This window comes from Myxocyprinus asiaticus, chromosome 17 (genome assembly GCF_019703515.2).
Source record: "Myxocyprinus asiaticus isolate MX2 ecotype Aquarium Trade chromosome 17, UBuf_Myxa_2, whole genome shotgun sequence".
NCBI lineage: Eukaryota > Metazoa > Chordata > Actinopteri > Cypriniformes > Catostomidae > Myxocyprinus > Myxocyprinus asiaticus.
Genome location: NC_059360.1, coordinates 16433482 through 16577660, shown reverse-complemented (window position 1 = coordinate 16577660; position 144179 = coordinate 16433482). Strand labels below are relative to the sequence as shown.

Genomic DNA, 144179 nt, shown 5'->3' with positions numbered 1-144179 from the left:
TTATAGGCTATATGCTTTAAACAATTCAATGCAAACTGTAGATTAGCAGATAGATAGATAGAAAGATGACAGTGAACCCTTTGGAATTAGCTGGTTTTCTGCATTAATTTGTCAAAAAATGTGATCTCATCTTCATCAAAGCCACAAGTATGGACAAACACAATGTGCTTAAGCTAACAACACACACACACACACACACACACACACAATTATAATCTTTTATGTCTTTATTGAACACATCGCATTAATAATTCACAGTGCTGTGGAAAAAGTATGCGAACCCTTGGATTTAATTACTGGTAGGTCCTCCTTTGGCAGCAATAACCTCAACCAAGCATTTCCAGTAGCTGCAGATTAGACCTTCACAATGTTTAGAAGGAATTTTGGACCATTCTTCCTTACAGAACTGGTTCAACTCAGTAGACAAAAGTATCCATTTTCTCTCTTTTTAATCTCATTGCTGTAGGAAAAAAAACTGAGATATTAAAGAGATATAATTTGTGTTGTGTCTTTCCTGCAAGTGGGTGGATAGAAAGACGTAAAATAAAACATGTCTCCTCTTATCTACACTCAAGTTCACATGGTTTAAGTATGTGAACCATGAGGCAATCCACTAAGAATAACCCCCATGCTGAAAGCGTCTACATTGAATAAACATTTTGTGATGACTTAACAATTACCTCATAATTGCATTTAAGGCTCATTGTCCATGAGGCACAGTAAGCTTGGGGCTAATGGCTTTCATTCAACTGACAGGCAGCATTCATCTGCACTCATCAGAGCATTCCAAACATCTCAACCATTCCCCAATGCTCTAATGTTTATACACTGGAATGCAAGTAATATGGGGCTGATGATTATTAGCATAACTTTGGATCTGATGATTTTAGACGGTGTACAGTTGAACACATTCTTCTTTGCTAACAGTCCATAATGGGATATAAACACACATGCATTAAAAAAATACAATAATAAATAATTATATATATATATATATATATATATATATATATATATATATATATATCATGTGACTATGATGTCTGAGACACAATCTCAAACAATGACTTGAAAACATTTATTTCAAGGTCACCTCAAACCTGGGCTTATTGACACAGTTTATACTCCAATTAAAATTTCTCAAGGTAGGTTTATTTTTGCAAGTCTGTATAGTGAAATATTGAACATTTCCACAATTAATGCCTAGGCAAAAAGATACTGTTCACTGAATACACTATATGCGGTACGTTGTCACATTTCGGGATGGACTTCAAAGACACTTTAGATTATTCTTACAGTTCAATCAATATCTTTGAGTTTTAAATATTGCCTATGCCTACCAAAATCTACTCACTTTACTCAGTTAATACATGACTTTTATTACACATAGATAACTTATATTGGCATTATATTTATGCTGTATTACCAGAGGGGAATCAGAGCTCCCCCAGCTCTGCCTGGTTTTTTCCAAGATTTTTATTTTAAATTTTTTTATCCATTTACTAAAATCTTATGGAGTTTTGGGTTCCTTGCCATAGTCGCCTTTGGTTTGCTCACTGGGAGCCTAAAGACAAATTATTTTAAGGCATGATTTTTAATCAAGTTTTTCCAGAAACTGCTCAATGAAGACTTTAAGAGATTTAGGACTTTAGAGACATTACAGCATAATTTTCTGTAAACCTGCTTTGAAACGATGTGTGTTGTGAAAAGTGCTAAACAATGGCTTGACAATGAATCCCACAATTAAACAGCCTATTATAGGCTTTCCTTAAAAATGTAAACAGTAAAACAATTATGAACAAAAATATCAAAGCATTGTTTTGGGCAACAAATATTATGGATGCACTTTATATTTGGTGTCTTTAACTACTATATACTAACATTAAAATACATGAAATACAAATCACTAATTGTGTAGGTTTAGGGTAAGGGTTAGGTTTAGGAGTTAGGTTAACAAAAGTACAATGCAACAAGACGTATGTACATAATAAGTACATTGCATCAAATGTTTATGTACATAGTAATTAAAGACACCTGATATAAAGTGGTTCCAATATTATAATTGATACATTTTATAAATGTATTACATTTAAAACACATGGGACAACTTACCCTGGCATGACATGAAAAAATACCCTTGTCCTGAGAACACAGTTTAACATTTGAGTTAAAATATTCTTAAATATACAGTATACTAGTGTATTACAAAAAAATATGATGACATTGGAATTTTTGTTTCACAATTCTTGTGAATTCAGTTCTGAACTACTCTAGGTGTTTGAAACCAACATACAAGACAAAAGCTAGAGAAAACACACATTTGTGTAATTTGACTTAGCCTTTAACCCAAAACCTTATAGCTACTGAGATATAAGCCTTATTACAACTTCCCCGTGTGACAACTAGACCCAATATCCCCTTCTTTCCAATGTAGTCCCCTCTTGAAACACCAGTCAGAAGCAGACACACTCACTGGCACACTCTTACACACTGTAAAACAGCAAGGGTTAACCGTAACTGTATTTTTTCCCTTTTGTCTCTCATTCCTTTTTTCTATTGCCTTTTTGTGAGCACATGATAAAAGAATCCATGGAATGCCAGTGAGCGTGGCGCCAGCAGCGTTTCCAGTAGCACTGGCTGATGAGAACTGGGAGTGTGGAGGCGGGGTCGACTGTAGAGACTGGGCTCTCTTTACTGTTTTTGGGGAAATTATTACTTTTTTTTCCATATAAAGAAGTGCATTCCCCTACCCGCCTGGCAAACTGAGCCTCTCCTTTTATAAAGAGAGAATTAGAGACATAGAGAAAGAGACACAGTCATTTCAAAGGGTGAAACACATTCCTAAATCGAGTATGTATTCAGCACTTCAAAGTACACAGTCACAGGAAAAGGATTTGAATGAGACCAGTAATAGCATTTGAATGTATCACATCACTTCTTGAAGTGCACACATTATGAAGCAAAACATGAGGTCTTTTTGAATTGTGAATGTTAATGTTATATTTAATCAATAAGGTATGAGATGCTGTGCTATATTGTGGCTAAAGGGTACGATTCACAGCGCCACAATATATACACATTCATCGATTATATAGCACAGCCTTGAGTGCCTAATTGCTTTTGGAAAATGTTTATCACAAAATAAAAATATTAAGGGCACAATTAAGCAAATTCAAGTGCCAAAATTCCGCTGGCAGTTTAGTCAACATGAAATGTAGATTGACCATTTTTACATTCTTAAAAGAATAGTTCACCCAAAAATGAAAATTCTCTCATCATTTACTCACTCTCATGCCATCCCAGATGTGTATGACTTTCTTTCTTCTGCAGAACACAAACAAAGATTTTTAGAAGAATATCTCAGCTCTGTAGGTCCATACAATGCTAGTGCCAGAGCTTTGAAGGTTCAAAAAGCACATAAAGGCAGCATAAAAGTTATCCACATGACTGAATTTTATCTGCAGAATTCAAACAGTGGTTAAATCCATACCTTCAGAAGTGTTGTGAATATTCAAGTCCTTTTTTACAAAAAAATTGTCCTCCCTGCCCAGTAGGTGGCGATATGCACAAAGAATGTGAATCACCAAAATCAAAAGAAGAAGAATGTGAAAGTGTTATGTGCTCTGTCCATGCAAGGAATTAATGCACAGCCTTGAACGCACGTTTTTATAGCGCATTTATTTGAACTGCTGAGGCAAATTACAAGTTGAAATCAATAGAATCTTCACAATCTTTTACAAAACCCACCCCCTCACCCCCAAACATCTTATTTTGATGTCCTATCTAAGTGTAAGAACTTTTCAGCTGACTTCACCAAGCCCTATTATTTTTTAACCCCGCCTCTCCAACCGCCTGGCTAAATTCTGGTTTGGAACACTCACTCAATTCCATAAATTTTTTTGATTGAATGTTTTACTCAGAAATACATCACATGACGGAAGTAAATGTGCTACGATCTCATTTCATGTTGACCTGACATGTCCCTAACCCTAAGTACTAAACATCGGCATGCAACGCATCCTGCACCGTTTGACCTCATATCGTGTGGCTTGATGAGTAGAGGTGTGCTATAACTTTCTGTTGGACATATGATTTGTGCCTGCATGGCGTATGACAAAACAGGCAAAATAAAATCCCTGGGACCTAGAGTTACATTGATGGAGGGACCCAAGCCTGAAGACTTAAACTACCTTTCCCCTCGAAAAGCAATGGGCCTGCAACTACAACACAACACCCTAGAATTATGGCGAGGCAGTTTTGCACTGTTAAACCTCAATCTTGTTTAGTTTACTATTGGCAACTATCAAATGATAAACTTCATGTGCAAAAAATTAGTAAAACAAATGGTTTAAAGTAATATTTTAACCCAAAAAATTAAATTCCATGTACAAAATGTATCAAGACATTGAATACTGAGGAGCACAAAAAATTATTCGGTATGACGACATATACCTTTTTAGAATAGGAGGACTGCTTTCTATGTATGCCGGTTTGAGCTAAAGCGGGTGGGAAGTATATCATTTACTTAAAAAAAGGACTTAGGCTGCACTAGATTGAGCCTCACGACCATGAAAACGATGGTGTAAAAGTACCTTTTGCAAGAGAACACATTTTCCTCTGGTGCATTTGAAAAGATCAAATAATGGCAAAATGTCATTTGAATTTTATCTGGAGAGAATGTAAAATTCAATTTAATCTTCTTTCAGAGAATCTGAATGAACTGCTATCCATGTCCAAGATAGAGTAGCACGCATTACCAAAGGGGGATTTATCACCTTGAATTTCACATAAGATAATGGATGACCTCAAAGCTATCTGTGAAATTGCCACATTTGTGTGTATTCCTTCATTTGATCTCAGTTTCATTTTAAACAGCAGCATCTTTCTCCAGGCTCTAATAGATTGCTTAATAACAAAAACATTGACTTGTGACTAAGAATAGCCTCTGGAAAAAGTACAATACCTTCAAATATTTGTTCTTGGGAAATGCTGTTTCTTTTACCCAATCAAGATACAAAGCACACATTATAAAATGTTATTTGTCCTGGATGCTTAATAGTCAATATTCCAGAAATGCCAAAATATAGCAACAGTTATGATGTGAAACACCCGTTTACCTAGTTAATGTGTAAGCTATATTCGCAGCACCCATAAAGGCCAACTTTTAACCTTAGTGTTAGGGTTAGGAGTTTGTTAAAATCCCCAACCATAATGAGGAATATTGCTGCCATCGGTGCATTTCAAGCTTGAAGTACCACCTTTATGTTTTTTTGAGTCTTAGTCAGCAGGGGGCAGTAAGCACAACTCCAGCTGTATAGGCAACATGCAGCTGTACAGGCAACAAACAACACTCACTGGCTCAGTCCCAAATTGTACACTTGATGTGGACTTGCGCTCTTGAAACAATCCATGAGACAGCAGGGTGACCCATTTGACGTTTTAGCTCTCAAAAGGGTGCTCACGAGCGCCTCCTTTGTGCCCTTGATGTGCGCTTTGGTGGAGTCCGCATTGGTGCGAGCTTCACAGCGGTCTACCCAACAGTCCACGCTGCTTATCCTACTGACCAATCACATCGGACTGGAGTTTCACGCTGGAAGAAAAAAACATGGCAGATATGAAGAGCGGATTTATTATTGATTTTAATAATTGTTTTTCTCTGATTGTCAACAGCAGATTGTTTATACATTGTTGTATCACTTTTTAATGTGATGTGTATAATTGGTTTAAAACACGTTTAATTCAGTTTACCAGAGATTTAACTAATCATATTCAGTTTTTATTGAATAGTTTTTCTTTGGTATATTTGTTCATAAAAGTAACTTAAAACCAATGTACCTGCCCTTTCTGTAGCTGTAATGAAGCTTGCAAGATTGGTTATTTAATAAAAAACTAGTTTGAAGAACTAGTTAGAGTTTGAAGTGTGTTCCTTAACCCTATCATGTCATGACTTTTTATAATAATAATAATTCATAAAATTTTATGTATAAGTAAAATAAATGTTTAAAAAGGCATCAGCTTATTTAAGTCTTGAAGTCTGTCCCAAATGCATGCTTTTATAACACATGGACACTCATGGCCGTGCTGACTAGTGCCCCATCGGTCTGCACTTGCTTACATCACCAAAGTCTGGATTTGGAGGAGGACCACAAGAGCGTAGGGTGCCTTTTGGGACAGGGTCATTGACAGCAGACAGCACAAGATGAGGACATTTTCTTGCGGTCAAATGCAGCTGGATGGAGCGCAACTCCAAATGCAGGGGTCTTGAGATGTGATTTCTACATATCAAACTATGTATAACTTGACGCACCCAAAGTTAGGCTTTCCAAAAGGGTTCATCTGACGCATGTGCACATGGACGCATCCTTAGAAAAGACATTAAAATAAGTCTACCTTGAACAGATTGACGAATTCAGTTGCAAAATCAATTGCTCTGAACTTATAAAGTCACTTTCTGACACAATAATGTAACACAATTTAATTATGTAAAAGATTACATTTATAATATATATTATATTTATTATTATTTAAATATAATTATTCATAATTATTTAATCATTAAAAATTGATTGCTTTTATTTAGGGACCTTTGTCTGCCAATATTGATTATATTTGATTATTTTGATTAATGAATCAGCACATCATTTAATTAATTCAATTAAAAATTGTAATCATTTGACAGCCCTACTAAAAATACAACTCGCTTTTGATGCCACTCTGTGGACATTCCACCTGGAAACTGTACCTCATACATTCCCACACGTTCATCAACACTTCCAGCTTCAGCCACAGGGGGCCAGTGATTTAAATTCCAGTAAGCACAGACTGATTTCAGCAGCAGAACTTTCTTTCTACTGCTGTTGAATTCACAGTGTGATCAGTCTGAAACGTCATTGGTATTTCCATGTGAAGTTACCGAACGTGATGTGTCGGTTTTGAATTCTGGATGTCAATGTGGGCTAGATCTGAGATTTAGAGTATGGCAAGATTATCAGTGAATAATTATAAAAATGTGTTCTGTTCCTCATACAAACCTATTGTATGGCTTTAGAAGACTTGGAACATAGCACACTAGTCATATGGATTACTTTTATGGTGCATTTTTTAAAAATGTTTTTCCCCCCTTTTTATGTTTTTCCTTTCTTTTCTTTTTTGGTTGAACTATTCATTTTAATGAACAACGGCAGCCAGACACAAACCTTTAATCTGTTAATGTGTTGGGCCCTCATAGCAAGTGTCACTGGGCAGCTATGCTATAATGACACTTTTGCCCTCTCTTTTCTGTGTGAACTGTGCCAAGAAAGCCCCACAACATAGAAACAATATGGACATAGATGATGTTCATTTCTAGCTTGGTAAAGTCAAATAGTGCATAATTTCTTCCCACAAAATCTAGCCTAATTCACTTACAATTACTACCAATCCCTCTAAAATAGCCTACATTCGATTATTATTCTTTTTTTTTTTTGTATTTATTCTTTTTTTTGTACAAGACTGTTTTTCAAATTTCGCATCACAGCCCAGAAAGTCTAACCTTGTAATGGTGGTCTAACCTTGTAATACCCATTTTGAAAAAAATAAGTATTATATATTTGTTCTCCAAACACTTGTTTGGAGAACAATGCACATTTAAGATACTGTAGGCAGTCAATATTTTTCTGGTCTTTTAATTCACTTCATAACCTCATAACCTTCATAAACACACTGTGAAATATCTTGACAGACAGCGACCGTAACATCCTCAGTGTTATTTGGTTCAGCATGCATATTGATTTAGTATGCATCCTTTTCTATTTATAGTGGCATGTTACTCGTCACATTTCAGAACACAGACAGAATTCCTTGTTTACGGGATGGTGCATTGTCAAAGTGATAATAATTAGATTTGTTCCCTTTAGCAAAACACCAGAGTCAGCTCTGTGCCCCTCCACTGTTTAAATTTCATCAACCTTATTTGTCCTCACTGAATTCCCTGCTGCCCAAAAACTCTTGCACTGACTTTGTCTGACACTTATATCCTTCCTTGGTTCCTTCTACTTCAACGATCATAGGGATTTGTTTATGTCAGTCTTTAATTTTATGTTCTTGTTTCTCTTATTTTTTTAAGTTTCTTGCCTTGCTAAATGTATATAAATTATACAAAGCTGCACTTAGATTGGTAAAAAAATCGGGTTTTGTTGCTTTTAGTTCAGGCCTATTAACTTTGAGGCAATCTATGCAGATGCACTCCATAAGTTTTAGCATACAGTATATTCGCTATTAAAATGTAAGGCCTTTCATTTACATGAAAATTGACCAAAAATATTTATGACATCATCCCCCGCTCAGGGGCATATAAAAAAATGTTTGACTAAAAAAATGTTCTCTAAAATGAGAGTGCCTCCTCCCCCGAGAACCACCTGCCATGACTAACAATAGCAAGTAAGTTTTCATGGTGATGGTAACTGAAGGCTATTGGCTATTTTCCAAAAGTATGAGCCCTTCAGTCCCACCCCAACTTTGAGTTTCAATAGAAAATATGTTAAATACTGGAAAATATGTTAATAGGGGGAAGAAAATTACAGTTGTGCTCAAAAGTTTGCATACCCTGGCAGAAATTTTTACATTTTGGCATTGATTTTGAAAATATGACTGATCATGCAAAAAATTTTATTTAAGGATAGTGATCATATGAAGCCATTTATTATCACATAGTTGTTTGGCTCCTTTTTAAATCATTATGATAACAGAAATCACCCAAATGGCCCTGATCAAAAGTTTACATACCCTTGAATGTTTGGCCTTGTTACAGACACACAAGGTGACACACACAGGTTTAAATAGCAATTAAATGTTAACTTTCCACACCTGTGGCTTTTTAAATTGCAATTAGTGCCTGTGTATAAATAGTCAATGAGTTTGTTAGCTCTCATGTAAATGCACTGAGCAGGCTAGATACTGAGCCATGGGGAGCAGAAAAGAACTGTCAAAAGACCTGCGTAACAAGGTAATGGAACTTTATAAAAATGGAAAAGGATATAAAAAGATATCCAAAGCCTTGAAAATGCAGTACTGCTCAATCACTTATTAAGAAGTGGAAAATTCGGGGATCTCTTGATACCAAGCCAAGGTCAGGTAGACCAAGAAAGATTTCAGCCACAGCTGCCAGAAGAATTGTTCGGGATACAAAGAAAAACCCACAGGTAACCTCAGGAGAAATACAGGCTGCTCTGGAAAAAGACGGTGTGGTTGTTTCAAGGAGCACAATACGACAATACTTGAACAAAAATGAGCTGCGTGGTCAAGTTGCCAGAAAGAAGCCTTTACTGCGCCAATGGCGCAAAAAAGCCCGATTACAATATGCCCGACAACACCTTGACACGCCTCACAGCTTCTGGCACACTGTAATTTGGAGTGACAAGACCAAAATAGAGCTTTATGGTCACAACCATAAGCGCTATGTTTGGAGAGGGGTCAACAAGGCCTATAGTGAAAAGAACACTATCCACAGTGTGAAGCATGGTGGTGGCTCACTGATGTTTTGGGGGTGTGTGAGCTCTAAAGGCACGGGGAATCTTGTGAAAATTGATGGCAAGATGAATGCAGCATGTTATCAGAAAATACTGGCAGACAATTTGCATTCTTCTGCACGAAAGCTGCGCATGGGATGCTCTTGGACTTTCCAGCACGACAATGACCCTAAGCACAAGGCCAAGTTGACCCTCCAGTGGTTACATCAGAAAAAGGTGAAGGTTCTGGAGTGGACATCACAGTCTCCAGACCTTAATATCATCGAGCCACTCTGGGGAGATCTCAAACATGCAGTTCATGCAAGACGACCAAAGACTTTGCATGACCTGGAGGCAGTTTGCCAAGACGAATGGGCAGCTATACCACCTGCAAGAATTTGGGGCCTCATAGACAACTATTACAAAAGACTGCATGCTGTCATTAATGCTAAAGGGGGCAATACACAGTATTAAGAACTGAGGGTATGCAGACTTTTGAACAGGGGTCATTTCATTATTTTCTTTGTTGCCATGTTTTGTTTTATGATTGTGCCATTCTGTTATAACCTACAGTTAAATATGATACCTTGTTCACATAGTTTAATATTAAAGTTTTCTGCAAAACATGCTTTGAGCTTCTCTCGACTAAACATAAATGATTCTCAATCAGGGGTACGTAAGCAGGTTCCATTGGATTTTGGTTTGTTTAAAAATAATAGGGATTAGGGTTTATTAATTTTCAGATTAATCTCGATTTTCATTAATACAATCTTGATATCGATTCTTAAAATCCCAACATTGATCTTTTAATATGCGATATTACGCACTGAGATCCTTTCACTGCGTGCTGAGTGTAAAAGTTTGGTTTGACACGTACCAAAGATGTTTGACAAGGGTCCAAAGATGAGATTCATGAAATTCAATTTTCACTGATGTCCCTTTTAAAGGAATATTCCAGGTTCAATGCAAGTTAAGCTCAATCAACAGCCTTTATTACATAATGTTAATTACCACAAAAAATAATTTTGACTCCTCCCTCCTTTTCTTTAAAAAAGAAGAAGCAAAAATCGAGGTTACAGTGATGCTCTTACAATGGAAGTGAATGGAACCAATATTTGGAGGGCTTAAAGGCAGAAATGTGAAGCTTATAATTTTATAAAAGCACTTAAATTCATTCTTTTAAAACTCATGTATTATTTGAGCTGTATATTTGTTGAAATTGAAATTTTTACAGTCGTTTTAGGGTTTTGGTGTTTGTTGACATTACATTGTCATGGCAAAGAAGTTTTAAAATTGGCTAGTAAGTGATTTTATCACACTAAAATTATGTCAACACGCATATTATTTACATCTTGTGACTATACTTGTCATGATCCTGTTCTGTCTGCCCTTCGGTCCCTGTCGGTTTTCTGTTTGTGTGTGTTTGTCGTGTGTATGTGTAATTGGCTGTGTTTGTGTTTGTCTTAGCCATGTGCTTCCCTGACCCCGCCTCCTCATTACCCTCATCACTCTCCCCTGTTTAGTCATTTTCATATTTATTGTCTTCACCTGTTATTTACAGGTGCATCTCAATAAATTAGAATGTCGTGGAAAAGTTCATTTATTTCAGTAATTCAACTCAAATTGTGAAACTCGTGTATTAAATAAATTCAATGCACACAGACTGAAGTAGTTTAAGTCTTTGGTTCTTTTAATTGTGATGATTTTGGCTCACATTTAACAAAAACCCACCAATTCACTATCTCAAAAAATTAGAATACATCATAAGACCAATAAAAAAAACATTTTTAGTGAATATTTGGCCTTCTGGAAAGTATGTTCATTTACTGTATATGTACTCAATACTTGGTAGGGGCTCCTTTTGCTTTAATTACTGCCTCAATTCGGCGTGGCATGGAGGTGATCAGTTTGTGGCACTGCTGAGGTGGTATGGAAGCCCAGGTTTCTTTGACAGTGGCCTTCAGCTCATCTGCATTTTTTGGTCTCTCGTTTCTCATTTTCCTCTTGACAATACCCCATAGATTCTCTATGGGGTTCAGGTCTGGTGAGTTTGCTGGCCAGTCAAGCACACCAACACCATGGTCATTTAACCAACTTTTGGTGCTTTTGGCAGTGTGGGCAGGTGCCAAATCCTGCTGGAAAATGAAATCAGCATCTTTAAAAAGCTGGTCAGCAGAAGGAAGCATGAAGTGCTGCAGAATTTCTTGGTAAACGGGTGCAGTGACTTTGGTTTTCAAAAAACACAATGGACCAACACCAGCAGATGACATTGCACCCCAAATCATCACAGACTGTGGAAACTTAACAGTGGACTTCAAGCAACTTGGGCTATGAGCTTCTCCACCCTTCCTCCAGACTCTAGGACCTTGGTTTCCAAATGAAATACAAAACTTGCTCTCATCTGAAAAGAGGACTTTGGACCACTGGGCAACAGTCCAGTTCTTCTCCTTAGCCCAGGTAAGACGCCTCTGACGTTGTCTGTGGTTCAGGAGTGGCTTAACAAGAGGAATATGACAACTGTAGCCAAATTCCTTGACACGTCTGTGTGTGGTGGCTCTTGATGCCTTGACCCCAGCCTCAGTCCATTCCTTGTGAAGTTCACCCAAATTCTTGAATCGATTTTGCTTGACAATCCTCATAAGGCTGCGGTTCTCTCGGTTGGTTGTGCATCTTTTTCTTCCACAATTTTCCTTCCACTCAACTTTCTGTTAACATGCTTGGATACAGCACTCTGTGAACAGCCAGCTTCTTTGGCAATGAATGTTTGTGGCTTACCCTCTTTGTGAAGGGTGTCAGTGATTGTCTTCTGGACAACTGTCAGATCAGCAGTCTTCCCCATGATTGTGTAGCCTAGTGAACCAAACTGAGAGACCATTTTGAAGGCTCAGGAAACCTTTGCAGGTGTTTTGAGTTGATTAGCTGATTGGCATGTCACCATATTCTAATTTTTTGAGATAGTGAATTGGTGGGTTTTTGTTAAATGTGAGCCAAAATCATCACAATTAAAAGAACCAAAGATTTAAACTACTTCAGTCTGTGTGCACTGAACTTATTTAATACACGAGTTTCACAATTTGAGTTGAATTACTGAAATAAATGAACTTTTCCACGACATTCTAATTTATTGAGATGCACCTGTATATGGTTCCCTCTTCCCACTTGTATTTGTTAGATTGTTTTGAGAGTTTTATTAGTAGTCTTTCTGTTCCTGTCTTTTTCCTGTGCCTGGTCGGTCGTAGTTACTGTCTTAACTCTTGTTTATTTTTGTTTTGTGTTGCCTGTTTTGTTTTCAGTTGTTTTGATAAAATAAATTATATTTTGTTTTTCACTCATTCTTGTATTTGGGTCCTCATTCCTGACACATTACTTGACAATACTTTTTGAAAGAGTAAGTTATTTGAAGTTTATGGATTGGCCCCCATTCACTTCCTGTTAGTGCCTCAATGTAACTCAATGCCTCATTTTTTTAAAGAAAAGGAGGGGCAAGTCAAAATAAATTTGTAATTAACATTATACCACAAATGTTGTTGATTGAGCTTAACGTATTGAACCAGGAATATTCTTTAAATACACTTTCTGTTCTTTACAGTTAGTTGTTGATCAAAAACAACAAAAAGGAAACATTAGAATTAAATAAAGAGTGGAGTGGAGTACCATTTTAGCACTTGCTCTATGTAAATATTGTAAATAGTAAAAATTATGCATTTTAACAATAAACATGAAGCCTAACTCTTTATGCACTCACTGAGCACTTTATTAGGAACAGCTGTACGACTACTTATTCATGTGATTATCTAAACAGTCAATTGTGTGGCAGTAGTACAGTGCATAAAATCATGCAGATACGGGTCAGGAGTTTCAGTTAATGTTCACATCAACCATCAGAATGGGGAATAAATGTGATCTCAGTGATTTCGACCGTGGCATGATTGTTGGTGCCAGATGGGCTGGTTTGAGTATTTCTGTAACTGCTGATCTCCTGGGATTTTCATGCACAGCAGTCTCTAGAGTTTACTCAGAATAGTGCCAAAAACAAAAAACATCCAGTAGTGAGTGGCAGTTCTGCAGAAGAAATGCCTTGTTGATGAGAGAGGTCAACGGAGAATGGCCATCACATCCATTATGCGTAACATACGGGATGGTAGTCGTTTCAAAAAGACATTGAGGTCTCTTAAGTCCAGGATAGGGCGAATTCTGGGCCATGCACAATCTCTATAGCCTGATTTGTAGCAGTGTTTCTATTTCCCCTGTTAATGCGGTCATATGTTTTGGGTCTAGAACAAATGTGGGATGGACAGTATTTGGAGGCGGTTGGCGATGGAACTGCAAACTGTATCCCATTGACAGGGTGTTTAATAGCCATGGGTATGATTTTATCACCCTCCAGCACTCTACCTGCTGGGGGGAGAAACAGCCCACCGCCGACCCCAGCACTGTTAGCGAACTGCGACCTGGATGCAGAACTTCGCTTAGATGCAGAGTGAAACCGCGAAGCAGATCTGGGCTGGCGTGGTGATGCTAACACATCCTGCACTCTACCCTGTGCAGAATCACCACTACACAGTTGATAGTGAGTATAAGGAACCTTGTGGGAATACTGAAAAGACTGAGTACGGTGCCTAAAGACAGTTTGCCTCCTTAAATATTTTGAGCACATTTCAGATGCAAGGAGGCATCCATCTAACACCTCCTGGGCCTGTGCACCGTACACCTTTCCAGGGACAAGAGATAGCTGGTGCAGGGTGTTCTTACAAGACTTTGGTAATGGGATCTGGGCTAACCATACCTTTCTCCTTACCTGTGTCAGAAGACCCAGAGACCTACCACTCTCTGATGCAGCTGCCCCTACTGCTTGGAGTGTGGCCTGTAATATTTCTACGAACACTGAATCCTCTGATGAAGGTAGTGGGGCGCTGAATGCCAAAAGCAACTGTGCTAGCGTGTTAGAAATACATCCCACATTCGCCATAGCAATGTAAGCTTTGAGCACTAGTGCATCAGTTCGCTTATACTCTGGTTGTGGGCAGCATGGGTCTGAATGCAGTGCCTCATCAGCCTGTACAACAAGTGATGCCACCACAGTCTCTACTGGGGGCATTGAGCCTAAGCCAACTGCCTCAGCATCTGCCATTGTAGACAGCATGTGCGTCACTTGATCAGGCCTCATGGTCAATTCATTCTTGAAAGAAAATGAAGTCATTACACTGTGGAATAACCAAGTCATTAGCCTGAGTAGATGTACGGTGAAACAGGTTAGGTGCCTGATTAGATGTACTAGGTGGCACATTAAGCCGTTAATGCTGCTTACAAAAGCAAATTATTAACAATTTGGCTTTACATAAGGTGTGGTGGCCAACCAGCCAATGCAGCATTCAATGATTCAAACATGAGGGCGAATTTAGGTGGCATTGTGGCCATTTAATATGCTTACATCTTGTCTTGATCATTAAATAATCCAACAGATACAAGCAAAGCAACAGAAAACGGAATGCTCGCAAACGTGCACTCACTGCAAGCGTAATGTGTTAATGAGCTTGGGAAAAGGATCAATTAGATCAGAGTGCTGCTTTGCTCACTCTTCCATTCATGACACTGGCAAAGAGAGGAATATGAAAGAGGACGAACGTGATGTAATGACACAACTTTATAGACTGCTCACGTGAGCGTCACGGTCATGGGGGTGACGACTTTGATATTTGGACTCGGCAAGATATGATCACCAAGGAAACACTCCACTAGGTAATTAGGATACCACCCTGGCGGTCCGTAATGAAAGGAATTAGAACCATAGTTGTAATGCAGTTAACCATAGTGTTACTACAGTAATATGGTGTTAATATAGTAACCATGTTTCATTTTGTTGTAACTATGATTTTACTACAAAATACCATGGTGATACTATGGTTACGGTAGTAAAACTTCCTGGTTACTTTTGTAACCTCCGTTCCCTGATGGAGGGAATGAGATGTTGTGTCAATGTAGTGACACTAGGGGTCACTCTTGGGAGCCCGAAACACCTCTGGTCTTTGAAGAAAGACCAATGAAAATTGGCGAGTGGTATTTGCATACCACTCCCCCGAACATACGGGTATAAAAGGAGCTGGTATGCAACCACCGAAACAAGGTCCCGGCCATTTCAGCATGTAGTCCAGCATTGAGGCAGGAGGGACACAATGTCTCGTTCCCTCCATCAGGGAACGGAGGTTACGAAAGTAACCAGGACGTTCCCTATCTGTCACTCACTCGACATTGTGTTGATGTAGTGACACTAGGGGTCCCTATACGAAATGCCACAACTAGCTGAACTGTGTTACGTGAACTGGCGGTGTGTGACGAGCAGACCACTGTGTGCCTCATAGCCAGTGCACCAGGCCGACACGTAACCTCCCCCAATGCTGTTATGAGTGTTGAACGGCCCTTCGGGAACAAGTCGACTGCCCAAGATATAGAGACATGTTAGCCCAGTCGTGGCCTCTTATCCTCTTTTTTTCTCTCCCCCAAAAAAGAGTAAAATTTGTTAACCGACTGGGGCCACCAGGTCTGCGTCAGGGGGGTGTCACTCCCAAGGGGAAGACACCGTGGAGACCACACCCCACCCGGGGGGGGTGGTGGTATTTTGAGTGGAAATACATCACATGGTCTTGCCGAGCCTTGTCGGAAGTATGTCATGTAGAGAAGTCCCATGGTAGGTCCTACCCTATGGGGGAGGAGTTTCTACAACATGGTGACTGGGGCAGAGGGGCCTCTGCTCAAGGAAGACGCAGTTTACCAACAGGGAAACGAATTAGCGGAAGATATACGTCGCATGGGGTTACCTATGGGGAACCAACACATGCGGAGCACCTACCCCAGTACAGGGCTTAGTTAGCACATGTACTGAGCCTGCAGCGAGTTTCTCCACAAACTCGTCTGCCACAGGGTTCGGAGGAAGTCATCCAGGGAACACAGTTTGTGAACACTACTGGGAGTCAACAGAGCACGTCTTCAGCTCAGGGGAGGTGAAAGGCACTACGTGCAAGCGATACACCCGGCCAACTGTCCCAGACTTACCTGCTTGTGCCTGCCACTACACGGGACGAAACTGGCTCCACCCGGAGATTGTAGAATCTCGCAAAGGTGTTAGGTGTTGCCCAGCCTGCTGCTCTGCAAATGTCTTTTAGAGAGGCGCCACTGGTCAAGGCCCAGGAGGCCGCCACACTCCTGGTAGAATGGGCTCATAGCCCTGCCAGGGGCGGCACGTCCTGAGCGTGATATGCCATTGCTATGGTGTCAATGACCCAGTGGGCGATCCTCTGCTTGGAGACAGTGCTTCCTTTCTGCTGTCCACCAAAGCAGACAAAGAGCTGCTCAGAGACTCTAAAGCTCTGTGTGCGATCCAAATAGATGCGTAAAGTGCACACTGGACACAACAATGTCAGGGCTGGGTCTGCCTCCTCCTGGGGCAGCGCTTGCAGGTTCACCACCTGATCCCTAAATGGGGTCATGGGAACCTTGGGCACATAGCCCAGTCGGGGTCTCAGGATCACGTGAGAGTAGCCCGGACCGAACTCCAGGCACGTTTCGCTGACAGAGAACACTTGCAGGTCTCCTACCCTCTTGAAGGAAGTGAGCGCAGTCAGGAGGACAGCCTTTAAAGAGAGTGCCTTAAGCTCAGCTGACCGCAGGGGCTCAAAGGGGCTCCTTGTAGACCCTGAAGAACTACAGAGAGGTCCCATGAGGGAATGAGGCGTGGACTGGAGGGATTCAACCTCCTGGCGCCTCTCGGGAACCTGATGATCAGGTCGTGGTTCCCTAAGGACTTACCGTCCACTGCGTCGTGGTGTGCACCTATAGCGGCTACATACACCTTCAAGGTGGAGGGGGACAGCCGCCCCTCCAACCTCACCTGCAGGAAGGAAAGCACCGACCCGACTGTGCATCTCTGGGGGTCTTCGTGTTGGGAAGAACACCACTTAGCGAACAGACGCCACTTCAAGGCATACAGGCACCTCGTAGAGGAAGCCCTAGCCTGAGTGATCGTGTCTACCACTGCGGGTGGTAGGCCATTTAAGTTTTCCACGTCCCGTCCAGGGGCCAGACATGGAGATTCCAGAGGTCTGGTCACGGGTGCCAGATGGTGCCCCATCCCTGAGAAAGAAGGTCCTTCCTCAGGGGAATTCGTGCAGTTCCTTTAGCGCCTTGGCTTGGTGGACTTGCAGGAGAGCCATGGCGTGCAGGGCGGAGGTGGCTTGTCTAGCGGCACCGTAGGCCTTGGCCATCAGGGACAACGTAAACCTACGGGCCTTGGACAGGAGCTTCAGATGCCCGTGCCAGGTGGAGGTGCTCTGCGGGCATAGGTGCACCGCGAGCGCCTTATCCACTGGGGGGGATTGCCGAATACCGCTTGGCCGCCCCACCATCGAGGGTAGTGAGGGCGGGAGAGCTGAAAGATCGGGACCGGGCAGTAAAAGGTGCCTCCCATGACCTTGTCAGCTCCTCGTGCACTTACGGGAAGAAAGGAACTGGGGCGGGGCGTGGCTGTGAGCGGCGCCGCGAGCCCAGAAACCAATCATCAAGCCGCGAGGTTTCAGGGGAGAGTGGAGGGTTCCACTCTAGCCCGACGCTCACGGCTGCCCGGGAAAGCATGTCCGTCATCTCCGCGTCAGCCTGTGACTGGACGATCATACCCAAGGGGGGGAGCCCAGCTGAGGCTTCCGCGTCCGACTGGACGAGCCCACTCTCCGATGCTGCGCTCGAAAGCTCATCACCTTCGCGGGCTCCAAACAAGAGGTTGAACTCGCCGTGAGACGAGCCGGCGGACTCACCCGGAAGCCCAATCGGGGCAGATGAGTGTGCTGAGGAATGGGAGGTCCGTGGGGGGATACCTGGCGGAGGTGGTCCCACTGAGGTCCCCAAATCGCCCCCAGTGCTATCCACGCTGGCCTCATACCCGTAGGTAGAAGGACCGAGGCGGGGAGCCGCTGGGGTGGCTTGCTTTCTTACGAAGGCAAGCCGCGACCGCAACATTGCCATGGTCATGTTCTCGCAATGAGTACATGACCCATCCACGAACGCTGTCTCTGCATGGGTAGCGCCCAGACACAAAAGACAGCGATCGTGACCGTCAGAAGGCGAGAGATAACGACTGCAACCAGGAATAACACACAAACGGAAAGGCATCTTTAAAAAGACATTCCGTGTGTGCTGCTCTTTTAGAGAAATATACTATTTTTTTTTTTCAGAATATACACTTTTATTTCTGCCGAAGCGCCCAGGGGCATTCTCTGCAGTGCACCAGTGCAGAGGGGGAGAAGCCACTGAAATGCGCCATCAGATCCAGCAGAGGTGAATGAACAGCCGTGAGAATTCAGCTCAGTGAGCATCGACCGTTTGGCTCCAAAGAGAAAATCTGAATGAGTGGTTGCATACCAGCTCCTTTTATACCTGTATGTTCGGGGGAGTGGTATGCAAATACCACTCGCCAATTTTCACTGGCCTTTTTTCAAAGACTAGAGGTGTTTCGGGCTCCCAAGAGTGACCCCTATTGTCACTACATTGACACAGCGTCGAGTGAGTGACAGATAGGGAACCATAGTTAATTTTTGTAAGGTAAAGTTAGGGTTAGGTTTAGCGATTGGTGTAGTGTCTCTGTGTGACTCAATAAACACAATAAACAAAATAAACACGCTGCAGTGATTTATTCGGTCTTTGAGCAGTGACACACAAAGATTCTATTCATCTATTCATATCAATTCATCTCAAGAAATAATAAGCTGAAATATGAATTTTATTTGCTCACAGTCTTATAGCTGTGTATACTGCAGAATATTTGGGAAAGGAAGAGGAATCATGCCACTTACTGTTGCTCCTAAAAGAACAGGTCATCCGACCTTCATGTGAGCATCAGAGTGCACAGCAGGGCTGCTGATGCCACTACAGTATGCTGCACAAAGGTCCCTTGACACACACAGACTAATTAATGTTTAGGAATTGGCAACCTTGGAATGTGTGTCCATTTGTCCTATAATCATTTTTCCCTGCCTTAATATTAGAATATTCAGTGTGCGCTGTTGTTACCCTAAAGGGCAAGTAACCCCAAAAATGGAAATTCTGCCATTATTTTCTCACCCTCATGTTGTACCCGTATTACTTTATTTCCCCCAATATTAGGTAGAATGTTCACTCTCAGTCACCATTCACTTTCATTGTATTGAAAAAGATGCATTTAAAGTGAATGATGACTGAGGTTGTCATAACATCTGCCTAACATCTCCTTTTGTGTTCCATGGAAGGAAGAAAGTCTACTGGTTTATAACAACATCAGGAGAGTAAGTAAATGGGTGAATTAACCACCCCTTTCCATTATTTCTACTTGATCTAATGCTTAAAATTACTTGCAGTAGTGTAACCTAGTGTAACCAGTTATTTTAGATGATAGCACATGAAGCGATTTTTTTAAGTTACCTGACAAAAATATTTGTACAGGGTGCAAATCGTACACACGCATTTCACAAACACATGTGCTGCACAGCAGTGATGCATTTTTGTCCTCAACAAAACCCAGTGCAATTGGAATATTATTGTAAATTGTCTTTCTTTTTATCTCTTTTTCAGGTGGATCCCTAATGCGTTTTGATATATTTTTGGTATGATGTCATGAGATTTGAGGGTGTGTATGTCGAGCAGGTTTCGGACCCTGTCGGGACGTGACGCACATGAATAATAAAAACTGCTACGGCTCACTGCTCGCTGCGTGTCTGACCTTGCAGTGCATTTGGGCTGCGCTCATGCATAAATGCAGCCTCTTATAGTCCTTTTGGACATCATTATCTAATGATACACCTTCTAGACTGATATTATTTGTTGGATGGTTCTCTGATAGATTACACATCAGCACTGTCTGTGTGGCTGAGAATAAACCAAGAACATTAGGCAAATCTGCTTGATATCCTTTGTTGTTTTCATCACAATGCTCGTTTGCAGTATTATTCTTCATTTGAACATCATTAAGCTTAATCAAATGCATCCAAATATTCTGAAAACCTATGCCTCACATAAACACATCCCAGAATTCCTCCACACCACTGCACTGTGATTGTCTACCACCGGATTTATCTTTATTTGACATGAAAACATTGTGTGCATGCACTACACTGGTCTTTAGGTATTCCAAGGCTGTGAAAATGTCTTGCATGCCACAAAAGTGTTATAAATTGAGAAATGTGTGTGCAGTGAAAACAATCGCTGGTAGTGGTAAAGCTAGAAAAAATAATTTCCAAATAATTACAGCTGGTTGCATGATATGTGCTAAGTGAAGCTAATGGCTGTAATAAAAATGTTAAAAGCCTTTGAAGATGAGGCCAGAGAATAAGACGTCAATTTAGTAGTATTAAGGCACATTTCGACAGAGTTTAACACAAAGCACTTGGAAATGATGGTAATAAAATGAGACTAAGTGCAAAGTCTTCTTGATCCAAACTGCATCTGCTGAAGATCATCATTATCCATCCATCGCTGTAAACAGTGTATTTGTTTGAGAACACACAAACACCTTTATTACTTTAATTGAAACTGGCAGAGAACAACCCAGAATAAAAGTTATTGCTCAGGGGATGCTCTTTTAAAGCTTGTGAGACTTTAATTATGTTTTAATGATTTCATTGCTGTCTATGAGAAACAATTGAGAAATTAAAGAGATAATTGCCATTTTAACTCAATTTAATGTCATTGCTGTCTATGAAAAACAATTTTGAGAAACTGATCTAATTTTTGACTTTTTCTGCAGGAATGAAAATCTTAACTGGCACCTAACCCTAACCTAACCCTGACCCTTCTGAAACAATGGGATATATGTGATGTTGCATTTTAGATCTAATTGCTGTTGTTAAGCATTATCAAAGCTTAATCTCATGGGAGTTCTTCATCTATTGATATTTTTGTATTAACAAAACATACACACACAAATTAGTATTTGTGCATGCATGAATTCTTGATTCATCAGAGTGTATCTGAATGGATGTGGTTAGGTGAGCGACCTGCAAGATCTGTTTTATGTCGAGGTGAGACCAGATCCCAAGAGACAGATCAGAGGGAATTATGATGAGAGAGAGAGAGAAAGAGAGAGTGTGAGACCTGGTACAATACTTACTGCATCAACACTTCAAAAGCCTTAACCTCTCCAACACCTTTTCTGAACTAACACACAGAAAAGAAATAGAGAGGATCTATAAAGCAGAAAAGATCATTGCTGGATCAGAGACCTTGACTGATAGACTCATCTAATTTGCACATAATATAAAGGAATTAACACATTTAAAGCTAATGATCTGGGGGTTTTATAATTCAAAACCGCAAATAAACTGAAAGCAATATTGTGAATGTCAAGACCAGAGATTTGTAGCTGAATGGAAGATCGAGTAAGAAATCATGCACAACATACTGTAGCGTGGTATGAAACCTGCACTGCTGCCGAGAATGCCATTTTCTGCATTAAAAGAAAACAATAATGAAATCTTAACAGAGTAAATGTTGATGTGTGATGACGCATGATGCACTGCTCCTCTGTAAAAGAGAAAGAGAAAGAGGTTTTGTAATAAAAATCAATTTCACTCATAAAGGGCATGCACGTCACTGCTTCTAACTGTCTAGTTACTGGGAGGGTTTTCCTAAGACATTTGTGCCACTGTTATTCTGTGGCACTTTATCCAGTGTCATTATCATTAACAAAAATAGAAACGAGAGCATATTTCTTAAAGGCTCACACAGTAATTTTCAATTAAATGAACAGAAATAACAACAACATAATGACAAACTATTTTTTATTTTTTTTTAATGAAAAGTTTATTGTAAAATTAGAAATCTTTACAACTCACCTTCATTAAACATGAAAATGCCACCAGATATCAATAACACAAGACAGCCCTCAGAGATTTAATTGTGTTCATTTAAGGGATATCAGTTAATGCATTAACTTTGGCAGCCCAAACAAACTAAAACTAAATTCAAAACTAAATATACTGAAAAACTAAAACTAACCTAAAACTACAATTATTTTATAATTTGTTTTTTAATAATACTAACAGTCAAAACCTAGAAAAAAAAAAAAAAAAAAAAAAAACTGAAAATAGAAATAATAATAAAAACAAAAGATCATAAAAAACCTTTTTAATTGTAAACTACAATAACACTGTCTGTATCTGTAGGAGGAAATGAAATGTGTGTGTGTGTGGTTCATCATGTCTGACCAATTTGCAACATTTTCATCATAAGAGCTGCACTATTCTGACCTACAGCTAAAGCACTATTACTTTGTGTTACTTTGTGCTAAATACGTTGGTCATTCAGTGAAGGTCAGGCCATTTATCTCACCCTTCAGAAGAGCTTTAGTGTACTGTTTTTCCGTTGTGAACACACAGTCTTAATGTATAGCGTGGCAGAGTACCAAGAAAACAAAAACGCCTTTTCCCTTTACAGAGCTTTTATGCTCGCTATTTTATGAGGTAATTTGCAACAATTACAGTTTTCACCAAGTGGAATATGCATTCATTATTCATGGCTGTCTTGTAAATTACTCGCCATTCTAAATATCTTTTGCAACCATTTGAAAAGTGGGGGGTGGACACATTAAAGGGATAGTTCACCCAAAAGTGAAATTCTCTCATCATTTACTCACCTTCATGCTATACCAGATGTGTATGATTTTCTTTCTTCTGCTGAACACAAATTATTTTTTAGAAGAATATTTAAGCTCTGTAGGTCCATACAATGAAAGAGAATTGTGGCCAGAATTTTGAAGGTCCAAAAAGCATATAAAGGCAGCATAAAAGTAATCCATATGACTCTGGTGGTTAAATCTATATCTTCAGAAGTGATATGATAGGTGTGGGTGAGAAGTCCTCTTTTTTTTTTTTTTTTACTATAAATCCCCACTTTCACTTTCACATTCTTCTTCTTTTGTTTTTAGAGATACACATTCTTTGTGCATATCACCACCTACTGGGCAGGGGGGAGAATTGATAATAAAAAAGGACTTAAATATGTATCTGTTTCTCACCCACACCTATTGTATAGCCTACAGTATATTTATAATTAACATTTCCCTTGACTTGTAAACCATCTTGGATAAACAATGTTCCACTTCGGCATATGTTTTGGAACTAACACACATGAGATTTTGCAAATTTTGGCTAAAAGGAGGTATCTTAGAAGGCAGCATAATCATGCTTATGGGAGAGTGGGGTAAAATGAGCCGATTGTTACATGTTGTTTTACATGTTGTCTCCTATACAAGGAAGAATTAGACAGAGTAATGAATAGAATGAATAGAGCTACCTTTGTTTCAAGGTGTCTGCTTTCACTTAATATTATAAAAATTAGTCTGTGACAGAAACCTACAAACAACTGCCCTTTTAAAAAAATGTGAGCCATTGGGTCAACTTGCCCTAGGTTAGGGCTAAGTTGCTCCTGGTCAGTGGGTAAGATGAGCCATCTGTGGGTAAGTTGACCAATTGAACTTTCCAGTGTGAAACTGAATACAATTCCACAAATTATTTTTTTGTCTATAATTTGTAATCTATAATCTGTTTATTAATTAATTATAATCTCCTGTTTTCCATTTTTTCTTTTAACACTTAGCAATTTGGATCAATCAATCAAGGAACAATTTGGATCAATCACTTTTTACAGCCTTCAAATTTCTTTGCCAAAAAATCTCAATCCTTTAAGTCTTATTTAAGTCAGTTATTGAAACAAATTTGTTTTGATACAAATTTATAGCTGGAATAAAATATTTGGTGAAAAAAAAAAAATCCTCTTTTTATTTCAAACATTATTAGAACAAATTTGTTTCTGTAAAAAGTGGCTCAGCTTTCCCAAGACTGTTTGGTTCATTTTGCCCCATAGTAACGATTTCGGAAAAAAAGCACGTAGCTTAGTACTTCAGGGCTAATACTGTGATATGATATATTTACTGTACATACACCATTATGCATGGTCATTTTGTACCTAAATACATTTTCTTTGGCTTAATAATAAACCTCAATTGTAAAAAAAATAAAATAATAATAATTCCTTAGCCATCAAAAACACTCTTGTTTGCAAAAAAAAAAAAAAAAAAACTTACATTTTCCATGTACTTCTGTTCACAGGCAGATAGTTCTTTGTAAGCAGGATACAGTACTTCCTGCTTACAAGGTCACATGACAAAAAATATGTACATTTGCCTTGATACACAGTGTGGGTCAACTTACCCACAGGTTCATTTTACCCCACTCTCCCCTACCATCTTTTGGAGTAGCTTTCACATTGCGAGCATGCCTTTGATGCCTTAAAATGTCTAGGTAAGCTGCTCGCTAGGTTTTGGAACCAATCTTAAATAAATGTATGTTAAAATGGTTGCTGTGCACCTTATCCTATGGCTATATAAAGGGTTGTTACCAAAAGTCATGGGGTCAGGAACAAGATTTTACAGGTTGGCCTGGGACAATGTACAGTAGCTACAGTATGTGCAGAATATATACAGTATACACATATTATACACACAACATGACAAAACGCTTTCATATTTCACAGCGTTTGTGTTTTTCAAACGATACAAGACATGATGAATATTGTTAAACATTACAGGGGCAGAGACAGTATTGAGAGAAGACTGATCTATGAGAGTGCTGCACACAAATAAGGCTCTTCAGCCTGCTTGCCTGTGTAAATATTTGAGATCTGCCCAGCAGATACAGTATCAGGGCCTCTGGAGAGAGAGAGACAGTACTCCAGGTGAGAATAGGTTCATTCATATACTGCATGCCTGCTGCCTCTGATCTTTCACGGCTCATGTATTCACACTTATTCTCCATACATAGTCCATACAAGATATGAAAGAATCTGAGGTGCAATCAAGACAAACGAAATTGGAGACAGTGGTATTATACAAAATGCCTGTTAACCTGCTAAGACTATTGTAAGTTAATGGTCATTTCTAGAGAGTAAACTTGCAATACAGCACTTTTTATTAAAGGAATAGCTCACCCAAAAATGAAAATTCTGTCATTATTTACTCACCCTAATGTCTCTCTAACCCACTTTCTTTCCAATTTTTTAAATTTTTTATAACTCTTATCACATCAGGAACATCAAAACTCATTGGTTTTTCTGTCATGATGTTTGGTTACAAGAAGTGCAAGAACCAATGAGGTTTTACGTTATTGATGTGTCCCCATATTTGATTTGCTTATTGTTTATGGGAGTTGATCAATGATTTGATTTGAGAGTGAATAATGACCTATATTTCAGTCTGTTCATCACCCAGAGTGATCGCATGGCTTCAAAAGACTTGGAAAAATGTGTACGAGATGCAATTTCTTCTTTTACTGTGGTTGTATGGCAGAATGCTTTGCAATGCTTAGAGCAAAATAATGTGGTCTCTGTACTAAAATGCTTTTAGTATTAATGAAATAATTTAGGTTTAGGCCTATACTTAAAACAAGTGAATAGAACAATGCAAAATAAATTTTCAGTGGCAATGAAAAGTATGTGAACCCTTTCGAATTACCTGCATTTATGTATACATTTGTCTTAAAATCTGGTTTGATCTTCATCTAAGTTACAATAATGAACAAAAACAATCTGTTTTAATTAATAACACACAAATTATTGCATTTTTCTTGTACATATCGAATACATCATTCAAACATTCACAATGTTGGTTGGAAAAAATGTGAAACCCTAGGCTAATGACGTCAACAAAAGCTAATTAGAGTCAGGAGTTGGCAAACCTGGCATTCAATTAATGAAACTAGATTTGCTAGAATTGGCCGTTGAGCCAAGATGACTCAAAGGGCACACCACAGAATGCTCAATGAGTTAAAAAAGAACTTAGAGTGACAGCTAAAGACTTGAAGGAACCATTGGAACTGGTTAACATCTTATTGTAACGTTCATGAGTCTACTATACGGAAAACATTAAACAGGCATGGTGTCCATGGCAGGACACCACAAAGAAGTTTGCCTGAAATTTGCCAAAGACCACCTTGACACTCCACAATGCTACTGGGAAAATGTTTTGTGGACTGATGAAACTAAGGTTGAATTGTTTGGGAAGAACAGGCAGCACTATGTATGGTATAAAAAGGTTTATCAGGTATCATGTTTAAGGATTTCTAGATATTTGCACTTTTTTGTTGTTGTTGTTGTTTGGCCACTGATATTGCATAACATAATACCGTACTGTAAAATGGGTTACTTATCAGCTTCTTCCATGTTGATTTACTTTTGTTGTAGTGGTCCCATAGCTCAGCTGGTGGAGCGTGGAGCTATCAACGCCAAAGACATGGGTTCAATACCCAGGGAACACACATACTGATAAAATGTCTGCCCTGCATGCTGGTTGCTTTAGATAAAAACATCTTCCAAATACATACATTTAGTAAAGTATTCCTGACTAATACAGCTGCTCTTTAGTCCTCTACACTGTCTTAATCCTATATGCTATAATTTGCTAAATTATATAAAGTTGTTAAAGGGCACTCAAAATGAATATAATCAATTCTTGTGCCTCCCTATTTGCTGCCATAAAACAGTTTGTAATAAATGTTAGCCATTCAGAAGTAATTTTATTTGGGTTTTGCAAGTTGGTATTCTGAAAGAACATACTCCAGTACAGAGCTGTCCTCACAACTCTTTGGTTTCACTGGAGAAGTGTGAACCTGTGGGGGATGTGACCATAAGGCAAATAAAGGCCAAGCCACTTTTACAACCACAAAAGTACTGTACAACAATTGCTGATAAGAGAATGTTGAGACAGACGGTTTTTTTCATGTTCCAGCTGACACGCATGTGACCAACCCCAGAGAGTGTTCTTTAACAGGAAAACAGATTTTCCTCGTTCAGTATTTATGTTAAGACATTATGGATGGTTGACATGGGTTTGCTCTAACACTGGTGTAATAATAAGAGTTGAGTTCCCATTTCCTTCTTTTTATCTGTAACTGTCACTGTAAAGTTGAATATGTCGACATGGAAAGAGAAACTAAGGAGAGTTGTAACAGTGGAGCCGGTGATTTTTCTCTACATGACCAGCACTTTCATTGTGACACCTGCTTATCAACAGATGATAATCACAAAGGTAAGAAAGCTGGTCCTTCGGTGCTTTTGGCACCTCAGTATCACAACAGTTGGTTTTGAAAGTACACAAACAAAAAATACTGAAAAGAGAGAGCGAGTGAAAGGGAGAGGCATTAATCAAGTTTGTCCGAGGGAGTCAGCGCTTTGTTCTTTGCCCTAAAAAACAGGTCAGCAGGGTACAATTCTAGTACACAAAACGGAAATGCCCGAAGCAGAACCATGGAGCGCTTGGAGAATAGCATTCGAGCTGAAGATGTACTCAAAACCTAAAACTACAGCAGGCATTAATCATGCCGAACTGGCCATGACAGTCCTAGTGCAAAACAACAGAAGCTGCTATCACTCATGCAGTGGATTAAACAGTCGATGACAGTCATTAGTTTCTCTTGTATTGCTAAACTTAAATGTTGGCCATGGTTAAGATCATTCAATATCTTTGTGTGTGATTTCTGTGGTACTAGCGTCACCAAAATGATTGTTTTCAAACAGGTTTCCCTAACTCCTCCTCTGTCCTGCAACAGACTCAAGCCATTGGTTGAGTCATTGTTGCTATGTCGGGCTGGGGTGTGTTTCCCAAAAGCATCGTTAGCCAACTATGGTTGCAAGTTTCATCATACCAACATAGTTCAATGATGTGGTGTTTCCCGAAACTGTAATTCCAACGAACATTCGCTAACTGCATCACAAAGTTGTGTGGTTGGAACTTCAGCTCTCCACTTGTGGTTAGAAGCATAGCGCCTTGCTAGTTTGCTGTGTGGACATTATTTGACTTTGCTGAGGCTTCTATATCTTTTATTCAATATATATCTTTCATTCTATAAAGACTTTGATCTCGTTTACATGCATTTAAGAAAACTGCTTATTCTGGGGTTTTGCAGAAAAAAAGTAATGTAAACATTAATTAAAGGCTGTTAAGAGAAAGCATTTTAAGATACGGTTTCTTTCGGAGAACATGACTTACGTGTCCATGGTAATGCATAAGTGAAGTTCTAATATGTTTTTGAACAGTGCGCATGTATGTGCTCAAGTGCGTCAAGGGAACCCCAAGATGTAAAGGGAAACCCCACTATTGCATTGCTATCAGTCGCATGTACATTTACATTCACAGCTTTCGTGTCTTCAGCAGCTTTCATGCATTAAATAGCTTTCTGAAATAAGTGTTAATGAGCTATTATAATTTGATATCCTCAAAAGTTATTACTCAACCACATGTATAACGTCATTAATGACAACTATTTATTGTTGAACCAACGTGGTTCGAGCGATGGATGTGCGACATAGAGTTACTACTAATTTCTCCAACGATGCGTCATACTATGGTGGTTAAGCAGTGAGTTACATAGTTGTACAGAAAACACACCCCTGGTCGGGTTGCTCAAACATACAGCGTATTTTGAATGTGCGAAATCAACATACAAATGACTTATTTATAGTATGGTCTCTGCATATTAAGCTGGGATAGGAGAATGTTGGGATAGGAGCCACTATAAACCATAAGGTGACTCATAATTTCTTCTTTTAAAAAACTATTTTAATAACATTTCATTTTAAAACTATGTGTTGTTTTGTTAAATATAATATTTATTTTCACCATAAATGATACAGTAATTAATTTTTTTACTTTCTTGTTTAATGTAATTTTTCACCATAAGTGGTAAGGTAACTTACCATACAGTTAACTAATTATTTACATTATTTACATGTCATTTTTACATTATTTAGTGTCAATGGATGTACAGCCAGACACTGAGAGGGAGTGATTTCTGAACTGAGATACCTAAAGTATGTTTTTGTGCTGTTCCTTTTAAATAATAATACAAAAAGAGTTTTTGCATTGTAATAGTAATTATAATAATTTCAACTTATGTTAACAATAAATGAATAAAATGAATATGTGTCAAGATATTTCCCTGAATATAAATAATCTTGTGTATTTATGCATTAGCTTAGGGCAGACTTTTACTCACTAAAACATGCAGCTGTTTTTAGTTCCTGCTCTTGTCATATTGCATTTTATTCTGAGTGAGTGTCCTTCCGTTCCTCTCTCTCCTTTAAATTCTCGTACCCTTCCAATGAACTCTGTGGCTCGACTTGCAACAGATCTCCGAAAATTGTGGATGAATATATCATTTGAATGAGCACAACTCCACGCAGTGAAAACTGTTCAAAGATTAAAGAGGACCCAATCATTTATTGCAAAGTGCTCATTTATGCCACTCTTAATGGCCCCGATTCTTGCCATTTACTCCTTGATATCATCATATTTGTGAGGTTGCCTTTCGTGAGCATTCCCAAGGCTTGTTCTTTCAATAACTGAAGGCATCCCCCAGTGCAATAATTCAGTGCTCAGCTCTGCATCATTCTCATAATGCTTTAGAGTAGTGTTGGGTTTGAGTCCACTTTAATCGATTCCGAGTCAAGTCCGAGTCTTTAAACAGTCGAGTCCGAGTCCAAAAGGGGCTGATTCGGACTCAAGACCGAGTCTAAAACAGGCCGAGTCTGAGTTGAGTCCGAGTCCCAATGAATCTGTTCATGAATCTGAATTCAAATTATAACCGTAAACTCAGCATCAATATTTTAAGCTTATTTTAACTTTCATAATTAAGAAAACACAACTGTCGGTATAAATGTAACAAAAACACCTCTATATTTTATGATTAGTTTCCTGCTGAACAAACTGTGGTTTCAGAATAAAAGCATATGCTTTAGGTGTATGAAGACAAAACTGTCCTTCAACACAATTCTTATTGCGTTCTGTTGACATTTCAGTTATTTGTTGCTTTTTTCCCTCCACTCAAATATAGACTAAAGAAAGTGAAAGCTCAGTCAACAGCATATGTGGCATGATATTGATTATCACAAAAATACATTTCGACTCATCCCTCCTTTTCTTAAAAAAAGCAAAAATCTATGTTACAGTGAGGCACTTACAGTGGAATACAAAACTGTAGTTCGTCAATGCTTTTAAAATAGAAAAACAATAATTAGGTGCTGTTTATCTGTTTTTCAGAGTTGCAGTCTGCTTTAGCAATAAAAAAAAAAAAAAATTCTGACAATTTTAAAAGTTACAGTTAATTCATCAAGGACCAGTTAAAGTTGACAACACTGCGTGGACCACAAGAGACTACAGATGCCTACATGTGTGGATACATTACGCCTAAAAAGACTTAATAGCCCAATATTAATAATATTTTTCTGAATTTTTATTTTGATATGTTGTTTTAGTAAACTGTGAGAGACATGATGTGGGTGACTTGACTTAATGAAGTTCTTAAGCACGATGAAACCGCGATGCGAGCACCGTCTTGGATGCACAAATGCCGCGTGCGATTTTACCAGTTGTCAGGACCCGTGCCGTGAGAAACTGGCATGTAGTTTCTAGTACATTGGCTACATACCTGTCTTTATGTGTTTATGTGTTCTTTAATTGGTGTTATACAGCAATCTCCGTAGTAACATTCAAGCGTATTGGTTGACTGAGTGCCGCTCTGCAGGTGTGTTTGCTCAATATGGTGAAACAAACTTTGACTATGTCTATGACATCAGGGGGTGCTACAACTGCTTGCAGACAAAGTGTCCATTTATTCCAGTTTCGTTATTTTTATTTATTTATTTTGTTAGTTGCATCACAAATCAAATGCCATGGACTCGGCTGGACTCTGAAAAAATTCCAGAGTCCCAAAGGCTCGAGTCCAAGTCAAGTCCGAGTGAAAATGCATCCGGGTCTGTGACAAGTCCAAGTCCATTAAAAATGTACTTGTGACTCAGACTCGAGTCCGAACTGGAGTACCCCAACTCTATTTTAGAGCATCATTACTGACACTAAATAAAAATGAGAGAAGTATAAAAATCCTCAAAGCAACTTTTAGGAGAATGGATCCTTAAATCAGTTCTCAAAGCAACCCAAAAAAGGGTCTATTTTGATTGGGTTGCAGCCAGGAGAGCAGGGAAAAACAATGCACTTTTTCACACATCCAGTAGGTTCTTTTGTAGCTCACTGTGCATCAGTGTTTGAATTGAGTCAGAGCTCTTGGAGAGGTCCCCTTTCACCCATTTTTTTTGGCCTTATGGAAGGTCCCTTAACTCTAATGGGGGGTCCTGGAGCCCCCGTGCCCCCTCAATTCAAACACTGCTGTGCATATTGTGTTAAACCATTAGAATTACCATTAGCATAGGGTGCACTCTTGTCTATAATGATCTATCTATCTATCTATCTATCTATCTATCTATCTATCTATCTATCAAGCAAAGGGTCTATTACCAACACTTTTGTTCTTCATAGGTTTGTCGTGAATTACTCAAGAATGATACAATCTGCAGTGATCCAGGGCACCACAAAGGGGACGAGGAGGTCCAGGCGAAAGCATCCTACATTCTGATTCTCTTCAGCATCACCCTCAGTCTGGTCTCCATTCCTCCAGCTATACTGCTGGGCTCCTGGTCTGACCGTGCTGGCCGCCGGTCGGTCATGGCATTCCCTTCATTGCTGTCCCTGCTGAGTGGGGGCTTGTTACTGGCTATAGACCTGATGGAAAACATAAATATTTACTGGGTCCTGATGGCTGCCGCCCTCACAGGCCTGACCGGTGGCCATGTTTCCATATTCCTCAGCTCCTTCAGCTACCTGGCTGACTTAACAATGGGTTCCAGCTCCATTCGAACATTACGTATGGCAGTGGCTGAGTCAATGATCTTCGTTGGGGGGATGGTGGGCTTCCTACTAGGTGGATTCCTGGAGCAAGAGTTTGGGCTCAAGGCAGCATTCGGGGCCTACATTGGCTGCCATGTCCTGGTACTGACTTATATTTCGCTATGGCTGAGAGACCCTACATTGGTGAAAAATATATGTACTGCTCCCTCTAAAGAGGATACAGTTGAGCAAGATGCTCAAGAAGACCACTCTCGGATGTTTATCATGAAGTATGCCAAGCTGTCTTTTAAAGCAGTATTCAAGAGGAGGCCAGGACAGGAGAGACTGAAATTGCACTTTCTCATTCTCTGCACCTTCATAAATAACCTGGTGGCCGTTGGTCTGTACACACTCACACAAACACCCACCACACACACACACACACACACACACATACAGTATACACTCACCGACCACTTTATTAGGAACACCTGTACAGATATTTATTCATTCTATTATCTGATCAGCAAATCATGTGGCGGCAGTGCAATGCATAAAATCAGGCATATACAGGTCAGCAGCTTCTGTTACTGTTCACATCAACCATCAGAATGGGGAAAAAAATGTATCTCAGTGATTTCCACCCTTGTATGATTTTTGGTGATTTCTAGTTTGAGTATTTCTGTAACTGCTGATCTCTTGGGATTTTCACGCACAATAGTCTCTAGAGTTTACTCCGAATGGTGCCAAAAAAAAAAAAAAAAAAACATCCAGTGAGCAGCAGTTCTGCGGACGGAAATGCCTTGTTGATGAGAAAGGTCAACAGAGAATAGCGAGACTGGTTTGAGCTGACAGAAAGGCTACGGCAACTCAGATAACCACTCTAGACAATTATAGTGTGCAGAGTAGCATCTCAGAATGCACAAAACCTTGGACCATGAGGTGGATGGGCTACAAGGGTAGAAGACCAATTCGTGCACCACTTCAGTCAGCCATGAACTGAAAGTTGAGGCTGCAGTGGGCACAGGATCACCAAAACTGGACAGTTAAAGACTGGAAAAACATAGCCTGGTCTGATGAATCTCTATTTCTGCTGAGTTAAACAGATGGTAGGCCCACTGCAGCCTCAGCTTTCTGTACTTGGCTGATAGAAGTGGAACCCGACATGGTCTTCTGATGGTTGATATGAACATTAACTGAAGCTGCTGACCCGTATCTGCATGATTTTTTACATTGCACTGCTGCCACATGATTGGCTGATTAGATAATCACAGGAATAAGTAGGTGTACAGGTGTACCCAATAAAGTGGTCAGTGAGTGTATATTTAGTGCATTGCAAAAGTAGGGGTTGCATCCCACAAAACCTGTGTAGAACATGTCCATGTTACGTTTTACTTCAAAAGAAAAGAAAATGAGAAATTACATTTTGCATTAAGAAAATGAAGTCTATTTTAGAACCAGTTTTATTATAGTGATAACGAAGCACATTGTCCTCCCAAATGCTCATTACCGTAATACTTACGGGATGTGTCATTAGATAATCATTGATTTCAAACAGTAGTTGTGCCGTATTACTGTAAAAATGACAGTAATACAATGATTATTTTATTTAAAAGAGCATGAAGGCAGTACAAACAATATTACCATAATGTATATACATTTATATTTATTATTATTTATTTTGAATTGTCATGAAAATAATGTCACAATGCAAAAAATATGGTAACACTTCCTTCTTTTTCTTAAATGCAAAATATTTGACATATATATGATTTGTAGGTGAAATATGATATGGACATGTTCTTGAAAGGTTCTGTAAGTTTCACCCATACAGACTTTTGTAAGCATTAAAATATTACATTAAAATACATTCAATATTTTGTACAGTTACTGTAGCAGGTGATAAACATTGTTTTTTTAAAGCTTTAAATGAGTTGTTTTTAAGTTACCAATCTTTTTTCTGAATTTCAGAGAGGTCTGACTTTGATGAAATATCAGTATGGCTAATATGCACCCCTCAGCTGTGCCGGCTGTGTATGTTGATAATACTGCTACTAAGCCACAGCTGGGAGGTTTTAAAGCTCTCAATCTGAGTATTGTCCTATGAGAGAGTACGAGACAGAAAGTGAAAGAGGAAAAATAAATAACTGTATCAAGTTTAATACATTCTTAATGCTGAAATGTGAATTTTTATGTTAAAATACTTTCTTCTATCCCAGCTTAATATGCAGAGACAACTAAGTAAGCCATTCATATAGATTTCCCCAAAAACTGTATACACTGTGTCATCTCTGGCAGTATAAAAAACGAAGTAGATAATTTATGCACTGCTAACGGCACACAACGGAATTGCAAAAGTCATGATTGTTTTCAAACACCTTTCCTGGACACTCCCCTTACCTGCCATTGGTTGAACAAACAGATAGTCCCACCCTAAACTTACAGAGACACAGTGTTTACAGTTTTCGGCTAGATCAAACTACAAATAGCTTTCTTATTTACTGTCAAACCAAATTAAGTTGGGATAGGAGAACATATTTTTAACAATAAAATCACACACTTTATCTTTAAAATGAGTTATTACTGGTCTTAAATATTGCCTCTTTCATTTAGCCTAATTTAACTGTCATTATTTATATAGGTGCATAATTAATGTCCCATCATCTAATATTACACACAAATTTCACTATATATTGCTTTAAAAATATTGCGCTTTGAAAGTTGTGCCAAAAAAAGAAGTGCAGAGAGAGATAGAGAGAGTGAGAGAGAGAGAGAGAGAGAGAGAGAGAGAGAGAGGACATTAATAATGTGTGCTTTTATGTGGATATGTCTCCCCAGGGGATCAGTCCATCCTGCTGCTGTATTTGAAGTATGAGCCCAGAGAGTTTACAACTGCCCTGTTTGGGGTATTTAACTCTGCAAGGATGCTGTTTTTTGTAAGTGGTTGTTTAATGCAGTAATGCTTTCTCTGATGACTCATGTCTTTCCGCGTACTAAGAATTGAGATCAGTGGATGTCCTTGAAATACCACTAGATCTTTCAATTTCAGCCTCTCTGCCTGCAAACAGTAGTGACCCAGCAGTACGGCCATCGACTGGACACAGCTGTGTAATTTTGTCATCTTTTCATATGATTCTCTTCTCTGCTAGCATATACAGCTGAGCACAGGTCAAACACAATGTGTGTTGGAAGATTCATAACTATAAGGCCACGTTCACACAGTAGCAGAATACAGTTGTCCAGTAGCAGATCCTGGCATAGGTGATATAGGCAGGCGCTTAGGGCAGCAACGCTTTCTGGGGTGGCACGACAGAGTACCTGATCGATTGCCCCTGCCCTGAGCTCGCAAGATCGCGATGGGAGAGAAGTGCCCCAAATCATGCCACCCCGCCCCTGTACAGAGCTTGCAAGATCGCGATGGTGAAAGGTGCCCCAAGTTGTTCTTGACAGGCTACTCAGCCTAAAAGGCTCTAAATGGTTAGGATTATAGATGTCCATAATGCATTCTTACATTCTGAACAAACATAAGATAACCATAATCAACAGTATAGGTACACCATGACACAGGATTGACTCTTGAGAAAATAAGTATCAACCATGTGATTACTGGGCAGATTTGACAATGAAAACTAGGAGGGGAGGGTTACATTTGAAATTAGGAATTATGTATAATAGCACAAGCAGCAATCTGTAAGTATTCTGCCATTTTCTTTATTTATTGACTCTATAATTTAATTGTGCAATTGAAGTTCTGTATATATAATGTACATGTTAATATAATTTGACCAATATATATATATATATATATATATATATATATATATATATATATATATATATATATATATATATAGTTACTTCATTTCTATATTCATTGTCTAGTTATACCCAAAAATGGAAATTCTCTCATCATTTACCCTCATGCCATTCCAGAAACATGGCTTTCTTTCTTTTGCAGAATGCAAATGAAGATTTTTAGAAGAATATTTTAGATCTGTTGGTCCATACAATGCAAGTGAATGTTGGCCAGAACCTTGAAGCTCCAAAAAGCACATAAAGGCAGCATAAAAGTAATCCATATGACTCCAGTGGTTAAATCTTTAAGGGTTTAGAAGTGATATGATAGGTGTGGGTGAGAAATAGATTGATAATCCCTTTTTACTCTAAATCTCCACTTAACTTTCAGATCTGAAAGTGAAACTAAACAGACATCACGTGTGACTTTAAGATGTGAAAGTGGAGATATAGAGTAAAAATATGACTTAAATATTTAATTCTCACCAACACCTATTATATCACTTATGGACTACTTTTATGCTGCCTTTATGTGATTTTTGTAGCTTCAGAGTTCTAACCAAGAAGTTACGTTGGGAAGTTAAGGGGGGCTTCACATCGGATCTCGCCTATGGCACCATGTAAGCCAGCCGGTTGTCAGTCCTGTATTTGAGTGCTTCATACATTTGAGTTCACACACAGTTTGGTTATTTATGAGAGTGACAACTGCATTCTATAACCAAACTGACAGCCATGAATTTGAAGGACTCGCAACCACATTTTCAGCAAACCCCTGCAGTGTGAACAGAACCGCAATGGAAAACAAATTGTCTGTCATATCATTAAATGGGAGAGCCACTCTTACTGCACACACACATCTTGTGATTAGATTTCAGTTATTCATGGAGATGGAGACATGAGCTCTGTGTCATCCAAAGATCCAGATTCTGTCTTCCACTGGTGCCCAACAGTTTCATGGTCTGGACGTGAGCCGCGCTACACAAATGCTGCACTCTACACTCCCTGTTGGTTCATTAAGATTTGACGCATGAACTTGCACCTCGATTAGATTTGTTTATTTAATAACAAGGCATCAGTTGTGATAAGATTTGTTGGTGTTATGGATGCAACCATCTTTGATATTTACTTTAGTCACTGTCACTATGGTTACAGTATTCGAGCTACTACTCTAAGCTGTTGTATGAACAATTTCAAGGTTCACACCTGTTAGTAAATGCGGTTGTCAATCCCAAACACTCACTGTGTGAACGTGGCCAATATGTATATTTTTTCAATATAATTTATGGGCTATTGGCCTAAATCTGATAGCATAATTGATATTGCCACAGATTCAAAGTGCTTAACTATAGTTATTTTGGCATATTAGGCTGGGATTGAGGAAATAATTTTAAAGGAATTTTCAGTGTTCAGTACATGTTAAGCACAACCGACAGCATTTGTGGCATAAAAGCCTATTTATTACCACAAAAAGTAATTTCGACTTGTCCCTCCTTTTCTTTAAAAAAGCAAAAATCTGGGTTCCAGTGAGGCACTTACAATAGAAGTGAAAGGGGCCAATCCATAAACATTAAAATACTCACTGCTTTAAAAGTATAGCTACAACATGTAAACAATATGTGTGTTAGCATGATTTTAGTGTTTAATAAAATCGCTTACTAACCTTTTCTGAGTAAAGTTATAGCCAATTTTACAACTTCATCTCCATGGCGATGTAACGCTGTAAACTATAAAACTACCACAAAAACTATGATTTAAATGACCTTACAGCTCAAATAATACACAGGTTTTAACAGAAGAAGTAAAAGTAAGTCCTTTTATAAAATTATAAGCTTCAGATTTCTGCCTTTCTACCCTCCAAAAATTGGCCAAATTGATTTCCATTATAAGTGCCTTACTGTAACTTCTATTTTTGCTTTTTTAAAGGGATAGTTCACCCAAAAATGAAAATTCTCTCATCATTTACTCACCCTCATGCCATCCCAGATGTGTATGCCTTTCTATCTTCTGCTGAACGCAAACAAAGATCTAATCTGTAGGCCCTTTCAATGCATGTGAAAGGAAGCTAGACCTTTGAAGCTCCAAAAATTATATAAAGGCAGCATAAAAGTATTTCATTTACAGACAGTAGATATATATAGTAAAAAATGACTTAAATATTTATCAGTTTCTCACCCACACCTATCATATTGCTTCTGAAGACATGGATTTAACCCCTGGAGTCTTATGGATTATGTTTATGCTGCCTTTATGTGATTTTTGGAGCTTCAAAGTTCTGGTCACCATGGTACTACAGAACTGAAATATTCTGCTTAAAATCTTTGTTTGTGTTCAGCAGAAGACAGAAAGTCATACACATCTGGGATGGCATGAGGGTGAGTAAATGATGAGAGAATTTTCATTTTGGGTGAACTGTCCCTTTAAAGAAAAGGAGGGATGAGTCAGAAAGATTTGTTGTGGTTATCAACATTTTGCCACAAATGCCTTTGATTGAGCTTAACTTGTATTGAACCCAATATTCCTGTAACATCGTAAAAAAAAAAAAAAAAAAAAACTCCAGGTTTAAATTTTAAAACCTTTTGAATTCAAGAATATCAGCATCAAGCCATTCAGCTCCATTCTGCGACATGTCAAGTTCCATGACATAAGGGCTACAGTAATAGGCTACGCCACCAAGATGTATACAAGTACACATTTGCATAAAAACAAAAATGTAGGTTAATATGGACTGTGTCAGCAATGTTCCAGTCTTTATGATTGTAAATATGAGTCAGATGAGTAAATTATCATCGCATGATCTAGATTATGTCACTCAGGTAGTGCTGTTAAAAACATTCAAGCACCTCTTGGAGACAAACAAAATTACTTTATCTTCTGTTTTGTTGGGGAAAAAAACGTTTTCGATGTGTGTATTTTATTATTTATTTTTTCAATGTTAATACTTTCGCCTATCTCAGCTTAATATGCAGAGACAACTTCTGAAAACCATTTCTTGGTTGATTGCCCCAAAACGTGTAAACAGTGTGGCTCTGTGATGCTATTTTTGTTTGAGCATCCCGACCTGCCTGACATAGCAACATTTGCAGAACCTATAGTTTGAAACCAGCAAAAACCAGCCTGTCGTGGTCTGCTGCTCTTAGCTGGTTTAAATTGTTTTAGCTGATCTCCCAGCCCGGTCAAACTAGTCTCCAGCTTGTCTCCCAGCCTGGAGGAGTCTGGCTGAGAAGTGCCTTTAAAACTAACAAAACAATCCAGCCTAACTAGCTTGGGAAACCTGGGAGCCCTTACAAAAATCGAGCGTTCACTGCAAATTTGCCGCAAACTTGCGGCAATTTCGCCACTGATCATTTTCACATGCAAATGAGCTTTGCGGCAAACTTGAGGCAAATTTTCCATTGTTGCCAAAGGTTTGCTGCAGGTTCACCACTAACGGTGAAGAGCTACAAACTTCTGACAAACATTTGCAGTGAATCACAAGTTCATTTGCATGTGAAAATAATGAGTGCTGAATTTGCTGCAAATTTGTGGCAAGTTGCGGCTAAATTGCCAGGATTCTAGACCACCTTGGTGATTTAGGTTGGTTTTTCAGCAGGCTGTTCAGGAAACCTGTTGTGACACAAATGGCACAAGAATTACATACTTCACCTTTCCAACAATGGAAATTATGGGTTGTATTATTGATTATCCTTCTGAAAAAGTGTTGTACAATTCCTTGACCATGGCACTAGCAGAATAGGTTTGCAGTTTGCAGCTGTCTGTATAGCAACAGGGAAAGGCAGCTTTGTTTTTACTGTCTGTCATGGGGAACACTGCCTCTCACCGTTTCAAACAGATCGATTCCAAGTCTTAGAGTGACACTTAAACAAAGACTGCCAATTAAGGAGCACCCTTCCTGATTGAAGAGCTGATGGCTCTCCATTTATACCATGATGCACCACTGGGGTTCCAATCGCTCTGCTGCCTTTTGTGTGGAAGCTGAAGTCATAGATTCTGATAGAACCTATTATGCAGTCTGTCAGCAGGGGATGTATGCTCGAGGGCTGTCACCCAATTACACAGGGCTTTAAAAAAGTTTTAATTAACTGCAATTGAAAGAGTCAATTAGATAAAAAGTAGATAAAACTTTTTTTTTAAATAAAAAGAGAAAGCAGAAGGCAACAGATTAGGGATGGGTCATGATGGTCGACTAGCCGTGAGGTTGACTAGTTTATGTAATTTTTTTCTTATATATGGCCTATATAATTTTTTGTTTTGATATTTTAGCTGCACTTTATTTAGCGTGCTAACAGTGTACTATCTTTTACTTGATAGACAGTATATAAGTAAAACCATTTTAGTAAATGTTGCATCTTTAAAATCAACCCTTTAAAGCACAGCTATAGATATACAGATGGATGTCTTTGGCCATTGTGTCATGCCTTGTGCTGTTTTTTTAAAGGGCCATCCAACCAAAGCGCACTCCTGCATTTAAAAAGAAAGCTAGATGGATTGCATTGGGAAGGAACAAAATGCAGGTGTCTCGAAACGGGTTTTTAAAATTTTATTTTGAACTGTTTTTAATTTGACACAGTGTCTTAAAAATGTATCTTTCATGTGCAAAACACTGAAAAAAAACAGTGAGACATATTGCAAAGGCCGAAAAAACAGCGCAGATGAAAGCAAGAATGAGTCCTGTGTAAAGGGCCCCTTAGTGTCCTGCTACAAGTGTTAAAGGAATATTCCAGGTTCAATATAAGTTAAGCAAGCTCAGTTAACAACATTTCTGGCATAATGTTGATTACCACAAAAAATAATTTCGGCTTGTCCCTCCTTCGAGGTTACAGTGAGGCACTTACAATGGAAGTGAATGGGTCAATTTGTAGACAGTTTAAAAGAAAAATTAGAAATGTATAATTTTATAAAAGTGCATTAATTCTGTTAAAACTTGTGTACTATTTGAGCTGTAAAGTTTTACAAATCATTGTTTTTACAGTCATTTTAGGGTTTACGCCATTACTTCATCATGGCAACGAAGTTGTAAAATTGGAAATAACTTTACACAGATAAGGTTAATAAGCAGTTTTATAACACTTAAATCATGTTAACATGAATAATGTTTATGTCTTGTGGCTATACAATTGAAACAGTGAGTATTTTAACATTTTCAGATGGGCCCCATTCACTTCCACTTTAAGTGCCTCACTGTAAACCAGATTTTAGATTTTTTTGAAGTAAAGGAGGGACAAGTTGAAATAAATGTTTGTGGTAATTTTTGTTCTCTGTCTAGCTGTTTTTGAATGCATGAACAGGTCTAATGTACATAAACGCTCCCATAAAAAGAGCCTCACAAGGGTCAGGTGGCCTAATTATATAGGGCTTCTTTAGAACGATTAAACAACTAGTCATTTAAGAAGCCCACTGACTAGTGGATTATAAAAAAAATAGTTTGGCAGATCTTTACAACAGATCTTGTACTTTTAAAGATCTTGGCAGGTCTAGAGGCTGCAGTGAGCTAAGCACATGGTTCCACACTTGCAGTTTTTATAAATGGCTGAAGGGCTGGAACTGACTCGTAATTAGGCTGGCGTGGAGTTGGTGAGGAATTATTAAACACTCCAGGCTCTAATGAGTTGATGAAAGTAAAAACACGGAGCGCTGACCTTTTCCATGGAATGTTTATGCATTCCCATTATGTTTCTGCTGCAAATCTGAAGCGGTGGCAAAGTCTGTTGACACAGGGCCCGCACCGGTCAGGGGGGTAATTAAATTAGAACTGTTCGCATGAGCGGCCAGGGCAAATGAGTCACCGTGTGTCGCAAGCATACTCTCACACGTGTTGACACAAATATGCAGATGCAGGTGAGTTCACTTTCAAGTGCTCTCAGATGTTGTGAGTGAGACTAAGAGTCTAACTATTTTCTACACTGTCTCATCAGGCACTAAAGCTAAAGGTTCATCAATTCACTCATTGGGTTTCCAGTATATCATGTCTAATAGAATCTAAATATTTCTATGTTTTTCTTTTTTATCAAAGCTGAGATATGGTATAGTGCTTATATATTCTTGTGCTATGCCTATGAATTTCAGAAGATATGCAGCCATTTATTTTTTAGCAATTATTAATAAAACAAATCTTTATCTGAAATGCATGGAAACAAATTAACAATTTGTTCAAAGCTGACTAGACAATAATGGTCCGTTTAAACTTTAAGTAAATTTTGCACACTTTGCTCTTTTTTAAGGCATTTAAATACAATAGGGACATTCAGCTGCTATATACTGAGCTTGCCCTGAACCAGATAACTCCAATGGTCCAAAAAAGCTGCATTTCTATTGGTGATTTTTTTAGTGGAGCATCACAATTACTATTGCTCATATTTAGGCACCATATGCACTTCAGACATTAATGATTGATACCCCCAGTTGTGTGGCCTGTTGAAGAGAGGTGTGCTATTACTTTTCTAAGCAAACAGACTTACAGATGATGAAATGGGCCACAGTGGCTACAATGAAATTTCACAGATCTACTGTAGGGACCAGAATGTCATAAAGACTTGGGGTGGGCTTTTGATTTGGGCCATTAAACAACCGCCTAGAAACTATCTAGAAAACCCCATCAACTGTATAGCTACAGTAATTGCAAAAACACTCAGAACACCATAGCAATCGAGTAGCAATGCCTTGATAACCACCCAAAATACCCTTGTTTATGGAGCAAGTATTGCACAGGCACCACTCGCATTTTCTTCAGAAAATATAAAATCTAGTTTAATTTTGCCACAGTGGAAAACATGGTACACTATCCCAAATCTGTTTATGTCTAACCTGTTCTTGTGCTCTCTGGTAGGGTTTTGGTCTGCTGGGTCTATTTCCTGTGCTGATGAGATGTGTGAAGGAGATGACTCTAGCAAAACTCAGTGCTGTGTTTAGAGGCGCCTCTTACGTCCTACTCGCCTTCTCAAACAACACATGGATGGTCTTCCTCGGTAAGTGCCCATCACTCATATGATGATACAACACTTTACTCCAATTCGAATTGCAAAAATAATGGAAACTAATGGAAATTGAAAATGGTACAGACTAATCACACTGTAAATTTGGCGACAATAGGTCGAAAGTTCTGATGCGGAATTCTTACTGAAATTCTTGAAGAGTTATTGAAAGTATTGGGTGTGTGAACTCCAGTTTCTTGGTGAAATGTTCACAGGGTGGCACCAAAAGCAAGTTGTATTTTCACATCATTTTTATTTGTATAGCGCTTTTTACAATACACATGGTTTCAAGGCAGCTTTACAGAAGGCCTTAAGGTCTTTAAGCCCCCAGTGAGCAAGACAAAGGGTATGGTGGCAAGGAAAAATATCCTTGTTTATTTGACAGGGACAATGGACAGTCAGTGACGGCCCCAGAATTAGCTACAGAGTTCAATTTCATTTAAAATTTTAAAATAAAGATGGTTAGGGGTTAGGGCTAGTTAGTTAGGAAATTACTGTAAATCTGGCTTTACAATAAATGTACATATGCCAATATTATTTATCTATACAGTATCTGTAATACAAGTCATGTATTCATTGAAAAGATTAAGTGTAGTGATAGACAGATATATCGCCTAGGCCAATTAATTGGCTGATATTTGGCCATTTTGCAATCATCGGAATCAGCCGATAACTGTGTTCGCTTGACCAATTAACAGAAGTGTTAACTTTCCCTTGTGTCAGTTCCAAATTCTACCAATAGATTTGTCAATGGATAGTCAACACTTTCTGTTTTCAAGTTTTTTTCTTTTCAAATGTTCAAGTTTATGCAAATTTGAGAAAATATTGCATAATATAAGTGTATGTTTCACTTTATAAATTTTGTGTACATCTGATTTGCTGTTACTAAATGTTTATCTGCATTTATATCGGCCATCGGGCATTGAAAAACCCATGTCGGCCGACCAATATTAAGTTATCAAATTTTTTCAGAAGAGATTGACAGTTGTAGTTGTAAATGACAGTTTTTAGTAGTAAATAATGTAATACAGTCAATAGGAATGCATATTGTATTATCTCTACCGCTTAACCCAAACCTCAACCCTAAATCTTACCGTCAGTGGAGTAAATATGTCATTTTAGAGTGAATTGCAACCTCCAAATTGCACTCACAAATGTTTATGTGAATGTGATTACTTCCTGGTTTCAAAAGGTTCAAAACATTGTGTCTCGAATGTAGCTCGCCCAACATGCTATCAAAGAGAAAGGTGAACACGTTTGAAGGGATGCAAAAATGTCTTATGGGGATAGCGCTTGTCTGTAATTCGGCAGAATAGGGTCGGTTTTAGGGAATATGAACATTCGGTAGCAACATGTCGTTTTCCATTGTGATCATGTTGTAATGTAAATGTAAATTGAAACTGGAAGTTGAGGAGGGACATGGCTTTTTTTTTTTTTTTTTTTTTTTTGCCAGTAGACTATAGTTATGATTTGTTATGAAGGGAAGGACTGTAAACATTACAGGTATGTGTGTATATCTGCTAAAATTTATTTTTGTCAGATTTAGGGTTATACTAGCATATAGATGGCCTCAAAGCTAATAGACATAAACAGCAAATAGAAATGGACTAAAAGCCACAAAACTACATTGACATTTATGAATTTCCATGCAAGAGTATTGTGCATAAAGAATGATCAAGTAAACCATTATGTCAAGTTAAAGTTGTTAGTGAAATGTTGTCATTACTGTATCATTACGGGAGGCTTTTAGAAAAGAGAGAACTTTTAGTTGGGTAGAAACATCACAACTGACCCTATCCCCAATTAGCCAGGGGAGAAATCAGAGCACATTTCTATTCCCTGAAACAATGTAAATTTGCAAAAAGTTTTTTTCTGACTGAGGGCTGACTGCCTTGAGTTGAGCTGACTGTCTAACAAAACAATCAAATGGGTAAATGCTCTCTAAAAACTCTACCTGACCAGACTTTTAATAGTTCACATCCTCACTGCTGCCTAAGCTCCCTGCCCAGTTCCAGGGGGGCTACACCTCTAAAGGGCAGTTCTAAGAGTGGTAAGTAATGATAACATTGTTTTGGTCACAATAGTTGGCCACTTTCTGGGAGAGACAGACAGATCAGCATGAATACCCTTAATTAAATAAATGGTTGTGGAAACTGTTATTCTAATTGATGTGCTGAACTAAAGCCTTTTAAAGAAGATGAGTGGCAGCTCGAATGCATAATCAGCACCAGGGAGGGTGGAATTTGCATGCTGGTCTTTTCTGTTGGCAGCGATAATGAGGGGCACATTGACGGCACACAGGAGTCATAACCTCCATTCTGATAGTACAGCACATGTGTGAAGTGTGTTGAACCAGCATGTGCGCGTGCGCACACACACACAGATACACCACCACACACGTGCTAACGCACTTATCAACGGAAATGCAGAATATCTTTGTTCTTTTGAGGATGTACTTTTCTCTGAACACACATGAACAGGCTGCTGAGATCAGTGAGTTTACATTCTGAGCCTTAATGAAAAGCTCACATAATAAAAATGACCTTTCAGAATTTCATACATAAAGTATAAATAACTAGATTATGTATTATTGAATATTCCACTTAGGATTCACTTACACTTTAGAGGTGCTTAGCATTCCTGAATGCACCACAGAATTTAGTTAATTGTGGCTTTACTTAAATGCAAAGAGTAACATTGCAAGTAATATTGCATATATATCTGAATATTGGCATGTCTGTGATTCTGCCTAAATGATTGCAGGGGTGATGTTGATTTATACAACAGTTTTATAAACAAGAAGTTAATGAAGCATCTTGGCAACACCAGGTATGACATTTTAGACACAATTTGACCAGTTAGATCATTTAAGTTCCAAACAAGTCAAAGCAGGATTAACCATTGCATGTCACGGAGCAACAAACACACAGACTGACTGTCTGGAACACTGCAAATGCCGACAAGCAGAGTGATACAAACAGTAAATCATTCCAGTGCTGTTATACTAAATACCAGCACTCTTTGAGCACTGCTTGTCCAATCAGATTGGAGCTAACTTATATAAAATACAATATTTATTACTATGAATACAGTTTTCTAAAGTGGTATTTAAGATTGGTTTTGGTCTGTCCTGTGCTCTTACAGTGGCTGTAGTTGGCGCTCCATCTGGTATCAGCCAAGCAGTGATTCGTTCTTTGTCTTCTGCCATTGTGGGACCAGATGAACAAGGTACAATGTTACAAATACACACTAACAAAGAAATCCCCAAAAGTACAGTGGTAATACCATGTTTTTGGACATGAACCATGGATGTACCATTATTTGAAGTACCTCGGAGTACCATGTAAATACCATGGTATATGAATATGGTAATCATTTTGTACCATGATGTACATTTAAGTACAGTGGCTCATTTCAGGGCAAAGAACACTGATTAACTGCGGTAAAATTACTCAAGTGTCTTTTTACTTTTATAAAACTGTGGCAACAGCACTATGAAAAAGGACAGCAATGCTCATTAACAGTGTTGGGTAAATAATGCAAACACGTAATCCACTACAAATTAACATTCTCTATAACTGTAATCAGATTACTGACTTTAATGATAACTCCACCAGAAAAGTAATTACATTTAAGTTACTTTCTAAGAGTACGTTTACACGACAACGATGTACTAAAAATGGAAAAGTTTTTCCTTTGCGTTTTTGAAAAGTTTCACGTATAGACGACAACATTGTCAAAACGATCCCCGTTCACACGGATCCACAAAAACGACTAAAAACGATGTATAATGCATGCCAGGCCAGTAGTTTGTGATGTCACTTTGTAAAGAAGCACTACGCGCCTGCGCACATAAGCATTCTTCCACAGAGCGGTGAATACAAACAATGAAGATGGCGATCACTGGTCGTGGTAGTGATGCAGTAAATCTACACTTTGCCGGAGAAGCGTCAATAAACTCAAAATCTTGAGCAGCACAAATACAGTCCTGTAGTCCGCTAATGTAGTTTTGAATGTCTCGCGCATTTTTTTGAAGTACTCGCGCGCATGCCTACAGACTGAACACATAATACGCATGCGCATGACATCATCGTTTTCACAAATTCGCATTTTTGTATGTTTACACGGAGATGATAACAGCATCGTTTTCAAAAACTTGCACTTTGAAACCCATTTTCAAAAGTTTACATTTTCAGGCCCCAAAATGCCGTTGTCCATAAATGTAGATGTCAAAAGCTTGGCATTGGACTTGGTGAGACCAAGATCTCTAATCAAGACGTTGAGGTCTTTTTGGTTGGGGTAGTATGGGTTTCTCTCCTCAGCTCCACCTCTGAAATACCTCAAAGTCCATATCCTTGATGCTCATCTTGATAAATTCAAGGAGAACATGGAAGCGTACTCGGAGGAACAAGGCTAGCACTTCCATCAGGATATACTGGACTTTGAACGCAGTATAACAATATAATGAGAACATGATGGGAGACTTCATTTGGGGGCTGATTCGTAAAAATGATTTACAGTATAATGGTAAATCTCGAAAAACTACTCACTTCTAAAACTTTTGTAGTCATTTTTGTATTACTTTAGTATAAATACATGTTAATTATAAATAACTTGTTATAAATAACTTGTTTAAATGACTGGCGTCCTGTTGCTCTGACCCCCATCATCAGCAAATGCTTTGAGAGACTAATCAGAGATTACATCTGCTCTGTATTACCACTCAATCTTGACCCGCTGCAGTTTGCTTACTGTAACAACCGCTCCACTGATGATGCCATTGCATCTACAATACACACTGCTCTCTCCCACCTGGAAAAAAAGAACACTTATGTGAGAATGCTGTTTGTAGACTACAGCTCAGCATTCAACACCATAGTGCCCTCCAAGCTAGATGAGAAACTCCGGGCTCTGGGCTTAAACAGCTCGCTGTGCAGCTGGATCCTGGACTTCCTATCAAGCAGACGCCAGGTGGTTAGAATAGGCAGCAACATCTCCTCATCACTGACCCTCAACACTGGAGCCCCGCAGGGCTGTGTTCTCAGCCCACTACTGTATTCCCTGTACACACATGACTGTGTGGCAACACATAACTCCAATGCCATCATTAAGTTTGCTGATGACACGACGGTGGTAGGTCTGATCACTGACAATGATGAAACAGCCTACAGAGAGGAGGTGCACACTCTGACACACTGGTGTCAGGAGCACAACCTCTCCCTCAGTGTCAGTAAGACAAAGGAGCTTGTGGTGGACTTCAGGAGAAAAGACAGAGAACACAGTCCAATCACCATCAATGGAGCACCAGTGGAGAGAGTCAGCAGCTTCAAGTTCCTGGGTGTCCACATCACTGAGGAACTCACATGGTCCGTCCACACTGAAGTCGTTGTGAAGAAGGCTCATCAGCGCCTTTTCTTCCTGAGACGGCTGAGGAAGTTTGGAATGAACCGCCACATCCTCACACGGTTCTACACCTGCACTGTGAAGAGCATCCTGACTGGCTGTATCTCCGCCTGGTACGGCAATAGCACTGCCCACAACCGCAAAGCACTGCAATGGGTGGTGCGAACTGCCAAACACATCATCGGAGGTGAGCTTCCCTCCCTCCAGGAAATATATACAAGGCGGTGTGTGAAAAAAGCTCGGAGGATCATCAGAGACTCCAGCCACCCGAGCCATGGGCTGTTCTCACTGCTACCATCAGGTAGGCGGTATCGCAGCATCAGGACCCGCACCAGCCGACTCCATGATAGCTTCTTCCCCCAAGCAATCAGACTTCTGAACTCTTGATCTCCCACGATCAAAATACATCAGCCCTGCACTTTATTACTCTTTTATTTCACACCGGACTGTCATAAATTATATTACTGTCATTATATTATGTCTCTCTTAACAACTGACTATCAACCGACAGCCTGAATGTCAATACAGTACAATACTGTACATTCTATATATATACTTTTTTTCATATATATTTTAATTTTTATTGAATAATGTGTATCTATATAGTATCTATATAGTAAAAAAAACAAAAAAAAAAAAAACAAAAACAGCATATTGTATACTGTGCAATGTATGTTATTATTGTATATTGTTGAGTGTAATTGTGTATAACAGATGTTTAAATTGTGTTGTGTTAATTTGATGTTTTAAGTTGTGTACTTATGTATAACAGATGTTTAAATTGTGTTGTGTTAATTTGATGTTTTAAGTCGAGTTTAATTATGTATGACAGATGTTTAAATTGCGTTGTGTTAATTTGATGTTATTGTAAATTGGTATATGTCTCATCACTGTCACGACTGCTATGTTGATCGGAACTGCACCCAAGAATTTCACACACCATTGCACTTGTGTATATGGCTGTGTGACAATAAAGTGATTTGATTTGATTTTGATTTGTTAATTTAGATTCATATGTTTTTTTTTTTCTGACATTATGTGAACGAAAAGACACAAATTCACCCGTTTTCTCATTGGAAATAGGTACATTTCAAAATATCACTGTCCTGGTCACAAAAGTAAAGTTTGTGGGGAATAATATGCATAAGCAATTAGGAAATAACACCTACTACCCAGGAACCAAAAAAAAAAAAAAAAAAAAATTGTTACACAGTGTTATTGATAATTATCAGAATAATTCTTTCCCTAGTGATATTGGTCATCAGTCTTTTGTAGGGTCTTTATACCAATATAGAATGTGTCAAAAGTTTGGATGAAAGCATCTGCTAAATGACTACATTTAAATGTAAATTGTCAATTTACAATAGCTTTGAAAATGCCATAATTTAGAGTCTAGAACTTATTTGTATAAGTAAGTGTAGAGCTGAGGAGGGTGGGGCCGGGCTGAAATGACGCACGCCTGGTCCCCAATCAGCCTGATGGGGCGCGCGAGGGATAAAGGTGGCCGGGGACAACAGTTCGAGAGAGAGAGAATCACAGGCAGCTGTACTGTGTGTTTATGGTTGTGTGTTTGTTTGAGTTGTTTATTGAATTATTGTTTATGGTTGTGTGTTTGTTTGAGTTGTTTATTGAATTATTATTTAAGTTGTCAAGCCGGTTCTTGCCTCCTCCTTTCCACTGAACCCCCCTTACACTGGGACAGGCGCCACCTGTCCTCATCTTATTGCTCTCCCTATTTCATCCCTTGTGTTTTCCCTATACGTTTGCTGGTTTATTGTTGCTGTACCACTCACGTTTGTCTCTTGTCTAGTGTGGAGTTGGTTGCGCAGTTCTCGAGGTGGTGCCCTGTTGGTTGCTCTCAAGGAGGATTCCTTGAATGATTTGCCTGTGTGTCGGGGAACTTGTGTGCCTGGGCTTTGCTTCAGATCACACCAACCTGCTGCGGATCTTTCCAGACTTCCACAACACAACACAACACGAACTGACGAACACACTCTCCTCGCCCTTTGTGGCTTCAATATTTGAGCTTGACCGAGCTGGAGCTGGAGCGCTTTTTCTGATCGATTAATAAGATTTATTTCCTCTGCTCTTGGGTCTTTTGTCCCTGCGCACCTGACAGAATAAACCAGCCAGTTATGGACCCAGCGGAGGATACCGCTATTCGTTCCACCCTGTCTCAGCAAGGGGCTCTGCTTCCGCATCTAACCGTGCCATGGAGATGATGGCGTTGCAGCTCGCTGAGTTTACGGCGCTGGTCCAGCAACTCCGCCTCTCTCCTGATCCTAGTCCGGCGCAGAATTTACCTCCTCCCCTTCGACTGTTTTCCACACCTCTGTGAGCAGGTCTGATGTGCAAATTCTTCCCCCAGCTCCATACTCGCGTGAGGGATCTGTAAGGGCTTTTCTCGATGTTCTCTGTTTTTCTCTATGCAGCCCTCTACTTTCACTTCCAACAACATGAAAGTTGCCTGTGTTATCATGCTCCTTTCTGGGAAGGCTGGAGAATGGGGAAGGCTATGTGGGACAACTCTCATGCATGCTGCTCTTCCTATGAGGCTTTTTCTACAGAGCTTTGCTGGGTTTTCGACCACACCGCTCAAGGCCAGGAGGCAGGGACAATTTTATCTGGACTTTCCCAGGGGAACCGATCTGTTGTCGAATTTGCGATTGAGTTTCACACTCTGGCTGCCTCCTGTGACTGGAACGACCACACTATGTGGGATCGCTTCTTGCAGGGGTTATGTGACTCCATCCAAGACAAAATATTTTCCTTGGACCTACCCCCCCCCCTTTTTTGATAACTTGGTGGACCTGGCCATTCGGGTCGATCAGCGCCTGGCTCAATGCTGAGAACATCGTCGATGCCACTACCCGTCTGCCTGGGCTGCTGATTCTCATCCTCTGCCCGCTCCTGCATCCGCATCTCCTGATCCTCATCCCAACCCAGAACCCATGCAAGTGGGCAGACTCCCAGTGTCACGTAGGAAGAGGCAGCAACGAATCATCAAGGGCTAATGTTTCACTTGTGGCCAAGCTGGCCATCTCTCTGCTACCTGTCCGTTAAAAGACCCCGCTCGTCTGTAGTTAGGGGGTTACTGGTGAGTGCAACTCCCCTGGACAAAGCCCCCGGACTTCGCACTCTTCTCCCGGTCCAGTTACAGAGTGGTACTAACAGTCATGTGATCTCGGCTCTGGTGGATTCCAGCACCGAGGGGAATTTTATCGACACGGATTTGGCTTCAAGGTGGTGGCTTCCCAGATTCTGACTGGAGGAACCCATCACAGCCCACACACTCAGTGGAACGCCCTTGTCATCATCACACATGCCACTAAACCTGTCACCATGGTCTCTGGGAATCATTCTGAGCAGATGTCCTTCCTTCTCATCAGTCTCCAGCTACCCCGGTTGTGCTGGGGCACCCATGGTTGGTGACACACAACCCTCACATAGATTGGGCAATCAACTCTGTTTTGTCTTGGAGCTTTTTCTGTTCTTCTCATTTTCTTAACTCTGCTGTCTCTGTCCAGGCTTATTTTTTGTTGCAGGATGAGATGGAAGATGTGTCAGGGGTCCCGCTGGAATATCACGACTTTAGGGTGGTGTTCAGCCGATCCCATGCCTTGAACCTCCCTCCCCATCACCCGTACGACTGTGCTATTGAATTGCTTCTAGGCACTTCTCCGCATCGAGGTTGGTTGTATTCACTCTCGGCTCCCAAGAGGGAGGCCATGAACAGGTATATTAACGGTTCTTTAGCAGCCAGTCTCATCCGATCTTCCACTTCACCCGGAGGTGCAGGGTTCTTATTCGTGGGGAAAAAGGATGGCATGCTTAGACCCTGCATATATTATCAAGGGCTGAATAACATCACGGTTAAGAACCATTACCCTCTGCCATTGATGTCCTCAGCTTTCAAACTCTTGCATGGGGCATCCGTCCATATTAGGAAGGGGATGAGTGGAAGATGGCAATTAACATCCGTAGGGGCACTGCGAATACTTGGTCATGCCTTTCAGATTGGTCAACACTCCCGCTGTCTTCCAGGGGCTTGTGAATGACATGCTTCGACTGCTAGAAAATCTGTTTGTCATGGTGGAGAAGTGCGCGTTTCATGCACAGTCGGTTCCGTTCTTGGGGTTCATTGTTTCGTCCGAGGGAGTGCGTATGGACCCAGCTAAGGTTAAGGCCGTCACTGAGAGGCCAACCCCTGATTCTCGCAAGGCTTTACAGAGGTTTCTGGGGTTCGCTAACTTTTACTGTAGATTTATAAGAAATTATAGTCAACTCGCCGCACCCCTGACAGGTCTGATCTCCACACGCACTGAATATGGTAAAGGTTTTCTCACACGCTCCACCTGTCCTCCTCTTATTGCTCTCCCTATTTCATCCGTATGTTTGCTGGTTTATTGTTGCTGTACCACTCACGTTTGTCTCTTGTCTAGTGTGGAGTTGGTTGCACAGTTCTTGAAGTGGTGTTTACCCCACAGATCGCCATTGCCCTGTTGGTTGCTCTCGAGGAGGATTCCTCGCATCACACCAACCTGCTGCGGATCTTTCCAGACTTCCATGACACAACACGAACTGACGAACATACTCTCCTCGCCCTCTGTGGCTTCATTATTTGAGCTCGACCGAGCTGGCACTGGATCGCATTTTCTGTTTGATTAATAAAGGACTTTGTCATTTATTTCCTCTGCTCTTGGGTCTTTTGTCCCTGTGTACCTGACAATGATAGCAGGAGATAGAGTGCTCGGGCATGTGTTTACCTGCGTATGTCGCAGCTCTTGTCAGCTGTAACATCGCTTCGAATCATTACACTGTTAGTTTAACTACACTTCTCAGCAGCAGGGTGGCAGCGTCATCATTCTTGTATGGAGTTTTATTAAGTCATGCGAGTGTCTGTGTGTGTGTGTGTGTGCATGTGTGTGTGTTTGTGTGCGTGTGGGTTGGTGAGAGTGAAAGAAAGAGAGAGAGGGAGAGAAGGAGTGTGAGGGTGCTTTCCACAGATTTTAAAATACATTTTGGATATTGTAGACATTGTTTGTCATTCTTGTCAAGTTTTATTTGGTTATTTTGCTGTGGTTGCGTGTAATTTTCTTTGAAATAACTTAAATAATTTGCTGAACAATTTGGCGAGCATATGGAACCATAATGCGGTCAAGACCTGGAAATACTCCATACTCATATGTTTACTGAAAATAATTGCACACCTTAGAATATCCGTCAGCCAATCAGAATCAAGCATTCAACAGCTCCATGGTATAATGTATATTAAAGTAATAATGTTAATCCAATCTGATGCCAACACTGTATGCCACCAAAGTAATGTTTTTATAAGTGAGTGCCCATTCCATAATGTGAACATGACATCATCACTTACTTTCTTTTGTCTGTTTGATCCCAAAGCTTAAAAATGATCTAAAAGGGCCACAGGAAACACCAAAATGTTTTGACCTTCACTATGACAAATAGATTTGAGTCATGCTTTTCTTCTAAATCTTTACTGTCGCTGACATTTGTTTCTGCCTGATAACGCAGCTGAAAGGCCAAGATTTTAATCTCCATTGTCATTTCACAAATCCTTAATGAGAGGCGTTGCAGTGTGTGCATAACTGACTGGGGAACTGAGCGCTGGCTTTCTCAAAAATCACAGAATTATTAAATCTGGCAAAGTGGCAGACAGTGCATGAGGAACAACAAAGCAACAACAAACAGCGTCTTGAATAGACTTTCATATACTGATCTATACTGGCTCCTTCACTCTCACAATTCACATTAACAAAGACTGAAAGGAATTTAGGAAGATCAGGGCTAGTTGTCACACTTTTCTTAGGTTAGGTTTAGTTTTGAAAGTTAGTTCAAAATACCTTACCTTACCTTACCCTACACTGTCAGAAATGTTTTTTGCAAAATTGTTACCTTTAGAGGTACAGCAGCTTGTCCCTCTTTTTCTTTTTTTTTTTTTTTATACATACACCTTATAGTTCACCCAAAAATAAAATTCTCACATTAATTCTCACTCTCATGCCATCCAAGATGTGCATGACTTTCTTTCTTCTGCTTAACACAAATTAAGATTTTTAGAAGAATATCTCAGCTCTGTAGGTTCATAAAATGCAAGTGAATGGTGATCAGAACTTTAAAGGTCCAAAAAGCACATAAAGGCAGTATAAAAGTAATCCATATGACTCCAGTAGTTAAATCCATATCTTCAGAAGTGATATGATAGGTGTGGTTAAGAAACAGATTGTAAGGGGGGTTTGAGGGAAAGGAGGAGGTGAGAACCGGCTTGACAACTTAAATAATAATTTAATAAACAACTTAACCAAAAACACACAACCATAAACACACACAGGGCAGCTGCCTGTAATTTTCTCTCTCTCTTGAACTGTCGTCCCCGGCTGCCTTTATCCCTCGCGCTCCTCCTGGCGTTGCCTCAGGCCGGGGAGCCCCCGGCATGATGTACATCCCCCCCTCCTCTCCGGGGGGGGGGGGTGTGGGGGTTGGGTGGCGTGCCTTGCACCCCGACTGCCGGCGGGTCATCCCCGCCATCCTCGACCTAGGAGGAGACAGGAGGGGAAAAACAACAACAAAAACAAAATAGGCGAGGGAAAGGCCAACACGGAGCGACAGAGAGAGAGAGAGGAGAGAGAGAAAAAGAAACTCACCGGTTCTCTGATGCGCCGTTGCGTGGTCCTCGATCACTCCTCCACCCTCTCAGGTGGACGGCAGCCGCTCCTCCCCGGGCGGACCACTCTGCATTCCCGGGGGACGGCAGGGCACTCCTCCGCCCCCGGCAGCGGCTCCCTCGCTCCAGGCGGTCGGGGAGTCCAGTCCCCACTCGCCTCGCGGACGGCGGCCGTTCCCCACGTCCGTGTGGTCGGGCTACTCCGTCCCCCATCGGATGGCAGCGGCGCTCCCCTGGGTGGACGGCAGTGTCGAGGACTCTGCGACTGGAATCCCTCCTCCCTCCCGGGTTTCGGCACCAGTGTAAGGGGGGTTAGAGGGAAAGGAGGAGGCGAGAACCGGCTTGACAACTTAAATAATAATTTAATGAACAACTTAACCAAAAACACACAACCATAAACACACACAGGGCAGCTGCCTGTAATTCTCTCTCTCTCGAACTGTCGTCTCCGGCCGCCTCTATCCCTTGCGTGCCCCATCAGGCTGATTGGGGACCGGGCGTGCGTCATTCCAGCCTGGCCCTGCCCTCCTTGGCTCTACACAGATCAGTATTTAAGTCCTTTTTACTATTAATTCTCCTCCCTGCCCAGTTGGTGGCGATATGCACAAATAATGTGAATTGCTAAAAATAAAAGAATGTGAAAGTAAAAGTGATAATGGAAATTTATAGTAAAGAAGAACTTAAATATTGATCTGTTTCTCACCCACACCTATCATATCACTTCTGAAGATATTAATTTAACCACTGGAGTGAAGAGTTAGGGTTAGGTTTAGGTTATGATGAGAGAATTTTCTTATTTGAGTGAACTATACCTTTAAGGTACAAATATGTACCCTTCACATTCTGAATGACAAGTAAAGGGTACAGCCTTTACAAGTAGAGGGTACTGCCCCAGTGACAAGCTGTTGTATTAAATATATATATATATATATATATATATATATATATATATATATATATATATATATATATATACTGTATATTTAATTTTTAATTTATTTATTTTTTTGACAATGCACTTTAAAATCTTGGCAACAAAAAAAATCTATTAAACATTTCCACTCTTATTGTTCCAGAGAAAGATACAGTTTATTGAAGACATGTTGAGCTTTTCACTATTGGGGCATGTTGTCATACTATATGGGGTAAGTTGTCACAATGGATCATGCCATTAAAAAACCTATTGTAAGGTTTTTTGCTAAATTTACACAGCACAACAATTTTTAAGCACCAAAAAAATCTGCAAAATTTTAGTTTGGAGAATACAAGTCACAAAAATATTATAATTTAAGAGGGTTTTGAAGTAGGTGTTTGAAACCAAAATAATAATAATAATAAAAAAAAACTATTTCACATAGCTCATCTTGTTGACATAGGCTATTTACACTAACTCCGCCCACCACTGCTCAGACCAAACTCAAGACAGCCACGAAAATTTTTTTGGGGTCAACTGCTGATCAAACAAAGGCGGGCATATTTGATTTTTTTCACGAGGGGACAGAGACATTAAACTGGATAATGGGTTAGACATTTAGTGGATTAAAAGATTGGATAACTAATTTTGTGCTCCAGTAGTATGGTGGAAACTACAAACTGCACCCTTATGTGTATGCGTTGTCACGCTGGAGATCAGGGTTGGAATCTCACCCCTCTACATACTTTTCTCCATGTCTCTACTCTTAATATTTCCTATAATACTACTTATAGTAATAAATAAAAAAGATTCCTCGCAGTGATTTGGTCACAGTGAAGGTCAGGGAGTTGAGAGAAGGATTTGATCCAGATAAATTTAACCATGGTGTTACACTAGTAATAGTAGTAACCATGTGTTTAGGTGGAAACTATATAATTCTGATGTACTAACCATGGTGTTACTACAGTAACATGTTGTTAATAGTAGTTAATAGTAACCATGTTTAATTTTGTGGTTACTATGATTTTACTAAAAAATACCACGGTGATACTATGGTTACTGTAGTAAAACCATGGTTAATTTTTGTAAGGTAGGGTTAGGAGTAGGGGTTGGTGTAGGGTGTCTTTGGGACTCCAAATAAACACAATAAAAATGCTGCAGTGATGCCACTATACTGTATGTCAGTATTTAAACAGGGGTCTAAGAGTGTCTGCCACTATTTGCACTAGAGTGCAAACAGCATCTAATGCTATTTGCACTTAGTGCAAAGAAGATGCTTTTTGTTTCTATTTACACTTAGTGAAAATAGCAGCTATCGCTATTTACACTTAGTGCAAAGAAGATGCTTTTTGTTGCTTTTTACACTTAGTGAAAATAGCATCTGCCACTATTTGCACTTAGTGTAAATAACATCTATTGCTATTTGCACTTAGTGTAAATATCCTCTCCCAAAAATCACTGCTAGACAAAAACACAAGCAGTAGAGACTCAAAACTTAGACCTGTGACTCAAAACCTTATAGGTAATGAAATATAGCTCTTGTGACTATACCCAGTCTCCTCTATCCATTTTGTTTTAGGACAAAAAACATCCTTCTCTATATTTCTATGTATTTTCCTGTTGGTGCATGATTGATACAACTACTGTGAACGGACATTGTGATGACATGTTATTCCCCATCCATAAATGTACTGGTTTCATTGTCTAGGTAAAGTCGCCTCTTTACACTTTGGCAGCCTTTTCCTCTGTCTGTGTGTCAGATTGCATGTGTCACTGAATCTGTTGCAGTTAGCACGCCTTTAGTGGCACTCAGACAACTTCCAGCCCCAGCAAGGATCGATAAGTATTGCATGTTCCAGGCACTTAAAGGCTGCCTGACACTCCACGACTCATTCTGCTCCAGTTAGTCAAAGCAGTCATGAAGTTCACAGCAGCTCAGGGAGATATTGTATCAAAGTGGATCAAACCATTATTCATGCCAACGAGGATCAAACCATTATTCATGCAAACGATCTACTGCACAGACCTCAGTTTCCATGGCCATTATTCTTTCATTCAGATAAAATCATGGGTTATGAATTTCAGGTACATCCACGGCATTTTAAAGGAAAAGTGTTAGTTTTATCCAACAAAGTTTGAGATATTATTGTCAATTATTTATTTAGGGTCACAGACGGACTAATTAGAACATATGTAGTCAATTTATATAAGGGAAAATCTTGGGCTTCTATAGTATTAGAATCAGAATTAAGCTTTATTGGCCAAGTTACAAGTTACAAATTATTTGACTTGGTTGGCTACTCAAAAGTTACATGTCATATCAATCAGAAGTTATCATTGATATTATATTGTATACAATATACATAAACACAATGTTCAATTTACAGTAAAATACACAATATACTATACAATAAACATTCAAAATGATTTAGTAAAATATTATTAAATCAAATAATATTAAGTTATTAATTTTGTTTTACAATATAATTTTTCTGAATACCCCACAACATAAGCCACATATTTTCCCACCTCAGGTATTAAAGCCTTTTTCTGTTATGGATACAATTTGTCTAGACAACTAAAAACACCAAAGATTTCCTAGCATTATTATAAAGGAATCTTTAAAAAATAATAATAATAAAAAATAAATAGCTGCCTACTCCCTATGTGTCCCTTAAACCAAATTAATGACTGAAAATATAAAATACATTCTCATATTTTGTTTCAATACTGAACAAAATTTAAAATTCCATCTTTTTATGATTCTTTCAATCAATAGCTGTGTCCCAAACTACACACTATGCACTTACAAAATGTACTATTCACTCAGCCATGTAGTGGATGAATTTTGAAAGTGTAGTATCGTCCCAAATGGAACATTGAAAGTTTTTTTTACTACACAGAAGCATTTACCATTTAACAGCTGACGGAAGTGACGTTTCAAGCACACGTGTTGTGTTGCCGCTAGCTTTAGTGTGTTAGCCAACCTCAGATCAACATTTGTATCTCAAACAATGTACATATTCACACAGCTTGGGGTGATGGTAAAGCATTCAACTCACACTTGCTGTCTTCACAGAAGTTTCACTACCTGCTATGTTCTCCATTATTTACAAATGTTCTGTCAGACCAGCAGCGCAGCCAGGTAACTCCACCCCTTCTGATATGAACGGCAAGCCATGTGCTCTGAGTGCACAAAGTGTCCAACATTCCACACTCTGTTTTGATGGTTGAAAATGTGCATCATCCGGGCACTTAAAGTACACTGTTGGACCTTTGAGCAAAGCCCTTGACCCTATCTGCTCCAGGGGTGCTGTATCATGGCTGACCCTGCACTCTGACCCCAGCTTAGCTGGGATATGTGGGGAAAAAAAAGCAAAAAAAAAAAAAGGATTTCACTGTATATGTGCAAATGTATAATGTGTGACAAAAATAAAGGCTTCTTCTACTTATACTACAAAATGGCATAGAATAGTGCAGAAGTGTGCATTTTGGGACCCACCTAATATCTTTTAGGGGGCTTTCACAAAGTGTATTACATTTTTTCTTTGTTGAACCAACACTTCTGAATATTACCAGAGTGCGAAAATGATCATGTTTATGTTTGTCATATGTATTGCACTGTGCTCAAAATATTTGTCATAGTCAAGTAAAATGCAATGTACATTCACTCATATCTCATTCCCATCAGTGAACTGGGCCTTGTTCAATTGAATCTATCTGGACATCCATTACGCCTCTTCACTGATCTGAATTTTAATGTCCTCAGGTGCGATGTTCTCCTTCTCTGCATCAGTGGAAGCGACCTGCATCCTCATTGCTTCCAGCATCTTTAATGGCCTGTACCCCCTGACCCTGCCCACCTTCCCTGGCATGCCCTTCATTGTCATGGCTGTCTTCATGCTCATCGTGCTCATTATCTTGCAGTAAGTTTATCATTCTCTCATATGAACACTTAATATAGCGAATTCAACACAATTAAATTCAATTCAATTCAGTTCAATTTATTGTAAAGTGCTTTTCACAATATATATATATATTGTTCCAAGTGGGGTCCAAAAGTCTGAAAATCAGAAGGTTAACAAAGTCCATCCAATCATGGATCACTTTCACAATTCACAACAGACAATAGACATATTGGATTGTTGGCATGGTAACACTTTTGGTCAAATGGGTTACAATTATGGTCTAATTTTAATGTTAATTGCTCCCTGAGTGGCCAGGGTAATTGCTTAGAACATTTTGTTTTTAAAGGTAATTACTAAATGGATGCATAGTTTAATTGTAAATACTAAAAAAAAATGTTTTTCTTTTAATAAATTGTTAATTAGATGCTCTAACACACACATCTACAGATATCAAAATCTTTAAAATCTTCGTCTTTTCCAACCTCAATATATAATTATTAATCAGGGTAACTGATGTGATCTTTTAATGCACATATTCTCCCAGTGGTGTATGATACTGTACCATCACCTAAATTAAGAACCACAGATGAGGAGTTTTAATTACAAGCAATATGCATTTTACTTTGAAGCATCACGTCTGCATTGGCTTTCATTGTTATACATTTCGAGATAATAAGCATTACATATTTTGAGCTAATAGCATAAAATAAGTACTAACATTTGTCATGTGGAGAAATACAGAGGACAGCAAATTAGATATTGATCTGTCTTTAGTGTATTCTTCAGCATTTACAGTACAATTAGAGGGTAGATCTTAACACACTTCTATTGTACATGGTATGTAACCAAATTGGGTTACATTTTGTTCAGAAAACAAAAAAAAGACACAACATGTCTGTTGTGGATTAAATGAACTACACTTATGGTTATTCTGCAAGGGCAACTGTGTAAATTTAAGGGGAACCACTTAAATTGACATCGGGACTAGTTTATAAGAAAAACAAAGTTAGTTCTGAGAATAGGTTTAGTATCATTTGATTGCATATGTCACTTGGTTTTTACAAACAATTGTTTGTAGTTGAAGGTTATTCTCTATGGTTTGGATTATGACCAATATATCAGCCAGGGGTGCGTTTCCCATAAAACTATGTAACTCACTGCTTAACCACCATAGTATGACGCATTGTTGGAGAAATTAACTAGCTAGTGAGGACTGTTTCCCATAACCATACTAACTATGTCACACATCCATCATTCTAACAATGATGGTTCAACAATATAGAGCTATTGTAAATTATGTTACGCAGGGGATGGAGTAACAACTTTTGAGGATATCAAATTATAATGGCTAATTTACACGTACTTCAGAAAGCTGTTTAATGCATAAAACATGCTGAAGACACGAAAGCTGCGTGCACTATGTAATCCGACAGATGATTGCACTGCAATAGTGAGGTTTCTCTCTACATCAAACTTTGGGGTTCCCCCGACGCAATTGAGCACATACGCATATGCACACTTTTCTATAACATATAAGAACTTCACTTTTACGTTAACATGGACCCATAAGCCGTGTTCTCCGACAGAAGCCACATGTTCTCCGACAGAAGCCATGTGTGTCAAAGCACTTTCTCTTAATAGCCTTTCATTCCTTAAACGTCTACATTCGCATTTGCATGACGTTTCTAAATGCTGCTTTCTGCAAAGCACCAGAATAAGCAGTTTTCTTAAGTGCATGTAAACATGGTCAAAGTCTTGACAGAATGAAAGATATATATGGAATAAAAGGTATAGAAGCCTCAGTGAATTCAAATGATGTCCATACATCAAACTAACAAGGAACTATGCTTCTAATACACAGGTGGAGGGCTGTAGATCCAAGCACACAACTTTGTGATGCAGTTTGTGAATGTTCGTTGGAACTATGATTTCGGGAAACACCATATCATTGAACTATGTTGGTAAAGATGGAACTTGTGACCATAGTTGGCTAACGATGCTTTTGGGAAATGCACCCAAGGCTGATTAATCAATGGTTATTTGGCTATTCTGAAATTACCAGCATCAGTTCATAACTTTGTTGGCTTGGCCAATTAACAGAAAGGTCACCTTCCTCTTTTGTGAGTTCCAAAATGATCTGACAGCCTTGACAAAGGATAATGAACAATTTCTGGATTAATTTTTTTGTTAGTATTGAGTAAATATTGTGTAAAATTTTTATTTAATTTTATTTTAGCAATTTTGTGCACATCTGCCTCACTGTAACCTAGACTTTTGTTTTTTCAAAGAAAAGAAGGGACGAGTCAAAATTATTTTTCTGGTAATCAACATTATGCCACAAATGCTGTCGATTGAACTTGTATTGAACCCATAATATTCCTTTAAAATAAAAAGTGACCAATAGTATTTCAGTTTAACCTTCTTTTATTATCAATGCAGTATCAAAAATAAGTTGATTTATGTTTTGAATCTGGGCGGTCGTAATTTCATCTCAAATATCTTTGGCTAATTGATCAAAAACGATCACACGCTATGCACCATAACGCCATATCTCAGTAATAACTCTTTCAAGGGATTCCTAGAAAAGCTTTGATCTAACTGTCTCACTTTTCTGGTTGGCAATAAACAGCTCTTCCTCCTCCATTATCAGCCTTTAAATTGATTCTGACGTGCATTTGATGTTCTTCCTCAGACTATATAATTAAGTGATTGTCTTTGGTAATGAAGTCATTAAGTAATGTACACCTGCAATAAAGCCTCTATGTGGTGGGTAGTGAAGTGTGACTTGGTTATCACACCCAGGCTGTAATTATGCCACTAATGTGCTGTTCCTGGAGGCAGTGCCCGCACAGGGTTGCGCAGTCTCCTGTGATGATACTCTTCCTCTATGCATGTGCCGCGCAACCTATTAAACCTGTGCAATGCAGAGGAAGAAATACATAATCCATATGTAATCCATTATCCTGCTGCGAAGTGATATGTGTCCAATCAGAAATTGCAGGCCTCATAAAAGCTCAAATTATACCCCTTCACACTTGGCTTTTTGACATTCTTATTTGCGTTGTGTGCATTAGAGTGTGGCGAGTGGCAGCACTAATAAACAGCTGCAAAGTTTGAATAATACTGTATTCCCTTTCCTTAAAATATCCCCTGCAAATGTTTACTGTATAGGGGAGACTGGGGCTAGTTGTCACACTTTTACTTCAGTTAATATTTCTCAGAGTATGTTAAGTTTTGAAAGTCAATTCCAGTATAAGCACATACCTTAAAATCTTGGCTACAAAAAAAGCTATTAATCATTCCCACCATTATTTCCCAGGAAAAAAGATACAGTTCATTGAACACACATTGACCTTTTGTGGCAACATGCCCCTGCATTGGGGTAAATGTGGGGTAAGTTGTCACAATGGTATCTACCATCAAACAGTCTATTATTGGCTTTTCAGCAAAAGTTAAACAGTAAAACAATTAACAAACAAAATTATGACATTTTGAAACAATTCTCTTCTTCTGAGAACACAGATCAACTTTTTAGTTAAAGTCTACCTTCATGAATCTTGCCTGGATATACAGTATGCTAGTATAGTTTTATTGTGTTAACTTGTTTATACAACAATTACTACAAAACTTGGAATTTTTATTTAGGAGGGTAGAATTCACAAAAATATTCGGTCCCACTTTATATTAGATGTCTTTAACTACTATGTACTAACATTACAATTACAATGTACTTATTATGTAACTATATTTTTCTGCAAAATTCTCACAAGATTCACATTTGCTACTACTAAGGTTGAGGTACATGTAGGTTTAGGAGTAGAGTTAATGTTAGGTGTTAGGGTTAGTGTAGGGTTTAGGATTAGGGGTAAGGTTAACAGTGTAACTACAGATGTAATTAACTGCAGGTATGTAAGTACAATGCAACAATGCATATAAATATAATACGTACAATGTATCAAATGCTTAATTAACTAGTAGTTAAAGACACCGAATATAAAGTGGGTCCAAATATAAAAAGTTAACAGTGTTTTAAACAAGATGACTGAAACAAACATACAAAACCACTACTAATAAAAAAACATATTTGTGTAGTTGAACTTTTGACTCAAAACCTTAAAGTTACCAAAGTATAGCCCTTGTGAAAACTTCACAGTGTGACAAATAGCTGTAATTCCACTCTTACCGACATGACAAAGCTTTTCAGAGAAAGTGAAGTATAAGAAACTGCTAGTTATTTTGTTCATTGTCATAAGTGTCAAACGTCTCACTATGGTTCCATCTGAGCCTTTAGGGTAATTTTTATTTCAGTCACTTCATGAGCACATGAGACTTTGTGTGTGTGTGTGTGTGTGTGTGTGTGTATGTGTGTGTGTGTGTGTGTGTGTGTGTGTGTGTGTAGGGATGTCAGTCAAACAGAGGAGGAATTGCAGAGTGTATGATACCTGACCCTATGGAATATTGATGAGCCTGAGGAGAAATAAAAGGGAATAAAGAAAGCAATGACAGAGCGAGAATGGGTGAATAAGAGCAGTCTGCCTCTTTTGGTGCCACTGACTCAAATGAGAGTTTACACAGGGACTCGGGAGACTGCAGACTTAAGACCGGTCTTAATCCATCCATCAAAGCTTCTCTCTCATTACACTGTTACCGGGACTATGAAGGGCTTGTCTCTTAAAATCTCACTTCAAACAGTCTTTTTTTTTTTTTTTTTTTAAGCTCTCAGGACCTCTTCTTTTTCCCTTCATCTCATCCCTTGTATTCATGATTTCAAATGTGATTACATTTCTGCTCTAACTAGCGTAGCTAGAGCCATACTGTTTAGAGAGAGTGTTTACATCAGTAAACTGACTGGCACATGACTTAATGAGGATGCAAAATGAGGTTGGTAGGGAGGGGAGCACAGAGAGTATTTTGGATTGAATAAATAATGAATACAGTAGAATGTGTTACATGAGGAAAATTGTGGAGACACCATTTGGGAGATCCTCCACTCTTTAAAGGAGCCTCAAATTTTCTATTTATGTCCTCAAGTAACTTCAATATATAACTCAGGTGCCTTAAAGCAATTGCCTTATGATGGGGTTACTGAAGGAACCATCGACAGTCCTTAGAGTTCTTTAGAGTTATTGCAGAAACTAAGTTTAAGTTTCTCAGATAACTAAAAGGCTGTCTAGAAGTTCTCCATTGGGTTCTGTCAGTGTGACACCCAAATGGTAGCTCAAGTGACTTTCAATTTTTACATTGCACACAGCTGGAACCCTCTGGAGATCCTCCAGATACCTTTACAGTTTTCTGAGAAACTTACACTTAGTTCCTGTAAGGATTCTAAGTACCATCAACAGCTATTTTAGTAACCCCATCATAAGGGAAAGACTTTGAGGCTCTTGATATATATCTTAAATTTCCTTAATTACATAATATTTGAGGCTCCTGGAAGGGTTCCTGGATGATCTCAACAGTGTGAACCCCCCCAAAAATGTGTCAAGTATCTTGTAGTTTTCACAGTGTCTATAAAAAGAAAAACGGTTCTTGATAAGAATAGGATTATTTGGTGAAACTTAGGGCGTAGAAAAAAACCAATATGGAACATTTATTTTTAGGAGTGTTGGAAAGGAGATATTCTGGTATTATTTTGGTTGTGGACTTGTATAAAGGTTTTAAGTCATCCACAACACTATGTGAGGTAAAACTCATTCTGAATTCTGGACTTTGTAATCCATTTGCTCAAGATGTCTAGTTGCTCATCCAAGCAAAAACTGGTGGAAAGCCTTTTTATAACATTCATGTTTAAATGCATTGAGAATAGTTTTTCACACATCATTCACACAAATATGCTTATGTATATGTAAACATAGCAAAATATAAAATACTGTTCTGTTCCACTTTAGACATAAGTGTTGACAATTTGTGTTGACCTAGTGAAACAAGCTGAGCAGGGCTTGAAATAGTTTGAGGTCAGAGCAGTCTCATAAGGGAAGTGTCACTTTACCGACTTTTATCCTGCACCATCAAAATGCCATTGTTTTAACTGTCTCATCTCCATTCGGAAACTTTAGTTGAAAGCTCGTAAATGTATAATATTTGTCTTATAAGTATTTAGTTACATAGTACAATTTTTGAGCCCCCAACCAAACCCCTAAACCTAACCACTTCTCAATAATATAAAAAATGTACAGTTTAAGGCAAATAAATGTACAGTAACAATATTTTTAGTTACATTATACTATTATATAGATATACACTCACCGACTACTTTATTGGGTAAAACTGTACACCTACTTATTCATGCGATTATCTAATCAGCTAATCGTGTTGCAGCAGTGCAATGCATACAATCATGCAGATACTAGTCAGGACCTTCAGTTAATGTACACATCAACCATCAGAATGGGGAACAAATGTGATCTCAGTGATTTCAACCATGGCATGATTGTTGGTGCCAGATGGGCTGGTTCGAGTATTTCTGTAACCGCTGATCTCTTGGGATTTTCACGCACAACAGTCTCTAGAGTTTACTCAGAATGGTGCCAAAAAAAAAAAAAAAAAAAAACCTACAATGAGCGGCAGTTCTGCGGATGTAAACACCTTGTTGATGAGAGAGGTCAACGGAGAATGGCCAGACTGGTTCGAGCTAACAGAAAGGCTACAGTAACTCAGATAACCCCTCTTTACAATTCTAGTAAGCAGAATAGCATCTAAGAATGCACAACATGTCAAACATTGAGGCAAATGGGCTACAACAGCAGAAGACCACGTGGATTCCATTCTTTCAGCCAAGAACAGAAAACTGAGGCTGCAGTGGGCCTACTATCTGTGTACCTCAGCAGAAATCGAGATCCATAAGACCAGGCTAAGTTTTTCCAGTCTTTAACTGTCCAGTTTTGGTGAGCCTGTGCCCACTGCAGCCTCAGCTTTCTGTTCTTGGGTGACATAAGTGGAACCCGACGTAGGTCCTAATAAAGTGGTCGGTGTATGTATTTGAGAAACTTTGCCATGTCACAATCAGTGATGCGGATTTGTTGAAAATAGAAAATATTGTTTTTATGGTGCTTTTGTCATTTTATGAACTACAGCTCAAACATAAAAAATAAAAAAAAGCCTCCTTGATGATTACAGAATTTTCATTCATTTCATTTTAATATATCTCAAAGTGAAGTCTTGGATAAAGAAAGGAAATTCCCCCGAACAAGTTAAATAAGGCACCAGAGTGATGTTTTAAATATGTTACAAGTGTGACACGGGAGTGACATATGAGAGTGAGTGTGTTGTTCAGGTAGATATAATTGACACTTGGATCCTTATACAGAAGATTGGCTGAGCCTCTTGTGATGATTTAAACTGGATTTATTCTACCTGTTAAATCAAAACAAATCCACAACTCAGGCTAGACCTTTATTGTACAGCTTCAAGCTAGAATGCATGGCAGTTGGTCAATACATTCCTCTTGTTCTAATTTTTTATTTATTTATCAGTTCTACTGGAGAAATGTTTATTGGTGTTAGCCTAGAGGGAAGTACAGTTTTGAGATCTCTGGACTAAATTGTGTGTCTGGTTACCATGGAAATGAGTGTTGGTTTGCTCCCTGAATCTGTAATGACGGAGCTATCCAGTCTGAAGATTATAAAAGAGATTTGTGAGAGCCATGGCCAAACAATACATTGCATTGACATCTGCATCTCAGGTTTTGCAAAGCAGCCATTTGCTGTGTCTCAAAATTCATTTAAAATTGCAGACTGTTGTTAAGATTCGTGTTTGATAACTTTCTTGACTTTATTGGACAGGCACAGGATGCATATGTGATATTTAGAATGCAGAGTGGAGGTCTTTTGCATGCCTGCCTTTAAATATGCAAGACCCCTGAGACTTTGTTTTTTGTTTAGACTCTTGTTTAACATAAGTTAAAGCATTGTGAACTAACAATGAACAATAGTATATAAGTATATTATTAATTGACATTTAACCTAAATTAATAAATGATGTAAAAATGATTGGTCATAATAAATAGATAGATAGATAGATAGATAGACTGATTGATTGATTGATAGATGGAAGTGACTGACCAACGCTGTTTAGCACCTGTATTCTCTTATTAAGCATGAAAAGGAGGGCCTGTCTTTTTGTCTGCTGAACCCAAATGCATTCAGACTGAGCAGTGAGCATCTGCACTCTATCTGACAACAACAATTAACTGTCCATACTGCAGTGCACTCAAACCCTCTGCACAATCATTTTAATTAGAATCATTCAAGGGCTGTATTGTTAAAGTCTCTTTTTGAGAGAGAGTGGCTTCTACATATTTAGTATTGACTTGTGCAACTATTACAACTATTATGCTCTCAGAACTTTGCTTTGCCTTATAGGCTTATGCCTCACAAACAAAGATGTTTTAAGATATTGAGATGCACCTGGATTAATCTGCCTGAGTATGTGACAAAGTTCTGCTTTTACTTGCACAAAGGCAAATTTGCTACTGTTTTCCACACTAAAACTTAAAAACTAAAACATGCTTCATATGGTAACATCTAAATTAACTGGTTTGATTCATGTCAAAAATATTACTTATCATGTCTGAATCAACCTGAAAACATTAGGTTACAACAACAAAAACAATTTTAAGGTCTAGGTCAGGTAGAAATTGTTAAGGTAACAATCGCAGGTTACCACTTTTTACAGTGCGAAGTGCTTACTCTTCTCACTGTGATACTTTTATAAAAATTGGTAAATAAGTTATTAACAAACATTATATAATGCTAAACAGATCATTAGTTCATGTGCATTCAAATAAGAATATTAAGTAAAACATTACATTACATAATGTCATTTTTTGTGTGAAATGGTTTTGTTTAAGTCCAAAAGAATATTTGATCTGAATAAATCAATCTAGCAAATTAACTTAACACTAACAAAAGTAATTTTTTGGGTGATCTCATGACAGTTACATGACTGTGGCAACATTTTCGCAAAATATTATGTGGTTCCTTAGACATATCGCGGCAGTCCTGAGGTGAAATGTCCACTGTGTGCCGCTTAAAGTGAGTTACATTTTCTCCCGAACAGATGAAATTTGCAAGGTGAATGCTGTATAAAACAAAAACAAAATATTTTTCTACCCTAAACCTTAAACCTAACCGATAGTGGCCTTAACAGCAAATGTGAGATGAAAAACACAATAGTTGAAGCAACCATGTCATTTTTGTTGTGCTTCTATGACACTTTCGGTTCATATGTTGACTTGTGTGCTCTACAGGACTTGTACCCAGGTCTTTTGCATTGCAACTTCATAATTTGCAAGTGCAACACTGTTACATTGTTACTGCTCAATTTTATCCCACCTGAACAAGCTTGTATATGTATTTGGTATTTATGTAATGTATTAACTCTTCTATTCTGATCAAGTAGGGCCATTTACTTTGCAATTTTTTTTTTTTTTTTTTTATGATAACATTTATATTTCCTTGAAGTAAAAACAATTAAAATTATGCACTTCTTTTGAAATTTTATGTTTTTTAGATCTTATTTACATATACATTTCTCAATTTCGCTATTCATTTGCATATGCAAATAAGCAAATTTATGTAACTTCACTACCATAAAAACCTAGTTGAAACATGTACAAATATGAGAATGTGTTCTGTATTGAGGGCAGATTGCTGCCATTTGGTGAAAAGAAAAAAAATAACATGACTTGAAAATCGTGTTATGACAATAATAGCCAGTAGATGGCTGCAGTGTTCTATGCAGCCACCTACTGTGTAGTAATTCTAAATGTTATTACATGTTATGCATTTACATATATATATATATAGAGAGAGAGAGAGAGACATTATCAAACTCTTATTTGTCAAAGTTTAGCATTTGTTTTTTTTTTGTAACTGCATGCATGAGTGTGGCCATGCATGTGTTTGTGTGTAAGGGGTTCTGCCTTCTGGCTGTGTAAAGGCCTTCACACGCGGGATGCGAAAAGTGGCCAAATGCCGCACGGCTGCCGTTTTCTGTCGTAGTGGAAGCATTTTGTTTACGTCAAGGCGCTGCTCACATCGCGGTTTCAGGGGCGGCCGTTGATATAGTTACTATCAACAAGAACTCCATTGCGCAAAGTCACCTTCACACAAACAGCAGCAGCAAACTTCCAATGTATGTAAAATAAATATTCTGCACATGGCAACACTCATCTAATTTCTCAAAATCCTTTATTATTTGTTGTTATTTATAAATTCATTAGAATTGACTAAAATACTTTGTGTATGGTTCATAGACTTCATGACGCCCACTGAGTTCTGTTAATTTACTGTTTTTTAGTCTTTCCCATTCATTTCCTTTGGTCTGTCAATTTTGACCACAAACAGCAGAGGTGACGTTTTAAAAATCACAAATTCTTGTACCGTTCATATAAACGAAACAATTTTTAGCTCTTCGGAAAAATGTATTCCGGTTAAAAAACACAGAACAGAATAGTTTAATGTAATGCAAGTGTTAAAATTTATCGTCTTATAAGTCATGCACTATAGTAAAAATGTTTAGATGTCATAAGATAGCACTGTGTGAGAAACAGGGCAAAAGTAAGTGCTTATGAACTGATAATGTGCTGTTTTAGTCGTGATTTGTTTTAAAGGGAATACAAGTAAATGTTGTTGTAGTGCCTGTAGTGTTCATTTTGCCAGGAAAATGTTGCAATAAGTACAACAAGACATGTAAAAATAATTTTGCAAAAATCTAGGTATAGTTGAGGTTCAATCTACACTGCCTGGCAAAAAAAAAAAAAACAACAACAAAAAAACATCTACTCTAATATTTTGTTGAAACGCCTTTAGCTTTGATTACGGTGCACATTCATTGTGACATTGTTTCGACAACATTATGCAACGTCACAACATTTATTTCCATCCATAGTTGCATTTGGACTCAAGATGGCGCCGAGTATGGCTGCTGCGTTGCGAGCTCCGACACAACATAGCAATGGTTTGTTTGTTTTGTTTACAATTCTTATGTTTTTTGTCTTGGATGTTGTCTGCCTTATTGTCTACGACAGACAAACACTTTTGGACATTGGTTCAGCGATCTCACACCGTAAACCGGACTTCACATTCCTCAATGCCGACCCGCTGTTTACAAACACGCAAGCGGAGCCCTTTGTCTGGGCAGCACGGCCGCGGAAATGCAGGAGGAAAAGGGGAAACAGAGCCGGCGTTCTCATCAGAGTAAGACGCCGCGCAAATCGACCCCCGCTACCCACTATTCTACTGGCAAATGTTCAGTCTCTGGATAACAAGCTCTGCGAGCTGAAAGCGCGGATCTCTTTCCAACGAGAGACGAGGGACTGCTGCATTATCTGCCTTACGGAAACTTGGATGTCTGCGGAGATTCCAGACTCAGCCATTGAACCCGCGGGGTTCTCCATGCTCCGAGCGGACAGAGCGAAAGACCTCTCAGGTAAAATTAGAGGAGGTGGTGTATGTTTTATGATCAACAAATCCTGGTGTGATCAGAGGAACGTACATTCCATCAAGTCTTTCTGTTCTCCTGATCTGGAATTTCTTATGCTTCTGTGTCGACCATTCTGGCTACCGAGGGAATTCACAGCGGTCATTATCACTGCTGTGTACATCCCACCACAAGCCGACACAGACCGGGCACTCAAGGAACTGTATGGGAGTATAAGTGAGCAGGAAACCGCGCACCCTGAGGCCGCATTCATTGTGACCGGGGACTTTAATAAAGCCAGTTTCAAATCAGTCGCACCAAAATATCACCAGCACATTAGTTTCAACACACGAGGGGACCGGGTTTTGGACCATTGCTACTCTCCGTTCCGGGATGGCTACAAATCCCTCCCCCGCCTACCATTTGGCAAATCGGACCACTCTTCCATTCTGCTTCTGCCCGCTTACAGGCAGAAATTGAAACAGGAAGCACCCACCCTCAGAACGATCCAGTGCTGGTCGGACCAATCAGACTCTGTGCTACAGGACTGTTTTGATCACACGGACTGGGAGATGTTCCGGTCCGCCTCTGATGACGACATCGAGCTTTACGCTGATAGCGTAATGTGTTTCATCAGAACGTGCATATAGGAAGTGATTCCGACCAGAACTGTGCGAATCTATCCGAATCAGAAGCCGTGGATCAATAGCGATGTTCGCGCGGCACTTAATGTGCGGACCTCCGCTTTTAATTCCGGGAACGCGGAGGAGCATAAACAAGCCAGTTATGCCCTCCGAAAAACAATCAAAACAGCAAAACGCCAGTACAGGAGCAAGATTGAAGGACAGTTTAACACCACCAACTCTAGAAGCATGTGGCAGGGAATTAACATCATCACGGACTTTAAAGGGAATAAAAACTCCGCCATGAACACCGCTGCCTCTCTACCGGATGAGCTAAATACTTTTTATGCTCGTTTCGAGGGAAATAACACCGCCCTCGCGGAGAGAGCTCTCACGGCCGAAGCTACAGAGGTTAGTTTACTCTCCGTCTCTGTAGCGGATGTAACCCGATCCTTCCGATGGGTGAATATCCGCAAAGCCACGGGTCCAGACGGCATTCCGGGCCGCGTCATCAGAGCGTGCGCGAACCAGCTGGCTGGTGTTTTTACGGACATTTTCAACCTTTCCCTCTCTTTGTCTGTAGTCCCCACATGCTTTAAAACATCCACCATTGTGCCTGTTCCAAAACAATCGAAAATAACTTGTTTAAATGACTGGCGTCCTGTTGCTCTGACCCCCATCATCAGCAAATGTTTTGAGAGACTAATCAGAGATTACATCTGCTCTGTATTACCACTCAATCTTGACCCGCTGCAGTTTGCTTACCGCAACAACCGCTCCACTGATGATGCCATTGCATCTACAATACACACTGCTCTCTCCCACCTGGAAAAAAAGAACACTTATGTGAGAATGTTGTTTGTAGACTACAGCTCAGCATTCAACACCATAGTGCCCTCCAAGCTAGATGAGAAACTCCGGGCTCTGGGCTTAAACAGCTCGCTGTGCAGCTGGATCCTGGACTTCCTGTCAAGCAGACGCCAGGTGGTTAGAATAGGCAGCAACATCTCCTCATCACTGACCCTCAACACTGGAGCCCCGCAGGGCTGTGTTCTCAGCCCACTACTGTATTCCCTGTACACACATGACTGTGTGGCAACACATAACTCCAATGCCATCATTAAGTTTGCTGATGACACGACGGTGGTAGGTCTGATCACTGACAATGATGAAACAGCCTACAGAGAGGAGGTGCACACTTTGACACACTGGTGTCAGGAGCACAACCTCTCCCTCAACGTCAGTAAGACAAAGGAGCTTGTGGTGGACTTCAGAAGAAAAGACAGAGAACACAGTCCAATCACCATCAATGGAGCACCAGTGGAGAGAGTCAGTAGCTTCAAGTTCCTGGGTGTCCACATCACTGAGGAACTCACATGGTCCGTCCACACTGAAGTCGTTGTGAAGAAGGCTCATCAGCGCCTCTTCTTCCTGAGACGGCTGAGGAAGTTTGGAATGAACCGCCACATCCTCACACGGTTCTACACCTGCACTGTGGAGAGCATCCTGACTGGCTGTATCTCCGCCTGGTACGGCAATAGCACCGCCCACAACTGCAAAGCACTGCAAAGGGTGGTGCGAACTGCCAGACACATCATCGGAGGTGAGCTTCCCTCCCTCCAGGAAATATATACAAGGCGGTGTGTGAAAAAAGCTCGGAGGATCATCAGAGACTCCAGCCACCCGAGCCATGGGCTGTTCTCACTGCTACCATCAGGTAGGCGGTATCGCAGCATCAGGACCCGCACCAGCCGACTCCATGATAGCTTCTTCCCCTAAGCAATCAGACTTCTGAACTCTTGATCTCCCACGATCAAAATACATCAGCCCTGCACTTTATTACTCTTTTATCTCACACCGGACTGTCATAAATTATATTACTGTTATTATATTATGTCTCTCTTAACAACTGACTATCAACCGACAGCCTGAATGTCAATACAGTACAATACTGTACATTCTATATATATATATATATATATATATATATATATATATGTATATACATACTTTTTTTTATATATATTTTAATTTTTATTGAATAATGTGTATCTATATAGTATCTATATAGTAAAAAACAAACAAAAAAACAAAAACAGCATATTGTATACTGTACAGTGTATGTTATTATTTGTATATTGTTGAGTGTAATTATGTGTATAACAGATGTTTAAATTGTGTTGTGTTAATTTGATGTTTTAAGTTGTGTAATTATGTATAACAGATGTTTAAATTGTGTTGTGTTAATTTGATGTTTTAAGTTGAGTGTAATTATGTATAACAGATGTTTAAATTGTGTTGTGTTAATTTGATGTTTTAAGTTGAGTTTAATTATGTATAACAGATGTTTAAATTGCGTTGTGTTAATTTGATGTTATTGTAAATTGGTATATGTCTCATCACTGTCACGACTGCTATGTTGATCGGAACTGCACCCAAGAATTTCACACACCATTGCACTTGTGTATATGGCTGTGTGACAATAAAGTGATTTGATTTGATTTTGATTTGATTTGTTTTTGGCCGAGATCTTGTATTGATGACAGGAGAGTCTAACCACTTCGTAAAGTCTTCTCCAGCACACCCCAAATGGGGTAAAGATGAGGACTCTGTGGTGGCCAATTCATGCATGAAAATGATGTTTCATGCTCCCTGAACCACTCTTCCACAATCTGAGCCTGATGAGTCTAGGGCATTGTCGTTGTCTGGAATATGCATGTGCCGACAGGGGGAAAAAAATCCATTGATGGGATAACCTGGACATTCAGTACATTCAGGTATTCAGCTGACTTCATTTTACTGCCTCATATCGTTGCTGAGCCAAGACCTGAGCAATTGAAGCAATCCCAGATCATAACACTGCCTCCAGAGGCATGTACAGTGGGCACTATGCATGATGGGTGTGATTTCCTTCTTACCCTGATGTGCCCATCGCTTTGGAATAGGGTAAATCTGGACCACATTACCTTTTGACATTGCTCCACAGTCCAATCTTTATGCTCCCTAGCAAATTAAAGTTGTTTTTTCCGATTAGCCTCACTAACAAGTGGCTTTCTTGTGGCCACACAGCTGTTTAGTCCCAATCCTGTAAGTTCTCTTCACATTGTGCGTGTGGAAATGCTCTTACTTTCACTATTTAACATAGCCGTGAGTTCTACTGTCGATTTTTTACAATGTGACTTCAAGCGTTTTAGTGATCTCCGATCACGATCATTCAAGATTTTTTTTTCTGATCACATTTCTTCCGTGAAGCTGACGGTTCACCAGTATCCTTCCAGGTTTTAATAATGTGTTGGACAATTCTTAACCCAATTCCAGTGATTTCAACAATCTCCTTAGTTGTTTTCTTTGCTTGATGCAGGGCAATAATTTGCCCTTTCTGAAACACAGTAACATCTTTTCCACGACCACAGGATATGCCTTCCAACATGGTTGTTTAAGAAATAAGAAGCTACACACTGCATCAGTTAGGGTTAAAAGAATTGTTGCCAGCTGAAACATATTAATCGCTGCAATAATTATCCAAATATCTGCTTATTTAAATTCTTTTTTTTTGGCCAAGCAGTGTAGTAGAAATGGATTCTTGAGGTAACAATTGCATTTTACCACATTTTTTCCCCATTGTAGATTTTACATTTTCGTAATGTAAGTAATGTAAGTGGTGCTTGCTTGTGGAAAAAGTCTTTGGAATGATGCTAATGTTTTGTTGGTGGTTTTTAGGGTGAAAAAAAGTTTTGTCAGGTGACTTAAAATGTGCTTCACGTAGTTACATCTATTTTATTTTACTTTTTTTTTTTTTTTAATTCAAGTCAAAAATATTTAGTATCAACCGGAATACAGATTACACCAACTAAAGTATTTTTAAGGGTTAAATCAAGTAAAAAAATAGCACTTTAAGTTACTGTAATAGCTGCATGTAACCACTTTTTACAGCTTGCAATACCAGTGGAAAATGTATACCACAGTTTTGGCCATCAGTGAATGGAAGGGCAGGAAGGTTTAGCAGAGAATAGATTATGCCTTTGACATTGCTTTATAACCTTGCTGTGAATTATGAATGGCCTATTTATGACACCTGTTGGCCTAGCGCCATTCCTAAGCTCACCCTGATTAACACATACAACAAAGGGGCTATTGTTTTGTTTATTTTTTCATTTTAGACAATGATGCATTTATATCCTCAAAATGTTTGTATTAAGAATAACATGCTCTGGTAAAGCTACAACTATGCTTAAATCACTGAATGAGGGTGGTTAAAAAAAGCAGGAAGTACTGTATATTGTGAGGGAAGTGTTTAGTTCCTTTCTTTCCCCCTTCCTGTTTTTGTGAGTGACCGGTCTCTTTGTTCTTGTGTTGTTGTTTTAGGTGGATTAGTGAAATGCCCACCACTCAGCCTCGACTTGTGCTTTAGGACTGAGTATTCTCCTTCTTGGTTATTCTTCAAGCACAAAGTGGATCCATGATTGAATATTGTCTCTTTTTCTGTGCCGAACTGTTCTTCTCTTAAAGTCAAGCTAAATGCTCCTGACTCCCAAGAGCTGTATGTAAAAAAAATTCTGTCTCATATTGTATATGAGGAAAACACCACTTAATGGTAAATATTTGCCTGTCTTTCACCAGGAATAACATAATCTCACATTAAAAATAAATGAAAGGATGAATTCACAGTTGAAGTTACTGTACCACTTGCACTTTTTGAACTGATTTGATCTTGTAATATAAAAGTGATGTTTTTATAATTCATAGGTATTCATACATAAAGTGTAGTATTCACTACACAAGCACATTTGACATTGAAATGTACAATTTCAAAATACTGACAGCATCAAAACGTAAAAATGTTTATGTATTAACAACTTTAGAGACGTACAAATATTTATGAATCCTATGAGATTCATAGATTATTTAATTCATTGGTTGATTTTTATTGTATTTATAATAAATGAGTCAGTAAATGAGTGAAACACAAGTTCGACAGTGTTTCATTTATATTTCCTACTTGTTGAGCTTTGATGATAATTCAGTTCAACCAAAGAGTGCATATAACTTTTATTATTCTCATCTGGATTCATTTTCAGAGGATTTGTAAATATCTCTAAAGTTGTACGTATGTAAAAGGCTTACCCTTTCATACAAATACCTTTGAATACAAATGAGGTCACCCTTGTATTATTTGTAAGTACTGTATAATACATTTTGAACTACAGAATGATATCATGCAGTAATGACTTTTAGTTAAAGAGTTAAAGCATTGCATGTGCAGAACATTGTCTGGAGGTACACAGTGGAGATCATCTGAAATGGAGCACGGCCGGAATGATTGTGTGGCGTGAAAGCATTAATAACCCCTTAATAAAATTAGAACAATGAAAGGTCAACTCTGGAATTGGAAGAAGTAACTGAGAATTGCTACTCTAATTTGTTCTTCCCAATAAGCCACTCACCGCAATTAAACTTGCACAGCTTCTTCTCTTCCAGGGGTAGAATCCTGGAATCATTCTTCAATTAAATCCATTGCATGTCATTGAAATTTGAGGTACTTTAAAAGCATATTTTCCATTAATTGGGCCACCGCAGCTCTCTGTAGCTCTTCGTCTCAGAACTCAAAGTGACAGAAAACCATATGGGCTCTGTAGTCAGCCACAAAACTTCAATCAAAGGTAGTCTGTTGAGGAAGAAACTAAAAATAGAAGGAACTGTTAAATAAGAAGTTTATTTCTGGTCCTTTACTCACTCTCATATTGTTCCAAACCCATATGACTTTCTATTTCTGTTGAACACATGAGAAAAACCATCAGTATTTTACTGCACCGTTTCAGATATGTGACCTTCGTCAGGCAGGTGATCGAAACTTTGCAATGTGTACGGGATATTTATGCACCTACCAGCAACCTTACAGGTGTGCAAGGTTTATTCATTTAGTGTTGAACACAAGAAAAAATATTTTTTTTAAAAGTCCAGGCTGCTCTTTTCCACACAAAGACAGTATGACCAGTGACTGTCAAGCAAAAAGGACAAAAATGCACCAAAAATAATCAATATTACTTGAACACTATATTCAAAGTCTTCTAAAATCATACAATAGCTTTGTGTGAGAATAATACTCAATTTAAAGTCATTAGTTACTAAAAAACCTCCCCTCCACCATAGCTCGTAAATCTCATTCATGCTCACAAATTCAAATCCTGACACACTGCAATTGGTCATGAGACATCTGAGAACCAATTATATCAAATGTGATTGGTCAAAAACCTATAATGCACAAAGCAATGAGAAATGCAGAGTATGCAGCCACCATTTGTAAACAAACTTGTAGCTGCTAGCCTGCTACTCTGAGGATTGCGCTAATTTTACAGTTCCCTTAACAAAAATAACATTAAAAACAACAAAGTATACAAAGAGAATCACCCATTTCACATGTGTGTGCGAGGGGTCAGCCGAGCTTGCTGTGTGACTTCACTGGGAGACACGCTTTGAGTTTTCAATTGCATCTGTACTGTGTGACTATACAGAAAATAAAGTGATTTCTGGATTACTACATAATTTTTTTTCCTGGGATGATGGATATAAATAATCAGATGTTTATCAAGAATGGGTAATTTAACTCTATTGAAATCTAGTTTACATGAAGGAAGTATTGCGTGCTTGTTACTGGGTGGTTAACCTGCATCAAGATGTCTTTTTAAAGTCAACGCGCGTGTAGTTGATTGTGTTGATCATTTTCAACATACTGTTCCTGGAGTTCAGCAAGATGTATCTCCTCTCACACACACAACTCGAGTGGCAAGTGTAAACTGCAACCTGAAGACAACAGGCTGCGTTTCCAGTTCCATTTTCCACAGTTTCCTTAAAATTTCCAATTGTAATGACCCAGCTCACGCAATAAGCTTAGAACGGTACAATTTAATATTTAAATTAAAAACCAGCTGTCATGATAATCAGTTAAACAATGCTTTTATAAAGCAGTTTTATTAAACAATTAAAAACGGGCAACACTTTAATAAAATGCATTTAAAAAAGAGAGATGAAGCACAGACAAGCCAACCCACAGAAATCACCACTACAAACCATTGTAATATTCACCACGTGCCCAACCGCACCCCAAGTGCCACCACCTGGGAAGCAATGGAGTAACTAAGTATACCAAACAATGTCTGCAGCCTATACACAGCCAGCACTCAAGGTGGCTAAGAGATCACAAAACAATAAATATACAATGAAATACCTAAAATAATAAACAAATAACAAACAATATAGATCACATCTCTGATGGTTTTTTTTTGCACAACAGTAACCCAATCTGACTTAATTTCACTAAGCCTACACCAGGGGCTGGCAACCTATGACATGCGTGCCAGCACTGGCACGTGGAGGGATAATCACTGGCACGCCAGCAACAGCGAGAGAGGAGTAGACTATTTTATTTATATAAATTCCGCACCTGCATTCCAATCTACATCTTGATGTAATCCTTCCTCATGATCATGCAGCATGTTTTCATGAGCTGAATGGGAGACTAAACAAAAAGTTAAATGTGACTAGACTGCAATATACCCAACAGGCTCATGCACTGCATGCAAGCCATTCAAGCATCATGAGGCAGCTGCGTTTCACTTTCGGTTAATCGCGCAAGTAAATGCGCCCACTTTGCTTCGGCCAGCTGCGCGGATGACAGCCTACATTCCGTGTTTAATTTTCTTCTTTTTGCTTTCAAAACAACACGTCATGTAATAAGGAAAACACCACTATTAATCCTTGAGATTTCCAACCCAGCATACAGGTACACCCTCCTTAAACCATAGTCACACTCAAAATTACATTAAACGATTAAAAGAGAAAACATAAACCCACATTGTGGGGTTCAAAAATTGGAGTATTCAAAATATAAATTAAACCTGGTAATAAAGTTTTAGGATTTTGCAAGGTCCAATTCACCGAAAAGGGCTAAATAGTTGATCGGCTTGTGATGCGTGAATGGCTTGCATGAACAGCACGAGTCTCGTCACACTTTAATAGTGTTTAGCCTCCCATTCAGCTGATGAAAACATGCTGCGTGATCATGAGGAAGGATTACATCAAAATGTAGATTGGAATGCAGGTGTGAAAAACTTCATATAAATAAAATAGCCTGTGTCGGCAGAGCCATTGACCAGGAAAATAAAGAATGGCACTCCATGTCAAAAAGGTTGCCGACCCATGGCCTACACAATTTACTCTGTTCACTCTGCTTTCATGCAAGCAAAGTGATTGAAGCTAAAAAGCAAGATGTCCGCTGAGTCCTAAAGTCTTCCACATACAACAGCAGCACTTACAAGCATTCTACACCTTCATTCAAAACCCTGTCATTTAAATCATTAACTGATAAGGTAGCAAGGCAGCTGCCTAAGTTTTCCAATGCAGCCAAAGTTAGTGTAAAACAGCCATCAAAATTGCCGATCCTGAAAAATACAAGGATTGTAGGTAAGAAAAGGAGCTATGGTGGGGCACATCTTGGGGTACCATTTCTATCATATGGCTTCAAAAGCCTTGGAATACAGAGCAAAAGTCAAATGAACTTCAGGTTCTCCCATACCATTTCAATGTGATCACACAGAAAATGTTGGTTCCGAATGTTCATGTACCCTGAAATCAACCAGAGATTATTTAGCAGAGATGGGCCACTTCTGTTTAAATGAATGGGAGAAATTGGAACGCTCAACCAAGGAGCTCTGAGCGCCCAACAGTCAACGGATGTAGAAAGGAAATCCCGCCTTATAGTTAAAAGAGCCAATGACCTTTTCGATACAGACATTGCCTGTCAATCAACTCTAGAACATGCATGCACATTAGTTATACAAGAGTTTTTTTTAGCATAATATGAGGTAAAGGATCACAATTTATGATACCAATATTGTCAGATTTTATTGCTGATTTGAAATATGTTCTTTGATCTTAATTTTGACAAACTGTTTATGAGATTTTGTTCTTTCTCCATTCAAGTAGATAGGAACTGCACTGGTATGACTGGCACTGGTGTTCCAAAGAAGGCCGACAGTGGACTGACTTGCTAGAAAGATTTGAATCAACTCATTCTGCAGAATTACTGACCAACGCCATCCCTATCAGGTGCATCAATTCAATGTGTCACCTTTCCCTCTGGTGCTACTGATAGCATGTTGCACAATCAACCTTCGAGACTTGGAGGTCCTATGGCAACCAGGAAGTAATTGCAGAATGTGATTCAGAGGTAAATTTTTTCTCTAAAACTGACTCTGTTAAACAACGCCATTTTAGTGCACTAAAAACGCTGTAGTACTACATCACTTACAACTAAATATACAACTTGCTTTTGGCACCACTCTGTGAACATATCAACCGGAAACATGAGATCATACGTGCACATACATTTCTAGCTTCGGCCAATGGGAGACAGTAATTAAAATTTTGGTAAGCACAGACCGATTTCAGCAGCAGAACTTTCAAGCTACGAATTCACAGTGTGATCAGTCAGACAATTTCTTTACTTATTTAGCTTGAGAATGATCATCTAGAGCAGGGGTTCTCATGTTTGGAAAGCTGGGGTGCCGGAAAGCAGAATTACAGAATTACTCATGTGCCGCACTTTTTTTATTTAATAAAAAATAAATATATTTTAATTGCTTTTTTTAATTAATAAGGCAAGTAGACTATGCTAAATATGCTAATATATCATTCTCACATGTAATTAACAAGAATTAAAAAAAGATTATATGTAGATAAATAGCTTTAGTTTTGAAGTGTGATTCTTTGAAAAATAAAACTGATATACATTATAATAATGATCATACATAGGCATATTTGTTCCCTATCTGTCACTCACTCGAAGTTGTGTCGATGTAGTGACACTAGGGGTCGCCCTTGGGAGCCCCAAACATCTCTGATCTTTGAGAAAAGGCCAATGGGAATTGGCGAGTGGAATTTGCATACCACTCCCCCGGACATAGGGGTATAATAAGGAGCAGCCTCGCAACCACTCATTCAGATTTTTTCTTCGGAGCCGAGCGGTTGTGTTCAGCGAGCTGAATCCTCTGCTGTTCCATTCACCTCTAAAAAACTGTCTCCCCCTCGTGCACCGGAGTGCAAAGAACGCCCCTCGGCACTTCGACAGTCTAAAAGAGTATATATTCTTGCAATAAAAGAGTATATTTTCCCTACTAAAAGAGTGGCACTGACGGAGAGCGTCTTTTTAAAGATGCCTTTCTGTCTGTGTTTATTTCCTTGTTGCGGTCCTTGCCTCTCCGCTTCCGATGGCCACGATCATTGTCTTACGTGTTTGGGCCCTGCCCATGTGGAGACAGCGTTCGTGGACGGGTCATGTTCTCACTGCGAGAACATGACCATGGCAACGTTGCGGTCGTGGCTTTCCTTCGTTAGAGGGAAAGCCACCCCAGCAGCTCCCTGCCTTGGTCCTTCTACCTACGGGTTTGAGGCTGCGTCGGTTAGCAGTGGGAGCGATTTGGAGACCCCAATGGGAGCTGCTCTGCCGGGTAACCCCCCACAGACCTCCCATTCACCAGTACACTCGTTCGCCCCGGTCGAGTTCGGGGATGAGACCGCCGGCTCGTCTCAGGGTGAGTTCCCGGTCCCTTTCTTCCTGGAGGTGCATGAGGAGCTCATGAGGTTGTGGCGGGCAGCTTTCACTGCCCGGTCACGGTCTCTGAGCTCCTCCGCTCTCACTACTCTCGACGGTGGGGCTGACGGGAATACTCTGCGATTCCCCAGATGGATAAGGCGGTTGCAGTGCACCTGTGCCCGCAAAATGCTGCCACCTGGCAGAACCGCCCGAGACTCCTGTCCAGCGCCTGTAGGTTTACATCATCTCTGGCAACTAAAGCCTACGGTGCCACTGGACAGGCCTCCGCCCTGCATGCCATGGCTCTCCTGCAGGTGCACCAAGCCAAGGCACTAAAGAACTGCATGAGGGTAGTTCTGACCCGGGATTGATGCAGAAGCTGTGCTTGGCGAACGATCTCGCCCTCCGGGCGACGAAGTTCACGGCACGGACTCTCGGGCAGCGGCCCGGCCCTGGCATAGAGCCACCCGCAGGAAGCAGCTTGGGGGTGTGGCTTGAACTCCTCAACCCATCGCGATGGCTGACCGGGACCGTCCGACTCGGCTATGCGATCCAATTCGCCAGGCATCCGCCCCGGTTCAGTGGCGTCCGTTTTACCTCAAGTGCAGGGAACGCCGCTGCCCTGCCTGCGGAAATCGCGTCTCTTCTGCGGCTCAAGTCGTTGCGAGCCACTCACATCCCAGGTGACCTCGACAGCATGGCACATATGACAGGTCATGCTCAGGAGAGAGTGGAGACTCCACCCCAGGTGGTCCAGCTGGTTTGGAGTCGATTCGGTCAAGAGCACACCTTGAGGGTGTACATTCTCTGTCAGCGACACGTGTCCGGAGTTCAGTCCGGAATACTCTCACGTGGTCCTGAGGCCCCGACCGAGCTATATGCCCAAGGTTCCCACGACCCCATTTAGGGATCAGGTGGTGAACCTGCAAGCGAAGCTGCCCCAGGAGGAGGCAGACTCAGCCTTTTTGTTGCTGTGTCCGGTGCGTGCTTTGCGCATCTACTTGGATTGCATGCAGAGCTTTAAATGCTCTGAGCAGCTCTTTGTCTGCTTCAGAGGACAGTGGAATGGGAGCGCTGTCTCCAAACAGAGGATCACCCACTGGGTTGTTGATGACACCACTTTGGCATACCACGCCCAGGACGTGCCGCCCGACTTGGGGCTTCGTGCACACTCCACCAGGAGTGTGACGGCCTCCTGAGCTCTGACCAATGGTGCCTCTTTGGCAGACATCGGTAGAGCAGCAGGCTGGGCAACACCCACTACCTTCACAAGGTTCCTCAATCTCCAGGTTGAGCTGGTTCATCCCGTGTGTTGTCAGGTACGATCAGGTAAGTTGGCTGGACAACTGGCCGGATGTACCACTTGCGTGTAGTGCCTTTCCCCTCCTGGAGGGGGAGACATGCGCTTTTTACCCCCAGCCATGTTCACGAGGTCGTTGACCCTGGATGTCCTTCCTCCTTAGCCCTGTGGCAGGCGAGTTCGCGGAGAAACTCAATGCCGGCCCAGTACGTGTGCTATTAGGCCCTGTACTGGGGTAGGTGCTCCACATGTTCTGGTTGCCTGTTTGTAACCCCGTGTGATGTATCTTCCGCGAGACGGTTTCCCTGTTGGTAAACCCGTGTCTTCCTTGGGCAGAGTTTCCCTCTGCCACCAGTCGCCGTGTTTGTAGAGCTCCGTCCCCTCTGGGTAAGACATACCAAGGGGACTTCTCCACATGCGACACTGCCGACAAGACTCGGTAAGACCATGTGACGTATTTCCACACAATTGTCTCCTCTTCAGGCAGGATGTGGTCTCCGTGGTGTCTTCCCCTTGGGAATGGACACCCCCACAACGCGGACATTTATGGCCCCCAGCTGAACGATTTCCATTCTTTTTTGGGGAGAAAAAAGAAGAGAAGAGGCCACGGCTGGGGTGGCCTGTCCCCATTTTGGGCAGTTGACTTGTCCTTGAGCTGCGGGGGACTGTACGACGCTCGTAGGAGCATTGGGGGAGGTTACGTGATGGCCAGGTGCACTGGCTACGAGGCAAGCAATGGTTTGCCCATCTCGCACCGCCAATCCACGTAACACAGTTCAGCTAGTTGTGGCGTTTCATATAGGGACCCCTAGTGTCACTACATTGACACAATGTTGAGTGAGTGACAGATAGGGAACGTCCTGGTTACTTTCGTAACCTCCGTTCCCTGATGGAGGGAAAGAGATGTTGTGTCCCTCCTGCCACAACTCTGAACTACCCGCTGAAATGGCCGGGACCCGGTCTTGGCTCCTCAGCACAAAACCTCAATGAGTGGTTGCGAGCCAGCTCCTTTTATATCCGTATGTCTGGGGCAGTGGCATGCAAATTGGTGTTTGGGGCTCCCAAGGGCCACCCCTAGTGTCACTACATCGACACAACGTCTCGTTCCCTCCATAAGGGAACGGAGGTTTCAAAAGTAACCAGGATGTTTTGTTGTTGTTGTTTTTAAAGATCCACACTTTTATAGTAGGCTATATACTGCAGCAGAATGTGCCACTCTAAGATAACACACTGGCTACCAAGTGAACAAACACACACACACATACACACATACACACACACCAGAGATACAGTACCCTCAAAACTAGACAGATACAGTATATCCAATACTAGCTCCAAAACTGCATCAATGAGAAATCATTCCAATCTTTGATTACCATGTTTTTTATTTATTTTTAGGTTAGTAACGCAAATCATTAAGCATTTGGGAGGTTTCAACTCTGTTATAGCAGAATAAACCTTTTTTCATGTTTTTACTGTTTGCGACAAGCTTATATCTTAATTGAGCTCTTCAAACGGGTTTGCACCCGATCCTCATTGACTTGAGCTGTGGCAGTGATGAGAGGGTGTGGAAAAGAAACTCGGCACACGCATTGACGTGATGGAGAATGTGCACAAACTGGCTGTGTCCGAATCCTAAGGTAGCTGCCTTGTTGCCCCGCTGCCCATTCAGTCAATGACTTAACAGACAGCGTTTACATGTTAAGGTACCTCCGGAAACCGGTTTCAGATAGGCTTCCAAGGCAGCCTTATATCACATTGTTGCTAGGATACCAGCATTCATTCAGTCCAACCAAACCATGGGCGTCACTTTGTTTTAAAAAATGGTGGGGGTAGTTTGGGGTGGGGGTGGGGTTATGTCGTCATGAAGTGGCAAAACTCATGAATATGAATTAAGTTACGTACAGATAATGTTAAATAATCTTTTACTGTTTAAATAATTATTGATTCTAGCGCAATTCAAGCGCTACAATAAATATTTCATTTTATTAATTAGATAACTTGATCCATTCATATAACACTGTAAGTACTGGAATTTTTTTAGTCAGTGAATAAATACATTGATCAGCATAACTTCAGCCAGAATGACTGGTTGAACTTCTGGGTTCTAATTCTCCTTAATATAACTTTTTATTTTTAATAAATGAGGATTGCATCTGTACAGTGGATGTATATCATTAACTACGTTTCCATCCAAGGATTTTTTGCTAAAAAAGTTTTAGCGCATTAAAATAAAGCTGATGGAAATGCAAATTATCGCTAAAATTTCACAAGTGTTGAGATAATATTTTTCCGTTTAACTCTAGCACATAAACTCTATGTCGATACATCAAATTTAGCGAAAAACTGGTTTGGAAACACTTTTTGACCTGAAAATTGGCATTAACGCAAAAATGTAGTGTCACACAACAGAATTTGCCCCAATCGTTAGCCTGTGTTAATCATGACAAGGTATACATCCTTGAAAGCCAATTGTACGTGATTATGGATTGATCTGAACGGCATAAAGATCCGATCACTGCAAACATGACACTTCTAGGAATGCCAACACAAATATCTCGTATCAAGACATTGCACATTGACAAGTGCACGGAGAACAAATGAATGGCCACTGTTTACGATTAATTTAATCTCGGTAGACATCCGTTTATTTATTAAAGTTGCTTTTACACACCATTCAAAATAATAGATGGCAGTCATGGAATTAGCCCACAGTACAAAAAGCACAATTTCTGTGCACAAAGATGTTTTAAATTAAAAATAAAGACACAAACTAGAAGAAAAGCTTCAGTGTGCTTTTTTTGGAACACTAACATAGCCCAATTCTATAAAATTATTGTTTAGCTTACTTTTGAAAGAATGCTGGCAAAATTCCCTGTATAAGATTAAATAAATTACCAAACAAAAAATGCATTAAATGAAAAAAATAAATTACCAAACGAAAATATATATATATTTTTAAACCTATGCCTTTTCTATACACAAACTTAAATTAGCCGTACCCTGCTCTGTAGACGAATAAAGTCGGCTGAATAACATTTTCTACACTTTAAGACTATAAACTATCTGAACTATTTGTCCAATGCTGAGTTCACTTTCAGAAAATGAGCTTTTGATCATTTTAAAACTTTTAAATATTTTAAATCGAACCCTCTTTACCTCGGATTGCATTTGCTGAGCTTCTTCAAAAATGTAAATTGCATTATGACGCTAAAATTAATTTTAAATGACAATCAAGTTCAGTTGGTCGTTAAAAGTTGCTGGACAAATATGCAGGACATAATGCAGTTATGATGGCAATACTTTAGATGATTGTTCAAAACAGCCTATTGAATATCAGGAATGTATCATATGTAAACGCTGATATTACACTGCACCAGTTTTTCTTTAATAGTTGTGCACACAGCATATACACATGGTCCTTATACTAAGACTGAAAGTTCCCCCACTATTTGGTGCAGGGTGCCAGCTTGAACAGGACCATGACAATTCGCTTTTGGGTTGGAACCGGTGGCAACCTGAAATAGGCGCAACATCAGGACTAATATTACAGTCCTATCAGAAGGGCAACTGTTCCCTTTTGATTGCAATTCCTCCTCTTCTGATTGCTTTTATTTGTGAAATTAAAATGACAGTAAACTGGCTAATTTCAATGAATTGTCTCAATACTCTCCCCATTTTACCAAAACTTCGGAGGAAAAAATTAGGGACATCTGGGAGTCGAATTAGCGATAAACACACATTTCTGTATGGAAACGGCTTAAGGGTAGATTTATTTTGCGCTAAACCAAAACTTATGCGACAAAGTGTTTTTTTTAGGCATGACGTCATCACGCACACCATTTTTATCGATAAAAGTCCATTTGAATGGAAACAGGCAGAAGACGGAAAATTTCACTGCATTTTTTTTTTACGCATTTTCACTTTGTCGATAACAAAATAGTGCGAAAAGTGGATGGAAACTAGGCTATTGACACATCGGTTCACATTTCGCTTTGCTATTTAACTGGAAAGGAGCAAGAGTTGCTCAACAGCGGAGTGATTTGAGCATGTGTCTGGATGCACCAGAGAACATCGCCGCTTGCCATCACTTAACGCCGCTGATAACAGCAACAATCCTACAATTAGGAATCCTAAAATTCAAAATAACGAAATAATGGCGCTGGATTGCCACTTATTATAACACACATGAATGAAATGAAAACACTATTAGACACTTACCAGATGAAAGCTATTTCAAAAAGTGGTGGGGACAAAATTGGCAAAGGCAAAAAGTGGTAGGGACATGTCCCACCCATAAATGACACATAGGAACTAAACCACCAAGGTCTAACAATCTAGAACAAAATCAAGAGAATTTTGGCAATAACCAAGTGTATATTTAAGAACTACATTACTAATTCCTCCTACCTAGTCTCTGTAACACAATTTTTGCAAACTGGTGAAGTTTCCTGGTGAAATTAACACCAGAGGCGCTACAAAAACTGCTTTTTATTCACTTTCACACAATGCATGGGTACTTTATAAACACTCATTTTTAGCTCTGTTACTCATACACTGCTATGTTATTATATCAAAACACTTTTACTCTAACACATCATTTAAAAAACGGTACATTTTAACACTTGTACTACAGACACACCTACATTTACACACCTATTATCAGTGTGATTGCCATAGCTCACCTGATAGAGTGTTGGACTCTGGACTTAGAGACCCAGGCTTGAGCCCAGCCAAAGATGCTCGTAAACCAAAAGTGAAAATTAAACGAAAGTACTATAAAAGTGACATGAAATGATGTGGTTGCTTCAGTATATGTGCTTTTCATGTTGAATTTGCTAGTTTAGGTTAGGTTTAGTTGTTGATTTAGGGTAAGGATGTCTGTTTTGTTCACCTCTCATTGAATTTTTCTTAACACTATTGGTTAGGTTTAGGTTAAAGTTTTAGGTTAGGGAGGTACATTTTACTCATAATTGGCACATAATTGGTTTGCAAAAATGTTGCCATTGTCACATAATTTTCATGAGATCAGGCTGAATTTCTTGCTAGAAATAGAATCAAAAGTTGTAGAAAAAAGTGAAAAAAACTTGCATTTATACACAAACTGGCTATAAACTGCCGCTGCGGTCGCCATTTTTTTCTTTAGTTTAACAGCTGTGGAACTGCACGCACACGCAGGTCACCTGTTGAGTACCATGGATCTAGAGAGACAAAACACCATTTCTTTAAACGACACCCACTGCTGCAGCCTGTTGGAGAAAAATTAGCTGTTGTATGATGTAAAAAGTATCTTGATGGTGCTTGATATTGACTGGCTGATTGTGATTAGGAGGAGACTTGGGGAGCTCCCACAACAGCTGTGCCTGTTACTACCTCGTAGAAGATTGCACACATGCAAACACATCTAAACAGACAATATCATATTGGCACTATCATGCACACACAATAAATGCGTACTCTATGAGCAGTGAGAGACCGTTGTCTCCCAAAACTACCATCTCTGATAAGGCTGAAAAGAATCTCATTAGAAGTGAAAGTTGTTAGCAACATATACACACACATACTACACACACTTACTGATAAACATACTGCAAACTGTTCCCATCAGTTGTAATTGTTATTGGTATACCCACTGCAAGTGCTGGCAAAATCAATCCAATTGTATCGTATTTAAATGATCCAACTAATACAAACCTTATCAAGACCATTTTGGTAAACACTGAAAATTTGGGCAAAGTAATCCTTTGAAAGCCATTTACACTGGAATTGAGCAAGGTTCCATTTTCCACAGCTGTCTTTTGTACCTCCAAAATAATCAACCCGGTGCCATGTACACATCATAAACCCAGGGCAGGGCCGTCTCTCAGCTCTCTGTTTTTGTTTCAGGAGACTGCATTGCCCTTGAGCCCCAGGTACCGATGATGCTGACACCCACCATAATGAGAAATAGAAAAGGCCATTAATTGCCTGGCATACATTCTCAAGCGGTCGAAAAACCCATTCAATTTCAAACCATTTCTCAAAGCAATATCTATGCATAATTATAGAAGAGAATCATTATTTTTCAATAGTCTTCCTTAATTGCAGCTCTGATCAATACAATTTCACATGGCTGGATGAACTTTGGGTGGGTGCTCTCTGCCGTATACAGCATAATTGCATCACTGCACACATTAATGCTGACCACAAGGGTTTTTGTGCCAATAGTGTTTGTCAAAACATATCTTTTGAACTGTACTGTATTGGGTTTTTGATTCTAAATATGAAGAGTGATATGTTATTAATGTGATTTCTATCATCAATCAGGATGCAATTTTAAAGGGGCAAAATCACACAGTCTTGGCTTACAACTCGATTTGATTGCTTGGTCCAAAAGTTTAATTAATTTTTTTTTTCTATTTTTCACATCGTACATTTAGGTGAAATGTGTGAACTGTACATCAGTACCTCTGTGAGTACTAGTGGCAACTGTTTAAAACTGTGGTTAGGTGACGACTCAGAAGGAGAAGATACAAGTTTCAATACAAAGCATGCGAGGTGCTCTTTGAACTATACGGCTATGAGAAATGCATTATACGTTGTATAAGTGTAATGTGGAGCTTGCAAGAATGCAAATTATGCATCATTAGTAGCAGTTTACTTCTATGTGTTTGGACGAATTGATTTCATTCCAACAGTGAATCGTACCAAAGTTCTCATTAACCATATGCCAGACTACATTTTTTAGTGGACTCAGATGTGGTTTGCTGGTGCGCACCCGGAAAATCTTTTTCACACTGAGGCGCATGCAGGATTTCATCTCCGGGCACATACTGAAACCTGTCCAAGTAAAGAAATGTACTTTTATCTAAAACATTATTATAAAAAATGTTAATTATTATTTTAAAATGGGGACATTTTATCCCCATTTTTAAAGCATTTAAAAATATTACTGGCTTAAAAAAAAAAAAAGAAAAAAACGGCACCGAAAACACAGGACAACAATTAAAAAATAGTTTGGATGTTTGTAAAAACGTGTTCTGTATGAACGGCCCCTTATTCACATGATACAGCACTAGTTGAAATTTCTCAAAGTTTCCTCTCAAACCAGTAGCCTTTTCAATTGATTGTAGGTAAATATCCACTTCATCCAACACTAGGGGTGGGAAAATGCATTGAGGCATCGTGGTGCATCGATTACGAAATGTAAGAATTTATTATCATTATATATTAATACCCAATGTGTCCGTCTCATATTACATGAACCTTCTCGCAACAGACACAGAGGGGAGCATGCGAGATTAAAGGGAAAGAAAGCACACTTTGAAATAAAGAAAGTTTATGCAGCCGAGTTCACCCCGTGAACCTACAGTACATGAGATGGATGGATGGATGGATGGATGGATGGATACTGCCGAGTTCAGCTTTCTGTATCATTATTCAAAATTGTTTGCATCCATTTGACCAATGTTAGTTCATTGTTGTTGCCTTCTTCCCTGATTATGATATATATGATGTTAATATTGCTTTTGAATCTCCATAAAATGTGTCATTTCTCATCAGTTTAACCACTAATAAAACTTGTCTTAAATAAATGTGACTGGTGGGCAGACATTGGCTGTGAATTAAAACACATGAATGAATGAATGAATGAGCTTGTGTCTCCGTGTAGCCGCCCTGGCACCTCTTTCCCTATCCCAAAATGAATAGGAAACTCACGGTTTCTACAACCTGTGTTACCACCTTTACATGCTACTAATAGACAGTTTTTCATTCTATGACCCTGCTGAGCCTGCTCGATTAAAACCTGGATCATATCTGCTTGCACACGACATTTCATCTGTAATTTCTGGTTTCAGATTTCAGATTTCATGATGCATCACGAATTGTTAGGTAGAGAATCGTAATCAAATTAAATCATTGTTAGAGCTAATCGTTCCACCCCTATCCAACACTATTTGTTCTCTGTATTCTAAAGTATCCCAGTACTGTTTTACTGAGTGAGAAACTGCACAAAATGATTTTGTGAGTGAGCGGTCTCAACAAATCAGACAAAACTACTACTAATTGATTTGACCATTTGGCTAAAACATTTTTGGCCAATTCACTGAAAAAGAACCGACTCAAAATAATTATTCATTCCCGAATCAGGCATTGCTAGTTCTGATTCTACACAGCCAACAAAATGTTGTAAAATATTCTCAGGGGAAAATTTTCTCAGGTAAGTCAAAATGCTCATGGTACGTACAGTGCGTATAGCTGTACAGCTGCTGGTGCCACTGTTCACACCAGCCATACAAACCGAACTGTGATATCAAACAGGCTTGTGTCTGGACCAAACGCCCTATTCTGAATGTGACCTAACTATTCACGGTCTAAGAAAATCAAACTATCAAAACTTTTGTAGGGAATCGTATATAAAGTGTAGTTCTAGCACCCATACTTTTCTTTGTGATACATACAATTTCAACATTTGGATAGCTTCTAAAGTGTAAACCCTTTCATGACATGTTTAACTTTAGAGATATGCATATTTTTATGAATTCTCTGTGCTAAGCTTCATATAATATTGAATTCATAGAATGATTTTATCGTATTTTTAATAAATTAGATAAATGAGTATACATAATGTTTAAAAGACTTCAAATGTATTCAATACAGTTAAAGCCGGCGTCACATAAGCAGAATGTTTTGCTGAGATCTTGCTCTCCTCGGTCGGAGGTATGACACACTTGCCTATACAAAATGGTAGAGGGGTGACACACATGCTGACTCACTGCAACTCTCTCTCTCTAGCCGCTTTTCCACTATCGGGCCAGTGCAAGCCAGGGCTATCAACTGGCCAGCCGGGGCCAATAACCTTGGACATCGAGCCGTGAGATCAAAATCGATTTGCATTCCCACCATCGGGCCGAAGGGTAATCAGCGGGCCAAAAGCCACTGGCCCCGATAAAGCCCCGAGGTGGCACGACTGGCCCTGTCACGCACTAGCATGCCCTCATTTTGCCCGATAATGGAAACATGGCTTCTGATTTCCTGTTACGTGGAGCTCGCCAAAATAACAACAGGAATACCGCGTCAGCATTAACAATTGTAAAAGAGTGATTTAGGAAGTGATTCATGGAGAAACCTTACCTCCATTACCTCGAGGCTTGCCGTAGAACGTGTATTTCCATATGCAGCTTTCAGAGAGTAAAGAAATTATATTCAATAAAAACATACTGTTGTGCCTCCTTTTTCTGATTTCATTAGTCAATTTTGTAGAGAAAAATACAGGGGAAAAAACACAGAGTCTGGGGCAAAATGAAATTCGAGTGCCCAAAAGGTCACATATAAAGCTCTGAACCTTCAACCAAAACTCTTGTATCTTAACACACCCCCAAAAAACATGGGTTGTGTCTCCATCTTTGGAAATTGGACGGTAACTCTTACACTCGCTTGGATCTTTGTCCTTTTTAAGAATTAGAATGATCCGGGCTTGTGTCATGGTTGGCGGAAGCTTTTCATTCTTTAATGATTCCATATAAACTTCTAGCAAAAGTGGAGCCAGTTCTATAGCATAAGATCTAAAAAATTCAGCGGCAATGCCATCTGGCCTCGGAGCCTTGCCTTACCTACAGCCAAGGTTTTTGACAGGTGGTATTGTAGTCTTTTGGAAATGGGGAAATGGATGCGGGTTCATGGACGCTGTGTGTCGGCCCCCCAAATAATTTTCCCTAACTTACTATTTTGCCCAAGTTGACCAATGAGAACCCCAGACCACCTGGAGGGGGCGGGCTGTCCACAGACCCACTATCTTCCCCCTAACCAACTATTTTGCAAAATTTGACCAATGAGACCCCCTAAGACCCCTGTGCCAACCAGAGGGGGCGGGGCCATCCACAGACCCACTATCTACCCCCAAACAATTTTCAATTTATTGTATTGGTCTATTACCCCTGTGTCCACCAACATACTATATGTCCATTTCCAATTTATTATATTGGTTTATTACCCCTGTGTCCACCAACATACTAAATGTCCATTTCCAATTTATTATAGTGGTCTATTACCCCTATGTCCATCATCATACTAAATGTCCATTTCCAATTTATTGTATTGGTCTATTACCCCTGTGTCCACCACCATACTAAATGTCCATTTCCAATTTATTGCACAGGTTTCTTTACCCTATGTCCACCAACATACTAAATGTCCATTTCCAATTTATTTTATAGGTGTATTAACTTTGTGTCCACCAACATACTAAATGTCCATTTCCAATTTATTATAGTGGTCTATTACCCCTGTGTCCACCATCATACTAAATGTCCATTTCCAATGTATTGTATGGGTGTATTAACCCTGTGTCCACCAATATACTAAATGTCCATTTCCAATTTATAGTATAGGTGTATTAACCCTGTGTCCACCAACAAACTAAATGTCCATTTCCAACTTATTACATAGGTGTATTAACCTTGCGTCCACCAACATACTAAATGTCCATTTCCAATTTATTGTATAAGTGTATTAACCCTGCATCCACCAACATACTAAATGTCCATTTCCAATTTATTGTATAGACCTGCTAATGTCCACCAACATTATAATGTGAAGGATCCAGTAAATCAATAAATATCCTATTTAGGTGACTCTCTGACCCCCCCGAACAACATAAGTCCTTCAAAACCTCCAAATTCAACTGTCCATGAAACCACTATTTTTGTTAATAGGATAAATTGTACATGGGATGTCCAGATCTCAGCTCTGGATAGACTTAGGAAGGTGAAATCTGTGCTCCTGTTCTAATCTCAGCCTTCTCTTTCTTTGATGTGAATTTCAAGAAGATCTGAGGAAGTCGAAAATTTAGTCCGAAAAAAACATTAAATTGTATTGATAAAATCCCCTTGTCAGCACTCAGAATACACAATACAACACTTTTATGCAACTTTCAACTCATAAATATGCATGTGTGTGTTTATCCAGTCAGTCGAGTCCGACTCTTGTTGATTCTATGGATAGTTGATCTCTATTGTCTCAGTCAGTAACAACATTCTTCAGGTCTTGGAGGCTGATGTTGGTATCATTCTTGATGGAATCTAACCTTCTCATTCTTGGTCTTCCTGGTCTTCTTTTGCCTTCCATTTTTCTGAGCATGATTGTCTTTTCAAGGGAGTCAGTTCTTCTCATGATATGACCGAAATATGATAACTTGAGTTTGGTCACGGATGATTCCAATGAATGTCCTGGTTTGATTCAGTCTAAAACCGACTGGTTCATTTTCCTTACAACCCAGGGAATGTGCAGGAGCCATTGCCAGCACCAGAGTTAGAAGGAATCAATATATCGGTGATCTTTCTTCTTGATTATCCAGCTTTCGCATTCATACATCGTAACGGAGAATACCATTGCCTTGACAAGACAAATCTTTGTTGCCAAGGAGATGTCCTTGGACTTCATCAGCTTATCGAGGTTTACCATTGCTTTCCTTTCTAGGAGCAGTCGTCTTCTGATTTCTGGGCTGCAATTCCCATCACGACTAATCTGCAAACCCAAGAAAATGAAGTCATTGACTACCTCGAGTTCTTCTGCATCAATCCAGAGGCTTTGTAGGATGACGGTCGACATGATCTTTGTCTTTTTCATATTGAGCTTCAAACCCGCTGCCGCGCTATGTTCTATGAGCTTGACAATCATAGCTTTGAGTTCTTCTACACTCCCCGCAATCAGGGTTGTGTCGTCGGCATACCGCAGGTTGCTGATTCTTCGTCCTCTACTGTTAATTCCATTTTGGGTGTCGTCGATTTCAGAATTTCATATTATACGCTCAGCATAAAGGTTGAACAGACATGGCGACAGGATGCAGCCTTGACGGACGCCTTTTGCAACCCTGAACCAGTCTGTTTCTCCGAACTCTGTTCTCACTGCTGCTTCTTGATCAGTGTACAGGTTCTTCATAAGGGTGATCAGGTGGTTTGGTACCCTCATGTATTTGAGTGTGTTCCACAGCTTGCCATGGTCAACACAGTCAAAAGCCTTGGTGTAGTCTATGAAGCAGAAATAGACGTGTTTCTGGAGTTCTTTGGCCTTTTCAATTATCCACCTGATGTTAGAGATCTGATCACATGTTCCTCTACCCTTCCTGAATCCAGCTTGAACATCCGGCAGCTGACGTTCTATGTGCGGCTGGATTCTTCCTTGAATGATCTTCAACATGATCTTGCTGGCGTGTGATATCAGGGCAATCGTGTGATAGTTGGAGCAATCTGTTGCATCCCCCTTCTTCGGGATGGGTGCAAAGATGGATCTCCTCCAGTCTTTGGGCCACTGCATCTTTTTCCAGATCTGCCGACAGATAGCCGTCAGTACTTTGATCGAGGCCTCTTCTGTTGCCCTGAATAGTTCGATTGGAATTTCATCGGGCCCAGCTGCTTTCCGTTTTGCCATGAGCTTCAATGCCCATCTGACCTCGCTTTCTAGGATGTCAGGTTCTGGCTTGCAGCTTACATCTTCAAAACTGTCTGCCATGTTTTTATCTCGCTGTATTCTTTCCATTTTTCTTTTATGTATTCTCCGAGTGTGAGGTTTTTTCCTTGTTTGTCCATAAGGATTCCGATCCGTGGGCAGAAACTTCTTTTTATCTCCCGTATCTTTTGAAAGAGGTCTCTCGTTCTGCCTCTCTGATTGTTGTCTTCGGCATTCTTGGTGCAGGAATATCTCTTTGTCTTTCCTCGCCTGTCGTTGAAATGCTGCATTCAGCCTGTTGAAAGTTTCCCTGTCCTTGGTGGTCTTGGCATTTCTTCTTTGATCGGCTATAGTCAATGCATCAATGGATAGCCAGTGCATCTTATTTCAGCGTCTCGCTTGCAGGATGCTCTTCTTGGCTTCTCGGAGTACTGTGTCGCGTATTTCTCCCCATAGTTCTTTGGGGTGTCCTTCGTCCAAGTTGAGGGCGTTAAAACGGTTTTCAGTGGTGACAGAGTATGCGTCTGGAATGTTGTCCAGGTTGTATCTTTGAGGTGTTTGGATCTTCTTAGTTTTCTTCAGCCTGATCTTCAGCTTTGCTAGTAGTAATTCATGATCTGTGCCACAGTCTGCACCTGTCTTTGCTGATAGTACTGAAATTTTCCATCGTCTACTGCAAAGTATGTAGTCAATTTGGTTCTGGTGTTGCCCATTCGGAGACGTCCACATGTAGAGTCTACTTTTGGGTTGCTTGAACCATGTGTTCATGATGCACAAGGAATTTTCTTGGCAGAATTCTATCAGTCTTTCTCTTTCTTCATTTAGTTCACCCAAGCCTTCTTTTCCTGCTATGCCAGGTTCACCTTGTGCACCAACTTTGGAGTTTCAATCTCCAATGATAAGAGTAATGTCCTTCCTTGGAGTGGAGTCAATTAGCTGTTGCAGGTCTGAATAGAAGGTTTTATGGGTGTCCTCATCCGTGTCTGTCATGGGTGCGTGCACTTGAATGATGGTTACATTGATCGGGTGGCCTTGGATGCAAATGGATAGCATGCGGTCGTTCTTTGGATTGTATCCCATAACTGCTGTCACGATTTCCTTCTTCGTGATTACGGCAACTCTGTTTCTCCGTTTTTCCTCATGTCCAGCATAGAAGACTTTGAAATCATCTGACTGAAAGTGACCTTTTCCTGTCCATTTCAGCTCGCTTATTCCAAGTATGTTGATCTTCAAACGAGCCATTTCTGTTTTCACGATGTCCAGCTTTCCTTGAGTCATGCTTCTAACATTCCATGATCCTACTGTTTGCATTTTCGTAAAGCTTTGAGTTTTCCTTTCGTGCCTGGGAATATCAGCATCTGGACTTCCTTTTGGCTTTGATCCAAATGCATCACCAATCCCAGTACTGATCGTAGTCACTCTCGGGGGCCCCCCCATCCACCTGGGGCACTCATCTTCTAGTGCCAAATCTTGAAACCTTTTTGATCCTTTATCCATTTAATTTTCTTGGCGGAGTACTGAAGTGGGTCGCCATTTCCTTCTTCAGCGCAGTCCAACATTGTTGGCTTGCCAGATGATTTGGCTTGGAGATACCACTGCAGCCCTGTATCATCTCTCTCCCCATTTATCCGGGCTTGAGACCGGCTAACTGAGATTTAAATTCTTAGTTATGCTGGGTTATAAAATTTATAGGTTATAAATATGCATAACTTGCTTAAAAAATGACTGTCCACGAATCGTGTATTCGGCGCCCTTTAAAAACATTGTATGTGGGACCTGTATGAAGAAGAGATGTTGAGGGAGAAAAAATAAAAAGATTTTTGCTTATTAGTATTTACCTGTAGAACCTCTAGTACAGCACTCAACATACTGTACAGAACAATTTTATGTACCATACAACTCATAAATATGCATAATTTGCTTAAAAAATTAAAGTGCAATTTATTCTATGGAGACTCCATACTAGTTTCGTGGACAATTCATTTGAATGACTAAATATCATTTACAATAAATTTTATTGATAAAATCCCCTTGTCAGCATTCAGAATACATAATACAACATGTTTATGCAACTTACAACTCATAAATATGCATAATTTACTTGCATAATGACTGTCCACGATCCATGTATTCGGCACCCTTTAAAAACATTATACATGTGGGCACTTCCTGTATGATTCAGTGAAAAAACCCTTAAATCATATGCCAGCAACTTCAGCTGTCGAATACTCCTTCGTGGGGCCCTCAGATACAACATATTAAAAACTCATGTTCCTCAGTGTTAGGCAAGTACTGTAAAAAAAAAAATCAAGATTAATATTCATGAAAAATTATTGTCCCATTTCACACTCAGGTCAGCCAATAAAGCACTTAACCATGTCAAACAGACTTCAAACTTTACACACTGTCTAAGTGCCCCTGAGAAGAAAAGATTTAAAGTTGGAGTCAGCTGGAGCTTTCTGAGTGGTGTCCATGAAAGCATTACAGACATGAATGACATAAATTATACGTGGGATGCACTCTGGCATTGCTCCGTGATGTCCTACGGACCCCAAATTTCATATGGTGACATGTCGAGTGCCCCTTATCGACATACTAAGAAGAATAAGGCCTAGAGTGCAGAAAAGTATTTTTCACTATTTTCAACAGAACTCTCTGCCTGCCATAGGAATCGATGAGACAGGTTGACTTGTAGGCCCGTGTGCAGCAGCATATTCATCAGAGGCTTTAATAGTTAGAGAGCACCCATGGCCTCCAAATTCTAGGACCTGACTCGGGGGCCCCTGACAGTCGAGGATCTCATGTTTCAAGGTCCTGTGACCTTCAGAACCCCCTTTCCTAAACGTCCCACTTGCCCATTAAACCAATGAATTTTTCACAACAGGTCCGTGGACACTGTCCCTAAATGGGCCACTTCAATGACAAAAAGGGACATATAGACATATATGTCAATTTTGAGTCGTTCGGACCTTTAGGTGCACCGTCCACCAACCCATTATAGAAAATGAATGAAATAAATTGCAGATGGACATTTTCTAGAAAGGTCCTGCAGCCCCCAAATTTCACACGGTGGTAGCCTGATGGCCCTCGAAAGACATAATAAGAGCACGAGGCTCTACAAAAAAGGAAAAGTATTTTTTGGAGTTTATGCAAGATTCTCTCACACAGGCCTCTTGCACTCACAGCTTGACCGAGCCTCATGAATGATTAGAGACAACAAGGGTTAGGGTTTGGATATGTACTCAGGAAGGTTCTAGAGATCCCAGATTGAGGGCCTGATTCGGGGGCCCCTGAGGCTCTAGGATCTGGAGTTTCAAGATCCTGCAACCTTTTGACCCCCTATTCCAGACATCCCGCTTGCCCATTAAACCAATGCATTTTTCACAACAGGTCCGTGGACACAGTTCCTAAATGGGCCAATTTAATAAGAAAAAAGGTCAAAATGTCGCAGAACTCTGCACGCTGTCTAAAGACACCCTAGCGATACACACATGTCAATTTTGAGTCATTCAGACCTTTCAGAGCACCGTCCACCAACCCATTATAGAAAATGAATTAAATAAATTGCAGATGGACTTTTTCTAGAAAGCTCCTCCGGGCCCCATACTTCATATGCTAGTATTCCGGGGGCCCTCCTGTGTCATAATAAAAGCACAAGTCTCTGTATTAAAGACATTTTTTGCTTTAATGCAAGAATCACTCTCACAGTCCTCTTGCTCTCATAGCCAGACAGTGCCTCTTGCCTGTGCAAAGTCATTTGTGTGTGAAGTTAAGGTCTAGAACTGAAAGAAATGCATTCAGAAAATGTCTAGAGCCTCCAAATTTTAGACCCTGATTTGGGGCCCCTGGGGCTCCAGAATCTCAAATTTCAAGGTCCTGCGACCTTTTGACCCTTTTTTACCAAACGTCCCACTTGCCCATTAAACCAATGCAATTCTATCCCAGTTTCGTGGACGGGGTTAAATTTGGTGCTAAGACCTGGGGGCTTCGAATGCTTTATTGTTGGGCATTTAGAAACGACATATCAAAAGGCTGTGTCCCTCATGGATTGGGAAGTACTGTAAAAAACATCTCAGGGGTCACTTGGGAGAAATAGTTGGTTAGTGGACAAATAGTGGTTTCGTGGGACTCTGGAGGTCTCAGTGGTCAGTTGGGAGACCACCTGCAGCTCGACGTTGCCCCATATCTATGTCCATTTGGCCATTAAAAGGGGTCCTTCAAGGATTACCTTGGAAAAGCCCCGAAAAATGAAAATGTCCATTTGGCATATAATCCTGATGGCTCATGGTGGTACACAAACCTGGTATTGTCCCTCACAGCAACTATATGCCCAATGGCAATCAGAATGAATGGACAAATTTCCACGAACCCTCTAGTTTCCATTACTGCAGGCAAGGCCTTAATTACCTTGCCAAGCTCTTCCAAGGTTATCTCAGAACTTAGAGAATTGTTTTGCTCATTCGTCAGTTTAGGGAGTTCTAATAGTTCCACAAAATTTCTAATATCTTCATTTCATCAGTAGACGAAGATGTGGAACTATAAATATCAAGATAGAATACTTTAAAAGCATTATTAATATCAATGGCCAAGGTAAAAATTTCACCACCAGCAGATTTCACTGAGGGAATGGTAGAAAAAGACTCTCTGCTTTATATATCTTGCCAAAAGCTTCCCTGCTTTGTCCCCCGACTCAAAGTATGACTGTCTTGCCCTGATTAGCCAAAACTCCACTTTCCACGACAAAATAGTAATATATCTGTATTTCAATCAGGTCAATTCTCTGAGGCCGTCAGACGACATTCAGCGCTTCAGCTCTGCCTCGGCACTTTTAATATTCCCTTCCAACTCCACGAGTTCTCATGCTTTGGATTCTTTGATGAATGAGGCATATTGTATGATCTGAACCCTAAGAACCGCCTTAAGTGCCTCCCAAGCCATGCCCACAGAGGATACTGAGGACCAGTTGATCTCCATATAAACACTGATTTCAGCCTTTAACATTTGTTGGAATTCAGGATTTTGCAAAAGGGATACATTAAAGTGGCAACTATATGATTTTTTTTTACAAATTTTGTGAGACAGAATTACACAACAGAAAATAATCTATAAAACAAACAAAATGGATGGTCAGTGAGCCGGCCCATTTGGCTGTTACATGAGTGCAACAAATGCCATAATCACTCCAATGTTTGCAAGAAATATTCCACAAAACAAACTCCATCGAATAGGAGGCATAAGCACAAAGAATGTGCAGATTCATCCACAAACTGTCCCGAAGGAGTGTTATTCCATAAAACAAACTCCAGCCGCTAGGCGGAACCAACACAAAAAGAAACAAAAAAGGCACTCAGTTTCCTCAGACAGTCAAGTGAATGTTCAGTGAGTCAGGCCCACTCAGCTGCATCAAGAGCATCACACAATAACTTACTCATTCCATTGACTTTATAAAGGACATCGCTTGCTGTGGGCATGTAAATATTTTTTGGCCATCCTTAGTATCTATTCTCAATTTGGCAGGGAACATCAGTGCAAAAGCGACCTTCTGTTAATGTAAGAGTTTCTTGCATTCCTTGAATCGATCATGTTTCTTTGACATATTGTCTTCATAGAACAGTTATGGAATAGGGTGTATAAAATCTCACCGGTTTATGACACAAACAGTATTAAAACTAGCAAAGTGTGCAGAGCTCGCCGTTCACGCATCCAAACCTTGCATGGCACCACGCAACGCTTCAAACACTCATTGAAAATGTGTTACTTCCGGTTGCTTTGTAAATAGCTGCCACATACAAAAAAAAAAATTAAATAATCGTTATTATTTATATCTACTCTCTGTCTAATCAGTATATTAATAGGCCTCCAATGCTTTTCTACCACTCTTCACAGATGTACAAATCTTTACGAATCCTCTGATGGCTAGTCGGAACAGAAATTCCGAGGATACTGCAGCACTCTGACCCCAGCTTAGCTGGGATATGTGAAAAAAAGAATTTCACTGTATATGTGCAAATGTATAATGTGTGAAGAATAAATATAATTATATATTATTAAAATTATAGGTGAACAAGTTCAATCCTATGTTTATGCAAATGTACAAATTTGTATGTATCATATGATAGAACCATACTTTACATACAAATACCTATGAATAATAATTAGATCACATTGAAAAGACAGTTAGTGCAAGTATGGTAATTATGACATACAGTAGGTGTGCTTCTCTCTTTTCCCAGCAGTTTTCTCAAGACCTGCTTTGTTGTTAGTAACACATTGCTGAATTTTATGGTAAGAAATAAAGATGGTAAGAAATCAGCTGAAAATGTTGTGAACATACATGTTCCTCTCAAGGCGAGGCATATACACAGTTAATACGGTATCACACACACTCTCTCTCTCCCTAGTGCCAAACACATAAAGAAAGTCTTCAAGCTGTGGCCCCTTGGCCCTGAATTAAATCAGATACTTGCAGTGTGTGGCATTTGCCATCACAGAGAACTAAGAAAGAGAAATCAAAGAGGAAGCTTGCCACCTTGAATCCAAAAACTCAAGACAATCATGTCTGACATGCAATTCATCACGTGTCATAGCACTGTTTTCCTATATGCTTCAGATGGCAGGGAAGACACAAAGGCTTATCATTCTAAAGCACTTAACATACATCTGTTAGTGGCAGAGACATACAAAGTTTCCTCTTAAATACTTCAAGTGACGCAGTAGTAGAACTATGTGTTAGCAGTAGGGTTATGAAACACTGAAAAATATTATACAAATAATGAAATATGAGAGCATGTAATTGCATGTTATTTGTGTGATAAACACATCAACCGCTTTGCTTTTTAAAATACATTTTTATGAACATGCAGCTAAAAGGCTCTGCCAATCCATTCTGGTTTCTGATGACTGTGGATATAATTAATTAAGAAATCAAAGTTCAAATTAAGGTCACAGGCATGCAGCAGCACGAATGGTATAAAGCACACTGATACATCTTCTTGATCAATTTTTTTTGCAGATTTGATGCTGTTCATATTTAAAATACATTTTATTGATTGTGGTTGATAATTGTGAAATGCCTTAGGAGTAAGTTAGTATACTCTGAAAACAACTAAGCTTAGGACTACCATGACCGCATTTGATGCAAACAAAGGCGCACTGTCTTATCAATTCACTATTGCTTAGTCAACCACAAAAACGTTAACCCTCTTTAGGTTGCAATGAAATCGAATATGAAATACATTGGCTGAGTTAGCTGGATTTAATTGTTGATGATTCTGACATGATTCTGGATTGTTCCTTTCTTTGAAGCTCATCACAGGGTCATAGCAACAGATCTGTAAGTGCAAACCTGCTTGGGAGCAGGTTTATTTAGCATAAACAGGATTAGATTGCGGCTTTATAAGCAGATGCGATACTTGAAGTCTGGCCCAGTTGCCACTCCATTCATATGAGAGCACCCTGTCGTAGTGATGTCCGATTCTTGAACGAATCATTCTTTTGAGCTGATTCTTTGTAAGTAACCGGTCGAGCCGGTTCACAAAACCGAACTGAATCAAACTTTAGTTCCAGGTTGATGGTGCAAGAAGCACAGCTGAAGTACTTTTACTGGCTATAGAGCATGTCAAATTGTCCGACTCAAAAAGAACCGAATGAGCCGGTCTCACTAACTGTCGAAGTTTGCAGAGAATTACAGAGGACTTGCTATGTGTTGAGATGTTAATGGTAGTAGCCGAATAAAACATTTATAAACCTACAAATGTTTATTTCTGTTGTTTTGTCAGCTTTTCGGTCGTGTCTGACTCAAAAAGAACTGAATGAGCCAGTCCAAATAACTGTCGAAGTTTGCAGAGGGTTACCGAAGAGTCTTATGAGTGAGCTGCTAATACTATAAGCCAGGGCCGCATTAACGCACGGGCTTATTAACGCCTGAGCCTGTGGCTGCAGGGGGGCACTGACCAGAAGGGGGTGGGGGGGGGCAGCAGTCGTGGCATCGCCACCATATTCTCCCATCTACATTCGTGGGAGGACACGTATGTAAACATGTTCAGCGGGAGACACTGATGTAAACACAGAGACTGTGCGCAATGGCTAAACCCATCCATGTAGCGCATGGTCATAGAGTGACAATATAGGCTATTCAACATGCAGGATCACAGAATGAAACACTGAATGAAACACTGATGACAATAAACACCTTAAACTTATTGTTATAACTTAATTGAATAAAAGGTAATAATCAGCATTACGCGTACACATATGGCTTTATTTTAATATTTGAACGTGAATACCATGACACCAGGATGTTAGAATTACATACTAGTGACGTTATTACATGATGACGTAAAACAACCACTGAATAGTTTTTTTGAGCTGATTCATTGAAACGAACTGTCCGAAAGAACCGGTTGAATCAGACTTCCCATAACTACCCTGTTTAACAAAGGACAATAAAAAAAAAATTATATTAATTTGAATTGAAATAATAATACTGAATATAACATGAGGAAGAAGAATCAGAATCCTCTGACATTTTACTCATTGCTTTTTGGTGGAACGTTTTTACACAATCACCATGTTCTACACGTACGCTTACACAGTTGCGCACAGTCTCCGTGTTCATGGCCAAATTCCAATCAAAAGTGATCATCCCTAAGCCCTGCTCAGTAAGAAGGACAGAGCTCTTAAAATGGGAACTCTAAAGGTAGCATAACATTGCAGTTTGAATGTACCCATCGCTAAAAGTGAGAAAATAAAATATTGTTCTTTTATTTGGAGTGACGATTCAAATGGCGTCTCCTTCCTGAAGTGCCCTTCAAGGGTGCAAAAATGCCGTTTGGAAAATGGCCTATATCACCGTCTCCCGCCGAATGCGTTTACATGTGCGTACTCCCACGGTGGTGAATAGGTGGCAGATGCCACGACTGGGCATTACTTTTTGATTACCTAATGCATATTTTAGTGAAAATCTAATTATTCATTTTAAATGTAATAAGTACTGATTAACAATAATTTCATTAAACATTACTCTGAAAAAAACTTCATGTGGTAACATCTAAATTAACTGGTTTTGCTGAAATTAAAGACAGTGTTTCAGATACTGAATATAACTGAATGATCCAACCTGAAATACTTCCTGGTTACTTTCGTAACCTCTGTTCCCTGATGGAGGGAACGAGATGTTGTGTCGATGTAGTGACACTAGGGGTCACTCTTGGGAGCCCCAAACACCTCTGATTTTGAAAAAAGGCCAATGGGAATTGGCGAGTGGAATTTGCATGCCACTCCCCCGGACATACGGGTATCAAAGGAGCTGGCATGCAACCACTCATTCAGATTTTCTCTTCGGAGCCGAGCAATTGCATTCAGTGCACTGAATTCAATTCACCTCAAACTGTGGCTTCTCCCCCTCTGCACCCGTGGAGTGCAGAGAATGTCCCTGGGCGCTTCGGCAGAGCAAAACAAAAGAGTATTTTCTAAAAAGAGCATATATTCAGTCCTAAAAGAGCGGCACACACAGAACGTCTTTTTAAAGAAAAGTGTAGGTGTGTAGGTTCTACTGGTTGTTTAGATCAGTGTTACTATCAGAAATAATTAATAATTATTTATTTAGTTAATAATTAATATTTAAATTAAATAATAGAATCTAACTCATTAAAACCTCACACGGTGCACCATTAAATGTAGTGCGCCACGTTCAGGAGCGGGTTTGGTTATTAGCAATAATTAATAATTATCAAAGATAATTATTAATTATTTAAATCAATAGAACATTGATGAGAATCAATGTTAGCTTTTTTAATCCTTTAAATCAACAATTATCAAAGACAATCATTAATTATTAACATTGATGAAACACTGATTAAAATTAACACTAGCTTATTGATCCTTCAAATTCAACAATTATCAAAGATAATGATCAATTATCAAAAATCAATAGAATATTAATAAGGATTAATATCGCCAGGGCACCACCCTGGAATCAGAGACTAATAACCAGATAGTATAACAGTCTCAATATTAGATTGTTCTCTTAGGAAAATCGACATCCGAAGAATATCGACCTTCGAAAAGAAACAATGAAGGCTTGAATCCGAGCACTGACATCCCCTGTCAGCATTTGACACAGGTGTTGGGCCTCATGTATTCAGATAGAAGACAAAGGCAGGCCTAACACAGTCATAAAAACCTAACTCAAGCCCCCACATTCCAAGTCGTAAATTATACTGATAAAAATCGCGCCAAAATCAAACAAAGGGAGTCCAAAACAGACTACAAATCCCATGAAGCCTTGCTCACTAAAGGATCGAACTTTCAACTCCTATTGGATGAGGCACACAACAGAATGCACCTCAAACCATGACATCATCAGGAGTAGAAATACCTCTGAAATACTTCCGGGATTTGCTTCCAGCAACTTTGTTTGCAGTGTGTAGACGCAGCTCATCGCTGCTCTCAGGTGCAACCTCGTGGCACAAGGAAGTAACGTCCGACTTGAAACTGTGGCCATACAATCTCCATCTCGCTGGACGAGTTGAGATTACTCTGTGTTCAACCGAACACTCTAACGGATCCGAAGGAGACTGCCGAGCAGTCCGCATCTTCATCCGTTTGCCTGCAGAAGTGAAGAGATTAAAGATTTCTCTTCCATCTTCCATCTTCAATCAAGTCGACATTTCTGAAGTTCTCCGCCAGCCCACCGAGAATCAACAGCCGTGCCCGCCAACAGAGCGAGGAAACGGCCTCCCGTCATCACACGAGCCTCAAGGAACCAGGTCAGATTTAAAGGACAGATGAACACACATTCTGCCTGTGTCCTCATGCAATTCAAGTAAGAGGTTTACGTCTGGGCAGAGATAGAATATTATAGTGTGTTATTCTTGTGTTTCAAGGTTTTTGCTTGTACAGTTTACGGACCGCCATGTCTGCTCATTATTAATACTCAGGGTATTAATTATCACGAATTTGTTTTGCCGTATTGTGGTCCAACCAAATTGGACTGTTGTGTATTTTCACCATCGCGGGTGAGACAGCAAGCTGTTTTGATCCATTAAGTGTCAAAGAACGCGGGACTGTTTACGAGCCATCCACCGCGTCTCTGCGCGATAAACTAACAGCTGCTTTCTCTCCCACGATCGCGAAATCGGCTTTAGGGCCGTCACTTAATTCTCTCTCTCTCTCTCGTACTAACCACACACACACGCATGCGACCCCTCACAAACATTCTGGCACACATTTTTGGCTCGTAGATAGCTTAATGCTAAAGCCCAGCTTTGTCCCTAAGCTATCGTACAAGCGGATACATGCGGTAACTGGTAGACGCCATTGACTGGTTTCTCTCCGCCCCCATTCGCGGTCATATTCCCTGGCCGGAATTCTCGCATGACATACTCTCCACGAGAGTCACGTCCGCCATTTTGTGCACGTCCCTCCTTACACACACACACACACTGTCACACACACACTTTATGTGTTATAGGATTATTTTAGTTTCCATATCTAATCATATTACTGTTTAGTTTGTAGTCGTAAGTCATAAGTTTATTGACTGCATTGTATTAATTATTAATTGATATTACTGCATAAATAAACTTTGTTTATATTACAAAGAGAAGTGTTTTGGTTTGTTTTGCATATGCCTGTGTCATGCTGATGGGATGTCAGTGCTCGGATTCAAGCCTTCATTCATTGTTTTTCTCCCCCGAAAATCGATATTCTTCGGATGTCGATTTTCCTAAGAAAACAATCTAATATTGAGACTGTTTTACTATCTGGTTATTAGTCCCTGATCCCAGGGTAGTGCCCCGTCAATGTTAATCCTTATTAATATTCTGTTGATTTTTGATAATTGATAATTATCTTTGATGATTGTTGAATTTGAATGATCAATAAGCTAGTGTTAATTTTAATTAATGTTTCATCGATGTTAACAATTAACGATTATCTTTGATAATTGTTGATTTAAAGGATTAAAAAAATGCTAACATTGATTCTCATCAATGTTCTATTGATTTGAATAATTAATAATTATCTTTGATAATTATTCATTATTGCTAATAACCAAACTTGCTCCTAAACGTAGCACACTACATTTACTGGAGCCCCATATGAGGTTTTAATGAGTTAGATTCAATTAATTAATTTAAATATTACTTAATAACTAAAGAAATAATTATTAATTATTTCTAATAGTAACACTGATCTAAACAACCAGTAAAGCCCTACACAGGTGTATGCAAAACAAACCAAAACACTTCTCTTTGAAATATAACAAAGTTTATTTATGCAGTTATATCAATTAATAATCAATACAATGCAGTCAATAAACTTCCGACTTACAACTACAAACTAAACAGTGACATGATTAGATATGGTAACCAAAATAAGCCTATAACACATGAGAGGAAGGTGTGTGTGTGTGTTTGTGTAAGGAGTGACGTGCACAAAATGGCGGACGTGACTCTCGTGGAGAGTACGTCACGTGAGATTTCCGGCCAGAGAATACGGCCACGAATGTGGGCGGAGAGAAGCCAGTTAATTGCGTCTGCCCGTTTACCACGTGTCTCCACTTGTACGATAACTTAGGGACAAAGCTGAGCTTTATCACGAAGTTATCTGCTAGCCAAAAGTGTGCGCGAGAATGTTTGTGAGGGGTCGCGTGTGTGTGTGGTTAGTACAAGAGAGAGAGAATAAAGTGGCGGCACCAAAGCCGGTTTCGTGATCGTAGGAGAGAAAGCATCTGTTAGTTTATCACTCAGAGATACGGTGGACAGCTCGTAAACCATCCCGCGGTCTTTGGTTCTTAAATGGATAAACTCAGTGTGCCGGACTCACCCGCGATGGCGGAAATACACGACAGTCCAATGTGGTTGGACTACAACACAGCAGATCTCATTCATGATAACAGTACATTACAGTAATACCTTGAGTATTATTAGCAGCAACGAGCGGACTCAGCGGTCCGTAAACTGTTCAAGCAATAACCTTGATACACAAGAATAACACACTATAATATTCTATCTCTGCCCAGATGTAAACCTCTTACTTCAGGTCAAATCACATTTTCACTTTAATGTAAGTTCATTTCTTTATTCAGGTCAAATCACATTTGTTCATGCACCCTTTGAACACTTTTCTTCTGTAGGCTGCAACAGGAAGGTTGAAACCAAGCTCTCCCCATTCATTTGTATGGTATCTGCAAATAGAACTAAGAGTGCCTAGTTAATGCTGCATCAGAGAAAGCTGTGAATGCACTGATTTCAAAGGGGATGGTGCATCAGAACGACGGACATATCATGATATGTGCATGCACCCAGATGCAGACAGTCATATAAACCAAAAATCCTTTATTAGGGAGAAAATAAAACACAAAAACTGGGTATCTAACACAAAAGGCCCAATCTTAGCCAAGCATGGCAGAGAATTGAAATTAACTTTAAGAAAAAGTTGAGAAAAGAAACCAAACTATCACCACAAACCAGGAAACAAGACAAGAGTAATGAACCAGCACAGGACAGAGCACAACAGGGGAAATAAATAGGGAAGCAAATAAGAAGGGTAAAAAGTAAAGGCAGGTGTAACTGATAAACTGATAACAAGACAAACGAGGAGGCGGGGTTTCACTCAAGACTGAATTGACACAAGTACACATGGCAATGAAAAACCAAAAAGCCATGTGCACTCATACAACAAGGGAAACCAGTGGTGTAGTCAGGGCCATACACACGTATACGCCGTATGCATACTTTTTTCTCAGTGTTGTTTGCATATAACAACTTCTAAGGATCAGTATTTGCGTATGCCCTCGGTATACCCACTTGTTCCCTGTCTGTCACTCACTCGACATTGTGTCGATGTAGTGACACTAGGGGTCACTCTTGGGAGCCCAAGACACCTCTGGTCTTTGATAAAAGGCCAATGAAAATCGGCGAGTGGAATTTGCATGCCACTCTCCGCCTCGGACATACGGGTATAAAAGGAGATGGCATGCATCACTCATTCAGATTTTTTCTTCGGAGCCGAATGCATGTGTGTGTATGTTCGTCCTCTTACCTCTTGCTACGCTGCTGGAGTTTTACGCCGCATATCAGCGGTCACCCTCACACGGTTGAGTGCTGTGCTTCCCCTGGGCACTTCAGCAGCCTGAGTCTGCAGGTGCTAAAAGAGTATATTCAAGAAAGAGTATATTTTCCTTCTAAAAGAGCTTGCACTTTTTAAAGATGTCCTTCCGCGTTTGCACTGCTGGATGTGGCCGTTATCTCTCCCCTCCGGATGAACCATGTGTCTGGGGCGCCAGCACACCAAGGCGGCTTTTGTGGAAGGGTTGTGTTCTCATTGCGAGAAAATGCCCATGAGAGTGTTGCGGCCGCGGCTCACTTCCTTCTTTGTGAAGCAAGGAGCCACCGTGGCTGCTCCCCAACCTGGTCCGTCCTGGGCAGACACTCAGCCGGCCGGGTTGGCAAGCACCGCGGGCAATCTGGATGTGGACAAGGGAGCATTTCCGCCGCATCAGCCCCCGCGGACCACCCATCCCCCAGCATGCTCATTCTGTCCGGATGAGCTGTCAAGCGATGCAGGCAGTCTGCCTCAGGGTGGGTTTAATGAGTCGTTCGCGGCTTGCGACGAGGATGAGCTTTCGGTCGCGGCATCGGAAGGTGGGCTTCTGCTATCAGAAGCAAACGAAATTCTGAGCTCCCGCCCGCGGGCAGTAGAGCACAGGATGAGGCGGACACTGAGATGGCAGCCGTGCTTGCCCGGGCAGCTGCAAACATCAGGCTGAAGTGGAACCCTCCACCCTGCCCTGAGCGTTCATGGCTGGATGATTGGTTTCTGGGCTCGGAGCGTGACTTACGGCCATGCCCCGCCCCGGTGCCTTTCTTCCCGGAAGTGCACGAGGAGCTAACAAAGTCATGGAAGGCACCTTTTACTGCCTGTACACGCTTCGCGGGCTTGTTCACTCTGGCTACCCTCGATGGCGGAGCGGCTAAGGGATATGTTGAGCTCCCCCAGGTAGAGCGTGCCGTAGCAGTGCATTTAAGCCCGCAGGGCGCAGCCACCTGGTGCGACTGACCAAGACTCCCTTCCAAGGCCTGTAAGTTCTCTTCCTCTTTAATGATGAAGGCTTACAAGGCCGTGGGTCAGGCCACTTCCACCCTGAATGCCATGGCTATCCTGCAGGTCCACCAGGTCAAGGTTCTAAAAGATCTGCACGAGGGTAGGACCGACCCAGGGCTTATGCAGGAACTGCACACTACGACCGACCTCGCCTTATGATACTTTCACGTATCGATCCTTCCACAACACAGACCCTTTCTTCGGTTTACCTTTGAGGGATGAGCATACCAGTACAAGGTCCTCCTCTTCGGTCTGTCCCTGTCTCCTCACATCTTTACCAAGGTTGCAGAGGCTGCCCTGGCCCTGCTGAGGGAGAAAGGCATTCACATTCTCAATTATCTCGACGACTGGCTAATCCTAGCTCACTCGCGAGATCTATTGTGTGCGCACAGGGACCTTGTGCTTCAGCACCTCGACTGACTCGGGCTTCAGGTCAACTGGGAGAAGAGCAAGCTCTCCCCTGTGCAGAGCATCTCTTTTCTCGTTATGGAGTTAGACTCGGTCACTCTCAGGGCCCGTTTTATGACCGAACATGCTCAATCAGTGCTGACCTGCCTGAAGACCTTCAGGCAGAAGGTAGCGGCGCCAGTGAAACAATTTCAGAGGCTCCTGGGGCATATGGCATCCTCGGCGGCAGTTCTCCCCCTGCATATGAGACCGCTTCAGCACTGGCTACAGACTGGGCATGGTGCCACGGCACCCGGCGTGTGACCATCACACCACAGTGCCATCAGACTTTCAGCCCTTGGTCAGACCTGGCGTTTCTAAGGGCAGGTGTTCCCCTAGAGCAGGTCTCAAGGCACGTCATGGTCATGACGGACGCCTCAAACTCGGGCTGGGCACTGTGTGCAACGGGCTGGCAGTGTTGGGGCTCTTACTGATGTAACCTCTGTTCCCTGATGGAGGGAACAAGACGTTTTGTCCCTCCTGCCACAGCATAAATCTGAATGAGTGATGCACGCCATCTCCTTTTATACCTGTATGTCCGGGGTGGAGAGTGGCATGCAAATTCCACTCGCCAGTTTTCATTGGCCTTTTCTATTTTAAGCAAATTTGATTGGGGCTCTCAAGGTCGAACCCCTAGTGTCACTACATTGACACAACGTCTCATTCCCTCCATCAGGGAACAGAGGTTACATCAGTAACCAAGACGTTTTGCTGCATCAGAAGTCCATAATCTACTGTCATGTTAGTTTCCCTTTAACTGTATTGGATGCTGTTTTGTCAAACTGGAGATTCTTTGTTGTAATTGGTGAATTATCACTTGAACTCTGCCATTCCCCACCCCTGACAACCGTCAGAAGCAAGATAATTTTGTCAAAATCATATAGCATTCGAATGCATGGTAACTGTTTCCCAACACTGGCATTCCATTACATTTTATTGCATAAGAGAGAGAGAGAGAGAGAGAGAGAGAGAGAGAGAGAGAAGAGGTATGAAAAACTGCATCAATTCAAAATAAAGTACAGGTGTAGTTAAAACACTTAACGTGATTTTCTTACATTTCCCTTATGAAAAACACTGTTCCCTATCTGTCACTCACTTGACATTGTGTCGATGTAATGATACAAGGGGTCACTCTTGGGAGCCTGAGACACCTCTTGTCTTTGATAAAAGGCCAATGAAAATTGGCGAGTGGTATTTGCATGCCACTCCCCCGGACATACAGGTATAAAACGAGCTGGTATGCAACCACTCACTCAGATTTTCTCTTCGGAGCCGAACGGTCATACTCATTGAGCTGAATATTACTGTTCATTCACCTCTGCTGGATCTGACGGCGCATTTCAGCGGCTTCTCCCTCCTCTGCACTGGTGCACTGCAGAGAACGCCCCTGGGCGCTTCGGCAGAAAAACAAAAGAGTATATTTTCTGAAAGAGCTTTTCCTCCTCTAAAAGAGTATATATTTCTCTAAAAGAGCGGCACACACGGAGTGTCTTTTTAAAGACGTGTCTTTTTAAAGATGCCTTTCCGATTGTATGTTATTCCTGGTTGCGGTCGTTATCTCTCAACTTCGGATGGTCATGATCGCTGTCTTTCATGTCTGGGCGCGACCCACATGGAGGCAGCGTTTGTGGATGGTTCATGTTCTCACTGCGAGAACATGACCATGGCAATGTTGCGGTCGTCCCCAGCGGCTCCCCACCTCGGTCCTTCTACCTATGGGTATGAGGCCAGCGCGGCTAGCACTGGGGGCGATTTGGGGACACCAATGGGATCGTCTCCGCTGGGTTTCCCCCCGCAGACCTCCCATTCCCCAGCACGCTCGTCTGCCCCAATCGGGCTTCCGGATGAGTTCGCCGGCTCATCACACGGCGAGTCTGGCTTCTTGTTCGGAGCCCACAAAGATGATGAGCTCTCGAGCGCAGCATCAGAGAGTGGGCTATTCCAGTCGGACGCAGAAGCCTCAGCTGGGCTTCCCCCTTCAGGGATGATTGCCCAGTCACAGGCCGATGCCGAAATGACAGACATGCTTTCCTGGGCGGCCGCGAGTGGAACCCTCCGCTCTCCCCTGAACCCTCACGGCTTGATGATTGGTTCCTGGGCTCGCGGTGCCACTCAAAGTAGCCACGCCCTGCTCCAGTGCGATTCATCCCGGAAGTGCACGAGGAGCTGACGAAGTCGTGGGAGGCACCTTTTACTGCCCGGCCCTGATTCCACAGTTCCCCCGCTCTCACTACCCTTGATGGCGGGGTGGCCGGAGGCTATACAGTGATTCCTCTGGTGGATAAGGCCACCTGGCGTGGACGCCCTAAGCTCCCGTCCAAGCCCCGTAGGCTCACGTCGTCCCTAATGGCTAAAGCCTACAGTGCTGCTGGACAAGCCGCCTCTGCCCTGCATGCCATGGCTCTCCTGCAGGTCCACCAAGCCAAGGCACTGAAAGAACTGCACGAGGGTAGTTCCACCCCATATTTGATGCAGGAACTGTGCTCGACGACCGACCTCGCTCTCGGAGCGACGAAGGTCACGGCGCGGGCTCTCGGGTGGATGATGGCCACACTAGTGGTCCAGGAGCGCCACCTTTGGCTCAACCTGGTTGAGATGGGCGAGGCCGACAAGACACGGTTCCTTGCTGCCCCCATTTCCCAGGCGGGCCTATTCAGCTACACCGTCGAGGACTTTGCACAACAGTTCTCGGCGGTGAAGCAGCAGACGGAGGCAATCCAGCACATCCTGCCAAGGGCATCCCCCTGCGGTGACTGCAGATGCCACCCGTCTCACAGCTGGCGCCCAAGAAACCACGGAGGTCCTTAAAGCGCCCCTGAGACAGGCGACCCAGGGATGAGGGAACCCACTCACGTGGAGCTGGTAGAAAGACCACTCCATCCCCCGGTGGAGGGCTGGGAGGAAAATCTTTTGTTGCCTTTTTGTTTGATTTCGCCACATGCCCAATTTGCTGCGGTACCCAACAGTTCAGCAAAAGAGTGGCTTCCTTCCTCCCTGGGTCACATACCCGGTGTATACAGTCATCACCACGACTACCGTCCATGGGTTTTTTCTTGCAGAATCAGCGCTCCAGTGGTGGCCTTTCCGCTCCTGAGTGCCCAGCTGTGGCACACCGCCACCCCCGATGTGGCAGTCTCCACGGGTTATGAGGACAGGCCTCTTCCTCCCCCATCCCAGACTGTTTCGGGGGTGGTCACAAGGAGCCAGGTAAGTGCTTCGATGTCCCTAGACTCAGCACGGCCACGACGTGGTGTGGCACCTCGAGCTCCTCCCCGCCGCGAGGCCGCACCTGCCGGTACGTCCAACGACATTGTCCCCTTGGTCCCCCTTGCGCGGAACTTGGACACGTGGCTCGCGCTCTCCAATCTGTCCCGATGGCTGATCCGGACCGTCCGACTCGGCTACGCGATTCAGTTCGCCAGGCGCCCGCCCAGGTTCAGCGGCATTCACTTCACCTTCGTCAAGAGTGAAAACGCTGCCACCTTGTGCGCGGAGATCGCTACCCACCTACGAAGGGTGCGATAGAAGCTGTCCCTCCAGCCGAGATGAAGAAAGGGTTTTACAGCCCCTACTTCATCGTACTGAAAAAAGGCGGTGGGTTGCGGCTAATCTTGGACCCGCGAGTACTGAACCGGGCTTTACACAGACTCCCGTTCAAGATGCTGACGCAAAAACGCATTCTGGCAAGCGTCCGGCATGAAGATTGGTTTGCGGCGGTAGACCTGAAGGATGAGTACTTTCACGTCTCGATCCTTCCTCGACACAGACCCTTCCTGCGGTTTGCATTTGAGGGTCAAGCGTATCAGCACAAAGTCCTCCCTTTTGGCCTGTCTCTGTCTCCTCGCGTCTTTACGAAGATCGCAGAGGCTGCCCTTGCCCCGTTAAGGGAGGTAGGCAATCGCATTCTCAACTATCTCGATGACTGGCTAATCCTAGCTCACTCTGGAGACATGTTGTGCGCACACAGGGACCTGGTGCTATCACACCTCAGCCGACTAGGGCTTCGGGTCAACTGGGAAAAGAGCAAGCTCCTCCCAGTTCAGAGCATCTCTTTTCTCAGTTTGGAGTTGGACTCAGTCTCCTTGACGGCGCGCCTTACAAATGAGCGCACCCAGTCAGTGCTGACCTGTTTGAAGTCGTTCAAACAGAAAACGGCGGTTCCACTGAAACTTTTTCAGAGGCTCCTGGGGCATATGGCATCCTCGGCGGTGGCCACCCCGCTCGGGTTGATGCATATGAGACCGCTTCAGCACTGGTTCCAGACTCGAGTCCCGAGATGGGCATGGTGCCACGGGACACATCGAGTGGCCATCACGCCGGTCTGTCACCGTCTTTTCAGCCCTTGGACCGACCTCTCATTTCTACGGGCAGGTGTTCCTTTAGAACTGGTCTCCAGGCACGTTGTGGTCATGACAGACACCTCCAAAATGGGCTGGGGCGCTGTTTGCAACAGGCACTCAGCCACCAGCCTCTGGACGGGCCCGCGACTGCATTGGCACATCAACTGCCTCGAGTTGGTGGCAGCTCTGCTCAACCTGCGGAGGTTCTGGTCGTTGATCCAGGGCAAGCACGTGTTGGTTCGGACAGACAACACGGCAACAGTAGCATATGTCAAGGCGGTCTGCGCTCTCGTTGTATGTCATAACTCGCCCGCCGTCTCCTCCTCTGGAGTCAGCAGCACTTCAAGTCGCTGCAGGTCATCCTGGTAGCACCCTACTGGCCTACCCAGACATGGTTCTCAGACCTCACGCTCCTTGCGACAGCTCCCCCCTGGCGAATTCCCCTGAGGAAGGACCTTCTTTCTCAGGGACGGGGCACCCTCTGGCACACGCGCCCAGACCTCTGGAATCTCCATGTCTGGCCCCTGGAGGGCATGGAAGACCTAAGACCTGCAGTGGTGGACACGATCACTCAGGCTAGGGCCCCCTCTACGAGGTGCCTGTATGCCTTTAAGTGGCGTCTGTTCTCTAAGTGGTGTTCTTCCCAACGCGAAGACCCCCAGAGATGTGCAGTCGGATCAGTGCTTTCCTTCCTACAGGAGAAGTTGGAAGGGAGTCTGTCCCCTTCCACCTTGAAGGTGTACGTTGCTGCAATAGCAGCACACCATGACGCAGTCGACGGAAAGTCCTTAGGGAAGCACGACCTGATCATCAGGTTCCTAAGAGGCACCAGGAGACTGAACCCTTCCAGACCGTGCCTTGTTCCCTCATGGGACCTCACTGTAGTTATTCAGGGTCTACAGAGAGCCCCCTTTGAGCCTTTGCAGTCAGTCGAGCTTAAGGCACTCTCCTTCAAGACTGCCCTCCTGACTGCGCTCACCTCCATCAAGAGGGTAGGTGACCTGCAAGCGTTCTCTGTCAGCGAAACGTGCCTGGAGTTCGGTCCGGGTTACTCTCACGTAATCCTGAGACCCCGACTGGGCTATGTGCCCAAGGTTCCCACTACCCCTTTTAGGGACCAGGTGGTGAACCTGCAAGCGCTGCTCCAGGAGGAGGCAGACCCAGCCATGTCGTCGCTGTGTCCGTTGCGCGCTTTACACATCTATTTGCATCGCACGCAGAGCTTTAGAACCTCTGAGCAGCTCTTTGTCTGCTTTTGTGCACAGCGGAAAGGAAGTGCTGTTTCCAAGCAGAGGTTCACCCACTGGCTCATTGAGGCCATAACTATGGCATATGTCGCCCAGGACATGCCACCCCCAGTAGGGCTACGAGCCCATTCTACCAGGGGTGTAACGGCTTCCTGAGCCCTGGCCAGGGGTTCCTCTCTAACAGACATTTGCAGAGCAGCAGGCTGGGCAACACCCAACACCTTTGCAAGGTTCAACAATCTCCGGGTGGAACCGGTTTCGTCCCAGGTAGTGGCACACAACACAAGCAGATAAGCCCGGGATAGCCGTCCGGGTGTATCGCTTGCACATAGCGCCTTCCACCTCCTTTTGAGCTGAAGACGTGTGTTATTAATTTCCAGTAGTGTTCACAAGTTTGTTCCCTGGTTGACTTCCTCTGAGCCCTGTGGCAGTCGAGTTTTCGGAGAGATTCACTGCCGGCCCAGTACATGCGCTAACTAAGAGTCCTGTTCTGGGGTAGGTGCTCCGCATGTGGTGGTTCCCTGTAAGGCTAACCCCATGCGATATATATCTTCCGCTAATTCGTTTCCCTGTTGGCAAACTGCATCTTCCTTGGGCAGAGTCCCTCTGCCCCAGTCTCCATGTTTGTAGTAACTCCTCCCCCTTTGGGCAGGATCTACCTTGAAGACTCTCCACATGGTTGGAAAGACCATGTGATGTATCCTTCCACTTAAATACCCCCCCCCCCCTCTTTGGGCGAGGTGTGGTCTCCGCTGTGTCTTCCCCTTGGGAGGGACACCCCCCCGACTAGACCTGACGGCCCAGTCGGATAATCCCCATTCTTTTTTAGGGAGTGGAAAAAGATAAAGGGAAAAGATGCCATGACTGGATTAAGCCTGTCTCTATCTTTTGGGTAGTCGACTTGTCCCCAAAGGGCCGTTCGACACTCATAACTATGTTGGGGGAGGTTACGTGTCGACCTGGTGTGCTGGCTATGAGGCACACAGTAGTCTGCCCACCACACACCACCAGTTCACGTAACACAGTTCAGCCAATTGTGGCGTTTCGTATAGGGACCCCTAGTGTCACTACATCGACACAACATCGAGTGAGTGACAGATAGGGAACATCATGGTTACTTGTGTAACCTCCATTCCCTGTTGGAGGGAACAAGACATTATGTCCCTCCTGCCACAACGCTGAACTACCAGCTGAAATGACAGGACCTTATATCGGCTCCTCAGCATAAAACCTGAATGAGTGGTTGCATACCAGCTCCTTTTATACCCATATGTCTGGGGGAGTGGCATGCAAATACCACTCGGCAATTTTCATTGGCCTTTTATCAAAGACCAGAGGTGTCTCGGGCTCCCAAGAGTGACCCCTAGTGTCACTACATCGACACAACGTCTCGTTCCCTCCATCAGGGAACGGAGGTTACACAAGTAACCATGACGTTTCCTGCCTAAACAATGACACTAATCCAAGGAGAAATACACTTTTTTCATGTTAAGCCTTTTCTCTCCCTTTCTCTCTTCCTGGTTATTGTATTAAAGCGGTTTTCATTTTAAGTTTAGTAGGGGACGTTTATAGTGAACTCGTTTTTGCGTCCGTCCGAGCTGTTTTTCACTGTAAAGCAGCGTCTCGCACAGGAACGGCTGTAAATATGGGTCATTCCTACAATTCTGTGTCATTTAAGTCCCCATTACATGTGTGTGTGGTAATTATATTTCACCCGATTACAATTGTGATAGGCTTGTTAAAAAGAATAAATACTTTTTATAATATTACACACTTCTGTGGGCTTAAAAGTTAAATTTTAAATAATTGAAATCCTTTTCTATTGCACTGTCATTTTCTCATGTCCCAAAAACTGCACATCAAACATCTTTGACAAAAATAAATGCTAAATCAATTTCTATTTTCCCCCCACATGCAGTTAAGATTTTAGTGTTACATTCTCTCACTAACATGTATTCATTTGTGGTAAATGTGTAATTTTAACACCGATAATGGAGTTTTTTTGTGTGTCCCATGATTTATTGTGCACCCTGTTATGTCATGATACTATGACTTTACTATGACTGGGCAATAGCAAACCACTTTTTTTGGTAGGACTACACCACTGAGGGAGACACATATGAATGTCAGGATTCAGCCACAAAAACTATAAACAAAGTCACCAGAAGTGGCAGGATCCTGACGGGACAGGGAAAACGCAAGGGTTTCCAATAGTGAAGCTCCGTCACGTGACCAAAATTTGAGAACATTTCAACTTTTGCTGATGTAGGCATCTGTTGACCCATGAGAATCTTGGAGAGGTGGGACTAGCTGCGCTATGAAATCTAAAAACATGGCAGACAGGCTCAAACATACGGTGCATTCATTCCCTGTCCTTCATTATCTTTCTCTGTCAGGCTAAAAAAATAGCGATTGCGGAGAGAGAGCCTGGAGAACAGTTTCAATGTTTAATGGTACATTGTAAAAAATATATATTTTAAATAGCCAACTCTGTCCGTGTGCACCTCTACACTCTGTTGTGCACACCTTCCAAATGGACCTTTCGCAGGTCCCATGCGTCCAACACTCCTTTGGAGCTTTCCCTTTTTTCCTTACTGTCGTTTAGTGATGGGCGCTTTTGAAACAGGCTTCATGAAGCTTCTAAACCTTTACGAACCATTTGTTTTTAACCAATGCTTTGGAGTGCGTATTAAACTGGCCAAGTCACGTAATCTGAGGCTTCATTACGTCATACTGTTTCGAAATAGTTTTGAAACGTTTCGAAATGTTTTGCGGTTACGCTAGGGGCGTTAATCCCACAGTGTAACCCTGAATTAGTGTTAAATGCAGGCTGTAACTGATCTCGTGTCAGTGTAGAAATAATTTAGACCTGTAAAATCAGACTAGATGCTGATTTGAATTTGTCATTTTAATTTCTCTGTCGATCACCTTGAGTTGTGTTCCCAAAGAAAAAACAAAATGTTGTGTTTATGAAAAATTATTTTGAGAGAGACAAAGATATTTGATGATATTTAAAGAGATTTATATGTTTTACATAAGGTGAATCTGGAATTTGACTATTGTACATGATAATAAAAAAAAAGAAGTGAAGGCGCATTAAGTGTACCCAAAATTGGCAATTCTAAAACTACTGCACAAAGTAGTGGTTAACACGCTCGTCAATTAGTCTAAGGCACTCGATGCGTGAGATTGAGTGCCATGTTGTCTGAGTATAACTTATTACCATACCGTCTCGTTTTCAAATGTTTATTGCACAATCTGACAAAGCATAAATATTTGTAAAATGTCTTTATACAACAAAGTTTGGTTTTCTGATATAAATAAATATTTATAAATATTAATATTTATGTGACGAGCAGATGTCCTCAGCGTGGGGCGTTGAGCGCTTCGAAACAACGAATCATTTTCCGAAGCAGTTGGTTCAATTGACTCAAAGTTTCAGAAAGCTTTGTTTCTGCCATCACTACTGTCATGACACGCTAGTTGACCGTTAAGCTCTCTCCTTAAAATGCGAAGTTGTTATCCCAGTACGCCTTCCATCGCAACATTTTTCTTCATGTGTACTTCACAGCAGATCTCCTATAGATGACATGGCTCTGTACTGCTCTCTACAGCTCTATTGAGCTGTAGCTAGGAAATTGTATGTTGTTTCAAAGTAACTCAATAAGGTTAATGCAACAATTCCTTATTTTAGGTTACATAAACCTGACTACATTAGGTTACAGCAACAAAATTATTTTTTATAGTTTAAATCAGGTAGAAATAGTTCTTTCAAGCAACAACTGTATATGTTAACTTTTTACAGTGTAGTAAACATAAAATCAAACGGAAACTTTCTATTTGTCAGTTGCTGAGTAAAAAAAAGGTGCTTAAAGGGTCATTACATTTTATTTTACTTAACCTTGTGCGACCCGCGGCCTCATGCGAGGACTCGCTATTTTGGATTTGCTATATGCAACACATAATTTTAATTCATTATACCCATTGCATACTGTTCAGGACACTCTAAGGAGTCATTTAAGGGTTAAACTTCTGACGCACGGAATCACATGACCAAACATCATGGCGTCGATTTCCGTGAACTGCTTCTATGGGCGCAGCACCAACAAAAGTGCCTCTGGTAAGAAAACTCTTCCATTTTTTTCAATGTAACCTATTTGGTTGTAAAGAGTAGCATCTCTAGTTTTGTTTGATATGCTGCTTTAAATAATTCGTTTATTTTTCACGCTTTGGCACGCTGATAAACATGAAGTACTCGGATGAGTGCTGTGGAGCGGTTTTCTGACAAACGTTCCAAAAACATCTTTGTTATTTTGAATAATTTTTCACAGTAACAAATCTGTGGGTCATTTCGCTTCATTTTAATCTTAATTGTTTTTTATATTTTTGTTTGTTAGCACTGTACAATAAGGTGCTATTCATTAACATTAGTAACTGCATTCTTATATATTTACTCTGCATTTTCACATTGAGAATAAATGTATTCATCCAAAAGCTGAAAAGATTTGCTCTCACAGGCTTTATATGGAGTTAGGATGAAAATAAGGTGCATTTCAAACTGTTCTGAGACCAGTGCAGACAGACAGCAAACTGGAGGTTAAGTCATTCACTAAATAGGGAGCAAGGGTGCATCCTATATCTTTTCTATGCAGCTAAGTGCATTCACTCTAAAGTTTAGTTTCAGGCTGCAGATGATGTTTGGACCACTCAACATGTTTGGCAGATATGGGACAATGATAATCAGTACATAAATTCAGAATTTTGATTTTAACCTTATTGGCAGTGATTTGATAATGCTGGCCAATATTTTTAATCAGAATTATGTATTAATCTTTCTAGAAAATTAGCTGTAATGTCTATAATGTCTCAAAAACATGAATACCAACACTCCTGGACACATAATAAACTATTTGATTAAAAAAATCTGACTTCAATGTCAATGTGAACGTGCTTGTATTTTTTAATTTTAAAAGAATTGTGTTTAGTTTGGAAATTAGGAATAGGGATTGGATTTTTTACTATGTGGCTTTGAAATCAATAATGAGAGAATGTCTCTAGATATGACGTACAAATGGATGTACGATTTGTACCTCCTTGTAATTTTTTTGATGAGAAGGCGTGGCCTTATCTTAAAGGCCAAAGTATACTTTGGGTGTCCACATTGCGGGTCGCGCCACGCACAGTATGTGTCATGCAAATTGCATCAACAGCACAGCCATGCGCTGCCTAGAGTTTCTTGACCCGTGCACGCAGTCCTCAGCTGTGTGCACCACTGATGCATGCGCCTGCTATTGACTGTACTAAAAGAGTATCACAAAGAAGTTGTCGTGGGCATTTGTCAAAAGCATTCGTATTCACTCACGGTCAGAAGAGTATACTCACAAAGTCAACAAGGTCGACCAGACGCAAGTTGATCTGGAATGCGCAAAAACGAAGTATACCTGGGCCTTGAGTTGGGCACTTTTTTTCCATCCTGAAGTATATGCCAAAGTGCATTTGAATGGTACAAAAGAAGTTGCATGTGACTGACACCTCTGCACTAGTTACAAAATTACTTTGGTGATATAATCAAGAAAGTAATCATGTAATCCATAAAAATTTAACTATAATTTTAGCACACACATTATAAAATGGAATGTAATCCATTAAGTAGTACTCAATATTTTTAATTTTATTTGTAAACACATTTATGTTTTATATATTCAATGTTTTGGCTGCATTTGCAGTGTTTCATTGCTTAAATAAGTGTAGTAAAGAATTATGTACATTAATAAATAGTCTGTTAATAATAATGTATATGAAATTTACATTTTTAAGAGTATAATGACATCACATTGCTCTCATGGTGACCAATTGCTGCATTGCTGATCTTGGTTTTAAGTATCAATACACATTGTCTTTCCAATACACTATGTGCAAATACCCCTGCTTAAACCAGCCAAATGTGGTTTGCTGGTGGCCAAACTGGTGTTTAGCTGGTTTGGCTGGTCAGCCTGCTTACAACTGCACAAAACTACTTGACATGTTTCAACTGATTTCATTGGTCTGAATTTAAGTTAAGGGCAAATAATTGTACAGAGGCTGGATGGGAAAAACATAAGAATAATGCCCTGGCATGCTAACTGCACCTTTAAATGTAAAAGGTTTATATATAAGAAACTATTGAACATTTAAATGTAAGGTTTCATATTCATGATTTCATGATGGTATCTATAAGAAAACAAATCTGTGATTTTGCAAAACAGCATAATTATTTGATGAAACAGTTTTTATTTAATATTTAGGACCTTTTTTTTTTTTACTATCAATCTCCACTGTCACATTCTTTTGTTTTAGGTGATTCGCATTCTTCGTGAATTTATAGTAAAAAAGGACTTAAATATATATCTGTTTCTCACCCACACATATAATATCGCTTCTCAAGATATGGATTTAACCACTAGAGACTTAAAGATTACTTTTATGCTGCCTTAATATGCTTTTTGGAGCTTAAACATTTTGGTACCCATTTTCTTGCATTGTATGGACCTACAGAGTTGAAATATTCTTCTTAAAATCTTTGTTTGTATTCAGCAAAAGAAAGAAAGTCATACACATCTGATGAGAGAATTTTTGAGTGAACTATCCCTTTAAGTGACATACATTCAGCATGTAAGACATGAGGAAGCTAATGTTAGTTGGCTAGTTAGCACCAGCAGCAGTTTATTAATGTGTATGCTTGGATCCTCTTATTAAACTGCACACATTTGCTTCTACTTATGTGGTAAATTAATAATTGGTTTTGGCATGTGAGTATTAGCCTAATTGTGTTGGTTGTAGAATTGAACAAATTATCATAAAGCTTTGATTGTTTCAATCTGACTTTCATAACGGGCCATTTCCCCCATCCACCAGCTACCAAACTTTTGCTTAGCTGTTAATGTGGGTGCTACTGCCCACATTTTTAAATATATTGAGCTTGTCTAGTAAGCTGTGATACAAATGACACCCCAAATTCCCATTCCCTTAGGGGCAGTACCGCACCCTTCATTTAAAACGCTTTCCGTTGACTTTGTTTCCAAGCATAGAATTGCCATCAATGAGTGCATTTGTGAAAGCAGAAGGATACCTTGCATATTCAGTCCTGGCAGATGCTCTCTAATTGAATCACATTAGACTTCCTAATGTGACCTTAAATTGTGAATGACGTATAAATCAGAGTCTATAATATAAACACTAATTTATTCAGTACTTGATTTTCAGTTAGAGATACTTATGCTGCCAGCTGCACAGAGGACATAGATGACCTTCTCTTCCTCCCCACCTCCCTAACTCAATGTTTCAAGCTCATTTGAAGGTCACACAGTCATCGCCTCCAGGTTTATAAAAACAAATATGACCAATTCACCTTTGCTGACCACACTATAGAAAGTGTAAGGCTCTTAAATTTTGACAGACAATAAAGAGACATGTTCAAGACTAAGGGGAGAATTAACTAAGAATGAAAAGCACCCATTGAAAGTGTTGTTTATTTGCAGAATGCATTACACTGTCTGTGCTGTTTTAGAACCTGATTCATGAAAGGAATTACGCAAATCAGATAATGTCACAGACACGCCCTAAAAATATTGCTAAATGTATTTAGCATGCAGCAATTCCTGAATTTGCAGGCCAGTTCTAAAGTCCTAGGATGTTAAGGATGCAGCAGAATACGGCGATCTGATATACTTTACTTGGACTATAGAGCATCACTACACCACTGCGATCCAGGCACCTGATTCGGCTCCAAGAAATGCTGAAAGTGTGCTTGACGACTCGCAATATATAGATATATCACTGCTTATAACAATTCTCCAGCATTTGATCATCATTTGATGAATTACTGCTGCTATGATCATTAGAAAATTTACACAGAATTCTCTTTTAAATAAAATTCAGTTTAGTCTGCTTTCCATGGGCGATAATAGCGCAACGTTAATTGCACCAGGCAAATAGTGCTGACTTTTGTGAATCTACAATATAGTGAGCCTAATGGACCCTTTTCAAATTCTCCATGTTTGGAAAGTGGGATATACCTTTATAGTAGTAAATGAGAAACCACAGCAATATATACAGTATGTATATAGTGTGTATACACTACCGGTCAAAGGTTTTGAAACACTAGACTGAAATGTTTCTCATGATCTTAAAAATCTTTTGATCTGAAGGCATATGCTTAAATATTTGAAATTAGTTTTGTAGGGCTTTGCACAGACTCCTGTTCAAGATGCTGATGCAAAAATGCATTCAAGCGAGCATCCGGCATCAAGATTGGTTCGCGGCGGTAGACCTGAAGGATGCATACTTACACGTCTCAGTTTTACCTCGACACAGACCCTTCCTGCGGTTTGCTTTTGAGGGCTGGGCGTACCAGTATAAGATCCTCCCCTTCGGCCTGTCCTTGTCCCCTCGCATCTTCACGAAGGTCGCAGAGGCAGCCCTTGCCCCCTAAGGGAAGTGGGCATCCGCATCCTCAACTATCTCGACGACTGGCTAATCCTAGCTCACTCTCGCGATGTATTGTGTGTGCACAGGGACCTGGTGCTCACGCACCTCAGCAGGCTGGGATTTCAGGTCAACTGGGAAAAGAGCAAGCTCTCCCCGGTTCAGAGCATCTCTTTTCTCGGTTTGGAGTTGGACTCAGTCTCGATGACGGCGTGCCTCACGAAAAAGCGCGCACAGTCGCTGCTGAACTGTCTGAAGGTTTTCAGATGGAAAACAGTGGTCCCACTGAAAATTTCTCAGAGTCTCCTGGGGCATATGGCATCCTCAGCGGTGGCCACACCGCTCGGATTGATGCATATAAGACCACTTCAGCACTGGCTTCAGACTCGAGTCCCGAGATGGGCTTGGCGCCATATTACGTTGGCACATCAACTGCCTCGAGTTGTTAGCAGTACTGCTCGCCCTGCGGAGGCTCCGGTCATTGATCCAGGGCAAGTATGTGTGGGTCCGGACGGACAACACGGCGACGGTAGCATACATCAACCGCCAAGGTGGTCTATGCTCCTGTTGCATGTCATAACTCACCCGCCGCCTCCTCCTCTGGAGTCAGCAGCGCCTCAAGTCGCTGCGAGCCACTCACATCCCAGGCGACCTCAACACCACAGCGGACATGCTGTCATGACAGGTTACGCTCAGGGGAGAGTGGAGACTCCACCCCCAGGTGGTCCAGCTGATTTGGAGTCGATTCGGTCAAGCGCAGGTAGACCAGTTTGCTTCCCGGGAATCCTCCCACTGACCGAGGCACCCCTCGGTATAGACGTGCTGGCACACAGCTGGCCCCTGGGACCAGTGAGCCTACTTGCACAGACTCTGTGCAAGGTCAGGGAGTACGAGGAGCAGGTCATCCTAGTAGCACCCTACTGGCCCACCCAGACGTGGTTCTCGGACCTCACGCTGCTCGCGACAGCCCCCCCCCCCGGTGAATTCCCCTGAGGAAGGACCTTCTTTCTCAGGGACGGGGCACCATCTGGCACCCGCGACCAGACCTCTGGAATCTCCATGTCTGGCCCTTGGACGGGACGTGGAAGACCTAAGTGGCCTACCACTCACGGTGGTAGACACGATCACTCAGGCTAGGGCTCCCTCTATCGGTGCTTTCCTTTCTGCAGGAGAGGCTGGAGGGGCGGCTGTCCCCCTCCACCTTGAAGGTGTATGTAGCCGCCATTTTGGCACATCACAATGCAGTAGATGGTAAGTATTTGGGGAAGCACGACTTGATCATTAGGTTCCTGAGAAGCGCTAGGAGGTGGAATCCCCCCAGGCCGCGCCTCATCTCCTCATGGGACCTCTCGGTAGTCCTTCGGGGTCCACGGGGAGCTCCCTTCGAGCCCCTGGAGTCAGTTGAGCTAAAGGCACTCTCTTTGAAGACTGCCCTCCTGACTGCGCTCACTTCCATCAAGAGGGTAGGGGACCTGCAGGCGTTCTCTGTCAGTGAAACATGCCTGGAGTTCGGTCCGGGCTACTCTTACGTGATACTGAGACCCCGACCGGGCTATGTGACCAAGGTTCCCACGACCTCGTTTAGGGATCAGGTGGTGAACCTGCAAGCACTGCCCCAGGAGGAGGTAGACCCAGCCTTGGCATTGCTGTGTCCGGTGCGTGCTTTAAGCAACTATTTGGATTGCATGCAGAGCTTTAGAAGCTCTGAGCAGCTCTTTGTCTGCTTTTGCGGTCAGCGGAAAGGGAGCGCTGTCTCCAAACAGAAGATCGCCCACTGGGTCATCTCTGGGTGGGGTGTGGTCTCCGCAGTGTCTTCCCCTTGGGAGTGACACCCCCTGATGTAGACACTTATGGCCCCTAGTCGATAAACCAAATTCCACACTTTTTGGGGAGAAAAAAGAGGAAAAGAGGCCACAGCTGGGCTATTCTGTCCTTATTTTTTGGGCAGTCGACTTGCTCACGAAGGGACCGTTCGACGCTCATAAGAGCGTTGGGGGAGGTTACGTGACAGCCTGGTGCGCTGGCTACGAGGCACACAGCGGTCTGCCCATCTCGCACCGCCACTCCACATAACACAGTTCAGTCGTTGTGGCATTTTGTATAGGGACCCCTAGTATCACTACATTGACACAATGTCAAGTGAGTGACAGATAGGGAACGTCCTGGTTACTTTCGTAACCTCAGTTCCCTGATGGAGGGAACGAGACATTGTGTCCCTCTTGCCACAACACTGAACTACCCACTGAAATGGCTGGGACCTTGTCTCGGCTCCTCAGCACAAAACCTGAATGAGTGGTTGCGAGCCAGCTTCTTTTATATCCGTATGTCCGGGGGAGTGGCATGCAAATTCCACTCGCCAATTCTCATTGGCCTTTTTTCAAAGATCAGAGGTGTTTGGGGCTCCCAAGAGTGACCCCTAGTGTCACTACATTGACACAATGTCTCTTCCCTCCATCAGGGAATGGAGGTTACGAAAGTAACCAGGAAGTTTTTTGGCAATTTCAAGCATTGTATAGCCTTCATTCCTCAAAACAATGATTGACGGATGAGTTTCTAGAGAAAGCTGTTTCTTTTTTGCCATTTTTGACCTAACATTGACCTTAAAGGATTAGTTCACCCAAAAATGAAAATTTTATGATAATTAGTCTAATTCATCCCTGGGAGCAATTTCCAAATGCCTGAAGGTACCACGTTCATCTGTACAAACAATAGTATTCAAGTATAAACACCATGGGACCGTGAATCCATCATACCATTCATGAAGAAGATGCACTCTGTCCTAGAGATGAAAGTAGTTTGGTGTGAAAAGTGCAAATCAATCCCAGAACAACAGCAAAGGACCTTGTGAAGATGCTGGACAAAACAGGTAGACAAGTATCTATATCCGCAGTAAAACGAGTGAAACCTATTTAACTGTTTGGTCATAATGACCATCATTATGTTTGGAGGAAAAAGGGTGAGACTTGCAAGCCGAAGAACACCATCGCAACCGTGATGTATGGGGTGGCAGCATCATGTTGTGGGGGTGCTTTGCTACAGGAGGGACTGGTGCACATCACAAAATAGATGGCATCATGAGGAAGGAAAATTATGTGGATATATTAAAGTTCGTCGTAAATGGGTCTTCAAAATGGACAATGACCCCAAGCATACCTCCAAATTTGTGGCAAAATGGCTTAAGGACAACAAAGTCAAGGTATTGGAGTGGCCATCACAAAGCCCTGACCTCAATCCAATATAAAATTTGTGGGCAGAACTGAAAAAGCATGTGCAAGCAAGGAGGTCTACAAACCTGACTCATTTACACCAGTTCTGTCTGGAGGAATGGGCCAAAATTCCAGCAACTTATTTTGAGAAACTTGTGGAAGGCTACCCAAAATGTTTGACCCAAGTTAAACAATTTAAAGGCAATGCTTCCAAATAATAACAAAGTGTATGTAAACTTCTGACCCACTGGGAATATGATGAAAGAAATAAAAGCTGAATAAACCATTCCCTACTATTATTCTGACACTTCACATTCTTAAAATAAAGTAATGATCCTAACTGACCTAAGACAGGGAATGTTTTCTGCGATTAAATGTCAGGAATTGTGAAAAACGTCATGGTTACTTGTGTAATCGCCATTCCCTGATGGAGGGAACGAGACTTTGTGTTGATGTAGTGACACTAGGGGTCACTCTTGGGAGCCCAAAACACCTCTGGTCTTTGATAAAAGGCCAATGAAAATTGGCGAGTGGTATTTGCATGCCACTCCCCCGGACATACAGGTATAAAAGGAGCTGGTATGCAACCACTCATTCAGGTTTTATGCTGAGGAGCCGAGACAAGGTCCAGCCATTTCAGCGGGTAGTTCAGCATTGTGGCAGGAGGGACACAACGTTTCGTTCGCTCCATCAGGGAACAGAAGTTACACAAGTGACCATGATGTTCCCTATCTGTCACTCACTCGATGTTGTGTCGATGTAGTGACACTAGGGGTCCCTATACAAAACGCCACAACTGGCTGAACTGTGTTTCGTGAACTGGCGGTGTGTGACAGGCAGACCACTGTATGCCTCGTAGCCAGCACACCAGGTCGACACGTAACCTCCCCCAACATAGTTATGAGTGTCGAACAGCCCTTTGGGGACAAGTCGAATACCCAAAAGATAGAGATAGGCTAACCCAGTCGTGGACTCTTTTCCCCTTCTTTTTTCCAACTCCCTAAAAAAGAAGGGGGATTATCTGACTGGGCTGCCAGGTCTTGTCGGGGGGGTGTCCCTCCCAAGGGGAATACACCACGGAGACCACACCTCGCCCAAAGAGAGGGGGGAATATTTAAGTGGAAAAAATACGTCACATGGTCTTGCTGACCATGTGGAGAGTCTCAAGGTAGATCCTACCCAAAGGGGGAGGAGTTACTACAAACATGGAGACTGGGGCAGAGGGGCTCTGCCCAAGGAAGACGCAGTTTGCCAACAGGGAAACGAATTAGCGGAAGATATACATCGCATGGGGTTAGCCTTACAGGTAACCGCCACATGCGGAGCACCTACCCCAGAACAGGGCTCTTAGTTAGAACGTGTACTGGGCTGGCAGCGAGTCTTTCCGTAAACTCGACTGCCACAAGGCTCGGAGGAAGTCAACCAGAGAACATAGTTTGTGAACACTACTGGGAATTAATGGCGCACGTCTTCAGCTCAAAGAGGTGGAAGGGGCTATGTGCAAGCGATACACCCGGCCGGCTATCCCGGGCTTATCCGCTTGTATTGCGTGCCACTACCTGGGATGAAACCGGTTCCACCCGGAGGTTGTTGAACCTTGCAAAGGTGTTGGGTGTTGCCCAGCCTGCTGTTCTGCAAATGTCTGTTAGAGAGGCACCCCTGGCCAGGGCCCAGGGGGCCGCTATACCCCAGGTAGAATGGGCTAGTAGCCCTACCGGGGGCGGCATGTCCCGGGCGTGATATGCCATAGCTATTGCGTCAATGAGCCAGTGGTCGATCCTCTGCTTGGAGACAGCACTTCCTTTCCGCTGTTCAACAAAGCAGACAAAGAGCTGCTCAGAGATTCTAAAGCTCTGCGTGTGATCCAAATAGATGCGTAAAGCGCGCACCGGACACAGCAAAAATAGGGCTTGGTCTGCCTCCTCCTGGGGCAGTGCTCGCAGGTTCACCACCTGATCCCTAAAAGGGGTCGTGGGAACCTTGGGCACATAGCCCGGTCTGGGTCTCAGGATCACGTGAGAGTAGCCCGGACTGAACTCCAAGCACGTTTCGCTGACAGAGAACTCTTGCAGATCTCCTACCCTCTTGATGGAAGTGAGCGCAGTCAGGAGGTCAGTCTTCAAAGAGAGTGCCTTAAACTCAGCTGACTGCAAAGGCTCAAAGGGGGCTCTCTGTAGACCCTGAAGAACTATAGAGAGGTCCCATGAGGGAACGAGGCGCGGTCTGGAGGGATTCAGCCTCCTGGCACCTCTCTGGAACCTGATGATCAGGTCGTGCTTCCCTAAGGACTTACCGTCGACTGCGTCGTGGTGTGCTGCTATGGCGGCAACGTACACCTTCAAGGTGGAAGGGGACAGCCGCCCTTCCAACCTCTCCTGCAGGAAGGAAAGCACTGATCCGACTGCGTATCTCTGGGGGTCTTCCCGTCAGGAAGAAGACCACTTAGCGAACAGCCATTTCAGTGGGCCCTAGCCTGAGTGATTGTGTCTACCACCGTGGGTGGTAGACCACTTAGGTCTTCCACATCCCATCCAGGGGCCAGACATGGAGATTCCAGAGGTCTGGTTGTGGGTGCCAGATGGTGCCCCGTCTCTGAGAAAGAAGGTCCATCCTCAGGGGAATTCGCCGGGGGGGCGTCGTGAGGAGCGTGAGGTCCGAGAACCATGTCCGGGTGGGCCAGTAGGGTGCTACCAGGATGACCTGCTCCTCGACCTCCCTGACCTTGCACAGGGTCTGTGCAAGTAAGCTCACTGGGGGAAACGCATATTTGCGCAGGCCAGGGGGCAGCTGTGTGCCAGTGCGTCTATGCCGAGGGGGGCCTCGGTCAGGGCGTACCAGAGCGGGCAGTGGGAGGATTCTTGGGAGACGAACAGGTGCACCTGTGCCTGTCCGAATCGACTCCAAATCAGCTGGACCACCTGAGGGTGGAGTCTCCACTCTCCCCTGAGGGTAACCTGCCGTGACAGTGCGTCCACTGTAGTGTTGAGGTTGCCCGGGATGGTAGTGGCTCGCAGCGACTTGAAGTGCTGCTGACTCCAGAGGAGGAGACGGCGGGCAAGTTGTGACATACAACGAGAGTGCAGACCGCCTTGGCTGTTGACATATGCTACCGTTGCCATGTTGTCTGTCCGAACTAACACGTGCTTGCCCTGGATCAATGGCCGAAACCTCTGCAGGGCGAGCAGAATTGCCAACAACTCGAGGCGGTTGATGTGCCAATGCAGTCGCGGGCCCGTCCACAAGCCGGCAGCTGCGTGCCCATTGCAAACAGCGCCCCAGCCCATTTTGGAGGTGTCCGTCATGACCACGACGCACCTGGAGACCATTTCTAGGGGAACACCTGCCCGTAGAAACGAGAAGTCAGTCCAAGGCCTGAAAAGACGGTGACAGACCGGCGTGATGACCACGCGATGTGTCCCACGGTGCCATGCTCATCTTGGGATTCGAGTCTGAAGTCAGTGCTGAAGCGGTCTCATATGCATCAACCCGAGCGGGGTGGCCACCACTGAGGATGACATATGCCCCAGGAGCCTCTGAAAGAATTTCAGTGGAACTGCTGTTTTCTGTTTGAACACCTTCAAACAGGCCATCACCGACTGGGTGCGCTCGTTCTTGAGGCACGCTGTCAAAGAGACTGAGTCCAACTCCAAACCGAGGATAGAGATGCTCTGAACCGGAAGGAGCTTGCTCTTTTCCCAGTTGACCGGAAGCCCTAATCGGCTGAGGTGTGAGAGCACCAAGTCCCTGTGTGCACACAACATGTCCCAAGAGTGAGCTAGGATTAGCCAATCATCGAGATAGTTGAGAATGCGAATGTCCAGTTCCCTTAATGGGGCAAGGGCTGCCTCTGTGACTTTCGTGAAGATGCGAGGAGACAAGAACAGGCCGAAAAGGAGGACCTTGTTCTGATATGCCTGACCCTTGAATGCAAACCGCAGGAAGGGTCTGTGTCGAGGTAGAATCGAGACATGGAAGTACATGTCCTACAGGGAACACGAACCAATCTTGATGCCGGACGCTCGCCAGAATGCGTTTTTGCATCAGCATCTTGAACGGGAGTCTGTGTAAAGCCCGGTTCAGTACTCGCAGGTCCAAGATTGGCCGCAACCCACCGCCTCTTTTCGGTACGATGAAGTAGGGGCTGTAAAATCCCTTCTTCATCTCGGCCGGAGCGACAGGTTCTATTGCACCCTTCCGTAGGAGGGTAGCGACTCCGTGCAAAAGGTAGCAGCGTTTTCGTCCTTCACCAAGGTGAAGTGGATACTGCTGAACCTGGGTGGATGCCTGGCAAACTGAATCACGTAGCCGAGTCGGACTGTCCGGACCAGCCATCGCAACGGATTGGAAAGCGCAAGCCACGCGGGCTCCGAATAAGAGGTCGAACTCGCCGTGAGACGAGCCGGCAGACTCACCCGGAAGCCCGATTGGTGCAGACGAGCATGCTGGGGAATGGGAGGTCCGCGGGAGGATACCCGGCAGAGGCGGTCCCATTTAAGGTCCCCAAATCACCCCCAGTGCTAGCCGCGCTGGCCTCATACCCGTAGGTAAAAGGACCAAGGCGGGGAGCCTCTGGGGTGGCTTGCTTTCTTACGAAGGCAAGCCGCGACCGCATCGTTGCCATGGACATGTCCTCGCAATGAGTACATGACCATCCACAAACGCTGTCTCCGTGTAAGCAGTGCCCAGACACGAAAGACAGTGATCGTGACCGTCAATAGGCGAGAGATAACGAGCGCAACCAGGAATAACACACAATAGAAAGGCATCTTTAAAAAGAAGCGTCTTTAAAAAGACGTTCCGTGTGTGCCGCTCTTTTAGAGAAATATACTCTTTTAGAGAAATATACTCTTATTTCTGCCGAAGCGCCCAGGGGCATTCTCTGCAGTGCACCAGTGTAGAGGAGGGAGAAGCCGTTGAAATGCGCCATCAGATCCAGCAGAGGTGAATGAACTGTTGTGGGAATTCAGCTCAGTGAGCATGACCGTTCGGCTCCGAAGAGAAAATCTGAATGAGTGGTTGCACGCCACCTCCTTTTATACCCGTATGTCCGGGGGAGTGGCATGCAAATACCACTCGCCAATTGTCATTGGCCTTTTATCAAAGACCAGAGGTGTTTCGGGCTCCCAAGAGTGACCCCTAGTGTCACTACATTGACACAACTTCGAGTGAGTGACAGATAGGGAATTGTTTAAATGTATTTGGCTAAGGTGTATGTAGATTTGTGACTTCAACTAATATATATATATATATATATATATATATATATATAAAATAAATATTGTGCTTTTCCAATTTGCTCCACATCTTTCCAAAAAATTAATTAAATAGAGAAAGATTGATTATGCCAAATTTACTGTCACTCCCTAAGCAGCTGTATTTGAAACCTCATTGCAGAAATGATTTTTTTTTTTTTTTTTTTTTTTTTTTATTAATGCAAGGTAAATATAACAAAGAATAATGGATATATTTATATAACAATTAAATATTTGAAAATTAAAAAGGTTTTGCTTTTTTTAGGCTGCTCTATAAGGCAGAACCGCCTTGTGAAAATAGTAAATTGGATTAACAAAGGAGACAATGATAATGCTTTCAATAAGCATAGCTCAGCACTACACAATATAGTACTTGTAGCATAACTGTTTAGTGAATTTTCCCCCATACACTTTTAAGAATAACACTTAAGCACTATTAGGATGGAAATATTTCCTAAACGAGTTGAGTTGCAAATATTTACATTGGATGTCTGTTATGTAATAATTCGGACAGGATTCGGATATCAGTAGTTCAGTGGTTCTCAACCTTTTTTGGATGAACGCCCCCTATTTCATTACCTGACCTCATGCCTCATACGGTTTACATTTTTTGTAATTATAAACCATAGGCCTAAACACATTTAAAAACAATAAATGCAAAATTTTAACATTTATAAGTTGTTCCGTTGAGAACCCCTGCAGTGATTCTTACAGGGGGGGGAGAGTCCATTGTCTTGATATGGGCATTACGGAAAGGCATGTGCATTGGATGAAAGTGACAGTTAATTGAATAAATATACATTTAAAAGAGTTGGAAACAAGCTTTGTGAAGTTTCTCCATGCATATGTAAGGGTTTTGACTGATGAAGGGCAGAAATTGTATGGAATATCTTAAACATTATGTTTTAGCTTTAGTTACAATATTCGCCTAAGGTCAAAATAAGTGAGAAGTGTCGTGAAATTATATGCAGTCAGAGACATTCCTATCTGAACAGGATTAAATTTCTCAGAGGACACCCAAATTAGTTGGTAAACAATCAGCAATTTACTCTGTCATTTTTAAATTGTGCGAGAAAAACTGTTCGATTCAAACAGGGCTGAAATCACAAAGTAAAGTTGCTCTAAAACAACATTGTAAGTATAGTGAAAAGCATGGGCGTCACTTTGTTTTAAAAAGTGGTGGGGACAATTTGGGGTAAGGGGTGGGGTTATGACGTCATGAAGTGGCGAAACTCGTGAATACTTATTAGGTTATGTGCAGATAATGTCAAATAATCTTTTACTGTTTTGATATATAGTCATTTTTGATTACCAATTCAAGCGCTACAATAAATCTTTCACATATTAATTTGATAACTTGATCCATTCATACAACACTAAGTACTGGGAATTTTTTAGTCAGTGAATAAATCCATTGATAAGAATCACTTCAGCCAGAATGACTGATTGGACTCATGGAAAATTTTTAGTCTCTAGTACATGCAGGTCCAGGTTCTAATTTGCCCTAATATAACTTTTTACTTTCAATAAATGAAGATTGCATCTGTGCAGTGGATGTATATCATGAGCGGAAACATACCTGTTCACATTTTGCTTTGCGATTTATCTGGAAAGGAGCACGAGTTGATCAACAGTGGAGTGATTAGAGCACGCATCTGGATGCACGAGAGAACATCGCTCGCCGTCAGTTAACCCCACTGATAACAGCCACAACAAGCATGAATCATAACATGAAACATAATGCCAGTACTGGATCGCCACTTATTATAACACAAATGGATGAAAGGAAAACCCCTGCTCAAGAACTGGAGATGTTTCTTCTAAATTAGACACTTACCAGACAAAAGCTATTTCAAAAAGTAGTGGGGACATAATTGGCAAAGGCAAAAAGTGGTAGGGACATGTCCCACCCATCCCACCATAAATGATGCCTTTGTTGAAAAGTGCAAATAAACCTGACATTACATCACAAAGAACATCTGCAAAACATGAATTTACCTAAGCAGCGAAAACTATTACCATTCGCATAGGGGTATACATCTTGAAACATATCTAACATTGCAAATCTATTAGGCCGGTTTGGTTTTTTATATGAGGGGAAGTATTTAAATGGGGTATTGAGCTATAATCATACTACTTACATGAACCCTTAGGTGTCATAGATATTTATGTGATATTTTCTATAAGTCATTTTGTTAAGGAAGCATCTACCAGGAACATAAATATAAATGTAGAGGTAGTGTCATTATTCTGTAGTATCATTAATGATGGAGAATGGTAAAAAATGGGGAAAAGGAGACAAAAACAATTTTCCTTGAGATACAAATTCATGGTATTTCATGTGATTGATTGCCTGGGTACGTTATATACTGGCTGAACTAGTTATTTAGTAAATTATTCATGTCATCTCACATGAAGGGCTGGTTTGTTCCTGTGACACACAGGGAGTTTTAGCACATATCAACCTGTGAGAGAACATTAATAGATGTTTTCCATAGAACAGATTCTGTAATGTGCTAGCCATGTACATCAGCCAGCTGTGAAAGATGGTATGTCTTGTATTTTATTGGTATTGTGTGATATGTCTACTGCAGCATGTAAATTACATACAAAGCCCTTGAACGCTTTATGTTAATCAATGGAATACAAAACAGCTGACTGATGAACAAAACAGACAGACTGATTAACTGAACTGCACTAAATAGAGACTACTGCACAGTGAGCAAGGGTGATCGAATGAACAAAGTTTTGTAATATTTTAAGGCTGTGATTTGTATACAGATGTGTGGCTACTGACCTTTTAAATGCACATATACTTCCACAGAGCATCAGACCAAAGCTTGAGCACCAAGCAAACTAACATTATATTCTAGTGAGACCAGAAATCGAGGTGTAGCCAATGAGGTGAGATTTGCTTATGCCAGGCCTCATCTTTCAACTTGGATCATCAGGGCTGGAGGGTTAACGCAATCTATAGCATCACCTTACACTTCCATACGCCCTTTATTTGGAGGCGGCGTTTTCGCATTAGCATTGCAAGAACGGCTAACATGCACAGACCAATTCTTCACTTCGCAAATCCAGGCATTCCCTGCATATCAACGTTGAAGAATTAAGTAACACAGAGAATCTTATAAAGGTTTTATGTCTTTCACGAGGATATCGGGATCCATTTTGTTTATACATCATGTGTGTTGGTGCATGAAATAGCTTTTTTCTGTTCCATTAAAAAATTGAGGTATAGACTCCAAAATAATATTTTAGCAGGAAGAACTGCCAAGAGTCTTGATTATGATAACAGCTATGACTGACAAAGGGTTTACCTCAAGCCAGTGGCATCATAAAATATGTACTACAGTGTGTTTTCCATACATTACATAGTGGGGAGGAGATATATCTACACCACTTAGAATGGAATGGAATTAAAATTTTGTGTTGATATGACAAAGCAATCAAAAGTTATAGCATTACAAAAATTACAAAAATTATTTATCCTAGTGTCCAAAAACGTTTCCAAGTGTCCAAAAGCCTCTCCAAACAAAGAAAACATAATAATTGTACAAAAGAACAAATTACACATGCAAATGCAACAATGACTAAAGGTATGCTCTCACTCCAAAGCATGAAGGCATGAGTAACGAGATCTCATTCAGTTCCTTTCAGTGTCAGATGAGCCATCATCGAGTCTGTGTCACGTACTTGCCGCCATCTTCTGGTGGTCATATGTAATTAGAGTGAGAGATCCTCTCTGCCCATATTTGGCTGACTTCCACCTCTGGTCACAGCGATCTGAATCCTAATATGATTGGTTTAGCAATCCATGATGCTGGACAACGTACTACATAATTTCCAATGAAGTCATCTGAACCAGAAAAGATGACATGTTTTTAGTCAGATTGCACATTATGTGCTGTGTGCACATTGTGCTTCATGTGGATTATCTAATGATCAATGCATCAGATTATGTTGTTTTTGGGTTCGTTTTAAAGGGAATCCCCTCCTCTAAGTAATGGTATGTGATATTTTATGTTCTGTTTACTTTTCGTGAAGTCATAAGCAAAAACACAGCTTATAAGCAACACCTGTTTACATGTAACACAAAGACATGTGTATTGGTATTACTCACAATAATTTTATCTAGGAGTAAAACAAATAGGCTGGTTGTATTCTACTCTTTGAGAGCTTTTCTATGACAAACGACACATTGCTATTTGATAAGTTTGATGTTTTTACAGATTACAATAATATGTACAGTGCAAAATTATTAATAAATTATCAAAACGGAACACTTCTGATTTGTCTAAAATTTTCAAAGTACTTTTTCAGTTTTGGACATATTGACTACATGCATTGTAAAGTACAGCTTCTAAGCTTTAAAATGAGACCCATTTTGTGTTGGTCATGACTGTAAATCTTAATTTTGATTATAATTATGTTCTCGATGGACCAGACAGCTTGCCAGTCTGTGCTTAAAGGGTTAAACACAAAATAATATGCAGTCACAGCAACAGTTATGTAATTTATTTTAAAAATTGTACTTTGTTTGGCAGTAATGACATCTCAAACCACATCTATATAGGACAAATGAGTAAATTTGTATAGGAGTAAAATAACGTGCTACAAATATTCATAAGTACTTACAAATGACTTGAGATGAGCATATATGGGGAACTATTTTAATATGTCCTGTCTTATGTAAACTTAATTTGCATAAATGTAATAAATGGTCATTCTGAATCGTTATATCTAGGCTATTTCAAAAGAAAGAATCAATCAGAACTCAGGAATATTGGTAACTTGTTATAGTAACTTTACTGGAAAACCTCTGTAGTAAACACTTTACCAATCTGAACATTAAATACAATATCCCCGGGTAATGTTAGATTAAAGCAAGAAAGCCAATACAAGTTTCCACAAAATTAACAGAAAACATACTGTATCTAAGCAGTTAGCTTGTAAACAACTTAAACGAACTGATAACTTCTATAATAAACTTACTATGGTGTCGCAATGCTTTAGCTCCACCCTCACTTCCCTCAGCTCCGCCCTCACTTCCTGCATGACACAAATTTAGTCATCAGTACAGTCTGTGCGGACTGTCCACGCGCGGCCTAGATTTTCTCAACATGCGCACGGTCCTCGAGTGTGCAAATCATTGGCGCGTTTCAAAGAATGAGGAAGCGGGAGACGCCGATTCAACTCAGGAATGTCACTTTTGTATTTTGTAACAAAATAAATATGTTCACTTAAAGTGCAACGGTGAAGCTTCAGTTCAAACACTCAAAAGGTTGAAAACACAGCAGCGGCCAACACACAAGCAGCTTCTCAGCTAGGCTCTCTCTCTCGGCTGCTGCTGTCTACTCTCCTTAAAAGCCCCAATCACTCCTCACTGAAACACAAGACAGGTGTTAAGCACAGGTGGAAATGATTCACCACTCATCTCCCCTGCTTCACTCTCCACAGCCACGCCTCTGCCACCACACAAGTATACCAAGGCCTTATCTCCTCTAAAGGATTGTGCACATGTTGAGAAAATCTGGGCCGTGTGCGGACGGACCACGCAAACTGTGCTGATAAAGTAACTGAACAAAGGTAATTTGGAAGGCACAGACTGTCCAGGTGAAAGGCAATCAAACATGAGGGCAGAGAGATTAATGAAACTGTGCTTGTGGTTTGTCACATTTAAAGAATGGGAGAACGGTAACACAGTCACTGCCATTCTGTGATGCATTATTTGACATTAAGGCTAATTACACCATACGTACACATTTGTAAACACTGCTTTATTTATCCTCCTCTTTGATGTTTTGGCTTAAACACTGCATTATTTTCTCAAAAAGACAAACACAAATTGAAATCCAAAGCTTGTATTAGCTCTTGTGTGACCCATTATGTTACATAGTGCTTGAAATGTGAGTAATTTTATGCAGGATACCTGGAGAGCTTGCCTGGTATTGTACCACCATAGCTTACAAAACAGTGCTCTCTTCTTTGAATAATTTAAAACAGTGCCTCAATAAAGAGAACGTACAGCTTCATGCTTCATCGTCACCTAAGATATTTCTCCCTCACATAAGGGTATATCTGCCTGCTGAGCCCCACAAGCTCTTTCCTGCCTTTATTTGATTTAGATAAAATAAAATAACTGGTTCTGATTGCAGAATATTAATAAGAAATATAACAGCAAGTCAAATATGAAACAGAACAGAATAAGGCTCTTTACTTGGGCAAGCAAGGCAACTAATCAATCTGATGAATCTACATTTACAAGATATGATTTTTTACAGTATTAGAGTAGATTAGGAAATCCCCCAGGATAAAATTCTTCTGTTCTCTTTTCATAGTTATTGAACAACTGTCCAAAGACAGGTAGAGTGTCTTTTTCATTTTTGAAACTATGAGGGGAATTCACTTAGAGTGAATTGTCACCTACTGATACCATAGCTTATTTACACACACTGTCTGCATTGTTTAGCACCATATTCACTAAAATAATTATGCATAACAATTATGTAATGGCACAAGCATGACCAAAAAATCTGTGAAAAACACATTTTGTATATTGCAATTCCCAGCATGCAGAATGGTTCTTAGTGGTTGTGGGTGATGCAGCAGACTACCGTGACTTGGAATTCTTTGCTGGGAATGTACAACATTGCTCCAGCACTACAATTCAGAATTTGGCATGGTGGCACTTGTCCAGAATTTAGGTGAAAAAAATTCTGAACCAACACACTGATTTACCTTGTGATCGTGTTACTTTAAAAATGTCACGAGGAATGCAATTTTGTCAGTGTACTATAAAAACATACTCTAAGTTTCAGAACTCAAAACATTCTCTCCAGTCCAAAAAGAGCATTTATTGTTTCCACCCTGCAAAAACAACTTGTTTTGAAATCATCTCAAAGTGACAAAGGAGTGGGGTGTTCATCTGAAAATCCCGCCTCCAAAACATATGTAATCTTTGTGGTGAACTGATAGAGAGAGTGGCTGAGGTACTTCAACACTGAAAGTTGTACTATTGTTACTTTAGTTAAAATTAAGATGACGAGTGAGATCCCCAGACATTGTTTTCCTGGTTGTGGAAAAACGTCCTGGTTACTTGCGTAACCTCCATTCCCTGATGGAGGGAACGAGATGTTGTGTCGATGTAGTGACACTAGGGGTCACTCTTGGGAGCTGTGTTACATGAACTGGTGGTGTGTGATGGGCAGACCACTGTGTGCCTTGTAGCCAGCACACCAGGCTGACATGTAACCTCCCCCAACACTGTTATGAGTGTTGAATGGCCCTTTGGGACAAGTTGACTACCCAAAAGATAGAGACAGGCTAGCCCAGTCGTGGCCTCTTTTCCCCTTCTTTTTTTCCATTCCCTAAAAAAAGGGGGATTATCCGACTGGGCCGACCAGGTCTAGTCAGGGGGGACACTGCGGAGACCACACCTCGTGTTGTCTGTCCGAACTAAAACGTGCTTGCCCTGGATCAACAGCTGGAACCTCCGCAGGACGAGCAGAATTGCCAGCAACTTGAGGCAGTTGATGTGCCAACGCAGCCGCGGGCCCGTCCACAAGCTGGCGGCTGCGTGCCCATTGTAAACGGTGCCCCAGCCCGTCTTGGAGGCATCTGTCGTGACCACGACGCACCTGGAGACCTGCTGTAGGGGAACGCCTGCCCGTATAAACGCGAGGTTGGTCCAAGGGCCGAAGAGGCAGTGACAGACCGGCGTGATGACCACGCGATGTGTCCCGCGGCACCATGCCCATCTCGGGACTCCAGTCTGAAGCCAGTGCTGAAGCGGTCTCATATGCATCAACATGAGCGAAGTGGCCACCACTGAGTATACCATATGCCCCAGGAGCCTCTGAAAGAGTTTCAGTGGAACCGCTGTTTTCTGTTTGAACGCCTTCAAACAGGTCAGCAGCGACTGTGCACGCTCGTTCATGAGGCACGCTGTCAACGAGACTGAGTCCAACTCCAAACCGAGAAAAGAGATGCTCTGAACCAGGAGGAGCTTGCTCTTTTCCCAATTGACCCGAAGCCCTAATTGGCTGAGGTGCGAAAGCACCAGGTCCCTGTGTGCACACAACATGTCCCGAGAGTGAGCTAGGATTAGCCAATCGTCGAGATAGTTGAGAATGCGAATGCCCACCTCCCTTAATGGGGCAAGAGCTGCCTCTGCGACCTTATTGAAGATGCGAGGGGACAAGGACAGACCGAAAGGGAGGACCTTGTACTGATACGCCCGACCCTCGAATGCAAACCGCAGGAAGGTTCTGTGTCGAGGTAGAATCAAGACGTGGAAGTACGTGTCCTTCAGGTCTACCACTGTGAACCAATCTTGATGCCGGATGCTCGCCAGAATGTGTTTTTGCGTCAGCATCTTGAACGGGAGTCTGTGTAAAGCCTGGTTCAGTACTTGCAGGTCCAAGATTGTCAGCAACCCACCGTCTTTTTTCGGTACGATGAAGTAGGGGCTGTAAAACCCCTTCTTCATCTCGGCCGGAGGGACAGGTTCTATCGCAACCGTCTGTAGGAGGGTGGCGATCTCCACATGCAAGGTAGCAGCATTTTTGTCCTTCACCAAGGTGAAGTGGATACCGCTAACCTGGGCGGACGCCTGGCGAACTGAATCGCGTAGCCGAGCCGGACGGTCCAGATCAGCCATTGCGACAGATTGGAAAGCGCAAGCCACGCATCCAAGCTCCGCACAAGGGGGACCAAAGGGACAATCTCGTCAGACGTACCGGCAGGTGGGGCCTCGCGGCGGGGCGGAGCTTGAGGTGCCACACCATGTCATGGCCGTGTTGAGTCTAGGGACATCGAAGTACTTACCTGGCTCCTTGTAATCACCCCCGGAGCAGCCTGGGATGGGGGAGGAAGAGGCCTGTCCTCACAACCCGTGGAGACTATCACATCTGGGGTGGATCTTTGCCACAGCTGGGTGCGCAGGGGTGGGGAGACCGCCACTGGAGCGCCAATCCTGCAAGGATAAAAAGGTGGATGGTGGTCGTGATGATGGCCATGCACACCAGTTATGTGACCCAGGGAACGAGGAAACCGCTCTTTTGCTGAACTGTTGGGTACCGCAGCCACTTGGGCATGCGGTGAAATTAAATGCAACAAAAGATTCTCCTCCCGGCCCTCCACCGAGGGATGGAGTGGTCTGTTTACCAGCTCTAAGGTGGGTTTTGTCGTCGCTGGGTCGCCCGTCTCAGGGGCACTTCAAAGCCTTCCGTGGGTTCTTGGCAGCCGGCCGTGAGACGAGTGGCGTCTGCTTCCTGCGGTGGGCTCCACGCTAGGGCCGGGCCAAAGGGATGGGCTGCTGCAGAGCCAGTGCAGTCACCACAGGGGGACGCCCTTGGTGATGAGCAGGCGGGGTGCGGGATCTTGAGCCGCGCCAGGGCAGGATATGCCAGATAGCCTCTGTCTGCTGCTTCACCGTCGAGAACTGCTGGGCAAAGTCCTCGATGGTTTCACCGAATAGGCCAACCTGGGAGATAGGGGCAGCAAGGAACCTTGCCTTGTCGGCCTCACACATCTCGACCAGGTTGAGCCAAAGGTGGCGCTCCTGGACCACTAAGGTGGACATCGCCTGCCCGAGAGACCGCGCCGTGACCTTCGTCGCCCAGAGAGAGAGGGCGGTCGCCAAGCGCAGTTCCTGCATCAAATCTGGGGTGGAACTACCCTCGTGCAGTTCTTTTAGCGCCTTGGTTTGGTGGACCTGCAGGAGAGCCATGGTGTGCAGGGCAGAGGTGGCTTGTCCAGCAGCACTGTAGGCTTTGACCATCAGGGACAACGTGAACCTACAGGCCTTGGACGGGAGCTTTGGGCGTCCGTGCCAGGTGGCGGCGCTCTGGGGGCATAGGTGC

The 144179-nt window shown here is 41.3% G+C and overlaps 2 protein-coding genes across 2 annotated transcripts; one reads left to right on the top strand and one right to left on the bottom strand.

Annotated features, from left to right (window-relative positions):
* The first annotated feature begins 27304 nt into the window (after positions 1 to 27304).
* zgc:174356 (uncharacterized protein LOC100137120 homolog) lies at positions 27305 to 77358 on the top strand. Its single transcript, XM_051722297.1, has 7 exons — positions 27305 to 27582; positions 31864 to 32611; positions 35050 to 35147; positions 42830 to 42968; positions 46119 to 46202; positions 59748 to 59904; positions 76296 to 77358. The coding sequence occupies exons 1-7, from the start codon at positions 27466 to 27468 to the stop codon at positions 76339 to 76341; spliced, it is 1389 nt and encodes a 462-aa protein (XP_051578257.1). The 5' UTR covers positions 27305 to 27465; the 3' UTR covers positions 76342 to 77358.
* Positions 77359 to 96634: 19276 nt separating this feature from the next.
* LOC127454936 (craniofacial development protein 2-like) lies at positions 96635 to 97558 on the bottom strand. Its single transcript, XM_051722483.1, is given in 1 exon segment — positions 96635 to 97558. A coding segment is annotated over 1 exon segment (924 nt).
* Positions 97559 to 144179: the final 46621 nt, after the last annotated feature.

Bases quoted from the DNA above. Each gene is read 5' to 3' on its own strand.
- zgc:174356 (XM_051722297.1), top strand. From the start codon at position 27,466: ATGTCGACATGGAAAGAGAAACTAAGGAGAGTTGTAACAGTGGAGCCG. The intron at 27,583-31,863 runs GTAAGAAAGCTG...TGTTCTTCATAG, and splicing joins AACAGATGATAATCACAAAG to GTTTGTCGTGAATTACTCAA. The intron at 42,969-46,118 runs GTAAGTGCCCAT...GTGCTCTTACAG, and splicing joins CACATGGATGGTCTTCCTCG to TGGCTGTAGTTGGCGCTCCA.